General features: G+C 47.2%; 5 protein-coding genes across 13 annotated transcripts; 3 read left to right on the top strand and 2 right to left on the bottom strand.

Moving 5' to 3' along the window:
- The first annotated feature begins 47,467 nt into the window (after positions 1–47,467).
- On the top strand, positions 47,468–50,266 carry HYI (hydroxypyruvate isomerase (putative)). Of its 5 annotated transcripts, none has more exons than XM_010347469.3 (9): positions 47,468–47,508; positions 47,589–47,862; positions 47,942–48,053; positions 49,085–49,199; positions 49,389–49,467; positions 49,558–49,607; positions 49,710–49,779; positions 49,883–50,017; positions 50,116–50,266. In XM_010347469.3, the coding sequence occupies exons 2-9, from the start codon at positions 47,664–47,666 to the stop codon at positions 50,187–50,189; spliced, it is 834 nt and encodes a 277-aa protein (XP_010345771.1). In that variant the 5' UTR covers positions 47,468–47,508; positions 47,589–47,663; the 3' UTR covers positions 50,190–50,266. The 5 variants fall into 5 exon arrangements, with proteins under 5 accessions (XP_010345771.1, XP_074236774.1, XP_010345773.1 ...); XM_074380673.1 differs by lacking the exon at positions 47,468–47,508 and adding an exon at positions 48,424–48,525 and having other exon boundaries at positions 47,564–47,862; positions 47,942–48,026; XM_010347471.3 differs by lacking the exons at positions 47,468–47,508; positions 49,710–49,779 and having other exon boundaries at positions 47,564–47,862; positions 49,836–50,017.
- Positions 50,263–108,031, bottom strand: SZT2 (SZT2 subunit of KICSTOR complex). Of its 2 annotated transcripts, XM_003936949.4 has the most exons (72): positions 107,892–108,031; positions 94,255–94,380; positions 93,772–93,945; positions 92,989–93,159; positions 85,938–86,069; positions 85,043–85,184; positions 84,518–84,624; positions 81,215–81,425; positions 80,842–81,012; positions 80,191–80,425; positions 79,871–80,000; positions 78,953–79,095; positions 78,545–78,697; positions 78,310–78,424; positions 77,879–78,096; positions 76,740–76,955; positions 76,305–76,383; positions 75,964–76,058; positions 75,529–75,697; positions 75,221–75,335; positions 75,020–75,133; positions 74,632–74,802; positions 74,362–74,456; positions 73,987–74,110; positions 73,721–73,885; positions 73,432–73,636; positions 73,047–73,162; positions 72,680–72,926; positions 71,327–71,468; positions 71,069–71,161; positions 70,849–70,927; positions 70,454–70,747; positions 70,155–70,296; positions 69,871–69,978; positions 69,720–69,783; positions 69,341–69,526; positions 68,802–68,969; positions 68,638–68,725; positions 68,441–68,512; positions 68,053–68,254; positions 66,800–66,899; positions 65,958–66,087; positions 63,998–64,150; positions 63,810–63,912; positions 63,614–63,719; positions 63,413–63,524; positions 62,502–62,620; positions 62,227–62,391; positions 61,879–61,963; positions 61,553–61,717; positions 61,272–61,439; positions 60,749–60,882; positions 59,947–60,113; positions 59,728–59,825; positions 59,511–59,643; positions 59,199–59,329; positions 58,973–59,073; positions 58,723–58,899; positions 58,255–58,522; positions 58,074–58,153; positions 57,864–57,989; positions 57,545–57,744; positions 55,397–55,487; positions 55,121–55,201; positions 54,964–55,038; positions 54,228–54,441; positions 53,696–53,849; positions 53,437–53,559; positions 52,922–53,327; positions 52,678–52,794; positions 51,218–51,286; positions 50,263–51,081 (listed from the first exon to the last, which is right to left on the bottom strand). In XM_003936949.4, the coding sequence occupies exons 1-72, from the start codon at positions 107,916–107,918 to the stop codon at positions 50,938–50,940; spliced, it is 10,299 nt and encodes a 3,432-aa protein (XP_003936998.2). In that variant the 5' UTR covers positions 107,919–108,031; the 3' UTR covers positions 50,263–50,937. The 2 variants fall into 2 exon arrangements, with proteins under 2 accessions (XP_003936998.2, XP_074236771.1); XM_074380670.1 differs by having other exon boundaries at positions 59,511–59,825.
- Positions 108,032–108,058: 27 nt separating this feature from the next.
- MED8 (mediator complex subunit 8) lies at positions 108,059–126,836 on the top strand. Its single transcript, XM_039474311.2, has 8 exons — positions 108,059–108,129; positions 109,411–109,529; positions 110,141–110,285; positions 110,778–110,918; positions 111,106–111,187; positions 111,556–111,804; positions 112,668–112,728; positions 113,222–126,836. The coding sequence occupies exons 1-8, from the start codon at positions 108,124–108,126 to the stop codon at positions 113,268–113,270; spliced, it is 852 nt and encodes a 283-aa protein (XP_039330245.1). The 5' UTR covers positions 108,059–108,123; the 3' UTR covers positions 113,271–126,836.
- A 3,927-nt stretch (positions 126,837–130,763) lies between these two features.
- ELOVL1 (ELOVL fatty acid elongase 1) lies at positions 130,764–135,369 on the top strand. 3 transcript variants are annotated; one of them, XM_003936953.4, is made up of 8 exons: positions 130,764–130,863; positions 133,158–133,217; positions 133,403–133,593; positions 133,771–133,851; positions 133,985–134,041; positions 134,131–134,236; positions 134,319–134,455; positions 134,638–135,369. In XM_003936953.4, exons 2-8 carry the CDS (start codon positions 133,172–133,174, stop codon positions 134,857–134,859), a joined length of 840 nt encoding a protein of 279 aa, XP_003937002.1. In that variant the 5' UTR covers positions 130,764–130,863; positions 133,158–133,171; the 3' UTR covers positions 134,860–135,369. The 3 variants fall into 3 exon arrangements, with proteins under 3 accessions (XP_003937002.1, XP_003937003.1, XP_010345776.1); XM_003936954.4 differs by lacking the exon at positions 130,764–130,863 and adding an exon at positions 130,878–131,293; XM_010347474.3 differs by lacking the exon at positions 130,764–130,863 and adding an exon at positions 131,300–132,510.
- Positions 135,370–135,568: 199 nt separating this feature from the next.
- On the bottom strand, positions 135,569–139,874 carry CDC20 (cell division cycle 20). Of its 2 annotated transcripts, none has more exons than XM_010347476.3 (11): positions 139,786–139,874; positions 139,397–139,626; positions 139,154–139,302; positions 138,971–139,067; positions 138,695–138,823; positions 138,403–138,599; positions 138,198–138,292; positions 137,826–138,054; positions 137,557–137,682; positions 136,155–136,272; positions 135,569–135,810 (listed from the first exon to the last, which is right to left on the bottom strand). In XM_010347476.3, the coding sequence occupies exons 2-11, from the start codon at positions 139,575–139,577 to the stop codon at positions 135,632–135,634; spliced, it is 1,500 nt and encodes a 499-aa protein (XP_010345778.1). In that variant the 5' UTR covers positions 139,578–139,626; positions 139,786–139,874; the 3' UTR covers positions 135,569–135,631. The 2 variants fall into 2 exon arrangements, with proteins under 2 accessions (XP_010345778.1, XP_010345780.1); XM_010347478.2 differs by having other exon boundaries at positions 139,409–139,626.
- Between the last annotated feature and the right edge of the window lie 563 nt (positions 139,875–140,437).

The raw sequence follows: 140,437 nt of genomic DNA, 5'->3' as shown, positions 1-140,437 counted from the left end.
TGCCCGACTTGGGAATATCGCACTGGACTTTCATGCAAGTGTGTAAACCTGCTTATAAGGATCTGAATCTAGATCCTAACTCTGTGTTGCCCAAAACCAGTGTGTGGTGTCCTCGAACAGCATGGCCTTGGGACTCATAGCCTCTAAACGGATGCAGCAAATGCCGAGGACACTGCACAAGCACGAAGGGGAGCTCTCGTCTGTGCCTTGGTCCTTGAACACAGCCAGGGAAGTGGGCATCTGGGCAGCCCCTCTCTAGGTGAAACGCTAGCTCCTCAACACTGAAATCAGAGGCTGAGGGGAGGGAGGTTCTACTCGCCTGCTTTTCAGGCTTAGGGGGCAAAATGACTTGATGGAGCCTTCTCCGGTGGATCATTACCATGGTGCCCATAGTGCAGAGCTTCCCAAAGTATAAAGAAGCCACCTGAGGCCCCTGTCCTCAGAACACAGCTTCAGGCAGAGCAGGCGCAGGGTGCCTTGGACTCCTCCACTGCTCAGCCTCAGCATGAGGCCAGCACCTTCAGGAAACAGCCACGAACAAAAAGACAGAAGGGACAGGCTGAGAGGAAGGGAGCCGTGAAAAGCACCGGCTGTGGAAAGGAAGGAACGAAGGCAAGAAGCCCATTCTCCAAAACGTAGGGTATTTTTTGTGCCACTGTGTTTGTCCAGGTGGCACACTTCATTCTTCTTGTTGGTAATACCTGTTCTTCCTTTGGGGAATACCTCCTGAACTCTGAGACATCCTGGGGCAAAGGTCAATGGTGGTACCCTGCCCACCGACTTCCCCAGACCCTCAGGGAGAGGGGGACCACCCAGGCCTGGCCAATCAGAATGCTCTCTTCTTTTGGACAGAGCAAAAGGGCCAGGGGATGTAAGCTGGAAGAGTCCCCAGCTGTCTGGGCCCTGTGTATATACAGATGCCGAGAGAAACAAATGCTTTTCTTTTCTTTTTTTTTTTCCCCTGGCGTTGCTAAGCTGAGAATATGTGAATTTGGAACTGTCAGTACCCATCTCCCCTGGCAACATGGAGGAAATCCATCTAGAGCTGGAGAAAATAAGATCAGCACACGCAGGGGAGCAGACGGAGCCCTGTTGGCACGGAGCAAGGCTCCGGACCCAGCTGAGCAGGAGGCTAGAGCTGCCCACGGCCTTTACAGGTAGTGAGCTGATAATCTACCCCTTGTTCTTTTTTTTCTTTGCTGTAGCTAGTTTGAGATGGATTGCAACATGAAAGCGTCCTGACTTCCACAAATAGCATTAATTCACCCAACAAATGTCTATTCTATACCAGGCATGATCTTACATCCTAGAGCTACAAGAGTTGACAAGTGGATGTGATCCCTGCCCTCATATAGCTTACTGTTTTGTGGGGGAGACAGAACAAAAACAATTCCAGTCAATTAGTTTAAGTAATAAGTCTAAGAAATGCTATGAAGGAGCATCTGTGAAATTAAGCTCCATGAGGACAGAAACCTTAGTCTCTTTCATTCACAGCAGTATCCCAATGTCTAGAATGGTGCCTGGCACATAATAGGCACTCAATAAATACTGATGGGGAAGAATGAATGAAAGACAATGTGTAGGGAGCTGTAACAGAACACAAAGAGGAATGGAGAATGGCCGGGCGCGGTGGCTCATGCCTGTAATCTCAACACTTTGGGAGGCTGAGGCAGCAGATCATGAGGTCAAGAGATCGAGACCAGCCTGGCCAACATGGTGAAACCCCAACTCTACTAAAAATACAAAAATTAGCTGGGTGTGGTGGTGCACACCTATAGTCCCAGCTACTAGGGAGGCTGAGGCAGGAGAATTGCTTGAACCTGGGAGGCAGAGGTTACAGTGAGCTGAGATTGCATCACTGCACTCCAGCCTGGCAACAGAGCAAGACTCCGTCTCGAAAAGAAAAAAAAAAAAAAAAAAAGGAGATGAGGTGGAGGAGTTAGGGAGAGCTTTCCTGAAGAAGCAATGTTAGCCGGGCGCGGTGGCTCAAGCCTGTAATCCCAGCACTTTGGGAGGCTGAGGCGGGTGGATCACGAGGTCGAGAGATCGAGACCATCCTGGTCAACATGGTGAAACCCCGTCTCTACTAAAGATACAAAAAATTAGCTGGGCATGGTGGCACGAGCCTGTAATCCCAGCTACTCAGGAGGCTGAGGCAGGAGAATTGCCTGAGCCCAGGAGGCGGAGGTTGCGGTGAGCCGAGATCGCGCCATTGCACTCCAGCCTGGGTAACAAGAGCGAAACTCCGTCTCAAAAAAAAAAAAAAAAAAAAAAAAAAAAAAGAAGCAATGTTTCAGCTGACATCTAAACAACCCTGAGGGGTTGGCCAGACCATGAAGGCAGAAGGACCAAAAGTGAAGAGAAGGCAGGAGGGAACAGGCCTCTGTGAGGGAGCCAGAGGAGGCCAGTGCAGCCGTGTCACAGGCAGCAGGGAGGAGTGCCATGGCTGGTGAGGACACAGGGGTTGGGGACACTCACCAGAGGCTGCCATGGAGTTTGGGTCATATTCCGAGAGCTGCAGACAGCCAATGTTTGCAGTAGTAGGTGATGCCATCAGGGGCTTTGCCCTCAAAAGTCATGAATGGAAGTAGAGAAAATTAGTGTCTTTTCAATCACGGGAGATGACAAAAGAAACAGAACATTCTATACAGCAAAAAGCAGAAAATAAAGTATTCCCAAGTAACAGAGATGCGATGTGAAAAAATATTTTTAAAAAACAGCCTGGTACTGGTGGGGTGTCATGCCTCACGCCTGTAATTGCAGCACTTTGGGAGGCCGAGGCGAGCAGATCACTTGAGTTCAGGAGTAAGAGACCAGGCTGGCCAACATGGTGAAACGCTGTCTCTACTGAAAATACAAAAATTAGCCAGGCATGGTGACAGGTGCCTGCAATCCAGCTACTTGGGAGGCTGAGGCAGGAGATTGGTTGAACCTGGGAGGCAGAGGTTTCAGTGAGCTGAGAGCACGCCACTGCACTCCAGCCTGGGCGACAGAGTGAGACTCTTGCCTCCAAAAAAACCGAAAAACCAAAAACAGACCTGGTACTAAGATCTCACATTATTTCGATAAAACAAGGGACAGGAAGCATGGGAAATCAGGTTCAAGTGTATTAATGATCTTTTCTTGTTTAGGGGAGGTTATGAATTGAATTGATTCCTGACATGGGCAGAAAAGTGAGAAGTGGGCTGAGGGAAAGCAGAGAGATCCGTCTGAAGGCTGTCGTGTAACCCTGGTGGGAGCTGATGGAGAGGAGGGCACAGCCAAGAGGTGTTTGTGATCATGACAACCAAACAAACAGACATGATAGTCACATACCCAAGAGGAAGCGATTTCCTGGGCTGAAAATGATTGAGTAAACCAATCAGTAAGTTCCAGAAAAAATTTATACAGAATTATATACCAGGACCTATCCTTACTGAAAAAAATATTTTCAGCTGAGGGCACGGTGGTCATGCCTGTAATCTCAGCAATTTGGGAGGCTGAGGCGGGTGGATCACTTGAGCCCAGGAGTTCGAGACCAGCCTGGGCAACATGGTGAAACCCTGTCTCTACAAAAAATACAAAAATTATCTGGGTGGGGGGTGACACATGCCTGTAGTCCCAGTTACTTGGATGACTGAGGTGGGAGGATCGCCTGAGCCCAGGAGTTTGAGTCTAGAGTGAACTACAATCATGCCACTGGACTCCAGCCTGGGTGAGAGAATGAGATCCTATCTCAAAAAAGAAAAAGAATTTTTCCAACGCGAAGGAAAAATACATGAATCCATACAGGAAATTGTGTCACAAAGCAGAAAATTTAGGCTAGCCTTAGGTTTCACCTTGTCATTTCTAAACACCGGAAGATAGGCAGCAATGGTTACAGCTTTGAGTGAAAAAGATGGTCACAAAAATTTTGTACCCAACGAGTTGTCATTGGTGTGGGAAAGCAACGGAAATATTGTCCAGATTTATAGAGAATGATGTAGAAATGTGTTCTCCCTCGGTAAACAACTTGAAGACAAACTTCAGCGACTCGAGAGATGAATTAAAATTAAATCTTGGAAATGGGAACATTGTAATATAGAAGACTGGTTGCAAGCATTAAAATCAACTAAGTAAATCATAAGATTTGAACAAAAAATCTATTCTTAAAAAAGATGCACATAATTATAATGCAAGTTGGGACTGATAAACCCACACTAAATTGTAAAAGACTGGGAAATAGTGAGAAGTGGGCAAGGCAGGTAAAGGTACATTAAAACCTTCATTTGACATCAAGTAAGGGAGTGAGGAGATATTGATTGTTTTCACCTTTCATCATCAGAGAAATTTTGTGAATATAAAAGTCGATCAGTAGTAAAATTAAAAACAGAATTACTCTCTTTTAAATCATGGGAGATGACAAAAGAAAACAGAACATTCTATATAGCAAAACGCAAAAAAAAAAAAAAATAAAGTATTCCTAAGTAATAGAGATGCAATGTGAAAAACGATTTAAAAAAAAAAAACCAATCTGATACAAAGGTCTCAAGCGATTTTAATAAAACAAGGGAAATGAGGCCTGGGAAGTTAGGTTCAAGTGTATTAATGATTTTATCTTCTTTAGGGGAGGTTATGAATTGATTAGATTCCAGACATTGACAGAAAAATTTTGTTTCAGTGTTTAACAAAATATGCAAGTGCAACCACGAGAAGCATAGAAACAGAATACAGAACTTCTAGACTATGAAACCAACAAAGAAATGCTCCCAAGCCTCAACAGGCAGGAAATTAAAAAAGAAACCAGAAAACAGAAAATATAGAATAAAGGCTGGGCAAGGTGGCTTATGCCTGTAATCCCAGCACTTTGGGAGGCTGAGGCGGGCAGATCACTGGAGGTCAGGACTTTGAGACCAGCCTGGCCAACATGGTGAAACCCTGTCTCTACTAAAAATACAAAAAGTTAGTCGGTGTGGTGGCACATGCCTGCAATTCCAGCTACTTGGGAGGCTGAGGAATGAGAATCGCTTGAACCCAGGTTCAAGCCTGGGCAATATTGCACTCCAGCCTGGGCAACAAGAGTGAAGCTCTGTCTCAAAAAAAAAAAAAAAAAAAAAAAAAAAAAAAAGAGAAAAAAAAAGAAAAGAAATACAGAATAAAAATAGTAGGCATAAGTCTAAATACATCAGTAATCACAATAAACCCTTATTGCAAATGATTAGATAGTCTCCCTCGGAAAAATAGATAATCGATTGTAAAACTATTAAAATCAAGAAAAATGTTCAGGAAGAATGCTAGAAATAAGACTAATGTACTAAAAATCAATAGCTTTTCTTTTCATCTGTAGTAATCATTTGCCACAACTTCAAAATACCTAGGAATAAACTTAAAACAACATGTGCAAGATAAGGAAATGACAAACGATCCATCAGAAAGCAAAGGTTATGAATAGTCAGTTTACAGAAAAAGAAAAACAGCCAATGAACATAAAAAATGTCCAACTTCACCAGCAACCAGAGATATGGAAATTGAAATGATACCAATATCAAAGGTAAAAATGATTCTTAATATTTAGTGATGGTAATGGAGTGAGGAAACAGACATTCCTATGAGAATAAAAATTGGTAAAGCATTTTTGTAGGGCAATTTGGGGATGTTTTAAATTTAAATGCTTATGTCTTTTGACCCGACATTCTGCTTTCAAGAATCTATTCTAAAGAAATATCTTGCACTCATGCCAAGATACTCATTGCAGAATTATTTATAATAATAAAAATGGAGGGAAAGAAATATCCAAAAGTAGAGAAACAACTAATTAAATTATGGTACATCCATATGTAAGGGAGTGCTAAGGGGCTGCTCCTCTTCTCTGCTTACATGGATTGAATGTTTCACCTTGAAACAGACCTCTTCCTTTCAGGCAGGATAACTTTAGTGCTAGCTGTTATTTATGGTAGTGTACATTAGATAGGGACCCTTACCCTAAGAGAATGGTGAAATGGAGGCTCCTATTACTTCATAAAAGTAGGATTCTCACATATGTCTTCGATATGTAGACTTGGGTTTTGAGGAGAGGATGAACGGATTTGCAAAGAAGTCCAAGGACTTCCAGGATGGAGTGGATGGTCATCTTAGCCCCTCTTCTCTGGGGCTGGGGAGACCTGGTCAGGGGGAGCCTGATCCTGAGGTAGGTCTGCTGGCAGGAGAACACTCAATGGTTTCCAGTAGGGAAATCACCATGAAGGAGGGTGGAATCTGGACTCAAAGCAAGTATCCAAGAGATCACAGGGAAAGCTGCTTTGAGAATCTATTGCTAAGCTGCAGCACCACTAAGAATGACTCACACTGGCAAGGCAGCAGAGAGCAGAGACACGTTCATTGGACTGTGGGGGCCGGGGCTCAACAGGAACGCTCTGTGGTGCCAGCTGAAGTGAACGGGGTTGCAGCTAACCCACTTCCATGGAATGACATATAGAGATAGGAAACTGCAGTGGCCTCCAAGGCGCGGTGCCACCTGCTCCTCTACAGCAATCTGACCTTACCTCTTACTCCACCTGCTCACGCCACATCACAGACACTGGCCTGTTGACTGTTCCCCCAAACACAATGGCAGGCACCTGCCAAGTCCTCCCTCCTGCTGTTCCCAGTGCCTGGAGAGTTCTTTTCTCAAACTGCCTCACTTCTTACGAGCCACTCAAACGTCACCTTCCTTGTTCACTCTTCGAAATATTTGCAAACAGCTTCTCTTCCCAGATGGTTAGCAATCCTATTGCCTTTCTCACTTAATTTTTCTCCATGGCATGCAACACCTTATTTATTTTGTTTCTTTTGTTTTTTAAATTTAATTAATTAATTAATTAATTTTAAATAAAGACAGGGTTTCTCCATGTTGGTCAGGCTGGTCTCGAGCTCCTGACCTCAGGTGATCTACCTGCCTCAGCCTCCCAAAGTGCTGTGATTACAGGCGTGAGCCACCATGCCTGGCCCACCTTATTTATTTTGTTAATTGTTTATTTCTGATTCACCTCCTCCTACCCTTGATAGATTATAACCTCCGTGAAGGCAAGTTTTTTTTCGGAAGTTTGGGTCACTGATTTATCTCCAGGATACATAGCAAGTGCTCTATGAATACCTAATGAAAGTATAAATTTGTACTCACAGAAAATCTCTAAAAAACATACTAAATGAAAACAAGGCAGATTACTAAATAGTACACGTAGAATCATACCATTCATGTAAAAGCCATATATGTGTCTGTGTGTGTTTGTAAAGATACATGCCAGGCCGGGTGCGGTGGCTCAAGCCTGTAATCCCAGCACTTTGGGAGGCCGAGGCGGGTGGATCACGAGGTCAAGAGATCGAGACCATCCTGGTCAACATGGTGAAACCCCGTCTCTACTAAAAATACAAAAAACTAGCTGGGCGTGGTGGCGCGTGCCTGTAATCCCAGCTACTCAGGAAGCTGAGGCAGGAGAATTGCCTGAACCCAGGAGGCGGAGGTTGCGGTGAGCCGACATCGCGCCATTGCACTCCAGCCTGGGTAACAAGAGCGAAACTCCGTCTCAAAAAAAAAAAAAAAAAAAAAAAAAAAGATACATGCCAAATTATCCAGGAGATGGGAGGGGAAAGGGAATAATTAAAGCAATTAATTTTTAATTACTTAAAAATTAAATTTTCTTTTGTATATTTCTGTATCATTTGACAATTTTGAAACATATGAGTATTTATTACTTGTACAATAAAATAGACAATTAATGAATATCTTTTAATAACATATTACAAGGGTAATAGTTTTGGAACAAGGTCTTCACTTTTGGTATTGGTAGAGTAGCTTACATCAGACTAGTCGCCTTTAAGATAACAATGCTAAACTCTTTTCTAAATATTTTTTAAATGGTTTGAAGCTACTGGAGGATGACAAAAACAAAAACAAAACAAAACAAAAAACCAGACAGAAACTTGATGGGATTTAATTCTTTTTTGTTTTCAAACAAAATAAAGTAGTATTGAACACTCATGCAGCAGTCCATACAGATGTTCCATTATGCCAGACCAGTCTGCTCCATGAAGTCATTCAAAAACCAAGCTTCCATCCCTCTCGTTTCTCCGACAGAATCCCCCCAGGCCTTGTCATCGTGTGTATGCTGAAGGCTGGTTTGCTTCCAGTTTAATTTCAGTATATTTGGGGTGTCTCCCGGATCCTGCAGGAGCAGTCCACTTCCTTCAGAGGGTCTGTGGGTCCTCTCCGGATTGCTGGTTTGTTCTTGCAGTTGATCTGGAGCTAAAATTCACAATGTAAGCCGCCGCATGCTGCTCTGTCTGAAGCTGCAATCTAGTCCTGACTCCCGTCCGCCATGATCCCCTCTCGGGATTTAATTCTTCTTCTTCTTCTTCTTCTTCTTTTTTGTGTGACAGAATCTCACTCTGTCACCAGGTGCTAGGCTGGAGTGCAGTGGCGCAATCTCGGCTCCCTGGAACCTCTGCCTCCCGGGTTCAAGCAATTCTCCTGCCTCAACCTCTCAAGTAGCTGGAACTACAGGTGTGCACCACCACACCCAGCTAATTTTTTGTATTTTTCAGTAGAGACGGGGTTTCACCATGTTGGCCTGGATGGTCTCCATCTCTTGACCTCGTGATCCGCCCGCTTCCGCTTCCCAAAGTGCTGGGATTACAGGCGTGAGCCACCGCGCCTGGCCGGGATTTAATTCTTAAAAGAAGGGAACCATGTGGGCTGAGAGCCACGTTTCTATGGCTTCTCTTTGGAGAGTACCTCCCAGTTTTTGTGGAACACGGGGACACAGAACAAATAGAAGCTACAGCCTGAGGAGTCAGAGGACAGAGTTGGATGCTTCCAACTCTGGAAGCAGGAAATTGAGGAGGGAGAAAGAGACAGGAGGGAGCTACAAAGGCAGAGCACTGAATCCATGTGCATCTTTTCCTCAAATCCTTGGCTGACCCCTAAACTACGTGAGTGAAGACTCCAGAGAGATTAGGGAAAAATAACATCTGGAAGCCTGAAAGTGCTAAGCAGAGATGTCAGTACCTGAGCACTTCAGGGCAAACAGTCTTTGGAGTTTGAGTCTCATTATATCAGGTGAGCTTGGTAAACACCTCCCGCTTTCCACTGACATCCCAGAGGGACCATGCCCAGGTCTGAGAGATTCCCCCTAGGAATGAGGACAAAACTAAAATAAATGCATTCTAATAAAGTGTGGAAACCAAGCCTCCACTAGTTCCGGTGACATGCCGGTAATCTAACTGTCTGCTAGAACAAAATTCAACTCTGAAGGCAGGTAATAGAATCCAGAATCTCCACAATGTTTTACCTGCAACATCCTATATGCAATAATACATTATCAGACATGTGGAGAAACAGGAAAACATGACTCTTAGTTAAGAAAAAGTAAGATAATAGAAACAAATTATCAGATAATCCAATGTTGGAATTAGCAGACAAGATAAGTGATAAATATGTTAAAGATCCCATAGGAAAAGATAAAAATAATGTGTTAAGAGGTGGGGAATTTCAATAGAGATGCAAAAATGGTAAAACAAAACAAAACAATACAAAACAAAAACAAAAAAACCACTGCAACTCTGAGATTAGACCACAGTCATGTAAATTGAATGGTACACTTTAACTGGTGAACTGTATAGTATATAAATTATGTTTTAATACAGCTATTATATTAAAACCTGGCCTGGCGCAGTGGCTCACATCTGTAATCCCAGCCTGAGAGTTTGAGACCAGCCTGGGAAACAGACCTCATGTCTACAAACAATTAAAAAATTAGCCAGGGATGGTGGCACACACCTACAGCTCCAGCTACTCAAGAGGCTAAGGTGGGAGGATCACTTGAGCTCAGGAGGTTGAGGCTGTAGTGAGCTACGATCACACGACTGCATTCCAGCCTGGGCAACAGAGTGAGACCCTTGTCTTAAAAACAAAACAAAACACCCTAATGAAAATTCTCATACTGGCCAGGCACAGTGGTTTATGCCTGTAATCCCAGCACTTTGGGAGGCTGAGGTGGGTGGATCACCTGAGGTCAAGAGTTTGAGACCAGCCTGGCTAACATGGCAAAACCCCATCTCTACTAAAAATTACTAAAAATACAAAAATTAGCTGGATGTGGTGGTGGGGTGGTGGTGGTGGGGGGGGCACCTGTAATCCCAGCTATTCAGGAGGCTGAGGTAGGAGAATCACTTAAACCTGGGAGGCAGAGGTTGCAGTGAGCTGAGATTGCACCATTGCACTCCAGCCTGGGGGATAGAGCTGTCTCAAAAAAAAAAAAAAAAAAAAAAAAAAAGAAAAAAAAAAAGAAAGAAAGAAAGAAAAGAAAATTATTGTACTAAAAATATACTAACTAAAATAAAAACACTCATTAGTACTGGGCAAGGTGGTGCACATCTGGAGTCCCAGCTACTCAGGAGGCTGAGGCAGGAGGACTGTTTGAGGCCAGGAGTTCAAGTCTAGACTGGGCAACATAGTGAGAAACAAGACCCTGTCTCAATAAATAAACACTCATTGGACAGTATTAAAAGCAGATTGGGAAAATGGCCTCCAAAAGCCCCTCCAAAACTTTACCCCTTTGGACATAAGCAGCAACAGCAACAATAACAACAAAAACTGGCAAAAATGGGTGGAATCAACTTTTTCAAAACTCCAAAAATGAACCAATGCTTGCAGTTACCTGGGGACAGTGCACCTAAAAGAAGCAAAAGTTGAATCTCAGTAAGAACAGCCAACTTTGTGACATTTTAACTTGCCCTATTCTCATTCCCTGCTCACTAGGTCAGCAGTAGCCTTGAAAAATAACAGCTTGTGGCCGGGCACGGTGGCTCATGCCTGTAATCCCAGCACTTTGGGAAGCTGAGGCGGGTGGATCACAAGGTCAAGAGATCGAGACCATCCTGGTCAACATAGTGAAACCCCGTCTCCACTAAAAATACAAAAAATTAGCTGGGCATGGTGGCACGTGCCTGTAATCCCAGCTACTCAGGAGGCTGAGGCAGGAGAATTGCTTGAACCCAGGAGGCGGAGGTTGCGGTGAGCTGAGGTCACGCCATTGCACTCCAGCCTGGGTAACAAGAGCGAAACTCGGTCTCAAAAAAAAAAAAAAAAAGAAAAATAACAGCTTGCATTCCCTCTTAGGAAGTCCTCTTGGCAGCCACTAGAGGGGGCAAAACAGAGATGGAACCTTCCAAAGACCTGAGCTCAAGGAAATTGTCATCATTTGGCCTGTCTAGTAGTTCCTTGGAAGACCCCAGTTACAAGGCTGGCTTGAAGCTAGCCTATTGCCAACAGTCTTCTCCCTGGAGGAGGAAGAAATGTTTGTTGAAAACAAAGGCAAATGTTTTAACTTCATGGCTGCCCGAAACAATGGATAACAGTTGGGACACACACACACACACACACACACACACACACACACAGATGCACACACACACATACACACACACCCCTCCCCTTCCACGCGCTGTAAACCCAGACTAACCAAAAAGCTTAAAAGGAAAAGTTGGGTGATTAGATGTCCACAGGAGCCTTGAGGAACTCTGCCATATTCCTGGAAATCTGCAAGGTGACACACAGGTGTAGGGCTGTGTGTGTGCTCAGGACAGAGTGAGAAAGCTCTAAGTTATCACTTGTGGCTGATTTTGATGTTTTGTGAAGACTAAGGTGTAGTTGGACACTACCTGGCTGAGTGTGAAAGATATGTCCCAGGTTGGGCACTGTGGCTCATGCCTGTAATCCCAGAACTTTGGGAGGCTGAGGCAGGAAGATCATGAGGTCATGAGTTCGAGACCAACCTGGCCAACATAGTGAAACTCTGTCTCTAACAAAAATACAAAATTTAGTCAGGTGTGGTGGCGGCTGCCTGTAGTCTCCGCTATTTGGGAGACTGAGGCAGGAGAATCACTTGAACCCAGGAGGTGGAGGTTTCAGTGAGCCAAGATCACACTACTGCACTCCAGCCTGGGTGACAGAGGGAGATTCTGTCTCAAAAAAAATAGGTGTGTTCCAACACACACACACACACACACACACCCCCGCAGAAAAGACTGGAATGACTTTTTTGCTTTTAGTTAATAAAGGAAATCTTTGTCTAATCATTAGCTGACTGCTAAACTCGCTGACTAGAGACTTCATTGCCCACATACAACAAAGAATATAGACTTTACAGAATTAACCCAGAGAAGTCACTAAATAAATAAACAACAACTGCAACAACAACAATCCCTGGAGACGGGGGAGAGTCTGACTTTGAGGTTACCACATTATAGCTTTCAGAAAGTCCAGTTTCAACCCAAAATCGTGAAACAAGAAGCTATTCACAAGAAAACAAGGAATCCGTAGAAACTGCCTTTGAAGAAGGCCACATGTTGGACTTACTAGGCAAAGACTTCAAATCAACTACGTAAATATGTTCAAAACACTGAAACAATCTAGTCTGAATACTACATACTACAGGAAAGTATGAGAATATACCTGTATCTGTAATGTATCACCATATATGAAATATCAATGGAGAGGTATAAATTGTCATTATTATTATTAGTTTGAGATGAGGTCTCACTCTGTCACCCAAGTTGGAGTGCAGTGGCACAATCTCGTTTCACTGCAATCTCTGCCTCCCAGGCTTAAGCAGTCCTCCCACCTTAGCCTCCAAAGTAGCTGGGGCCACAGACACACACCACATCTGGCTAATTTTTTTGTATTTTTGGTAGAGATAGGGTTTTCCCATGTTGTCCAGGCTGGTCTCAAACTCCTGAGCTCAGGCTGTTCACCCACCTTTGTTTTCCAAAGTGCCGGGATTACAGGCATGAGCCACCATGCCTGGCCGAGAAATTATTTTTTTAAAAATAGAAACTCTGGAGTTGAAAAATACAATAACTATAATAAAATATTCACTAGAGGGGTTAAATAGCAAGTTTGAGTTTACAGAAGAAATAGTGATTTTGGAGTTAGCTTCAGAATACAAATGCAAAAACTGACAATTAGAAAAAAGATCAGCAAAGAAAAAGAGGAATTAACACTATAGACATCAAAAGAACACTCCACCCAACAACAGCAGAATGCACATTTTTCTTAGGTGCAGATCGGGATCTATCCTGTTCCCCAGGATAGATCATATGTTAGGCCATAAAGCAAGTGTCAATAAACTTACAAAGGTTGAAGTCAGGCAATGTATGTTCTTCAACCATAACAGAATGAAATTAGAAATCAAATACAAAAAGAATGTGGAAATTCATAAATATGTAAAAATTAAACAACACATTCCTAAATAACCAATTAGTAAAACAAGAAATCACCAGAGAGCTGGGAAGAGTGGTGTGTGCCTCTAATCCCAACTAACTGGGAGACCAAAGCAGGAGGATCGCCTGAAGGCAGGAGTTTAAGATCAGCCTGGGTAACATAGATCCTATCTCAAAAAATAGAAATCACAAGCGAAATTAGAAATTACTTTGAGAGGAATGAAAAAAAAATCACATGACAAAACATAAAATGCAGGAAAAACAGTGTTTAGAGGGAAATATATAGCTGCTAAGGTGTAAATAAAATAAGAAGGAAGATCACAATTCAACAACCCAAACTTCCACCTTAAAAACTTAGAAAAAGAAGAGAAAATTGGCCGGGCACGGTGGCTCAAGCCTGTAATCCCAGAACTTTGGGAGGCTGAGGCCGGTGGATCATGAGGTCAAGAGATCGAGACCATTCTGGCCAAGATGGTGAAACCCCGTCTCTACTAAAAATACAAAAAATTAGCTGGGCATGGTGGCACGTGCCTGTAATCCCAGCTACTCAGGAGGCTGAGGCAGGAGAATTGCCTGAACCCAGGAGGCGGAGGTTGCAGTAAGCCGGGATCACGCCATTGCACTCCAGCCTGAGTAACAAGAGTGAAACTCTGTCTCAAAAAAAAAAAAAAAAAAAAAAAAGGAAAAAGAGAAAATTAAATCCAAAGCAAGTGAAAAAGGGCAATAATAAAAATTAAAGCAGAAATAAACAAAATACACTATAGAAAAATAATAGAGAAAATTAATAATTGACAAACCTTTACTAGACAGATTTAAAAAAAGACACAAATTATCAAGATCAAGAATGAAAGGGGATATTACTACTGACCTTACAGAAATAAAGAAGGACTATAATTTATGTCAGTAAACTAGATACTCCAGATGAAATGCACAAACTTATAGAAAGACACAAACTACTGAAACAGACTCAAGAAGAAACAGATAATCTCAATAGACACATAACAGGTAAAGAGATTGAATTAATAGTAGTAGTAGTAATAGTAATAATAATAATAATAATAATAATAATAATATACCATTCACAAAAAAAAAAATCCCAGTTCAGATGGCTTCACTAGTGAATTCTGTCAAACATTTACTTAGAATTGACTTGGCTATGCAGGCTCTCTTTTGGTTCCATATGAAGTTTAAGGTGTTTTTTTCCAGTTCTGTGAAGAATGTCATTGGTAGCTTGATGGGGATAGTGTTGAATTTGTAAATTACTTTGGGCAGTATGGTCATTTTTACGATATTGATTCTTCCTAACCATGAACATGGAATGTTTCTCCACTGTCAAACATTTAAAGAATTAATATCAGTTATTCACAAACTCTTCCAAGAAATAGGAGAAAAGTAAACACTTCTCAACTCATTTTGTGAGGCCAGTACTACTCTGATATCAAAACCAGACAAAGACATCACAAGACAAGAAAACCACAGATAAATATCTCTTATGAATATGAATATAAAACTTCAACAAAATAATAAACACAATCCAGCAACATATAAAACCAATTATACACTTTGACCAAGTAAGATTTATCCCAGGAATGCAAGGTTAGTTTAATATCTGAAAATCAATTACCATAATGCACTGTAACAATAGAATAAAACCTCAAAACTACATGATAATCTCAATAGGTGCAGAAAAAGTGTTTAACAAAATCCATCCCCTTTTCATCGTAAAACACTCAACAAACTAGAAATTAATTTCTGAATTTATTCTACTGTGGTTGGAGAAGGTATATTGCATGAGTTCAATCTTTGTAAATTTATTGACACTTGTTTTATGCCTAATATGTGGTCTATCCTGGGGAATAGTCCATGTGCACTTGAGAAAAATGTGCATTCTGCCCTGTTTGGGTGGAAGAATACATGTTCCACATGATAAAAGGCATCTATGAAAAACCCACATCTAACTTTGTACTTAATGGTGAAAGATTGGATGTTTTCCCACTAAGATCAGGAACAAGACAAAGGTGTCTGCTCTTGTCATTTATATTCAGCATAGTTCTAGAGGTTCTGTCCAGAGCACTTGGACAAGAAAAAGAAACCAGAGTCATCAAGATTGAATAGAAAGAAGTAAAACTATCTCTATTGGTAAATGATATGACATAATGTTATATATAGAAAATTCTGCGGAATCCACCTAAAAACTATTAAAAATTATCAGCAAGATACATAAGGTTGCAGAATTTAAGATTACATACAAAAATCAAGTGTATTTTTTTTTTCTGAGATGGCATCTCACTCTGTCACTCAGGCAGGAGTGTAGTAGCACAATCTCGGCTCACTGCAGCCTCCTCCTCCCTGGTTCAAGTGATTCTCTCACCTCAGAAACTGAGTTGCTAGGATTACAGGCATGTGCCACCATGCCAAGCCAATTTTTGTATTTTTAGTTGAGACAGGATTTCTCCATGTTGGCTAGAGTAGTCTTGAACTCCTGACCTCAAGTGATCTGCCCACCTCAACCTCCCAAAGTGCTGGGATTAGTCATGAGCCACCACACCCAGCTAAAAATCAATTGTATTTCATATAATATACACTAGGGATGAATGCTGAAAATAAAATTAAGAAAACAATTCTATTTATAATAGCATCAACATGAATAAAATACTTAGGTATAAATTTAACAAAAGATGTACAAGATTTCTGATATGGTCTGCCTCTGTGTCCCCACCCAAATGTCATCTTGAATTGCAATTCCCATAATCCCCATGTGTCATGGGAAGGACCTGGCAGGAGGTAACTGAATCACAGGGGTGGTTACCCCCATGCTGTTCTCATGATAGCGAATGAGTTCTCATGAGACCTGATCTTTTGATAAGGTTTTTCTGATGTTTTTTCCAACTTTGCTCAGCACTTCTCTCTCTTGTTGCCATGTGAAGAAGAACATGTTTGCTTCCCCTTCTGCCATGATTATAAGTTTCCTGAAGCCTCCCCGGCCATGTGGAACTGTGAGTCAGTTAAATCTATATTCTTTATAAATTACTCAGTCTCTGATATTTCTTCATAGCAGTGTGAGAATGGCCTAATACAACTTCTGTACTGAAGACTACAAAATGTTGTTGAAAGAAATTAAGGGAGATTTAATAAATGGAAAAACATCCTGTTTTCATAAGTTGGAAGACTTGATATTGTTAAGATGGCAATATTCTCCAAATTGATATATAGATCTGATGCAATCCTATCAAAATTTCAACTACCTCTTTTTGCAGAAATTAACAAGATGATTCTAAAAGTCATATGAAAGTGCAAAGTATCCAGAAAGACCAATATAATCCTGAAAAGGAACAAAGTTGGAGGACTCCCACTTTCTGATTTTCAAAACTTACTGTAAAGCTACAGTAATCAAAACAGGGTGGTAGTGGCAAAAGGACAGTCATGTAGATCAATGGAATAAAAGTGAGAGTCTATGGTTAATTGATTTTTTTTTTTTTTTTTTTTTTTTTTGAGACAGAGTCTTGCTCTGTCACCCAGGTTGGAGTGCAGCAGTGTGATCTTGGCTCACTGCAACTTCCACCTCCCAGCTCAAGCGATTCTTCTGCTCAGTCTCCCAGGTAGCTGGGACTACAGGCATGTGTCATCATGCCCAGCTGATTTTTTTGTATTATTAGTAGAGATGGGGTTTCACCATATTGGCCTGGCTGGTCTTGAACTCCTGACCTTGTGATCCACCTGCCTCACCTCCCAAAGTACTGGGATTACAGGCATGAGCCACCTCATCTGGCTGGTTAATTGATTTTCAACAAGGATGCCAAGACCATGCAGTGGAGAAAAGAAAAATCTTTTCAATAAATAATAGTAGGACACTGGATATCCACATGCAAAAGAATGAATTTGGAACCCTGACTCATACTGTGTACAAAACAGTAACCCAGAATGGATCAGAGATTTTTTTTTTTTGAGATAGGGTCTCACTATGTTGTCCAGGCTGTTCTTGAACCCCTGGGCTCAGGCATTCCTCCCACCTTGGTCTCCCAAAATTGCTGGGATTATAGGCATGAGCCACTGTGTGCCCAACCTGATCAAAGATCTTAAGAGCTAAAACTGTAAAACCCTTGGGAGAAAATATAAGGCTAAATCTTCATGACCTTGGATTAGGTAAGAGTTCCTTAGGTATGACACCTAAAGCACAAGCAATTAAAGAAAAAAAAAATAGATAAATTGGACTTCAAAATTAGAAATCTTTGTGCATCAAAAGATTCTCACAGGAAAATGAAAAGACAACCCACAGAATGAGAGAAAATGTTTGTAACTTGTATATCTGACAAGGAACTTGTATCCACTGTAGAAAGAACTTCTATAACTCAATAATAAAAAAAAGACAAATAACCCAATTTTAAAATGGGATTGGGTGTGGCAGCTCATGTCTGTAATCCTGGCACTTTGGAAGGCCAAGATGGGGGCATTTCTTGAGGCCAGAAATTAAAGACCAGCCTGAGCCATATAATGGGATCCCATCTCTACACACACACACACACACACAAAAAAAAAAAAAAAAAGAAAGAAAGAAAAAGAAAAGAAAAAAGAAAAAAAATTAGCTGGGTGTGGTGGCCTATGCCTGTGGTTCCAGCTACTTGGGAGGCTGAGGTGGGAGGACTGGTTTTGTTTGGGAGGTTGAGGCTGCAGTGAGCCACGATCAAGCCACTACACTCCAACCTGGGCAACAGAGCAGCCCCGTCTCAAAAAAAAAAAAAAAAAAAAAAAAAAAAAAAAAAAAGCAAAGGATCTGAAACTGAATACGCCTGAATAAGTATTTCTCCCAAGTAGCTCTGCAAATGGCCAATAAGCACATGGAAATATGCTTGATATCACTAGTCATCAGAGAAATTCAAATCAAGGCCACAAGAAGATATCACTTCACACTCACTAGAATGGCTGTAATAATAATTTTAAAGGGCAATAACAAGTATTGGCACAGCCGTGGAGAAATTTCAGCTTCATACAATGCTGATAGAAATGTAACATGGTGTAGCTGCTGTGGAAAACAATTTGGCAGTTCATTTAAAAGTTAAATATAGAGACTGAATGCTGAATACAGGTGGCTCATGCCTGTAATTTCGGCATTTTGGGAGGCCAGGGAAGGAGGATCATTTGAGCTCAGGAGTTCAAGACCAGCCTGGGAAACATATTGAGACCTCACCCCTGTAAATTAATAAATAAATAAAAATATTAGGCATGGTGGCACATGCCTATAATCCCAGCTACTCAGGAGGTCGAGGTGGGAGGATCACTTGAGCCTAGGAGTTCAAGGCTGCAGTAAGCTATGATTACACTACTGCATTCCAGCCTGGGTGACGGAGCAAGACCTTGTCTCAAAAAAAAGGCCGGGCACAGTGACTCATGCCTGTAACCCAAGCACTTTGGAGGCCAAGGTGGGTGGATCACCTGAGGTTGGGAGTTCAAGACCAGCCTGACCAACATGGTGAAACCCCATCTTTAAAATAATAATAATAATAATAATAATTTTAAAAAAATAAAAAGAAAAAAGTTAAAAATGGAGTTAAGTTATAATCTAGTAATTCTATTCTAGGCATATTTTCAAGAGAAATGAAAACATGTCCACATAAAACTTATGCATTAGTGTCAATAGCAGCATTATTCATAGTAGCTTAAAGGTGGAAACAACCCAAATGTCCTTCAATTAAATAATGGATAAACAAATTGTGGTATACCCATACAATAGAATATTATTTATGCATAAATGGAATGAAGTACTAATTCATACTAAATATGATAAACTTTGAAAAATTATGATATGTAAAAGAAACCAGACACAAAATATCAAATATTTTATGATTTCACTTAAATGAAATGTTCAAAATAGGCAAATCCATAGAGATAGAGAGTAGATTAGTTGCCAAAGGATGGGCAACTAAAGGGGGAATAAAAAGTGACTGCTAATGATGATAGTTTCCTTTTTTTTTTGAGACGGAGTTTCGCTCTTGTTACCCAGGCTGGAGTGCAATGGCGCGATCTCGGCTCACCGCAACCTCCGCCTCCTGGATTCAGGCAATTCTCCTGCCTCAGCCTCCTGAGTAGCTGGGATTACAGGCATGCACCACCATGCCCAGCTAATTTTTGTATTTTTAGTAGAGATGGGGTTTCACCATATTGACCAGGATGGTCTCGATCTCTTGACCTCGTGATCCACCCGCCTCGGCCTCCCAAAGTGCTGGGATTACAGGCTTGAGCCACCGCGCCCGGCGATAGTTTCCTTTTAAGGGATGAAATGTTCTGAAATTAAATAGTTATGGTGGTTGCACAACTTTATACTAAAAACCACTAATTGTTCACTTAAAAAGGTGAATTTTATGCAAATTACATCTCAATTAAAAATAAGCAGATTGGACACAATCAAATAAAAGATGAGGGAACTTGAAGATAGATCAATATAAATAATCCAAACCGAAGCACAGAGATAGAAAAAGGAAAAGAGAGAGAAGAGCTGATCAGTGACATGTGAGATTGCATCAAAAGATAACACCCATGTAACTGAAGTCCCATAAGGAGAAGAGAAATAGAGTGGAGCAGAAGACATGTTTGAATTCCATTTAAAGAAGTTTTGGAGGCCGGGTGTGGCAGCTCATGCCCGTAATCCTGACACTTTGGGAGGCCGAGGCAGGCAAATCACATGAGGTCAGGAGTTTGAGACCAGCCTGGGCAACATGGTGAAATTCCATCTCTAATAAAAACACAAAAATTAGCTCGGTGTGGTGGTGGGTGCCTGTAATCCCAGCTACTTGGGAGACTGAGGCAGGAGAATTGCTTGAACCCAGGAGGTGGAGGTTGCATTGAGCTGAGATTGTGCCCCTGCACTCCAGCCTGGGTGACAGAGTAAAACTCTCTGTCTCAATAAACCAAACCAAACCAAAACAAAAAAACCAAACCAAGTCAAACAAACAAACAAAAAATTGAGTCCATTGATTAAAATAAAAAAGGATCTTCAAAGAATATGCTTAACTTTCCTCCCATATCTTTCCATCTAAGTGGGATTGATACTTTGAATAAGTAGCTTGGTTTAAGAGGTCTTCTTTGGTATTTTTAACTTGACTGAGAGCTAATCAAATAAAACTCAGCATGCATAGGGCTTCAGAAATTATTGTTTCCTTCGGATTGTGCTTTCCAAGTAACAATTTAAGTTACTGAAGATATAAATCTATGTTGTGAAAACTGCAACAGATGTTTTCTTTTAAACGTCTGTCTGTCTATGTGTGAATAGGGCTGAACTGTGTATAATTCACTCTATTTATATTAACATTTATGAAAAACGCATGGTAAATTATTTTGCAACATGTTCAGTTTTCTTTCCTTTGGTATGAATTTGGCTGATATAAAGTTGACTTGGTCTTCAAACTGATATTAAACTCCGTTCCACTATGAGTTTTGAGAAAACAAAGTTATAAATTCTTTCTTCTTTCAGTTATGAATTTTTAATGCAAAATGCTGTTGACCTGTGTTTGCTTCATCTCTTGGTCAGGAGAGGACCTAGAACCCTTTTCTTTCTGATCAAATGATAAAATTGGATTGTTAGGGCAAAAAAAAATTTGTTCTATAGATTTTGAAAGATTTATTTATTTATTCATTCATTTCATTCTTTTAGACAGGGTCTCAGTCTGTTGCCCAGGCTGGAGTGCAGTGGCACCATCACAACCCACTGCTGTCTTGACCTCCTGGGTTCAGTGATCCTCCCACTTTGTTTTCTGAGTAGCTGGGACTATAGGCGCATGCCACCACGCAGGGCTAATTTTTTGTAGAAATGAATTTTTATCATGTTGCCAGGCTGATCTTGATCTCCTGGCCTCAAGCAATCCTCCTGCCTCGGCTTCCCAAAGTGTTGGGATAACAGGCATGGGCCACTGTGCCAGGCCAATTCTTCTTCTTCTTTTTTTTTTTTTTTTTTTTTGTCTTGAAACGGAGTTTCGCTCTTGTTGCCCAGGCTGGAGTGCAATGGTGTGATCTTGGCTCACTGCAACCTCCACCTCCTGGGTTGAAGCGATTCTCCTGGCTCAGCCTCCCGAGTAGCTGGGATTACAGGCATGGCCACCACGCCCGGCTAATTTTGTATTTTTAGTAGATACGGGTTTCACCATGTTGGTCAGGCTGGTCTTGAACTCCCGATTCCAGGTGATCTGCCTGCCTCGCCCTCCCAAAGTGTTGGGATTATAGGTGTGAGCTACCACGCCCGGCCCAGGCCAACTCTTAAAGCAATGCACAGAAATGAAAAACTCAGAGCCACTATGCCAGCCGATAGTATGATAATTTTGTTTTAGGGATATTTCACTTAAAAGCAGGTTTCTATGACTTTTTTAGATATCCAGCTGGCAATGAGCAACAGAAAATAGTGGGAAAATATTGTTTTAAAAGCTGATTCAAAGATATAACTTCTGAGCAAAAAGAAGGAACAGTGAAAATGGTAGCAGGACTCTTAGACCTCTGCCTTGTACAACACAAAAATAAGTTCCAGATGGGTAAAAAACATAAATAGTTTATTTCAAGCAACTGCTGTCTGGAGAAACCCTCCCAGTATAGAGCACTTAACATGCTGGATGAAATACAAGAAGCATCTTTCTTTTTAAAGGCATGGCAATGTTGTCAGAAAAGGAAGAAGAATGATCAGAAATAAGGAGAAAACATCACTCCAGAACAATTCCAGCCAGAGCTGGTGTTTGCCTGGTGACATCTGCCATCGCTGGAGGCCTAGCAAAGTGCAGGGGACAGGAGTTGAAGCTTGAGGCCTAAGGGACAGGGAGGTTGGGCTGGAACTCCCCACATAAAACTGGAGTTCCCTAAGGATAAACTAGGTAATTGAGCAAACTGGAAAAGTCCCACCAACAGAAAAGGACGATGAAGATTACCTGTTTCCTAACCATGGGACTGTCCTCATTTGGAAGCAATGCCTCATAACTGTGCTTCAGAAAGAAAATCTTTAAGCCTAAGATTTAGTTAAAGTGATGCTGGGATTGTAGTGCCCTCAACTGCCCCATAGAGACCAACATAAATTGGCTGGGCACAGTGGCTCATGCCTGTAATCCCAGCACTTTGGGAGGCCAAGATGGGAGGATCACTTGAAGTTAAGAGTTCAAGAACAGCCTGGCCAACATGGTGAAACGTTGTATCTATTAAAAATACAAAAATTAGCTGGGTGTCGTGGCAGGCACCTGTAATCCCAGCTTCTCAGGAGGCTGAGGTGGAAGTATCACTTGAACCTGTGAGGCAGAAGTTGCAGTGAGCTGAGATCATGCCCCTGTACTCCAGCCTGGGTGACAGAATGACACTCTGTCTCAAAAAAAGAGAAAGAAAATGAAAAAAGAAAAAGAAACAACATAAATTTTCCATGGAGGAACACATTTTCATCCAGGGCTCAATTTTCAGATAAATTTCCAAAGAATGTGAGTTCACACACATTTAAAAAAAAAGTCCTCAGCCGGGCATAGCGGCTCAAGCCTGTAATCCCAGCACTTTGGGAGGCCCAGGTGGGTGAATCACAAGGTCAGGAGTTTAAGACCATCCTGACCAACATGGTGAAACCCCATCTCTATTAAAAACACAAAAATTAGCCAGGCGTGGTGGCATGTGCCTGTAATCCCAGCTACTCAGGAAGCCGAGGCAGGAGAACTGCATGAACCCAGGAGGTGGAGGTTGCAGTGAGCCCAGTTCACACCACTGCACTCCAGCCTGGGCGACAGAGTGAGACACCATCTCAAAAAATTTAAAAAAGTCCTCAAACATAGGAGATAATAAGCCACTATGTGTGTGAATCAACAGAAACAACACACAGCAGCAGCAGACCGATACTTACAATAGCTACCAGAATTATTAGACGATTTGACAATGGAACAACAGACCATTGAGAGGGATTAAGAGAGCTGAAAAGAAACCAGACAGAACTTCTGGAAACTGAAAATAAAATGGGAAAAGATAGAGAGTCAAAAGGGCAATTTATACACAGGTGGAAAGAAGATAAATCTGGGGAATTTCCCAGAATGTATTAAGTGGAGATGAAGATAGTGAAAATGTGAAAGGTTAAGAGACATGGAGAAGTGAATGAGAAGATCTCACATAAACCTACAGGAATTCCAGAAGCAACAGGAGGAGATGCAATGTTGAGAGACTGTGGCTGAGAATTTCAATACTAGATAAAAGATGCTAATTATCAATATCAGATTCATAAGGACACACTATTCCCAGACAGTATAAATAAGAAGAAATTTACATCAGCACATATCTTAGTGAAATTGTAGGACATCAAAGATGAAAAGAGAAAAGACAGATTATTATATGACAAAAAAAATTAGACTAAAAGCTGACTTTTCTTTTTTTTTTTTTTTTTTTTTTTTTTTGAGACGGAGTTTCGCTCTTGTTGCCCAGGCTGGAGTGCAATGGCGCGATCTCGGCTCACCGCAACCTCCGCCTCCTGGGTTCAGGCAATTCTCCTGCCTCAGCCTCCTGAGTAGCTGGGATTACAGGCACACGCCACCATGCCCAGCTAATTTTTAGTATTTTTTAGTAGAGACGGGGTTTCACCATGTTGACTAGGATGGTCTCGATCTCTTGACCTCGTGATCCACCCGTCTCGGCCTCCCAAAGTGCTGGGATTACAGGCTTGAGCCACCGCGCCCGGCCAAAAGCTGACTTTTCAATAGCAACAGTGGAAGTTAAAAGATGGGAGAACTGGCTGGGCATGGTGACTCACACCTGCGATCCCAGAACTTTCGGAGTTCAAGAAAGGGGATCACCTAAGGTCAAGAGTTCGAGACCAGCCTGGCCAACATGGTGAAGCCCCGTCTCCACTAAAAATATAAAAATTAGCCGGGCATGGTGTCAGGCACCTGTAATCTCAGTTACTCAGGAGGCTGCAACAGGAGAATCACTTAAACCCAGGAGGCAGAAGTTACAGTGAGCTGAGATCATGCCATTGCACTCCAGACTGGGTGACAGAGTGTGACTTTGTCACAAAACAAAACACAGCTGTCCAGCCAGTGCCAACCTGTGAATTTTCCACCTCAGAATCTGCTATTCCCCAAACTACTGGCCAGTTTCCTTTGAGTAATCTTTCCAAAGGGCCTGTTGTTTAATGAATTTCTTTGTTATTTTCAGCCTTTAAGCTATAATTTACATCTCTTGCAATAAATTTATTTTTTGCTTCATTTTGTTCAAAATGTCAGGTATTTAGCTCTTCTTTACATATAACGTTTAAGACAGGGTCTCACTTGCGTCCCCCAGGCTGGAGTGCAGTGGTGCAATCTCATCTCACTGCAGTCTTGACCTCTTGGATTTGAGCAGTCCTCCTGCCCCAGACTCCCAACTACAGGTGCACATCACCACACTCAGCTAATTTGTCTGTTTTGTAGAGATGGGGTTTCCTCATGTTGCCTAGGCTGGTCTTGAACTGTGGAGCTCAAGGATCCACCTGGCTTGACCTCCCAAAGTGCTGGGATTACAAGATGAGCCACTGTGCCCGGCCTCTTTTATGTTATTTAAAAATTTTTCAAGTTACCTGTTATAAGGTATTTCTCCAGAAGCAAATGGCAAAATTTGACTGTTGTGATAAACCACAAGGACTCTGATTTTTAATTCTATGCATTTAATCATTGTCTCTTTAATTTAAGACTTTTAAAATATAGATATCATTTTTACAGAAACAAACAAAAAAAAGATAGGAGAATATTATATGCAAAATGCTGGAAAAAAGTAATTGTTCCATTGTATGCTCAGCAAAATCTTGTTCAAAAGTGAGGGCAGGCTGGGTGTGGTGGCTTATACCCGTAATCCCACACTTTGGGAGGCCCAGGCGGGAGGATTCCTTGAGTCCAGGAATTCCAGATCAGCCTGGGCTGGTTATGGTGAAACCCTGTCTCTACAAAACACATGAAAATTTCCCAGGTGTGGTGCATGCCCCAGGGTAGCATGCCCCTATAATGTCGGCTACTCAGGAGGCTGCGGTGGGAGAATCATGAGCCCAGGAAGTCAAGGCTCCAGTGAGCCCTAATTGTGTCACTGCACTCCAGCCTGAGTGACATAGGGATACCCTGTCTCTTAAAAAACAGGAACAAAAACAAAAGGAGGACAAAACGTAGGCATTTTTCAGGCAAACAAAACCGGAATACACTGTCTTTACTTTCAGTTGACTAAAGAAACTGGTAAAGGGTAATCACATGATATACTCATCATTAGGGAAATACAAATTAATGCCACAGTGATACCACTACATACCCATTGAAATGGCCAAAATGTAAAAAGACTGACTTTATCAAGTGTTGGTGAGAAAGTGGAGCAACTGAAACTCTCATACACTGCTGATGGAAAATATAAAGTGGTACAATCACTTTGGAGAACAGTTTGGCATTTTCTTAAAGTCAAACATACATCTCCCACACTGTCCAGCCATTACACTCCTTGGTACTTACCTGAGAGAAAAGCAAATATGTGTCTACACAGAGACATGCTAGTGTTTATAGAAGCTTTATTTGTAATTGCCAAAAACTAGAAACAACCCAAAGTCTATAAACAGATGACTGGATAAGTAAATTGTGAATATACATACGATGGAAATATTATCTGGCAATAAAAAGAAATGAATAAGGCCGGGCGCGGTGGCTCAAGCCTGTAATCCCAGCACTTTGGGAGGCCGAGGCGGGTGGATCACGAGGTCGAGAGATCGAGACCATCCTGGTCAACATGGTGAAACCTCGTCTCTACTAAAAATACAAAAAAATCAGCTGGGCATGGTGGCACGTGCCTGTAATCCCAGCTACTCAGGAGGCTGAGGCAGGAGAATTGCCTGAACCCAGGAGGCGGAGGTTGCGGTGAGCCGAGATTGTGCCATTGCACTCCAGCCTGGGTAACGAGCGAAACTCCGTCTCAAAAAAAAAAAAAAGAAAAAAAAAAAGAAATGAATACTGATACATACAAAAGCATGCACTTCAAAATAATTATGCTAAAAGAAGCCAGACCAAAAAAAGAACATTCTGTATCATTCTATTTACATGAAATGCTAGAATATGCAAATTAATCTTTAGTGATGGAAAAACATCAGTGATTACCTGGGGATGGGGTGGGGTCAGCTAGGGTAGGAGGGAAATGAGAAACTTTTGTAGGTGATGGGTATGTTCACTATCTTGATTTTGGTGACGATGATGTGAGAACTTATCAACTTTAAATATATACAGTTAACTGCATGTCAATTATACGTCAATAAAGCTGTTATAAAAAAAAACAGAAAGAGAAAAGAAAACAATTCAGTGGTGTGCTGGAGCCCACAAAATTTGAACATCTCATCATGCCTGCACGTTCAATGATGTTACAGTGATGGCTCAGAATAAGCTGTGGTGGAGTACATTTCCACCCCAGAAATTGACTACCTGAGCCCCTTCCCCACCTCTGAGCCAATTTACTTGTCACCACTGGATGTACATCAGTCATAAGGTAACATCACAGATTTCAAAAGCAGCACCTTAAATGCAACAAAAAAATTGTGAACAGACTTGAGAAGCATGTGAACAAATCTAAAAATAAAACTACGAATTTTGTTGATGTCAAATTTGTGAGGTTAAAGACAACAAGTTAGATCAAACACACAGGACGGCAGTAGCACATATGTCTGAAGTGGGGCAACTGGAGTTCGTACATCCCCAAATCCTGGACTTGATTGGGAGGATGATACAGATACTGACTTTAGACATTTTTAGATGAAATATGAATGCTAAACTGGTTTAGAGTAACCAATAAAAGCACACAATTTGAATGCATGCTTTCAAAACTTGTAGAGGAAAAAGGCAAGGAGAGAAAAACCTTAATTAAGTCCAAAAGAAGGCCTTGCCCTTCACCTGCATTTCCTCGCATGCTCCCACCATTGATAATTTGGGTAATGGTGATGTCACCACACGCCATGGATTACTCATTTCCTGATTCTTCTCCAGCAAGGTTATCACTATGCTCCTCAAATACGTGAGCAACAGAATTCCAGAATCCTGTTTTGAGGAACTATTTTCCGATTCCACAATTGCTATGTCAGTCTGAGTTCAAATAGGAAACAGATGGCACATTGAAATTAGTATAATTCAGGGAGGCTTTTATGAAGGGGCCATTTATTAAGGTTTGGACAGGGCATAGGGGACCCACAAAGGAGAATGTGGTCATCCAGAAGTAATAACAGCAGAATTACTGGTACCCCTAGGCCTGAAGGGATGGAGACAGGGAATGGTTTCTGGAATCCAGAAGGAAATTCCTGTAGAGTGGGCCAGGTGGAGAGCAGTGGTGACTTGTGGTCAAAGGGCACAGCCAGCCCAGGACCGTAAGGGAACTCTCTGGCTGGGGATCTGTATTGGCTGAACCAAACATGAAGCCAGGAGGCCACGGATTCCCCTGGCGTAGACCATACGGGGGCCGTCCTAGGAAAGTGCAGAGAGAAGAAGGATGGAGATAATTTTTTTTCTTTTTTTTTGTGAGGCAGGGTCCTTCTCTGTTGCCCAGGCTGGAGTACAGTGGCATGATCACAGCTCACTGCAGCCTCAAACTCCCAGGCCCAAGCAATCCTCCCACCTCAGCCTTCAGAGTAGCTGGGACTACAGGCATGCATCACCATGCCTGGCTAATTTTAGTGTTCTTTGTAGAGACAGAGTCTCACCATGCTGCCTAGGCTGGTCTTGAACTCCTGAGCGTAAGCAATCCACTCACCTTGGTTTCCCAAACTGCTGGAATTACAAGCATGAGCCACTGTGCCAAAAGTATTTTATGTATTACATATACATATACATATATATATATGATATATCCATTTGTCTATATCACCTCATATATTTACCATGTATTATACATATAGTGTGTGTTTAAATGAATATTGATTGTTTAAAACAACAACTATAATGTCTTGTGGAGTTTAAAACACATGTAGAAATAACAGGCTGGGCACGGTGGCTCATGCCTGTAACCCCAGCACTTTGGGAGGCCAAGGCGGGTGGATCACCTGGTGAGGTCAGGAGTTTGAAACCAGCCTGGCCAATATGGTGAAATCCCATCTCTACTAAAAATACAAACATTAGCTGGGTGTGGCGGTGGGCACCTGTAATCCCAGCCACTTGAGAGGCTGAGGCACAAGAATCACTTGAACCCAGCAGGTGGAGGTTGCAGTGAGCTGAGATCACGCTGCTGCACTCCAGCCTGGGCAATAGAGCAAGATCCAGTCTCAAAAAGAAAAAAAAAAAAAAGAAATAACATAGATGATAAAAATTATGGAAAGGAAGATAAATAGAGTTAAACCGTTGTTTCTTTCATTGTTCGGAAGTAATAAAAGTATTAATTTAAGGCAAACTCTAGTAAGCCAAGGAGTCCTCTTTTTAAAATGCACTTTTTATTTTAGATAGTTTTAGATTTACAGAAACATTGAGAAGACAGTGCAGAGGGCTTTCCTGTGCCCCACATCTAGTTTCCCATATCAGCTTCTTACATTTGTCACAAGTAATGAACCAATATTGATACATTAACACTGTAGTTGGCCGGGTGCGGTGGCTCAAACCTGTAATCCCAGCACTTTGGGAGGCTGAGGCGGGTGGATCACGAGGTCAAGAGATCGAGACCATCCTGGTCAACATGGTGAAACCCCGTCTCTACTAAAAATACAAAAAACTAGCTGGGCGTGGTGGCGCGTGCCTGTAATTCCAGCTACTTAGGAGGCTGAGGCAGAAGAATTGCCTGAGCCCAGGAGGCGGAGGTTGCGGTGAGCCAAGATCGCGCCATTGCACTCCAGCCTGGGTAACAAGAGTGAAACTCCGTCTCAAAAACAAAAACAAAAACAAAAACAAAAACAAAAACACTGTAGTTACATTTTTCTAATTTTTACCTAATGTCCTTTTTTTTGCCCAGGATTTGATCTAGGATCCCACATTACATTTACTTGTTGTGTCTGCTTAGGTTTCTCATGGCTGTGACAGTCTCTCAAATGGATATGTATATGACACACACATGTACATTCTTGTGTCCTTGCTTTTGACAGTTCTGTGCAGCACTGGTTGGGTATTTTGTAGAATGTCCCTCAGCTGGGATTTGTCTGACGTTTTTCTCATAATTAGATTGGGGTTATTTGTTTTCAGGGGGAGGAAGGAAGATCCAGTGGTAAAGTGTCATTTGCATCACATCCTGTGAAGGGGAACATACTAACCACATAACCTATCGCTGTTGATGTTGACCTTGATCACCTGATGGAGGTAGTGTGTGTCAGGTTTCTCCACTGCAAAAAAAAAAATTTTTTTTTTTTTTTTTTTTTTTTTGAGACGGAGTCTCACTCTGTCGCCCAGGTTGGAGTGCAATGGAATGATCTGGACTCACTGCAACCTCTGCTTCTTGGGTTCAAGTGCCTTCCAGGTTCTCCTGCCTCAGCCTCCCGAGTATCTGGGTTTCAGGCATGTGCCACTGTTCCCAGCTAATTTTTGTATTTTTAGTAGAGACAGGTTTTGACTATGTTGATCAGGCTGGTCTTGAACTCCTGACCTTGTGATCTGCCTGCCTCTACCTCCCAAAGTGCTGGGATTACAGGTGTAAGCCACTGTGCCCCGCCTGTAAAATTATTTCATTTCACCTTTCTATAGTGTACTCTTTGGAAGAAGTCACTATGTACAGCCCATAATTAAGGAGTGGGGAATTATTCTTTCCCGCCTCTTCAAGGGCAGAGTGTCTACATAAATTATTTGGTATTGTTGTGCAAGAGAAGTTTCTCCTCTCCCATGCGTTAACGTATTTATTCATTCATTTCTATCAGTCTGGAGTCATGGATATTTATTTTATACTTTGAGTAATAATCCAGTACTATTTTGCTTATTTATTTAATTTTTTTTTTGCTTAAAATTTCCCAGCGTTGCCCACTGGGAGCTCTTTCATTTGACTCCTGTGTCCTTTTAGCATCCTTTCATCATTTTTTAACACTCCTTTACTTTCTGGCACTACAATATGACTCAGGGTCCTCCTGGAGTCATATTTTTGGTTTCGACTTGCACCATCCATTTATCCAAGGAGCCCTGGTTTCTAAGGATGGTATTAGAACTGGGTGCTAGGGGTGCTCTTTGCCACGAGGGTGTCACTCTTTCCAGGCCTTCTCAGCTGACAGAGTAAGGGAAGATAGCTGTGTGCACTAGCCTGTGTGCAGACACATGTATGTATATGTGTATGTCATATACAAGTATGATGTATGTGCATATGTATGTGTGATATATAAACATATTTCTAGATGTAATTATCTGTGTCTATATTAAGCTAAACATGAGTTCATACTGATGTAAGGAGATATTTTAATCTCTATAGTAACCACTAAAAGAAGAAGGAAAGAATGTATTAATAAAACTAACAAGGTAATAGAGGGAAAAATAGAATAACAAAAATACCTAGTTCCGAAGAAGGCAAGGACAGAGAAATAAAGGAACAAAAACTGGATGAGACCAATAGAAAACAAAGAGCAAGACAGCACATTTAAATATAAAGAAAAATAAACAGTAACGGTATCAGAAAAAGTTTGGGGGAACATTCACCACGCCAAATCCACTCTGCATCCTTCTTCTCCCGCGCTTTCCTAGGACAGCCCCGCATGGTCTGTGCCTGTCTGTGGCTTCCTGTTGGGTTCAGCCAATGCAGATCCCCAGCCAGAGAGCTCCCTTACGGTCCTGGGCTGGCTGTGCCCTTTGACCACAAGTCACCACTGCTCTCCACCTGGCCCACTCTACAGGAATTTCCTTCTGGATTCCAGAAACCATTCCCTGTCTCCATCCCTTCAGGCCTAGGGGTACCAGTAATTCTGCTGTTATTACTTCTGGATGACCACATTCTCCTTTGTGGGTCCCCTATGCCCTGTCCAAACCTTAATAAATGGCCCCTTCATAAAAGCCTCCTTGAATTATACTAATTTCAATGTGCCATCTGTTTCCTATTTGAACTCGGACTGACATAGCAATTGTGGAATCGGAAAATAGTTCCTCAAAACAGGATTCTGGAATTCTGTTGCTCACGTATTTGAGGAGCATAGTGATAACCTTGCTGGAGAAGAATTAGGAAATGAGTAATCCATGGCATGAGATAGCATCACCATTACCCAAATTATCAATGGTGGGAGCATGCGAGGAAATGCGGGTGAAGGGCAAGCCGTTAAGAGATCAAGTGGAGCTGGCATTTCATTGCTATGGCAACAACAGCGATTAAAAAAATAGTAGAACCACTGGATTCTTTTTGCTATTCTGAGAAGTTTACACAGGGAAAAAGAGAAAATCACAGCTATGGAAATACAATTAAAAAGACACATGGAAAACCAGAATGCCTCCATGGTTCCATATTTCCAATAATTAAAGGGTAAACATGGCTAAGAACTAAGCCTAGGGTCTGAGTGTTCAAGTTGCAGATTTGCATCAACAGTTAAATGCATAACGCGGCCAAGTCTCTCAGGCCAAAGCAAAGTTCTTGGAAAGGAGTGGGACTCTCAGATACGGGAAGGGGAAAGGCAGGCCTGATGGGGCTGAGACTTTTGAGCCTCTGTTCTCCTCTGACCTTTTATTCTGACTGAAGGTGCTGGCTCTCCTCTGCATAAAAGCCTTATGACCATTGTTCCCCAGGCAGTTGCCCCATAAGCTAACGCTAATTCTCCGCAGGTCTCCTTCCTTACCTTTTTTTTTTTTTTTTCTGAGACAGAATCTCATACTTTCGCCGAGGCTAGAGTGCAATGGCACCATCTCAGCTCACTGCAACCTGCACCTCCCAGGTTCAAGCAATTCTCCTGCCTCAGCCTCCAGAGTAGCTGGGATTACAGGCACCTGCTACCATGCCCGGCTAACTTTTTGTATTTCCAGTAGAGACGGGGTTTCTAGGTTGTTGGCCAGGCTGGTCTCAAACTCCTGACCTCGTGATCAGTCTGCCTTGGCCTCCCAAAGTGCCAGGATTACAGGTGTGAGTCACCACGCTGGCCCCCTCCCTTACCTCTTACCACCTTCAGGCCCATAACAAATGGAGAAGTACAAGGCCTGCTCCAGAGAAAGCTAGCTGCGCTCTTAAAGAGGCACCAAACCTTGTCGATGTGGACAGGAGAGTCAGGGGAAAGGGAGGGGAGTGGATTGGGAGGATGGTAGACAGCTGATTCTCCAGGTGTGGTCTCTGGGCCAACAGCATCAGCATAATCTGAGAACTTATTAGAAACACAAATTCTTGGGCCTAACCTCACATCTATAGAATCAGAAACTGTAGGGGTGAGACTCAGAAATCTGTGTTTTAATAAGCCCTCCAGGTGATTCTGATTCGCACTAAAGTTTGAGAACCACCTCCACCCCCGCCACAACTCCCTGACATAATAGATCCATTAGATTCCCCTGTTCTTGAGTCTTCAGATGCCTTCCTCTATAGCATTGCTACTCAGAGCTGTTGTCCCAGATCAGAGGCACCGGCAACACCTAAGAGCTCATCAGAAAGTGCAGAGCCTTCTACCCCCACCCCAGACTTACCAAACCAGATTCTGCATTTAAAAAGATCCTCAGACACTGTGGCCCACGCCTGTACACCAGCACTTTGGGAGGCCGAGACAGGCAGATGACCTGGGGTCAGGAGGTCGAGACCAGCCTGGCCAACATGGTGAAATCCCCGTTTCTACTAAAAAATACACAAATTAGCCGAGCATGGTGGCAGGCACCTGTAATCTCAGCTACTCTGGAGTCAGAGGCAGGAGAACCGCTTGAACCCTGGAGGCAGAGGTTGCAGTGCCCCCCAACTTGGGTGACAGAGCAAGACTCCATCTAAAAAAATAAAAATATCCTCAGGTACTGTGCATGCACGTACATTAAAGTCAGAGAGGCCATGTTCCACCGAGGTGGCTCTCGAACTTTGGCATGGATCAGAATCACCCCACCGTGGGCACCACTGTGGAGTGATGACAACTGTGCTGTGCCAACCTGCCCACTTCTCCCTCACCACAGCGCCCGAGAAGGTCTGAAGGACACCTCCCTCACTAAGGTATTCAGAAGTCCTTGAAGAGCTCTGTGGTCACTGTCATCTATAGGCTGGAGATGACAGCTGCAGACAATGCAAAGGAATTGGGTTCCTTGAACTTAAAGAGAATAATGGGACCCCACAGTAGATGAGGCAAGGTGGCCGTGCTTGCTAATCAGAGAGGAGGTAGCTCCCCGCGAGCCACAGAGACAGAGTGGCCATTTGAGTGTTGTGATCTGTAGTGAATTGTGGCATGGCTTCCTAGAAATGAAATACTTGGGCAGCTTATAAAGGTGCTGCCTGATGAATACAGAGGAAAGATTCTAGGTTTCTGAGTAGAAACTGGAGGGGAATTCACAGCCTTTTACCCAGTTCCTAGACCTAATGCAGTTTGTAAAGTCAGACCCTCAACTGAGGACGGAGCCTGCAAAGCGGTCACAGATCGATAAGGTGTGTCTTCTCCAAAGGCTTCCTCAGAACGGCCTGCAGCCTTTTTCCAGGGCAGCTATATCCTAGTGAGAAGGAAATATACTAGATCTTCCCAAGGTTAATAGATATTGGCCCTGAGCTCACTCCGATCCCCAGAAGCCTGAAGCGCCACCATCATCCACCAGTGACATTTGGAACTTACGAAACTCAGGCGCTGTATGGAATCCTAGCCCATACAGCCCGGTCTGTCTGACAGTGTCCACAGGAACAGTTATTTGTCCTGTGTTTTCCCCTGACTCTGAGAATGTGTAGAGAAAAAAGAGATGCTTAATAACTGGCAGAGTTATTATATTGGCCCTTTGACCCATACAATGAAGGCTTCTGTAGTGAGAAGGAGGGCAAAGTGGAAGCTCCTGTTGGTGGAGATGCCTCCAACACTCGCTCCCACGCCTACCACACCAAGAAAGTGAAAAATGATACATCAGCCCCAGGGAAACACAGTGATTGATGCTATCATCAGAAACTTGAGCTATGCAAAGGTGGAAATTCCCAACATATCCCCATTTAACTTATTTATCTGGCTAGTGCAAAAGCCAGATGGGGCATGGAGAAAAAGATCTTTGTACATTTATTCACATTGTGATGTCAGTCAGAGCTACAGCACTAAATCAAGTACTGTGGTGATTCAACACAGCTCGTGACACCTGGCATTCAGCGTCTTGACCTGGAAAACATTCCTTTTTCCCCCAGGAAAATCTGAAGCAGTTTGCATTTACACAACAGGGCAAATAGTATACCTCTCCTATCTTACACCAGGACAGTATCAAGTCTCCTTTTCTCTGTCATATATAGTATGATGGGAACTCGATCATCTTGATACCCTGCAGGATGTCATTCTGGTCCATTACAGTGATGGAATTATGTTCACTGGACCTGGTGAGTAGGAAGCATCAAGTGCTCTAGATGCCTTTATAAGACATATGTGTGCCTGAAGCACTGTGAAGTTTCTAGAGGCTCATTGGTCTGGGCATTCTTCTCTAAAGTGAGAGACAAGTTGCTTGCCCTTGAATTTCACAACACAATGATGGAGACACACTTGGGTTGGAGGAAGCCTACCTTGGATTCCCCATCTTGAAAGGAATAGAGCTTTGCTTTCGTGGAGTAAACACATATTCTGGGTACATATTTGTCTTCTCTGCCTGAAGTGCTTCTTCCAGCATCACTTGTAGACTTACGGAACGCCTTATTCTTCACCGTGGTATCAAATTCAACATCATCTCTGATAAGGGGACCCATTTTACAGCATAAGAAGCATGGCAGTGGGCTCCTGCCCATGAAATTCTCTGGTGTTATGATGTGGCTTATCACTTTGATGGCAGTGGTGGCCTGTCTGGAGTGGCTGCTGCCATCATGCTGGTGCAGCGGGGAAGTGTGGCCAGGGCTGCACACTCCACAGAGCCAGCAGGAGCTGGGGAGAAGTGGGAGCCCTGCCCCTTCTGAGGTGGTGGGGAAGGAGCTACCTGGGTGCAGCTGCAGCTGCCCAAGTCGTGGCTGTGGACTCGGGCCGTTCACTCCACAGAGCACGAAGGAGCCCCACCCTTCCAGGTACAGCTTCGACTGCCCCAGTCATGGCTGAGGACCCTCCCTATGGGCCTCCCTGTGTTCTTGGGAGGTCCTGGAGCAGGCACTCCACAGAGCAGGGAGGAGCCCCACCTTTCCGGGCATAGCTGCAACTGCCCAAGCCACAGCTGCAGACCCAGGTATCTGGGCACTCTCAGGGGCCTAGGAGAGTCTCCCCTCCCTCTGCAGGCTCAGAGGTGTCTGCTCCCACTGCCTGGCCTCTTCCTACTCCTGTGCCTACTCCAATCTCAGAGCAAGGTTGGGGCCGAGCCTGGGTGCTGTCATAGCCTGGCTGGTGTGAGGATGCTTGGGGCAGTGCTGACACCCCAGCCCCCTGCCACCTTGGCTCCCTCCGGACTTTGGGCACTGATGAGCACAGGAGGGAAGCCAAGGGTGGGGGGGGTGTTGACGGCAGCTTGGCACTGGCCTGCAGGTGCTCCTTGGCACAAACAGCCTGGGCACCATGAACAGCAGCAGGAGACAGACAAGCTCCTGCACTGAAGGGAACGGGTCCGTGGTGAGGCCCCCCTTCAGGCCATGGGGGTCCTGAAAGCTGGGGGTGGGACTTCCAGTCTGAACTTGTGGTGCCTTTTCTGGGCCTACCCATGGCCGCCCACGGACCAATCGACGTGTACTTCCACCCCTCGGAGGCCCATAAAAACCCTGGCTTCAGCCAGAGCTGAGCAGACACCTGGATAACCAGCTGCAGAGAGGAACTTCCCACTCCAGGGCCTCCTCTGAGCTGTTCTGTCACTCCATAAAGCTCCTCTTTGCCTTGCTCACCCTGCGCTTGTCTGCATACCTCATTCTTCCTGGATGCAGGACCAGAGCTTGGAACCTGCCAAATGGCGGGCTGAAAGAGCTGTAACAGAAACAGGGCTGAAACACACCCCTTGCTGGCCACATTGTGGGAGATGAGGAGAGAGGAGCTGTGGCCCTTTGGGGATCCCGGACCTGGGAGCGCCCCAAGCCAGGGCTGTGATTCCCTCTTTGAGGCCCTGAAGTTCCTGGAATCTCCAAGCTTCCAGGTGCCACTGCATTCCCTGGTGCCGGCCGTAGAAGCTGCTTGTAGTGCACCTGGTGCAGCTGCAGCCTTGCAGAGAGCCAGGACCCATGCTGACACCTGCAGCTGCCCACCCCACTGCAGCAGCCAGCATGCTTGACTGTGCACAATGGCCAGACCCCATGCTTGCTCGCTCACATACCCCTTACTGCTCCACTCCTGGCTTGCCCTTGGGACCCAGGCTAGTGGTGTGAGCCAAGTGCAGCCTGCCAAGTTGAGTGGGAGGAATGAGCCCAGTGGGCCCAAGCAAAACTTGGGCAAAGACATTACTGGCCACAGAGGTTTCCAGCCAGAAATGCAACACCCCAAGGATCCCGCAACAACTTGGAAGCAAGTATCTTGAGAGAATGGTGAAATAGATTACTAAAGCCTCATTGCAGTGCTTGCTGGAAGGCAACACTCTCCAACGTTGGAGTGCTCTGTTATGGGATACAGTGCATGATTTCAATCAGAAGTCAGTAGAAGGTGCCCATAGCCAGGCTGCATAGGTGTAAGAACAAAGGGACAGTGGAGGGAGTGGTCCCTCTCACTATCGTACCTAATAATCCACTTAAAGACTTTGCGACACTATCCTTGCAATCTTAGGCTCCATGGATCTGAAGGTCCTAGTGTTCAAAGTGGTAATTCTTCTACCAGGAAACATGACCGTTGTTCCAATGAACAGACAAATAAGAATCCCTCTTTCTTCAGGACAAATAAGGGCAATTGATCCTGATTCCCAGGGGACAATTGTGTTGCTGCTATACGGTGGAGCCAGAAGAACAATGTTTAGGAAAGCTCTTCGTCCTTTCTTGCTCTGATGTCCTGGTCAGTGGAAAACTGTGACAACCCAATAATGTCAAGACTGTGAAAGACTCAGATCCTATGAGAAAGAATGTTTGGGTCATTTCACTAGGTAAAGACACCCCTGCACCTGAAGTACGGGGTGAGGACAAAGAGAACCTGCATCGAGTGATGGAAGAAGGCAGAGGTGATTAGCAGTTTAGGGCCCATTCCCAGGTATGGGAATGGGGACTGTAAAAACTGATTTGATATCACCTTGCTGTTTGTTCCCTGTATTAGCTGCTGCTGCTGCTGCTTTTTTCTTTTTTAGAAAGAGTCTCACTCTGTCACCCAGGCTGGAATGCAGTGGTGCAATCTTGGCTCACTGCAACCTCAATCTTTTGGGCTCCAGTGGTCTTCCCACCTCAGCCTCCCAAGTAGCTGGGGCTACAGGTGTGCACCACCACACCTAGCTAATGTTTTTTTCTTTTTGTAGAGATGGGGTTTCACTATGTTGTCCAGGCTGGTCTTGAACTCCCAGCCTGGGTTCAAATACTCCTTCTGCATCGACCTCCAGAAGTGCTGGGGGATTACAGGTGTAAACCACTGCTCCCGGCCTCCTGCATAAGTTTTCAGGGCTATATAACAAATTATCATAAGTTTAGCTGCTTAAAGCCACACCCATTTATTAGCTCACAGTTTTGTATGTCAGAAGCCTAGGCCTGGTGTACATGGCTGGATTCTCTGCTCAGGGTCTCACAGGGGTAAAATCCAGGTGCTGCATGGGCTGCCCTCTCATCTGAATCTCAGAGTCCTTATCCAAGCTCACATGGTTGAGGCAGAATTCAGTTCCTGTGGCTAGAGAACTGAGGCTGTCAGCCAGGAGCTGCTCTTAGCTCATTGAAACCACCCACACTCCTTGCCACAAAGCCCTCTCCATCTTCAAGATCACCAATGGAGAATTTTTCATGTATCAAACTTAAAATCTCTTTCACCAGGAAGAGCCAAGTTCCTTTTAAAGGCTCACCCAATTAGGTCAGATTTACCCAGGATAACCTCCCTTTTCTAACTGATTTGGGAACTTAATTGCATCTGCAAAATCCCATCATAGCAGCCCACTGATTTGTATTTGATTGAATAACTGGGAGAAGGTGCGTGCACTCCAGGGTGCAGGAATCTGGGGAGACCATCTCTGAATTCTGCCTACCACACCACTCCTCACTTTTACCCAATTCCTTATTTGAAGAACACCAGTGGAAGTCACGCTTTAGGTTTCAGGGGAATTATGCTAGATTGAGATTGCCTCTTGATAAAACAGTAGCCAATGGGACTTTGAGCATTCCCTTTGATGAGGACATGAATTTTTCACCCATATCAAAGATAAAAGTGTATACTGAGGGAAGAAAGAGAACTGTGCCGGATACATTCTATTTATGCCCCCAGATCTCTTTCCTCCTCTCTCTCTGCCCAAGTAGATGGACCTATGTTGATTTCATCAATGGCTTCCCTTGCCCTTTGGCTCTGCTTGCATTATCAAGCAGGGAGGCCTAGCAGGAGATTAGAGGGAGGAAAGAGAGTAAGGTCAGGGTATTTATTTCTCGGGCTTCCTCTCTGTAGGCTTGCCTTGGCCACCTGTGTCCCACAACTGGTGGCTTCTGCTCCTCTGAGGGCAGCTATGACTCTTTCCTCCTGGATTCCAGTAAATCCTGTGCCCCCCATCACCCCTGTAGGCCTCAGAGGCCCTAGGTTGCTGCAGTATCCCTGTTATCTCCTCTAAGCTCTGCCCACACCTTCACAAATAGTCCTGTTATTAAATCTCCTGAATTATCCTAATTTGAGCATGCCATCTGTTTTCTGTTTGGACTCTGACTGATTCAAGAACCTATTAAGAGATAGACACAGGAATGTGGCAGATGGAAATACAAATATTACTTTTATTACCATCAAAACTGATACTGGACAATATGGCTTAGGTCTGCTAGGCAAGCAGGTTTGCTAATAGTTCACCCCTGAGGTCAACCACGAGGGCCAGCTCCTGTAAAATGTACAGGCAGGTGTGGAAGCAGAGCAAGGTGCATGCTTTTTCACAGAGGGGAGGGAGGATGTGCCAGAGCTGGGCATTTTGGCTTCTTGTTCTGCCCAAGTTACCCACCAGTTGAATCACTCCCCGTCCCCAGGGTAAGACTAGGAAGGTGGGGCAAGAGGCTAGAAGCCTTATTCTCGAAGGCTCCTTCCACAAAGGAACAGAGTCCCGAGAGCACCAATATTTTGAATAGTGAATGACACTTTAAATAAAATCAAAAGATAAGCAAAAACCACCAAAAGCTTAATATCCAAAACTTTACAAAGAACTCCTCTAAACTGATGAATTAAACACTGAGAATCCAACTGATAGCCAAGCACAGTGGCTCATGTCTGTAATCACAGCGCTTTGAGAGCTTGAAGTGGGAGGATCACTCGAGGCCAGTGGTTCCAGACTACCCTGGGCAACATAGCAAGACCCCATTTCTACACAAAAATATAAAAATTCGCTGATTGTGCTGGTGTGTCCTGTAATCTCAGCTACTTGGGAAGCTGAGTAGGGAGGATCGTTTGAGTCCAGGAGTTCGAGGTTATGATTGTGCCACTGCACTCCAGCCTGGGCGACAGAGTGAAATCTTGTCTCTACGAAAAAGAAGACAGGGGGACAAAGATTTCAAATAAGCAACTCACAGAATTTTTATTATTATTACTCCTGAGGTTGAACATCTATCCAGATACTAATAGCCAATAAATATCTGGAGAGATGTTCAACCTCAGGAATAGTTGCGGACTTGATTCTTAAAAATGTTGCTTCCCCTTCAGTTTGGTAAAGATTTAAAAGACTGGTGTTATCCAGTGTTGATGAAGATGTAGGGAAACAGACACTCTTACGAGCTGTTAGTAGGAATATAAGTTGATAAAGCCAAAGGACAATTTGGCAGTGAATTTGAACCTTAAATGTGCATATCGTTTGACCCAGAAAGACCAATTATGAGGACCTACGCTGGAGAAATATGCATATTTGTATGCCACAAGAAAGCATGTACAAGGATGTATACTGCTTGTCATAGTAAAGATTTGGAAACAATCTTGTTATCCATCAGCAGGGAAACAATAAAAACATATTTTGGAATAAAACTCAGTTAAGAGACTGGCAAAAGGGAGAGAGCACAATAAGGTAAATTGATTTTCTTTTTTAGACGGAGTCTTGCTTTGTCACCCAGGCTGGAGTGCAGTGGTGCGATCTTGGCTCACTGCAACCTCTGCCTCCTGGGCTCAAGTGATTCTCCTGCCTCAGCCTCCCGAGTAGCTGGGACTACAGGTGTCCACCACCACGCCCAGCTAATTTTTGTATTTTTTAGTAGAGGCGGACTTTCACCATGTTGGCCAGGCTGGTCTCAAACTCCTGATCTCAAATGATCCACCCATCTCGGTATCTCCCAAAGTGCTGGGGTTACAGGCGTGAGCCACCACGCCTGGCCTGATTTTATTTTTTTAAGGGAAGGGGAAAAAACAAGTTGTAAAAAATACGTGCATAACACCATAGTGAGAATTCATGAGTGTAAACATTAAACAAGGGAAGAATAGGATTGTGTAGTCAGGGTTGCTGAGATTTTTCCAAATTGCAAACTTAAACAACATACAAAATTGTTTACATTTGTACCCTTTGAGCCACACAAATGCTGGTTGTATTTAACGAAGTTTAAAGTTTGCATGTAGTTGGGTATGCTGTTAGTTAACATTTTATAAGTTGAGACTGCCAAGGGCCTTTGTGTGTTACTAACAGCAGGCAAATGTGAGGGAGGGGTACCAGAAAGGTTTCTGGATAAGATCCAACACCCGGTAATAGAAAGAAACTAAAGATAAAGGGCCAGTGTTAGGAATATCCTTTTAAAGACAAAAATGTATAATATGGAACAGCAAATATTATAATATTCTTCCAAGAATATAGATGATCGCTCATGCAAGCACAAATTTTGTAAAGTGACTCAATGCTGTTTTGCATAATGGTATTATGATTCAATGTACCATGTGTGTGAGATGATTCTGTTTAAATCTACTGAAATTTTAGTTATAGAGTTCTAACGTAGATGTACCATGGATATTCCTGTATGAATACTTGAATACAAAAGAAAACTATGAAAGAAAAATTTTACTCAGGATTTAGTTCCTTTTTGACATTGTTACAAGCTGTCATGAATCCATGTGACATGGACTATTACTGGTAAAATTGAGTAAAGTAGGAAAGAAAAATTCCAAAGCTTTAGAAATGCGGGCTCAATGGCTCAAAAAATAATAATAATAGAGCGACACTTGAATGCTGATATTCCTAAATCTAGACAGCTATAACTGAACACATGGTTGGGTGTGAAAATATATAAGATAGTATATGGAATCTGATTTGAACATACTGTAGGAAAGTAATAGAAAGATTAGTAGCTCAAACCAGAAAGTTAAATAGAAATGAGGGTGCTCTTGTATAGAGCAAGATAGAAAAGAGTGTAATGAAGATTGGATAAAATTTTTAAAAAATTGGTAAAATGTTTGAAAGACAAAGATTCCTCCTAGACATTGAAGTCCGTAATTTGCTGTGGGGTCACCCGGCCTCCACTGTAAGTTATATGAAATTATATAAATTCATGAAATGATATAAATACATATCCCCAAAGCCTCAGGGTTTGGGTCTTTAAATTTCTTTTTACCGGGAGATCCAAATATGTCCTGCAATGTGCAAAATGCTAGATCTTAGGATGGGAAAAGCAAGTTAGTTCTTGGTTACCTTGATTTTGGAGAGGGTTAAGATGACACAAGAACGCAGACCTGGTTGATTCCCTTATAGAAGTTCCAAGCGCTGAACACAGGTCCTCTTTCGGTTTTTCTTTGCCACTTCTCTTTGTTTATTAGCTTTATTCTCTCTGGCTGACTGTCCCCATAAGTACGGTTCTATTAGGATGGAGAAAAGAGGAAACATATTGGATGGGCAACCTGCAACGTCTGAAACAGGTTATTATGGCTGGGCTAGCTTGGGTCAGGTGCCCACTCACTGACCAATCACTATGGCTCAGAAGAAAGAATCACATAAGACGATTGCCCCATTCACACCTTAAGGTGAAGAAGTGGTGAAAGTGATATAGTTCCCCCAAACAAGGGAATTGTTCTGAGAGAAAGAGAGATCTTCTGTTAATAATCCATTGTGGCTAATAAATTACCCCAAAACTCAGTGGCTTAAAACAGCAAATGTTTCTTACCAAAGAGTTTCTGTGAGTCAGGAGACCAGGTGTAGTTTAGCTGGGTGTCTCTTACAAGGCTGTAATCCAGGTGTTGGCCAGAGCACAGGCATTTTAAGGCTCAATAGAGGGAGAATCTGCTTCTGAGCTCACTCATGCGGCTGTTGGCAGGCTTCAGGTTCTTGCCAGCCGTTGGCTGGTGTATTAGCTTGGGCTGTGATAACAAAATATCATAGACTGGTGGCTTCAACTACAGTCATAGATTTCACAGTTCTGGAGGCTGGGAAGTCCAACATCAAGGTGCCAGCAGATTTGGTGTTGGGATTACAGGCGTGAGCCCACATGCCCGGCCAGCAGTATGGTCATTTTCACTATATTGATTCTAGCCCTCCATAAGCATGGCATGTGTTTCCATTTGTTTGTGTTGTCCATTATTTCTTTCAGCAGTGTTTTGTAGTTTTCCTTGTAGAGATCTTTCAATTCCTTTGTTAGGTATATTCCTAAGTGTTTTATTTATTTATTTTTGCAGCTATTGTAAAAGGGGTTGAATTCTTGATTTGATTCTCTACTTGGTCACTGTTGGTGTATAGAAGAGCTACTGATTTGTGTACATTAATCTTATATCCGGAAACTTTGCTGAATTCTTTCATCAGTTCTAGAAACTTTCTGGAGGAGTCCTTAGGGTTTTCAAGGTATTTAAATGATCATACCATCAGCAAACAAGGACAGTTTGACTTCCTCTTTACCAGTTTGGATGCCCTTTCTTTCTCCTGTCTAATTCCTCTGGCTAGGACTTCCAGTACTATGCTGAAGAGGAGTGGTGAGAGTGGGCATCCTTGTCTTGTTTCTGTTCTCAGAGGGAATGTTTTCAGCTTTTCTCCATTCAGTATTATGTTGCCCGTGGGTTTGTCATAGATGGTTTTTATTACATTAAAGTATGTCCCATATATGCAGATTTTGCAGAGGGTTTTAATCATAAAGGGATGCTGGATTTAGCTGAATGCTTTTTCTGTATCTATTGAGATGATCATGTGATTTTTTAAAATTCTGTTTATGTAGTGTTATCACTTTTTTTTGACTTACATATGTTAAACCATCCCTGGTATGAAATCCACTTGATCATGGTGGATTATCTTTTTTATATGTTGTTGGATTCGATTAGCTAGTATCGTGTTAGGGATTTTAGCATCTATGCTAATCAGGGATATTGGTCTGTAGTTTTCTTTTTTGGTTGTGTCCTTCCCTGGTTTTGGTATTAGGGTAATGCCAGCTTCATAGAATGATTTAGGGAGGGCTCCTTTCTCTGTCTTGTGGAATAGTGTCAAAAGGATTGGTACCAGTTCTTTGAATGTCTGGTAGAATTCTGCTGTGAATCTGTCTGGTCTTGGACTTAATTTTGTTGGTAATTTTTAAACTACCATTTCAATCTTACTGCTTCTTATTGGTCTGTTCAGGGTATCTAATTCTTCCTGATTTAAGCTAGGAGGGCTGTATTTTTCCAGGAGTTATCCATTTCTTCTAGGTTTTCTAGTATATGTGCATAAAGGTGTTCATAATTGCCTTGAATGAGCTTTTGTATTTCAGTGGTGTCAGTTGTAATATTTCCTGTTTCATTTCTTAGTAAGGCTATCTGGATTTTCTCTCCTCTTTACTTGGTTAATCTTGCTAATGGTCAATCAGTTTTATTTTATTTTATGTGACAGGGTCTGTCACCCAGGCTGGAGTGCAGTGGTGTAATCACAGCTCACTGCAGCCTTGATCCCCCAGACCCAAGTGATCTTCTCACCTCAGCCTCTGGAGTAGCTGGGACTGCACACACATGCCACACAAATGCCTGGCCAATTGTTATACTTTTGTCAAGATGGGATTTCACTAGGTTGCTGAGGCTGGTCTCAAACTCCTGGGCTCAAGTTATCCTCCTGCCTCAGCCTCCCAAAATGCGGGGATTACAGGCATGAGCCACTCCCTCTGACCCATTCGGGACCATTTTACAGGCTGTCTGCCACAGGTTCTGGGCAGATAATACAATAAAGACCACCATACTGAGCAGTGACAAGTTGAGTCTAAAAAGTAGTCATTATTATTCAAACCAGACAAACAATACAAACAAGCTGAACCTGTAGAAAAATCTTGAGACTATAATGATACCACAATGAGGATGTTCATATATATCAAATGTGCTAACAGATGGCAGTAATGCATACAGGTTTCAAAGATGTGTTTTTATTAAATATAAAACAGATACAAAATGATCTTTATAAAATATATGTTAGCTCTAAAGAAGACTAGTAACATTAACATACGTGACTGTGTTATCCAAGGTAAGAGAAGGGATAACTAATGCTTTCAGAGGCTCCAATGCCATCCTCTTTGCTCCTCCTCTAGAGGTCATCACCATCATGCTGAATTTTGTGATAAATATTCACTTACTCGTCATTGTTTTTCCAGAGATGTCTATATTCCTACACAAGACCCTGTTGGTTTTCCCTGCCTTTGACTCTGTATCAATGGAATCACAGTGTATATATTTCTCTGTGATTTGCTTCTTCCTCTAGATTATGTTTCTGAGACTTATCTACTTGATGCCTTCATAATGATGTTTTTCAATTCCAACCAAACTTCACTAAGGTCTTCATATATTGCCCTAATACAACAACACACTCAGTTTTATCATTTGAGCCACCAGCTTTCTCTTGCACAACATGGTATGGCTATACTGTTATACAACTCATCTATATATGGATGGATGGACATTTGAGTTAGTTCCATCTTTTTGCTACATGAATAGTTCAGCTGTGAACATCACTTTACTTGTTTCCTGGTACACTTGTGCAACACTTTCTTCAGGGGCTACACCTGGGCAAGGAATGTTGGCTCAAAGGCATATCAGCTTTAAGAGACAATGCCAAACTGTTTTTCAAGGAGGTTATAGTGATTTATACTCCTATCAGCAGTTGTTCCAAATCCTATCCAATATTTGATAATGTCTTTTTTTATTTTTGCCAATCTGGAAGGCATAAAATGGAATTTCATTGAGGTTTTGATTTGCATTTCACATGAGTTCTAATATGTTTTACTGCATTGCCAAATGCTATCCAGTGATCGACTGAGACTCTGAACTCTGTACTAGTTTTTGCCATTATCCATGCAACTATTTACAAATTGTTGTTACTTTAACATCACACCTGTGCAAATTATTTGGTTAAAAGTCAAATATGTATCTGTGAAGCACAATAAAGCCAAAAAGAAGTCAAATGCAAATAATCAAGACTTGTGATAACTTAATGTCATGGCTGTGTTGCAAGGTGGCCTAAGACACAGATAAAGGTGAATAAAACAAATAATTTTCATGGACATTGCACTCTTTATATATTTATCTTGGCATATAATATGAAGGTGTTGTAAGGGAATTAGGGGGAACGTGAGTCATGTATGTCTAGTTTATACATAATGTTTACTGCCCTAAGAGATGTCCAAGGAAAAAAGGGGTGGACCATTGGGAGTTCGACACATTTTGTTCCTGACGCAGAGCTCAGCAGATGGTGGTGCTTTCAACATCATAAATAAAATTTGCATACTAGGGGATTAACATTGAGATGGTAATAAAGGAATTACAATTTTGGATTGCAAACACACTAAAGTTGGGATTGGTTACAATGATAAACTTAGTGAGATCTTGATTGGACTATACCCAAGAAACACCTTCCAGGACAAGGCAAAGGTCCTAGTGCAAAACCAGCTTCAAATGGGCAAGAAATCAGGTGATCAGTGTCAGCTCGTGGCAGTCTGTTCTTGGAGGCGGAGCTGAAGAGACGGAACCTGCCAAGCATTTGAGTTCACTACGGGATCAGGCTGGATCCCTGATGTCTGAGTTGGCCTCATTTGAGATGGAGTTGAGCATTGACAGAACGAACAGTGGGAGCTGGGTGTTCGTAATGTTGCATTTTCAGCTTCTCTGTCAAAGTTAGCACAGACGATAGATCAATATGACGTTTACTCATGAACTGTTGGGACATAAATCTACATTTTTCAAAAGAAATTTAGCACATCAGTAACTTAAATATGTTCCTATTTTTGACCACGTAATTCTACCCGTAAGTACCTGCCCAATCAGTTGAGTTATTGAAGATGAAAGTAAAATCATTCAAATTATCTCAAGAAACATTAAAAGGGTATACAGACACTGAAACCCAGGGAAGTCTAAGCATCCCAGCCTTAAGTGCACACACCTGGGAGCAGCTATGGGTTTGGGCACCCCTGCGACTGCAGGAGTTTCTCAGTGTGCTGCCTCTATTCACAGGACTTTTCCCCGCTCCTTTCCGCTCTAGCTTTTTTTGTACCATAGGACGCTCTACCTTATTTCGTTTGTACAGCCTAGTCATCTTCCAGTAACACCACCTGTTGACTCTTAGCATTTCCTTGTTTGAACTCTTGATTGGTTAGATTATCTCGGCAAGCGACGCAAGTGAGAGGTCTTTGGCCAGTCTATGGATTGGCTGCCCTGTGATCAGATGACCTCCCTGGTCCAATCAGCTGAGGCTAAGGCTAAGAGGGGACAGTTCACCCAGAGCTGCTTAATGGGGCGGCTTCCCTTGCAAAAGACAAACGGTGTGAACGGACAAACACTGTGATGGACAACTCTAGAAAAGGACTCGAAAAAGAGTCCGAGATAGGGACTAAGACGTGCATGAAAGTGCGCTTGCGGTGCGCGCGCGTTAGCCGTCCACGGAGTACAATAATGACTTGGTGCTTAGGTGTGCGACAATGAGCAGCGACGGCGCTGACTTTGAAGGCTATTGGAAACGTTAAAATAATATTCCATGAAAAAGGCCTATAAAACCGCATACACCGAATGATCAGAATTTTCAAAGAAAAAATGGCATATTTTAAAATTTGGACGGGAAGTGGTGTGAAAACTTGTGGTATGAAAGTGCTGCTTTATTTGGTCATACAGCTTTCAAATGCTGCTTCATGAACAGATAGCATTTTTACAATCAGAAGAGAGACTCAGTATTAAAGTGCACGTCCCATGGTTGCAACCGCGCCTTCAGGCAGCTCTCTTGCCCCGCGCCCGGCTCTCAGACTCGGGGCCCGGCCTCCCCACCTCCTCCTGGTGCCGGCCCCGCCCCTCCGCCCCTCCGCCCCTCCGCCCCTCCCCGCGCTTCCTCTCCAGCTAACGTAAGGCACTTTCCGCGAAGACCCGGGTTTTTACAGCACTTCGCTTCTTCTAACCCTGAACAGTGCGCTTTTGTTCGCAGGGCCAGCACGAAGAGTCCCGCCCCGCCCGCCGCCTCCGCGGCCCGCGGCCTCTGCCCGGTCCGGCCTCCCACATCATGGCGCCGCTGCGCTTCTCCGCCAATCTGTCCTGGCTATTCCCCGAGCTCCCTGGCCTCCTCGCGCGGCTGCAGGCCGCGGGCAGCTCGGGCTTCGAGGCCGCCGAGGTGGCCTGGCCTTACGCGGAGCCGCCCGAGGCGCTGGCGCGGGCGGCGCAGGAAGCCGGGCTACGGCTGGTGCTGATCAACACGCCCCCGGGTGCGCGGCAGGCCGGGAGGGCTGGAGGGGCAGGGGCGTGCGTGCCCGAGCTGAGGGCTGAGGCCCGTTCTCTCTGCAGGAGATCAAGAGAAGGGGGAAATGGGGCTGGGGGCCGTACCCGGGAGACAGGCGGCCTTCCGAGAGGGGCTGGAGCAGGCGGTGCGGTACGCCAAGGCCCTGGGCTGTCCCAGGTACCCTCCCATCCCACACCCCTCTGTGACCCATGACCCTGCCGCAGGTTAAGGGCGTCGAGGACGCCAGAGTTTCAAAAGTCTGAGCCCACTGGCCTATCTCCGCCCCTGTGGTCCTGGCCCTTTGTAAACTGCCTTTTTAATTTTATCTGTCCTGTGCCAGTCTGTTTGCCACTCTTTCATGTTCACCCCATGCCGGGATTCCATGCTGGGAGCTCAGTCTGCCTAGGGAGATAGGAGAGTAAATCTACGCAGTGATCCATTTGAGGACAGGCCTATTCAAGGAAGCTGTGGGAGCAGGGTAGGCACCTAACCCTGTCTGGATCAGAGAAAGCTGCTTACAGGTAGTGATGCTTGGACTGTCTTGAAGGAGTGGGCATTGCTTGATGGGCAGGAGGTACAGTATTCCTGGCAAGGGTGCTGTGGCAAGAGGAGGCCTGGTGTGTTCAGCAGCGTTCCTGAGGCTGGAAGGGTAGCCTGTTGGGGTGGGGAGGCCTGGAATGTTGGCTTGGAGCTGAATGTGGCTAAGATCTGGGTGATAGGAGGAGGTGGACGGCTCAAACTGGGGCTGATCAAATGCCAAATCCTGCAGAGGCCAAACAGGCTCAGAAGGAACTGGCAATGTGATCACTATGGTGAATGATAGGGGAGAAAACAGATGGGAAGAGGCTAAGAAGTAGATGGGAGGAGAGGAAATAGAAACAGCAGCATGAAATACCTGAGATGGGCAAGGGTCAGGATAATTTTTAAAGGTGAGACTTTTGCAGGTTGTATGTTGAGAAGGACCGAGGGAAGGAGAGGTGCAAATTACTGGAGGAGGGGGGAGTGGACGCTGAGGTGTCTGGGAGAGGGCTTGCCCCTCCGCCGTCACTGAAGTGTCTCTGAAAGTGCTTGGATGCCTGGGCATCGTAGCCCAGGTGCCATGGACCGGAGACTTGGGGAGACAGGCGAGGCCGGCACAGTCAGGGAATCCTGGGAGAGTTGTAAAGAGAGCCAAGGAAAGCAAAGCCTCCAGGCTATCTTCTCCACAGGATCCACCTGATGGCTGGCCGAGTACCCCAGGGGGCTGACCCGGCAGCAATCAAGGCTGAGATGGAGACCGTTTTTCTAGAGAATCTGAGGCATGCAGCTGGGGTTTTGGCTCAGGTGAGAAAGGTGGAAACACAGACACACGTACTCACATATGTGAGTGGAGGGGTGCCAGTGGAGACAGCATGTGAGGCACGAGGCTGGCTGCCGGCCTAGGTCAGAAGGACAGGTGAGGGCCTTGACCAGTGACTGATGGGGGACAAACCTGGGAAGGAGCTCTATTCACAGCACCTGACATGCTGCTAGGAGGACCTCGTGGGACTGCTGGAGCCCATCAACACCCGAATCACTGACCCCCAGTACTTCCTGGACACGCCCCAGCAGGGTAGGACCCCAGGCCTCTGGATCCTTCTGTCCCTTTGGATACCTGTGCTTTCCTTGAGGTTCATGACCCACTCCCTGGCTTCTCTTCCAGCGGCAGCCATCTTACAGAAGGTGGGAAGACCCAACCTCCAATTACAAATGGTAAGTGGAAGAAAGGGGGTACTTTGCAGAGAGCCCGGTCTCTCAATCTTGGAAGGAGGGCGGAGCCCATGGGGTCTTGGACTGTAGAATCCTCTTCCCCAGGACATATTCCACTGGCAGATCATGGATGGGAACCTGACAGGAAACATCCGGGAGTTCCTGCCCATTGTTGGTGAGAGGAGCTTTCTTTGCTCTTTCACCCTTTCAATCCCCACATCTCTCCTTCAGGCCCTGGCAGGAGCCCAGACCCCACATCTGTCCTCATCTGTCCCCAGGGCACGTACAGGTGGCACAGGTCCCAGGCCGAGGGGAGCCCAGCAGCCCCGGAGAGCTGAACTTCCCCTATCTGTTTCAACTGCTGGAAGATGAAGGCTACAAAGGTTTTGTGGGCTGCGAGTACCGGCCTCAAGGTGAGGCATGGCCCTGGGGAAGGGAGCTCTGGAAGAACTTGGCCAGGGGCTGTTTTCTCCATGTGGGCTGAGATGCCAAGGTCTCTCTCTCCCTACAGGAGATACAGTAGAGGGCCTGAGCTGGCTACGGTCATACTGGGACAGGCGAGGCCACCCAGAGGCTGGCCAGTGAGGGCCTGCACACCACCCATGTGCCTCCAGACAGCAAGTGAAATCCTGTCTCCTCTGCATTAAAGATGACCTGCTGAACACTGTCATATATCTCTGTTATGGGGTGGGGGGACACACAGTGTCTAACACTTCAGTTTCTCTGTTGCTTCCCTCCCACTGAGAAGCCAATGCCAGGGTTGCTGTGGAGATGGGAGAGCTTCTGAGTCCACCTCCTCATTAAAGGATGAGAAACCCAGGGTCCGAGAGCAGAGACTTGACAGTGGTCCCAGGTGCTTCAAAGGAAGAGCTGGGATTGGAACCCAGGTGTTATCTCGATGGGAATGTCCAGCAGTGATGTCCAAGTGGGAAATGAAGACCTGAGGGCTCAAGGGGCGTAGGTGGCTGACAGTGGTCAAAGGCTGGCGGCAGGATTCAGGCAATGGAGCTCTAGGGGGTGAGTGCTTGCAATCCTGTGTGCTTGCAACTCCCAGGACTCTAGCAGGTGGGCAGAAAGGAGTGCCCCAAAAGGGCCCAAAAGGTGTAAGGGGATGGAGTCCTGGATTGGTCAGTGGCTGTGGGTGTTTGGGGAGGGCAGTTCCTGCTGCCAGGCTGGGGCAGCAGACCCCCGACATAGTCCCAAAGCTTTTGGTGTCACTCAGTGTCTGGCCTATCCTGGGGCCCAGAAGGGCTGGTCGGTCCTGCCTCTGGCGGGCAACATTGTAGACCTATGATTTGAGGAATAGTGACGTTCAGTGGTCCAGTCCACTCCCTCAGAGGAGGCGGGTCCAGAGAGTGAAACAGGCTGTGTTGATGACAGACTCCAGGTGGTGATAGGTGGAGACCAGCTGGGCAGGGGGGCTCTCGCTGTCCTGGGGCTGCACTGGGAAGGGCTCTCGGAAAACCACTGTCAGAGACTGTGGGGAACACCGTGGGGGTGTGCTGGTGAGAGAAGGGCATGGGTGGGGACCCCAATCTCAACAGGCTCTGAGGCGGAGCATTTGGGATATGGCCTCCCACTAGGCTGAAACAAAGCCCCCTACTTGTTCTCACCGTCTTTCCTAAGTGGGAGTCCAGAAACACTAGCACAAAGCAGTCAGTGAACTTCTGATTCAGCACAACCTGCAGCAAAAGATGAGGAGGGGACTGAGGTCTGTCTCCCCCTGAGGTGGCAAAGACCCTCCCACAGAGGTCCTGAGGTGAAGGGAGGATGCGGAGAGGCCTACTTCCATCTCTATCCCTCACCCCACCTGTACCCCAAGGTCACATAGGACTGTGTCTCCAAATTGAGCCTCAATCCTCATCCTTGCTGGCTTTCCGGTCAGCCTGTCTGAGCTGTGTCAGAATGAGGGGTAATAGTTGATCCTGGAGGCCCCAAACAGAGCCTAGCACACTGAAGCCAATCAATGGAGAGCACTGTACCCCTGGCACAACCTCCTGGCCTCCTGTCCTGGGTCTCCTCTCTGACCCCTCCTGGGATTGTCCTGTCCCCTTATGTCTGTCAGCTCCCGAATGCTGCGCTTGGTGACCCATAGTGGGATGATTTGCTCTCCCAAGGCTTCAGTTACCGCCTGTTCAGAGCTGTTGCCTAGGACTCGCCTGAGCTGCAATCCTGATGCCCACAGGCCTTGCAGACCGTGAAGGGCCTTCTAGACTTCAGACTCAGCTTGCCCCAAGCTGGACTCATTACCCTTCGCCAAAACCCACTCCTGCTCCAGCCTTCCCACTGCCCACAGGTGCACCCCCCTTTATTCACAACCTAGTGCAGCCTCATCCTAACTGACATAGGCTTCCCTAGGAGACCCTTCCTGCGCCCTGAAATGAATCCTCTGCACAAGCACTGTGCAGTAGGACTCCTTACCTGACTCCAACTCCTACTTTTTCACTTGAAGTCTTCTCTCAAATTCCTCCTTTCTTGAACCTCAGCTCTGGCCGGGCCCATCTCTGCAGGCTCCTTAATGCCCCATGCTAGGGCCCACCACCATAGCTCTCTTCTCTCTACCTGTCCTTTACAGCAGTGCTTTCACACTTCAGTTTGCACACAAATCACCTGGGGAGACTGCTAGCCTGCAGATCCTGAGTCAGCAGTCTGGAGTGTGGCTGGAGAGCCTGCATTTCAGCAAGCTCCCAGGTGCTGTGGCTGCTGGTCTGTGGACCACACTTTGAGTCACAAGGCTTCAAAGCCCAAGGGGTCCTTTCTGGGGCTCCAGCCTCTGACACCAACCACTGATGAAGTTCTGAGAGCTCCCTGGGTTGTCAGTTCCAGAGCCTGGCCCTCGGGATCTCAAGCCAAGGTTTGTGTTTTTGGTGAGTCTCTGAGGGCAGAGCTGCTGAGAATCACATGCTGTGGCTCAATGCCCAGTACTCGAAGGGTTTTATGTGTTTCTGTGTAGTCCTGCTCTGTCTAGGCCTCCCTCCAGAGCACAGCTTGTTTGCTCAGGCAGAGGGGTGCATCTGTCTGGTGAGGGTTTCTGCTGTGTTTCCCTTTTCAGAGGAAGGTCAAGGGGACTTACCAGGTACTGAGTTCCCAAGTCTGGGCTTTGGAAATGGCGACAGCTCTGGGGGAAGCGGCTTAGAAGAACTTTGATCAGGCTCTGGTACCAGGAGACCGTCATGGATAGGAAACAGTCCTGGGGGAGGAGCCACAGGCCTGAGTCTGCTGTTCCACTCACCTCAGATTCTTGTGCCCTCTGCTCTGGGTGCCAGTGGAATTCCTGGCAGCTATCCCAGCTCTTTCTGGAGTCCACAGTCCCTTACCAGCTGGGGGTCGATGTCCCCAATGGATTTGGCATGGACTGCTTCTAGGAGCTCCTCCAGCTCTGCCAGGGCCAGGCGCCCCCCTAGCCGTAGTCGATCAGGCCCTGGCGGCTCCAGCAGGAAGAGGCGCTTCCAGAGGGTGTCCCGACGGCAGTGCCCTCCAGCCAGCCGTACCAGCTGAGCCAGCCGTGCCCGTGCCATGCCCACCTCTGCAGCCAGTGGTGGGAACAAAGGAGCCGGTCCAGGGGCTAGAACAAGCCCTGAGACTTCCCCAGGACTGCCAGCTGAACTCCCAGGAGCCTCTGGCTCAGGGGGCAGTCTGGGTGGCTTCCGGAAGCGGCGCATGTCAGTAGTGAGCCTGGGGAAGAGCTCTCGCTGGCTGGTGAGCACCACGAAGAACTGTAGCCTGGGGTAGGGAGCAGGGCAGGAGAGTGGCGGTCACAGCAAGAGACACACAGGGCAGGGTGGGAGGCATGCTGGGAAATGGGCATGTCTGAGATAGGGGAACTGCTGACCGCAGAATGTGCCGCTCGGCCTCTCCTTGCTCCTCAAAGGGTGCAGCACAGTGACAGACAAGCAGAGACACATCAAAGTCATCCTGGTGGCGAAGTCCCTCAGAGTCCAGGTAGGAGCCAGAGCTGTGTAGGACAGGTTGGGGAGATGTCAACTGGGGTTCTCACCCCTTCTGCCCCCAGAAAACAGGTCTCTCTACTGCAAGTGTGCCCCAACCGCAGCTCCTGCAGCATGCGTGCTGGATGCTACTCCCAGCCTTACCTATGCCAGGCTGACACCAGGGCATACTCATTGTGTTCTGGGCCCCCTGGCCGGGCCATTCGCAGTGGCTTCATGTGGTAAGAGCTGGCATGGTCAGCCACGTAGTTGTACAGCTGGTGGGCAGCAATGAGTGGGGTGGGGAGCTCCAGTGTCCCTGAAGGGTAAGTAATAGACAGTGGACACTAAGCCTAGAACGGACACACTGATCTGGTGGGGCACAGGGATGGGAGTCTCTAAGGCTCTGACTGGCAGGCAGAATGAGTCTGCTTTTCTTGGGAGCTCCTGCATTCCTGTGGAACACAGAGACAGGACAAAAATGACTCAGAACAGAGAGCAGGGACGGGTAACATGGGGTCCCAGCTCTGGTGAGAGACAGTCACAGGATAGAAACATGGGAACATGGTATGTGTGACATGAGGTAATTAACAACATGGGCCCATGTGTCCAGGGAGGTCGTCCCATCAGCCCTGACCTGGAGCCACCTGTGGCCTCTTCTTTTTTTGGGTTTATTGGCTTGCCCTTGGGCACTCACCTTGGTAAATGTGATTGCGGCCAAAGTGGGGTCCATCAGGGTGGTGGGCCAGGAAGTGTCGCAGGAAGGTGGTGAGATGGTAGCCGTGCCGCAGCACTAGGTGGGCACCCAGCACGTGCTGGTGCACGAGGCGCAGGTGGAAGTCATAGCTGAACGAGTGCACGTGCATCAGGTCCCGCACCTTGTCACACTCCTCTGTGAACAGCATGGATAGCTGGGGAGGCAGCAGCAGGAGACAGGGTTAGGGTGTGGCTGCACTGGCTGCCCAATACACATTTTCCTTCTTCCCTGTGAAGAAGCGAAAGACTTCCCCTGCTGCTATGGCCCAGTGGAACGCCCTCTGCCAGACTGGTTTCTGTGGGAAGGCCTCCCCATTCTAGCCTCCATTTTTCATATCATATTGTAACTGTTTCCATGAAACTAGGGTCATTTTGAGAGACTGGGCCATTTTCCTGTATCCCGGATTCCACGAGGGTCTGCCACAGACTCTAGATGACCACAGGCCAGACCAGGCACTGTACTGCTTCAGGGCTACAGCTAAACCTGCTCTGGATGACTGACAGCACGCAGTCACGGCACCAGAATGAGCACTGACCTAGCCAGGCCGCAGCACTGGATCAGTCACTGGGCCAGCCTACCCACTACATTACTCTGCTGCCCAGCAGATAAGACATGGAGCCATGCTGCCCACAGGACACTGGGGTACAATGACTGTGCCCACACCTCAGCCACATACCTGTGAGTTCACAGCCTGCCCCATTGGGATTCGGGAACATTCCAGGGCAAACTGTTTGACACAGAAATAACAGCCCTGAAGGAAGAGTGAAGATGAGATCAGGAGGGTGAGAGGCTGGTGCATCTGACTCTCTCCACTCAGTGCTCCTCCTGCTTACCTGGAACACCAGTTCGATGAGGATGATGCCCCCGGGGAGTGCCCGCTGCAGGTGATAAGTGGTTACTGGAGAGCTTGTGCTCTGAAAAAAGGAAAAAGGGGGCAAGGGTTAGGGGCTAACCAGCCTCAAGTCAGTAGGGTGGAAGTTTCTTAGGTCCCTGACTTTAATAGGGTCAGTCTGGGATCAGTGACTGTAGTACATCACTCAGAGTCAATGACCTCAGGCCTTGGGAAAGTTATTCCGCATCAGTAACTTTACCATTATATGACAAGTTACCTTGGGGCTCCCATCAGTCTTGGTTTTAGGGCAGGAGAAGGAGCCTCGACCCTCCGTTCCAAGGATAGCCATGGCCCGCGGCCGGCTGGTGCTGTAGAAAAGGAGGGATAAGAGGATGAGGCAGGCTAGTGGTGTGCAGTCATAGTGATCAGACTCAGAATCCGTTTTCCATGGAATCATTTTGCAGGGGAGGAAACAGGCTCCCAAAGGTGCCACTGTGAGTGGGAAGGCTGGGTCTGGAGTCCAGGTCTAGACTGCAGGGCCAGGCTCTCTCCACAGCAGCTGCTGCTTCAAGGGAGGCAAAAACAGTGCTCAGTGGGGAGGTGGAGACTAAGCCTCTCTCTGCAACCTGAGAGGGTACGTGCTGGGCAGGAGAGAGAAGGGGGAGGGTGATGCATATTAGGAAAATTCAAGGAGATGCTTGATGCCTGGTTAGGTACTTTCCTCTGAGAGGGAAAAGCTGCTGTCTTTTGATTGGGGGATAGCACTTCTAGGCTTTTAGAGGCCAGTTATTCTTCACAGCTTAGTACAGAGCCTAGGGGAGAAACAGGGGAGGGACTGGGAATAAAGGACAGAACAGAAGGGGTTGGAGGTGGGGACCCATTCACACCAAGGGGCCATAAACTGCCAGAATTCTTGCTGGGGGTCAGAGCCTCCAAGGTGGGAAAAATGTCCCATTTAAACCTCAAGGAAACTGGGACAAGACTTAGTGACTGTTGATTGTTAAAGACTGGTGGGAAGGGAAGGCCTGGCTTTAAATTTTGCTGTAGAAACTTTTTTTTTTTTTAAACCCGGTGTCTTGTTTTAAAAAGGAATTCAGATTTGTGGAGAAGAACATAACTGATGGCCAGTGTGCAAACTAAAGTCCTTTGGAGAAGCTCCTATCCTGGGAATAATGGGCTGTCAAGGCAGCAAATGGGGCAGCTCCTCCCCAGGGTAGGAGGGGCCAGCCTGGCCTCTGCGATGGGCTCACAGGAGGGGCAGCACACCTTTTCTTTCTAATGTCTGGAAGACAGGGAAGCCCGGGGAGTGGAGAGCTGGTCACAGAAACACCAGGGAGTTGGAACTGGCTTTCTGGACTACTGGCTTGAAAAGATTCTAACTGAAAACAGAGGGAAGGGAGAACATGCCTTGATAAACTCACAAATCTGGAGACATGAAAGTAGCTGTAAGGTGAACAGCTCATTTTTTAACATACAGCCACTGGGATAAGATAGGGAACACAGAATCTGGAGAGGAACACAGAGCAGGGGCCACAAACATGGGAATTTGAGATTTTACAGTGGATGGAAAGGCGGCTGCAGAGTTGTCCCTGAGGTCAGGGAAGATAGAGGTGGTGACAGAGGGGCTGCCTACTTCCCAAGACTCAGACCTGTCAGTACTGGCCAGTGGGTGAACATGACCAAGAACAGGCCAAGGACAGTGATGCAAGTAGGCCTAGCACAGAGGTCCTTGCTGAGAAAAGGACTTCCCTGGGCCAAGAACCACATCAAATCTCAGGAGAGGTCAGTGGGATGATCAGCACAGGAATCATTAAGGCCCAGATCCAGAGGCTTAGGAGCACGTACAGGATTCACATGCGCAGGCCGGGCTTGATGGCTCACACCTATAATCCTAGCACTTTGGGAGGCTGAGGCAGGCGGATTGCCTGAGTTGAGGACTTCAAGACCAGCCTAAACACAATAAATTCGCCAGGCAGGGTGGTGCGCACCGGCAATCCCAGCTGCTTGGGAGGCTGAGGCACAAGAATTGCTCGAACCCAGGAGGTGGAGGTTGCAGTGAGCTGAGATTGTGCCACTGCACTCCAGCCTAGGTGACAGAGCGAGACTCTGTCTCCAAAAAAAATTCACATGTGCAGATGTATGCAAGCATGTAAGTGTACAAGATGTGTGTGGCATGAGCTTTGTGAGAATGGACATAGTTCTGTGTATGAGTGTCATGAGTTCCACAAAGCACACAAGGTTGGCAGGACACACGTGGGCTGTGTGAAAGTGTCTAAGACCCTCACACATGTGTGAGCCCAGTGGGATGAACATGCATAGGCCCAGCCTGAGTTGTTAATACAGGACCCTGTAAAGACAGGAAGGGCCCATGGGGCCTCACTTGCAGTGCAGGAGAAGACAGAAGGGAAAGTAGGGATGGACTCACCTGCGGGTGGGTGAGGGGGGCCGCAGTGGTACCAGCACAAAACCTATGCTCTGCAGATACTGCACGTATTGCTGCAGGAAAGCCAGGCTCAGCTCCTTCAGCCAAGGCTCCTCACGGGCTCCCGGGGGCGACACATCCAAGGATTCACAGCTTGCGGGAGCCTCTCGGCTCCCAGACCCTGACTCAGGGCGATGGCGCCGCTGTGAGAGTAAAGGTCAAGGAAGACTCTCCCTACTGTCAACCATCCCGCTGGGGATGGAGGAGAGGGGTCACTGTGGGGCAAGCAAAATTCTCCTAGAAGTCTGGGAGTCAGCCTCACCTGCCCCTCAGGGGGTCCAGAGGTCTCTGGGGGCCCATGCAGCCAGGCAGCTGGGTCAAACAGGAGGGCTGTTGCACAGTAATGCACCAGGCGGGATGACTGCTTCAGTGTCTCTAGCTCCCCGGCCTGGGGAAACAGGGTATCGAGCATGGAGCAGTGACGAGGCAGGGTCACAGGTCCTCGTGGAAGACGCAAGCTGGGGTTACTCACACTGATGGGCATGCTGGCTGGGGTAGAACGCTGCTGCCAGGTTACAAAGAGGTTTTCCATCTTCATCTGGCGCTCCAACTCTGAGGGTTGAAGGCATTAGATATAGCCCCAGGCACTGTCACCTGCTTCCTCCCAGATTCCACAGATTTCCTGTCCACACTGCCTGGCCCAGTACCCTCACCTCTTCGCTCCGCCATCTTGATCTCTAGGAACTGTTGTCCATGGTAGGTGACAGGATCAGGAGGTCTGGGCACAGGACCAAGTGTGGAGCTGGGGCGGGCAGCTGTGATATCCCTTAGGGCCTCGTCGAAAGGGAATGTGTCCAGGGGAAGGGGACCCCCGCTACGAGAGGACCCACTCAGCCGACCCTGCTCACGACTCAGCGGAGGACTGGCACTCCGGATGAGGGTCTCCACTTCCATGGTTGGCAGCAGGAATGGGTTTGGCTCCTGAGAGGTGGAGCATCGCAATGGGTTCAGAGCCTTTGCCCTCGGACCCTCTCTCCCATCCCATGGCTTTCTCTCTCAGACTCTCCCTCCCCACTACCTCTACCCTCAGTCTGTCCCATCTCTCTGGCTTCTGATCTGGTATTTCCTTGAACTGACCCCTCAGTAGCTAGAACTACAGGAAGAGCCAGAGCAGCAGGCACCTTTTCATCTCGCACAGGGAAGTCCAACTGGCCATAATGGTGGAAGAGTCCAAGCTTCTGGCTAAGTAGGCAGAAGATGAGATGGGCTCGTGCATTCTGCCACTGCACCAGGCGAACCAGCGCTCGGCCCAACGCTGCCCCCAGGTCTGGAGCCCAGTTGTAGGTCAGCAGCTGTAGCTGGAGATCCAGGGTTAGGGTCAGTGAGATTCTGGAACCCCTCTTCCCACCCAGTCCCTGGCCCCACATCTACCTTCTTGTCCACGACCTCCAGTAGCAAGAGCCTCTGCCGGGGAGCATTTCGCCCTGAGCTCCCATCACCTCCTGGCTCGAAGCGCTGCATGGATTTGGCAGCTGCAGGGTGGGGGAGGGGCACAATGGGGGCCTGAGAACAGATCCCCCTTGATCCCACCCTCCCCTCTGCAAGGTTGAAGACCCCACCAGTTACTCTTAGCCTACCCCCATGGCCATGCCCTCACCCTGCTGTGTTGGTCTCCTCCACTGTAAGAAGTTCCTTCCCAGAAGCAGCAGGCGCCGCTCAGCTGCGGGGCGGGGAGAGGGGCCCAGCTGCCCAGGAAAACAAGGGCTGAAGATCTCCGGCTCTGAACCCCTATTGAAAGGGAGGGCAGAAAGAAAGGCCATCCATGGCACCACTCTCTGGCCTAGCCTTCACCTCCCTGGGGCTCGTTTCCACCTCTCCTAGCTCAGCTTCCTCGGGTTTGGCTTCTTATAGGCCCAGCTTTTATGAAGTCTGGGGAAGCTCTCTTCAATTCTATAGGATCTACACTCACAAATGCTGCTCAAAGATGCGGACACTGGTGTCTACAGCCATTGAGGTGACCAGTGCGGTGAACTCAGACAGGATGGATGGAAGGAGGAACCGGGACACCATGTGAGTGGAGCTTCTGGACACTGAGGCACAACCTGGGAGGCAGAGCAGATACTGTGGGGCTGCAGGATGGAGACCAGGCTGCGGTCGAGGGATGGGAGGGGAGGCTGGGGTCTCACCAATCTGAACCATAAACTCCATCCAGCGCTGAGCGATGCAAGCAAACACAGGATGAAGGGTCCCCACCTCACCCTCTTCTAGCTGTGTCGTTCGACGTCTGAAGACAGTGGGAGTAAGAGCCTCACGTCCATACATGACACATGTATGTTTACACAGACCAAGGCCCGTCCGTGACTTCACACCCATCCCCTCCTGGGTCACAACGCCGCCACACATACCTTTGTCTCTGGGCTCCGGAATCTGAGCCTGGAGCCCGCTCAGCTCCACCGGGAGTCCGAACACTCTCAGTTTTGTGACGCCTCCGGCCCCGAGTGTCTTCTGGCCGATCCAGGACAATGTCATCAGTTGTTTTGGGGGAACCCAAATCCCCACATTCTGTTTTACTCTGGGGGCAATGAAGTGAATGAGGAAGGGCTACTGGGAAGAGGAATGGTGTGGGATGGAGGCACTATGGAACAGCAGTGGGCTTGAAAGATTCACAGGGCTGGGTTCAGACCCTGGCTTCTGCAGGGGCGGGCTAAGGAGCTTTGGGCAGGTTACTTAACTTTCCTGAGCCTCACCTTCCTCCCTGTAGAAGCTCTACTTATCTTGCAAGCTGCTTTGAGAATCCAAGAAAAATGGAAGTGATGGCACATAGTAAGTTAAGGCTTCCTTTACATCAGTGAGAACTTGCCACGTTCTGCAAATTCTAGTCCAAAAGACAGAGTAGTTTTTTTGTTTTGTTTTTAAAGAGATAAGAGTGTTTATTTGTTGCCCAGGCTGGAGTGCAGCAGCCATTAACAGGCATGATCGCAACACACTGCAGCTGTGAACTCTTGGCCTGAAGCAATCTTCCTGCTTCTTCCTCCTGAGGAGCTTCGACTAAAGGTACATGCCATGGTGTCCGGCAGGACAGAACAGTTTTATATAAAAGCAGATTGTGGCAAGGCCTAGAGGGGACTGGGAGGCAGGAGGGAGTGTAGGAGGAGCTAGAAGGCAGGCAGGAAGGTAGATGCCCACTTCACCACTTCCTCCCATTACCAGCATATCCCAGAAGCTCCGCCGGCCAGCTTTGCTGGGTGGAGTCACAGGCTCCCCAGGGACAGGGGCAGGAGGAAAGGTGCTAGCTCGGCCTGCAGAGCTCTTAGTTTCCAACGATCCACTCCTGAGACTTCCTGTGGACACCAAACATTACAGATACCTATCACTAACCACCAATCCCCATTCCAGAAAACCAAACCTCAGGACTGTGTGACAGTGAATTGCCACCTACTCTGTCACTGAATACAGTATATACAACTGACAGTGTGTAGCCATGTGAGGGAGGTGAGCTCCTGATGCAAGAGCCCGCTCTAAGTGGGTGAGCAGCTGCATCCATTCACTGCTGCCAGTGTAGCACCTGGATGACGCAGACAAGCTCATGGACAACTGTGAGGAAGTAGTTGTGACGTCTTAGTTCTCTGTCATGCTTCCCCTAAACCCCACCTTTGCACCCTCACCTGCCACACTGTCCTGCCTGGATCTGTGACATTCTCTGGACCCAGAGACCTCCTGACTTGCATACCTGGGGGTGTGTCCTCTGTACACAGTGAAGCTGGCAGCAGCTGAAGCTCGAAGATGGCATCAGCCAGGGCCTGGCGAGCTGCTCCTCGGAGCTTCTCCTCCAGCTGCACGATACTAATGTTCCCCTTTTCCCAAACATCCAGTCGAAGCCTTGGGGCCCCATTCTGAGCTGGAAGGAAGAACAGGGGACACTTAAGGGTGTCCCTAGAGCCCACTCTACTTACCAACCTTACCTCCCACAGCAATAACTGAAGACCTCATCCTCTGACCAAGCTGTCCCACCTGAAGAACTGTCCAGAACGACCGGGCAGCGGATGACCTGGGTCAGTTGCTCAAATTCCTCCTCTCGCAGTAGGTGTGGGGGCCCCGGAGAGGAGGGGGGCCACAACGCCAGTGACAAGGGGGCCCCTCCTTCATCCACAAAGGCAAGAGTGATGCAGGCAACCCCTGGGTAGAAATCCAGAGGAAGGCTCAGCTCTGGGACTTGCAGACCACCCCTCCCAAGACCCTCCACCCAGCTGCAAGCCTAGAAAAGGCCCTCTCAGCAACAGGATGACAAAAGGCTTTCCTTCACCTGGTGTGCCACAGGCTCATGCCCTGCTCCCTACCTTTGCCTCCCGTGCCCTGTCCACCAGGCTTGTTATACAAGTAGATGTCCAAGTCAGGGAGGCCACCCTGTGGTGGGAGTGGATGCTGGGGAGAGAACAGCCACAGAGCACTAAGACCAAACAAATGGACAAAACCCTCAGGGCTGGGTGCCCACAGTGGGGGAGGTGGCACAGGGAGACATAGGAGCACGAGAGGACACTGGTGGATAATAAAGGTCCCCGGTGGGGATGGGTGTACACAGGTCCATGGGCAAAGCTGACTTATAGAGGTATCTGTAAGAGAGTCAGCAAGGGTGTGTGTGGGGCAGGAGTGCACATGAGTATGGAGAGAGATGAGTGCAATCTCACTTGGAAGTGGTTCTGGCTGTTGCTATCTGTGTACTTGGGAGAGTGCAGGAAGATGAGCAAGTTCTGCCGCAGGTACCAGGCCAGAGCTGGAAGCCAGGGCCTGCAGGAGGTGGGTAGGGCCAGATGTAGCACCTCTGAGGGGAGACTTCCAGGGGGCTGGATGAACTGCAGAGAGGAAAAAATAGGGCAGAGCTGAATGCAGAAGTTCCAACCTAGACCGTCCTGGCTCCTGTGGCTAAGTCTGGAAGAATGCTGGTGCCTGGGAGGGGGCTGACCTCCACATCAGCTGGTGTCAGCTTGCAGTTCCGAACAAGCATGACTGTGATGACGTCCAGCGTGGCCTCATCCAGGCGCCGACGCAGAACTCGCACAAGCTCATCTGTGATCTCGGGACCTTGACACAATCATGGTGGGAAGGTGGGGACACTGGTAGAGGATCCAGCTACCCCAAAGCAGCCTTAACACTGCAAACTCAAACAATCCCCTGTATACTAGAGGCAGTGTTAGGAGTGCCAGCTCTGGAGGTAGGCAGCACTAGGTTCCAATTCTGCCAAGCTACTCACTATGTGACTGTGGACATGAGTTTTACTCTCAAAACCTCAGTGCCTTCGTCCGTAAAATGGGAATTATAATAGTATCGCCCTCATAGGTTTGTTGCAAGAATTATACTAGAAGTTATTTAACAGTCTCAGCCCAAGACCAGCACATGCTAACTGAGCCATAAATACTAGCTGGAAAATCCAGTTGCCTACTGGACACTTTGGGCAAAAGACATCCCAAATAACCATCCTCTTCACTCTGAGCCCAGTCTGCCATCAGGCTGGTGGCATCACCAGTTCTCCAGCCACCGCAGCTCCCCTTCCTCAAGCTACACCTCAATCAACTGCAGTCCCATCCCCTGAACATAGCAGAAGCCAGTCCCTTCCAACGCAACTCCCGCTTGAGGAAAGCCCCAGCACAGCAGGAACTAGAGGAGGGGCACAGGGAGGAGTATGTAGGATATTCTAAAAATCCCAGAGGTTTCTGGAGCCTCCGCCTCATATTTATGGCTCACTTAATGTGTACTAGGTCTTGGGCTGAGATTGTTATTTAATTCCTAGTGTAATGTTTGCAAGGTTCTAAGAGAAGGCCCAGAGGGTTCTAGAGCCTCACGTGGCCACTCCCCTACCTGCTCCTCAGACCTTACCTGCTTGCCCGACACCATGGACCAGCAGCTGGATATGTCTGTCCACTTGGCCCACAGGACGAGCAGTGTCTGAACTGCGGTTAGAGGCCATGTCTAAGGGAGAACGAGGACCCTACAGGGAAAATTGGAGTCAGGGCCCCGGCTCCAGAGAGCAAAGTGCAGGGGCACATAGAGGCATCAGGGAGTGGGAGTGATACATGCCGAGGCTTCCTCAGAGTAGATGGGCTCTTGGCTTCGGGACAGAGCGAGGGAAGGGGGCAGAGCATCCCCTTTCCATGGCCGGTCACTGCAGGATGTCTCCAGGAGCCTGGGGAAGAGCAGGCCAATATCTTTGGACATGCCTCCTTCTATGCCATCCTTAACTCATGCCCTAACTACCTTCCAGGAGCCCACATACCGAAGATAGTACACAGCCTTCGTTGCTCGCTCCTGATAAACAAACATGTTCTTCCGGTTCACCACAGAGAAGGCATTGAGCACAGAGCGCAGGGCCTGGATAGCTGGGCGAGTAACATGGGCTTAGGAAACTGCCTTTTCCAGATCCTTCCAATGCCCACCTGCCCTCTCATGCCATCACATACATACCCCGAGAGACCCCCATGCTGGGCCCCATTTTGAGGCGTGAATGGACTCGGATCACAGTTCCCCACACAACATCACAGGAGAAATGGCCAGGCACAAACTGCATTGTGGCTGCCAGGTACCCTCGGGGTGCACAGCTCTCATCAGCAGCATAATCTGGGGGAAGGGGAGCAGAAATTAGAAATGGGACACACTGCCCTCTGCCCTCCACAGACTTCTCACCTGGGAACTGGCCTACTTGTCCTCACTCCCCCAGACCTGTCCCTGACTACTGCAGAGAAATGATGATCATTTTGGGTAACACGACAGGGCCAGGCAGACACATGCCCTTAGGAATACAGGTCATAGCACAAGGCTTCCAGAACATTCTCAAGGAGACTTAGAGAGGAGCTAAGGAGAGGTATCAAGGCAGGCAAAGCATGAGGAAATCCTCGAGATCATGCCAAGAGATTCTGATCCTGTCATAATATGTCAATGGCACTGTAAGCCTGTGTCCTCCAGAGAGTTGCAACAGTAACCTCATTAAAACGAAAAGAGTATGGCTGCTTATGCACACCAGCTGCAGGGTAGGATAATCCTGGGCTCTGAAGGACAGAAATGCCAACAAACCCAAAGGGTGGTATGGCAGTACACAGGAGCCCATGGCCACAGTACAATGACTCCTTCGACCCTTTTCAGGTTTCCAGGGAACCTTCCAGTAGATTGAAGTGGCAGTCTGATTTCTCAGAGAAGCTGCTTTCAAGTGTGAACAGCACACAGGCTACCCAGGAGCTGGGGTTTCTGTGTAGAGGCTCTGGAATGGAATGCTGGTTGCTAAGGGTTTGAGGGAAAACTTCTGGAGAGACTAAAATGAGAAAGGGCTGGGTTCTGACTGGTCTTACATCTCAGGCTGCTAGAAGTCATTTTAAAGTAAAAGTGTTTGCCTGTCCCAGCTCATCTTCAATTTGTAGAAGATGCCTTTGAAACCACGAGAGTCCACTAATTATGGGGACTCCGCTTTGATATGGAGGAGATCCCAGGATGTGCTGAGATTCACTCTCCTGGAGATGACAGAAATGTTTGTCTACAGACTTGCTGAGAATGTTAAAAATAAGCAGTGGTCTCATTTTACTTTTAAACCAGAGGGAAAACTGCAAAGGAATGTTATGGTTCCACTTTTCCTCTATGCGTTGGGGTGAGAGGTCATCAGGAGTAAGAGAACGGAGAAGTGTCGAGACTTCAGTTACCATCTTGAGTGGATTACCATGTTTCTTTACCATGACCAGAAATCCCAAAGCAGTCCTGTGGCTGCCTGTCTGGAGGAACAGCCAATCAGAAGGCCAATTCTACTGGCCCCCAGGCTCCTCTTCTCTAGATTTCTCTTACTTGGAACTGGCCTGCTTGTCCTAACTCCCCCAGATTCCTTCCTGTCTATTCCCCTACCAGGGAAAGATGGTCATTTTGGGTAACGAGACAGGGCTAGGCAGAGGCAGGCCCTTAGGAAGACAGATCATGGCCTGGTGCCCCTTCAATGATCTCTCCTCTCCTGTATTCTTCAACCTCTCCCTCTCCACTGGCTTTTTCCCTGTGGAATACAAACATGCTCAAGGCTCTACTTTATTTTAAAGCTCCTTCCTTTCCCCCATCTTCCGTTAGTTACTGCTGTATCTATTTTCTCTTCACTGCCAAGCTACTTGAAAGAGTACTTATTCTCTGTCCCATCTTATCACCCTCTTTCACTTTTAATTTCATCTGGTTTCTATTCCCATAACTCCACTGAAAGTAATTCCATGAAAATCACTGAACTTGCAGCAGCAGTCAAATCCAGTGATCCTTTCCTGTCCTATCCTCCTTACTCCCTCTCTAGTACTTGGCACTGATGACCAAGTAATGAGGACTCTGCCCTCAGCTTTCACCAAAGTATTCGGTAGAACAAAGGGCGGTAGCACCGCCTTGTGAGGAAGACTCCTGGGTGGGATCTCACCATCACTGGGCAGCGGTGCCCGCTGACGGGAGTGGAAGGGAGTCTCGCTGCGCCACAGATCTTCTTCACTCTCGGCCACCAGAAGAGAGTTACACACATGGCTGTCATGAAGGTCTTGAAGAAGCAGTCGCTGGGAGAAGGAACATGAGGTCAGGGAACTGAAATATCTCCTCCTAAGTGGGTGGTGGTGGTCAGGGGTGATCAAATGCCAGAGAGAATAACCACTACCACTGGGGATTAGAGGTCAACAAAAACATCAGTCATCACTGAGAGGTCAGAGCTCAGGGCTCTGTGAGTGATTCTCAGTCAAGAACACTTGCCCCTTTGGTGCCAGAATCTGTTCATCTTTTGGATCTCAGCTTAAAAATCACTTCCTCCAAGAAGCTTTCCCTGATACTTCAGATGGTCAGATCCCTGTTACATGCTTTCATAGCAGTTTCTACTGCTCCTTTTAGGATTCTTCACAATTGTAATTGAAATAAGTTGTGTAATTCAGTTGTTCGATTGTCCTCCACTCTACATGAGCTCCGCGGAGTTAGTGTTCCTCTGTCTGGGTCACTAGTATATCACTAATGCTAGCACAGTGCAATGAGAAGGAATATCTCATGGTTACTGGGATGGTATGAGAGAGTAACCCACTGTTACTGGGGGTGGGCTGTGGAGCACTCCCAAGTTTGTAGGGAGCTAGGGGAGAAACAGCATCCTACTAACTGGGGGAGTCAAAAGACTTCCCATAATTATTGTAGATTCTGAAATGGACCAATAGCTTCTGAAAGCAAGTTCTTAGAAATTCGTTCCTCATCTGCTCTGTGTCTCAGGGCCTAGAGAGTCCTGCCCCTTACCTGGTTGACCTCCCTGCAGATCTCCCCAACTCTCCTGACCAGGAACTGCTGCAGGTGGCGACACTCAGTGCCTGGCCCCCCATCTTCCCGAATCAGGCTCCTGGGAAGGAAGGATAGATCTGAGCAGAACTGCAATGGGGAGGAGTTATGTGTAATGGCATGATATGTATATGATATGACATATAACTGCAGTTTTGTATCACAAAGAGGAGGGAAAGTCATGGAGCTGGGGCCAAGGGAAGCCATGAAAAGGGAGCAGACTTGGACAGAGGTAAACTTGGTGATAAATGGAAAAAGTGGAATTCTCAAGATAGTTCTGGATGCTGAGGCTCCACCAGCTCCCACAGGGCCACCACACTGAGGCTCGTTTATGCTGTGCACCTCTTCTTTCTTTTTAAGTCTTTGTCAGAATAGTGGTCATCCTTCCTTTTCAATCCCACCTTACCCTGCAAATCCCACCCACCCCTGAGATAAGAGTAGTAGTGAACCGACAGCTACATATGAATCCTGGCTGTCACTTATAGGGCACTGGACAAGTATTTAACTTACCTGTGCTTCAGTTTCTTCACCCAGGTTGTTATGTAGATAAATGAGCAATTCATGTAAGTGCTACGACAGTGCCTACCACATAGTATGCACTTGTTAAATATTAGCTATTATTTATTTATTTATTTTTTTTTTGAGACAGTGTCTCGCTTTGTCACCCAGGCTGGAGTGCAGTGGCACGATCTCGCTCACTGCAATCTCCACCTCTCAGGTTCAAGATATTTTTCTGCCTCAGCCTCCCAATTAGCTGTGACTATAGGTGCCTGCCATCATACCCAACTAATTTTTGTATTTTTAATGGAGATGGGGGTTTCACTGTGTTGGCCAGGCTGGTCTTGAACTCCTGACCTCAAGTGATATGCCTGCCTTGGCCTCCCAAAGTGCTGGGATTACAGGCGTGAGCCACTGCGTCCACTTATTTCTATACATAAACTTCTGAAGCTGCTCTGAACCTTAGATGTTGTTAATGCCCAGCTAGAAGCCAAAATCCCCATCAGCTTTTTGACTCCATTTAGCCAGTTGAATGTGATGTGCTTAGCTATAAGATGTGGGAAGTGATCAGAAGCCACCAACCTAAGAATACAAGTTGGATCCCTACCCAAGCTCTCAGTCCCAAGTCTTACTTCTAACAACACCGGAGAGAGGTTTGTGGGAAGAGAGAAGAGGTTAGCAAGAATGTGAAGGTACAGGCCCTGGCTTCTACTTACCGCGCATGTGCATATACTTCCACACGGTCCTGCAGGACCCGGACAATGAGCCAGAAGTCAGGCAGGCAGGGCCCAGGGAGCCCCGAGAGTGAAGGCTGTGGAGGTGCTGGCCCAGATGGAGTCCGCGATGTGAAGGGGGCCTTCTCACCAAGGGTGTCATTGGGACCCTCACTGTCTGAGCCACTGCTGCCACCATCATAACCTGTGTCGGATGTGCTGAAGGTCAATCCCATCCGAAGCTGGGCCTGACTCGTGATCCTCCAGGTGCATTGGGCTTGATGCACTTCATGTTAGTTCCTTCTGATGCCCCTGCCCAGACCTTTTCCTGTGCAGCCTTAAGCCTACCTCCCAACAGCTTAGAGTCCTTCACCCCTTCCCCCAAGCTTACCTAGGTGATCTGAGTCCACACTCCCCTGACTGGACATGAGACTTAGTCCCCGGCTGGGCCCAGGCTGCCTCCCTGGATAGAGAAAGAAAATGCCTGGAGCCTCTCTCAATCCTGTCTAGGGCCTCCCTCCAAAAATGGAAGCAGGGCCAGGCATCTACTCCTGGCCCTCAGACTTTGCTGCCCAAGTCTTCTCTTACCTCCCTGTGTCAGGCTGGGCAGGCTGATGAGGGGGACACTCTCAGAATCCTCTGGGGACCCAGGTGCTTGGGGGCTGGCTGTCAGGGTCTGAAGAACAGGCAGTCAGGACTGAGATACAGGCCCCACATACCTAGCACCCCCGTCTCTTCCCAGGTAGACTCACCTCCCCTTCGATGCCTTCACCCCTGTCCTCATGACTGTGCCAAGACCAGGCCGCTGAAGAAGGCTCCTCATGGGACCCACCTGGCTGTTGGCCAGCTGCCACAAAGAAGAAGCCACTGTCAGGGTCTTCAAGAAGAACATGGCCAGGGAGATGGAGGCGGCGGAACTCCTAGGGAGTAGGAGCCAAGATCACAGTTCAGGCAGGGGCAGCCCTTCTTACACATGGTGTGCTACGCTTCCTCACGAGATGCTCCTAACTACCTGGTGAAGCAGATGCTGGCATCCCCACTGCTGAGGTAAGAAAAGGTTCAGTGACTTGCCTAAGGTTCAACAGGAGCAGTGACCAGGTTGGGAGCTGGGTTTCTTTCCACTGAGTTGGGCTGTCAAGCACAGGGGTGAGGGCAGATGATGTGGTAAGCAGGGAGACAGGAGGGATAACTCTATGAGCTCAAACTAACAGGAGGCCTTCCAGTCCCGTGCCTGGAGCCCAGGGAAGGATGGGCCCCATGGTGACCCTGCAGTGTTCCGAGGGCAACTTACCTCCTTGAATTGTGTGAGGGAACGCTCTGGCCCAAATACAAAACTCAGTGGCAGAGTTTGGCGAAGGCAGGTGGAGCGTCCAGGAGAGCTATGGATATGGGCGGCTGCGCGGTGCAGGGCAGGGCTCTGGGGGATGCCCCCTCTTCGAAGTGCCCCCACCATTTCATCTTCCAACAACCAGCGGATCTACAGTCAGATAGAAAGTGACAAAGGGCATCTCCCTTGCTTCCTTGGGCATCCCCTCACTCCCGGACTAGAAGATACTTTGTCTCACAGATGGAGAGAGGCCTTGCTTCTATCCTAGAACAAAGTGGGGTACCTTATCTCACTCATATGATGGGAAGGGAATCAGTTACAGTGTTGGGAGCAGGGGGCTCACCTCATTCATGGTGGTCTCAATAGCCAGTCTGTGGGGTGTGGCCAAATTGGATAGTCCTGGGTGCCTAATTGGAAGAAAGGTTTAGATACTGGTTTCCAGAAAACGAAATTCTAAGGAAGTACTAAACTCTGAGAGGGAGATAAGGAAGTACCTCTCTTCTTCTGGGAGCGGCAGTGGGGGCCCTAGGCCATCATCCGACCTTAAAGATGATGGCTGCCCTGGGGATCGTGGGAATGAAGCACTGCTTTCAGATGTTGACCTGAACAGGGTGGGAAAAAAAGTCAAAGGTCAGGAGCTACTATCCTACCAGGGCCTCCTCCTTACTCCTTTCTTGGACTCCTCAAGGCCTCCTTCGTCCCCAAGTGCTCTAGATTCCCTTAGTGGTCCCCCTACCCTAACAAGGTCCCAATCCCTCCACCAAACTTGCTACCACACCGGTGGTGCTGAGGGTCCGAGGCCGTGGGAAGCTCCACTTCCAGGGGCAAGGTCAGCACGAAGACATCCAGAGTCACGCTTAGGTCCCTCAAGGGAACTCGGCCTCCAACTGGGGGGCCCTCCAGACTGGAAAGCACCTGGCCTGGGAGAGGGGGAAAGTGAGGTGTTGCTGAGGGCTCTAAGACAAGCACAGATTCCAAGTTTTAAGTGTTAGACATAACCCCTAGGCTCTCCTCCACTGCAACACAGGCGGGCCGTTCCAGTACCTTTGGCTTCCCGTTGGGCTGCTTCAAACTCACCCAGGCAGGTAGGCAGGCTGCATACAGGTACTGAGCTGTGCTGCCCACGCAGCCGCACGGAGCATGTGAGGTGCAGGAAGAGTGGTGGCAGGTCATGCAGGAGGTTCTCAGGCCCAGTGGGTGAGTCGCCCCCCAAGATACTGAAGGAGTCTTCATCAGGATTCACAGTGTCTGCATCCGAAAGCGAGGCAGAGTCGAGCCCAGCAGGCCCCAGGTCTGATTCACGGCTCTCCCGGTATTCCACCTCTAGCTCTGGGTCACTCTCAGTGACCACACAGCAGGCAGATGTGTCTCCTAGTAGTGCAAGTCACGTGGTCGGGGGAGAGGCTGTCAGTGGAGGCCCCTGAATCTTGGTGTGCACAGCCTTCCCCACCTTGATCCACTTGCCCACACACCTTCTTCTCCCATGAGCTCAGCCTCTGAAAACTCCAGGTCACTGATTTTTCTGTCTACTGTGTCCCGAGGGCCCTCATCCTAGGCAAAAAAAAAGACAGCTTGATCTAAGGCAAGACAAGAGCCACACTAGGCCTCAGGGAACAAAGATTTAAGAGCCTGGGAGGGCCTCTGGGGCTGTGGGTTGAGGGAATGAGAGAGGTTAGGAAGAAAGCCACTCACTTCTCGCCTGCTGGATGGAGGGCAATAGAAGAAGTAGTGGGGATTGGAAGGCACTGTGCGGAAGTGGAGACGACTGATCTCTAGGAACTTCTCCTGTTGTGGGGTTTAGAAGGAGGTAGTAATGTCAGCCACCTCTCAGCAGGACACTACTGCTTACCCTAGAGCAGGACACATGGCACACCCCCGACCCAGGAGAGAGTCCTGTTCCTCTGCACAGGCAGGACTCTACACCTTTCTATCCTCACCCAAGCTTCCCACCTGGATGATGTTATGAAGGGCACCATGGGCCTCTCCTCTGAGCTGGCAGACATCTGTCAGAGAGATCTCTGGGCCAGGGTCTGGATTGCCAGGGACACAGGTGCTCTGAAACTCAGGCTCGCTTAGGTCCTCAGTCTCTATGCTGAATGGTTAGGGTAAAGGTGTTAAGAACCACCAAGTTCTGAAGCAGCCTGCCTCCCAACTGGGGAGCAGCATAGGAAGCCTTTTTGTCTTTAGGAAGAGTGCTTGGCATAATGGCACGGGTGGCGAAAGAGGCAAGGAGAACCAACCCACAGATTTTGGCTCTAACCTCCACATTTCATTTTTTTCTTTTTTCAAGACAGGGTCTTACTCTGTTGCTGAGGCAGGAGTGTAGTGGTGCCATCACTACTTGCCTTCTGAGTAGCTAGCTGGGACAACAGGCATGTACCACACCCAGCTAACTTTTTAATTCTTTTGTAGAAACAAGGTCTCCCTGGTTGCTCAGGCTGGTCTTGAATTCCTGAACTCAAGTGATCCTCCCACCTCAGCCTCCCAAAGTGTTGGGATTATAGGAGTGAACCACTGCACCCTGCCTTAACTTTCACATTTCTTAATGAATAGGGATTTCTATGAAACAGAGGAGGGGTAACTCCCAGTTTTCTGACTTGGATCACTAGGCTGAATGTGATAATCTTTTATAATGAATGGAGAAGAAAGGTGGAGAATCAAGGGTTAGTAGGAAGAAAATGCATTCATTTGGGGGGCATGAAAAGTGGGGATCTAGGGCTCCAAAGAGAGAACTGGGTTAGAGTTCTGATCTAGGAGTCATCAGCATATCCACCCTTCTGGTCCTTCTGTTTCCTCAATGCTAACACACTGCAGATGCTAGACCCATAGCTGTCTGCCTGCTTGCCTTTCTCCTTCTCTCCTCCCCTTCCTCCCTTCAACAGGGACCTGTTGAGCCCCTAAAGTGAGCTGGGGACTTAGCAGTGAGCAAAATATGGTTTTGGCCCCCATGAAATTCACAGATTGGTAGGGGAGGGCCCAACCCCTCAATAGGGCCCTATTGTGTGAATGTCCTTAGAACAAGTTTTTCATGGTTAGCACCTGGGGAGTCCCTATCCCTGACTTAGCTCATCACTCTACAACAAAAACCAGGGAAGATGGGGAGAGCCTGGGAGGGAGACTGCTGCCTGTGCCAAATGGGAGAAGGCAGGCTGCATGGGAGTCAGGAAGCCGGTGACAAAGCACTACTGCTTCTCAGGTGCTTAGGTACTACCTTGCACAGTCATTCCCCTGGACTGGAAGGTCCTTGTTTATAGGGACTTGGTCTGTGTACCCCCTTATCTATCATTCAAGTACAATCCTTACCTGGATTCAGAAGCTAGGATAGCTCGTTCCCGAGGCTCACCACCCTCCTCCATGCTGCTGCTGAAGGGCCCAGGGCTGAGAGGCCCAGGGCTTGGGGGTGCATGAGGCAAACCCCAAGTGTGGCCACATAGTGCAAGCAGAAATGGGGTGATGTCTACTTCTTGTAGTATTTCCTCACAGGCATCTACTGCTGTCAGCAAATCCTGAGAGGTCACGCTCTGTGCTTGCTGCAAGCTTCGGAACAGCCCTGATGGAAGTGGAAGGGGCCATGAGGCTCAAGCTCTGGAATGGCCTCTCCAGTCCCCACCTGTAATCCCTGTATCTCCCCCAGGCCCCCACTCCTCCCTCCCACAGCCCTCCTCCTCACCACGGACATAGCACCGCTGTGCATGCTCCTGCAGCAGGGCACAATGGTTAGCTGCCTCCTTGTACCGGGGCTCCATCCAGGCTGAGGATGGAGAGGGGTGGTCAAGGAACTGAGTCCTAGGAAGGGGAGGGAAAATGTAGCTTGACCAACTTCCCTAAGTGATACCTCAGACTCATTAGCCATCTGCACTCCAATGGATCACCTATAGACACATGCCAAGTGGATTCATGACCTAGCAAGTTCAATGGGTTTGCTGAGGGAAACCGAGCAAGGAGCCAGCAGGATGTGGCAGCAACTTTCCTGCCCACGCCCATTAGTATGTTCTTACTTCTTGGCTGGGAGCCATGGCTGGGGGAGGACACAGGTTAACACTGAAGGCACTCACCGGAAGATGAGGTCTCGGGGCACCTGTGGGGGCTGCATGCCAACCATCTGCTCCCTCAGAGCTTCCAGTGAACAGCTGTAGATGTAGACAGGACACCGGGTCCGGGGCCCATCTGTACTCTCTGTCTGGGAAGCCTGACGCCCAGCGTAAGCCTGTAAGTCTCGACGGAAGGGTGGGCTTAGCTCTCCTTGATTCTGGGCGTTGTCTGTAAAGAAAAGGTATCACATGGTCTTCCAGCCCTGTCTGTTTCCCACTGCCACTCCTGCCCACCTTGAGTCAGCAGCCTCACCACAAGCCAGGGTTACACTGAGGATGGGGACTTGGGACTTTGTAGCTTTGATCCCAGTTTCTCCTAGATCTTTCAGACTGGAAGCCCCACTCCAATCCCCAAACTTAGGCTTTGTCTCCTCTTGAGGGGATCCCTCCAGGCCACAGGCAGCCAGACGCTGGACATCTGAAGAGGAAGAGATATAAATCAGTGCTGCCTGGTTGGCCAGTGCAGGAGCTCAGGGGTTTATATCTGAGAGGGTTCGTGAGGAGGTCAGCAGCTGGCACCTGAGAAGGTAGCTGGGAGAAAAGTCAGAAACACATGCTGGGGGTTCACAAGCCTTGCATAGCAGCGCCACTGAAGGGGCTGCGCAGAGATGAGAGGCTTGAGAGATTCAGGAAGACCTACACTCTGTAAGAGAGAAACAGAAATTAATTAGAGCAATCTACAAGGGAATGTCCAACCCCTGTTCCCCTCCTCCACCCTAGAGCTGACTCATCTTAGGAATAGCTTCAAAGATCCAGGACAATGAAAAAAGACGGCATTCTGTCATTGGCAGATGCCACTTAAGTCTCAAAGGCGCTAGAAGGTTGCGGTTTGCAGATGTGGTGCTGGAAGGAGGTCAGTGTGACAAGGGCTCAGGGAAAAGAATCAGTGCTGACCAGGGAAGTAAAAGCTGAGTCTCCTGTGGCCTGGGTGCTGCCGACTGCTTGTTCTTTCAGGATCCCATGAATCCTCAGCAGCGGCCCCTCTGCACCTACAACGGGGGTAGAGATGGGTGAAAGAGGGCAGGGCCAGCAGAGAGATGGGACTCTGAGTTGAGGAAAGGAGGAGGAAGGGGAAGGCCAAAACTCAAAGACAGAAACTGCCCTGTGAGGGTGGGAGAAAAGGGCTGGGCCAGGTTTGGTGTCAAAAGCAGGTGGGGAACTCACCTGCAATGTGGCAGGTGCGCTGCAGCATCTCACTCAAGAAGGCAGCCTGGTCAACAGGGGTCAGTGGGATCTCCCGGTCACTCAGCTCCTGCCCCAGGCAGCTGTGCAGCAGGCACAGCACCATGTCGTTGGCGGGACAGGACCCCTCGGCGAGAGGGACACCCTCTGGCTCTGCCCGACACACACTCTGCTCAGCACCAAGAGCCTCCTGCTGCCCAATGTCCCCGGCTCAGCCCTGACCAGCAAGGCCCCTCCTTCAGCCTCATGTACTCCTCCTGCCCCCACCACTCATCTGCTCACTTGCTGATCCATCTGTTTGCTGTTTTCTAATATTCCCAGGCTTGCTGGCCCTTTAGGTATGGAGTGAAAGGGTACAAAGTTCACCCACCTCTGGAAAGCAAAAGGAAGAACATCTGGAGCTGCTGGCACTGTGGCAGCAATCCCATCAGGTCAAAATGGAAAGGGATCTCATGGACACAGGTGTCTCCTCCCTGATCCAGTCCTAGAGGGAGGAAAGACAGGAAACAGTGAGACCCAGATTACCCTACCCAGTCTCCTGCTCCACCAGTGTGCCGCCTGCCCCACTCACCATCAGAGATCCTTGGCTCTTGGGGCAGAGGGCCCCATTCCTTGCTCTGGCACAGCTGTATCAGGTATTCAAAGCTCAGCATGGAGCCTATGCAGGCAGCATCCCGTGGGTGGAGCTACAGGGAGGAACATGAGAGGTCCAGGGTTAGCCCCTCTTAGCCCAGGAGACCCTGGGCTCCAGCTCTCCAGGAAGCCCCAACAGTCCCAGACATTCAGAGGGACTGGCAAGCCCACAGGCTGTGGAACTCCAAAGGAGATGGCACCCTAACCTAGTGAGAGAGGTAGGAGTACTGTTCTGAGGACACTCACAGCTTGTGGGATCTCAGAATATGTCAGGTCCTGGAGGTGCTTCCAGCTTCCAGGGCCAGGTCCCACTCGCCCATACTGTGGCTCTACCCATACCTCGGTGACCAGATTGAGCTCTGAGTCTCCCTCCAGAGCCTCCACTTCCACATCATTGTCATCATCTGTCGAGAAGCTAAAGGAGGAAGGGCTGTGAGTTCAATGCACAGCCTCATGGCAGGGAGTGGACCTCATGGAGGGAAGGAGGCAGGCACAGAGAACAGCCACGAGTCACACAAGGCCTTCCCAGACCGGCGCCGGCCTGATGAATCATCTAAACACTGAACCCCCTCCCTGACTTTGGAATTAAGATCAGCTCAGGATATGGGAGCCAGACCTCTAGGGGATGGTGGGGAGAAGGGTCACTCAGCAGAGGCAGCTCTCACGGAGAGCCAATCTCACCTGTCCTTGGTGGAGGCAGAGTGTGGGGGGAAGAGGATGTACTGGACAACACAGGTGTGTTTCTCTTCAGCTGCAGCCTGCCCTGGTGGTTCATTCTGTGAGCAAAATAGGAGATCTTCGGCAAATCCCAGCCAATGCAGAGATCTGGCCTAGCCTAGCTCTGGCCTCAGAACTTTGGTTCCCTCACCACATTGTCCTGTGACTGCAGCCTAAGACCTTGCATCCTCTGGTCACATGGTCCCTGTGAGGCAGAGTTTGCAGCAGTCCCAACCCAGCTCAGAGGCGAGTGTCCCTGGGATGACAGACCTTGGCAGGGAGGTGTCATGAGGGATGGCACATACCTGAACTGGAAGTTCCAGAACCATGTTGATGATTCCTTCTCCGCTGCAGGCGAAGTGGAATCCTTCAGAAAGTCGGACTCTGAAGCCCCATAAAGACAGGGGGAAGGCCAGGATAAGATGAAGGAAGAAGAGACACTGAGACTACAGGCTCTCACCACACACACCCACCTCCCAATAGTCCTCAAGGAGCCAAGTCCACTGGTAGCCCTGCTCAGACTGGCGGTCCCTCAGGGTATAACAAGTCCAGTGAGGATGAGAGAAGCCAAAACAAGTCGGGGGATGGGAGGAGACAGGGAGGGCAGTAGCAGGTGCTGCTCTATACTTGAAACTAGGAATTAGAGAGGGGAAATGTGTGCTAGAGGCTTTCTGCTAGTGTCCCAGTCTATACTTGCTCTCTCCTTGCCCCAAGTGGCCTAGCAGGTTTGGATGACATACTCAGTGAGGATGGAAAGAAGGTGGGCAATGGCGCTGAGAGGCAGTGCAGGGGCCAGTCCTGATGGGACACTCCAAAGCCAGCGCTGATGGTAGAGGTAGCGGGACAGCGATGCTAGGCTAGAAGAGGCTGAGCGGCCTGACACCAAAGGCAGTGGGCCTGGTGGCTCCAGTGTCAGCAAGAAGGGCGCCCGGTAGTCCAAGGGTAGCTTCTCATACCTAGGAAATGGGACAGCGATCTCTATTCATCCCCCACTAAGCTATATCCTTCGACATCTCTGTACTACTCATCCCTGCTAAGCCACGCCCTCCACACCTCTGTACCACTGATCCCTGCTAAGCCACACCCTCTATACCTCTGTATCACTCAACCCGGCTAAGCCACGCCCCCCCCACACCTCTGTACCACTTATCCCCAGCTAACCACGCCCTCCACACCTTGTACCACTTAACTCCACTAAGCCACGCCCTCCACATCTCTGTACCACTCAACCCGGCTAAGCCATGCCCTCCACACCTTGTACCACTTAACCCCACTAAGCCACGCCCTCCACATCTCTGTACCACTCAACCCTGCTAAGCCATGCCCTCCATACCTCTGTACCACTCAACCCCGCTAAGCCACGCCCTCCACATCTCTCTACCACTCAACCCCTTTAAGCCAAGCCCTCCTGCACCTCTGTACCACTCAACCCCGCTAAGCCACACCCTCCACATCTCTGTACCACTCAACCCCGCTAAGCCATGCCCTCCACACCTCTGTACCACTCATCCCCTCTATGCCACGCCCTTCCAAACCTCTGTACCACTCATTCCCACTAAGCCCCGCCCTCTGCACCTCTGTACTGCTCATCCACGGCTAAGCCATGCCTTCCACACTTCTGTACTGCTCATCCCTGGCTAAGCCCCGGTCTCCGCACTTCCGTACCGCTCATCCGTGGCTAACCCACACCCTCCCACACCTCTGTACCGCTCATCCCTGGCTAAGCCCCACCCTTCCACACCTCTGTACCACTCATCCCTGGCTGAGCCACGCCCTCCCACACCTCTGTACCACTCATCCCTGGCTGAGCCACGCCCTCCCACACCTCTGTACCACTCATCCCTGGCTGAGCCACACCCTTCCAGACCTCTGTACCAACCTGATGAGCAGTTTGTCCAGTGGCTTATGCAGGACCACAAGGCAGGGCCGGTCAGACAGGGCCTGCTGTGGCCCCAGCACAGGAGGTGACTTGGAGGGAGAGCTGCCCCCACCAGTGCCCCCGAGCCCTTTTCGTTTCACCTTGGGTGTTGGCTCCTTGCTTTGTACCCGGTGGGGGAAACGCAGGCGCAGGATCTCTTCCCTCAAGCCTGACACAATCTGAGGGGAAAATGTGATCAGATCCTCCTACTCCCATCTCCTACAGGTCTGGGAGAAGAGGCCCACAGACAAGGTGAGAGAACCCTCTTCTCCAAATCTTCCTTGGTCTGGGGGCTCCTCCCTCTACTAGACCTGGCCCTGTGGGGTTTCGGGAGGGGGAACTAGTCAACACTCCAGGGCTCCTTGGTCAGAGTCAGTCAGGGCCCAGCTCACCTTGTGCCGGGCCGGTGCTGGAGTGCCAATGGGAAAACCCAGGCGAAGAACCATGCATGGGGCCTTGGAAATGATGCGGACCATGTAGAAGGAGGAGGGGGGCTGGTCTGGGGCACTGGGGAGAAATGGGAGACAGTGAGTAGCCTGAGGTTGGCAAGAAGTAGGAGTGAGGTCTGGGGTTAGAGGGAGAACGTGAGATGAGGTTGGGGGGGTAAGGGAACATCACTTTCCCCACCTGGAAAGCAGCTTGACATAAGAATAGCCCTCGACTAGCACGAAGCTGCTCCAGTCCCGAAGCAGAGAGGTCAGGGAGGAGTGGGAGATCCTGCACTGGATAGTGCTGTAGCGCCCATTGCTGCCCGGGGTATGCAAGTGCTTGGGAATTGGTCTAGGAAGAGGGGTGTGGACTGAGGTTAGACCTCCCAGCCCCAGTCTTGGAGAAAAGGAATAGACTACTTTCTCTCTCTTTTAGGCCTTGCCTGAGGTTATGGGGACTGATGAGCAGGAAGACAAGGAAAAGGCCATAGTTTTTCCTTGGCCACAGTTGGTAAGAGCTTATCTGCTGTTCCCCTTCCCATCATTCTCTACCCCCAGGACCCCTGATACTCCACCCCAACTATGGCCCAGCCCTAAGGGCACCCACGTGTCGTGCTCCAGGATTAGCACCAGGCGATGCATGTGCAGCCAGCGCTGCCAAGAATTTGTATCCATGGACAGCACTGGCTTCCAGTAGGCGGCAAACTGGGCATGGGATGAGTCGGAACCACTGGGCTGGAGGGAGAGCACCTGGGGACAGGAAGGACAGCACTATAGGAGCATTTGTGGAGGACCAGGGTACAAACTGCAAACGGCAAACAGAACCATGGGCGGACTCTGTTCAGGGTGTCAGAGACAGCAGTGGTTTGAAGCTACAGCCCAGCTGGAGACGGAGGCAAAAACTGCTTCCACTATGAAGGCTACATTTAGATGACTGAGCCCAGGGACAGACTGTGTAGCCCTTTAAAGCTGAATCCAGAAGGATGGAAGCATGAGCCCAGATGATGTCACTGACTTGGGAGGAAAGCCACTGAATGGTGACAGGACTTCATGATGTGGCCACTGCACACTAGCATAAGCCACCTACCTGCCTGTCAGTGTAAGGCTGACAGCATGGACTGAGTGTGAAGAAAGCATAGGACCAAGGAAGCTGTGGTCTTCAGAAGTACACAGCTCATGGTGGCTGGTGGTGGATGGATACAGGTGAAGGTGGCTGGGGGAGGCCAGTGTATGCCACATGGATATGGGGCAACAGCTGTTGGGACTGGGGTACCACCACCTAGATACTGTGCAAGTCTCTGCCTCTGTGCTCTGCTCACAACAGCCTGTCTCTATAGATCCTCCTCTTCCCCGGGACCTTAGGAAGAGGGAGAAGAGAAGCTCTCAAGGTTAAAGCTTGGGCTTCTGGCTTAGATGACTCAGACGCTGAGAGAGAAACGAATAGAAGGTGGTGATCCTGGGCTCCAGAGGCTATGCCAACCCAAGTTATCATGAAATGGGGCTACTACACATCAGAGCCACTCACCGGAGTGGTGGAGCCTGGAGGGATGTAGAAGAGTGGCACTCCGCTCTTGGTGCTGTCAGGAAGCGTGAAATGCTCAGGCACTGAGGAGAAGGACTGAAGGTGGGCAAGCATCTGGTCTGTCTGGTTAATGCTGTAGAATAAAGGCCAGGCCTGAGCCACATCTGACTCTGCTGGGGGCAGATGAGGGGAGCCTCTGGGGGACGTGGGACCCTGGACATAAGCCAGGTTCTGAGGGTGATGCTCCCCAGCTCCCACCTTCACAAATCTGTCCCTCCACAGAACAAATGGGGCAGCACTCACCAAGTGGTGACTTCACTGACCTCTGCAGTGTGTTCCAGAAACGTCGGATAACATGGGTACGATATAATGAGCGAATGGGCTGCCTTAGTGCACAGGACACATCATGCAAAATGTCGTAGCCACCTTCCATTGTCACTTCCACTCGTGTTACTCGAGGGCCCTCAAGCTCCAGGGGCCAGGGTGCCACAGCCACATACTCAATGCGCATGTTGTGTTTCCACAGCAGCACCAGCTTCACCTCCAACTGGGACCCTCCTGAGGGAGAAGCAGGAGGGCCAGTTAGGAGAAGGCATAGGACTCCAGGCCTGGGATCGAGTTCTATCTGAAACCCCTGTCTATCTCATGGAACCTAGCCCCACCAAAGGTTCCAAGCATGGTTCCACAGGTTTTAGGCCCAGAGCTGGCCAACTGACACAAACACAAGTTTGTGGAAATAATCTGAAAACCAAGCCAAGTTCAGGATCCCACACCACCTTAGTTGGTTCACCTTGGGCAAAAGGAGATGGAACTGGGAAGCCCTATGCTAAGAGAATTAAGTCCTGATGACAATTCAAAACACACTGTCTCAAGCGATAAGGTCTTCACTGTGACACTTTCATGTGTAATACATGTGGGTGTTCTCACACACAAATTCTTAAGAGATCTGTGGGCTTACGGCAGGGCCAACTTACCTTTGGCCAGTGTAACCTCTCGGACACTGTAGCCCTCTCGAAGCCGCACAGACACGGTGCTGACCAAGTCGGCTGGCACCTCCTTCTCAGTGTGCTTCTTCCGGCGCAAGGCAAGGGCAGGGTTGCTGCTTGCAGAGACCAGGTGCTCATTAAAGAGGCGGTGCTGAGAGCCTAGAAGACCAGCGGGGATGAGGACGGAGAATGGTTATCTGCCAGCTGACTGATCTGCAGGGGGGAAGGGGCTATGCTTAAATCACTGTAACAGTGCCAGCAGAGCCAGCCCCAGTTACACTTTCAGTCCTCCAGGGACCTGTAATCTCTGGGCCCATTCTATATTCCCTTCTTCCCACACCCACCTCAGTATGCCTCTCACCGCAGTAATATTCAGGGTTCAGTGCTTCCCCACTGCGCAGAAAGGAATAGAGGAGAAATGCCCGGTGGTAGACTGTCAGGCCCAGGTTGCCCGGCTCTGGCTCAGGACAAGTGGACAGGTAGGAGCCAAAGGTTGCCATTGCGATGAACTTCATTAATTCCACATTAGGCACATGGCCAAAACTGCAGTCATAAGAGTAAACTCCTCCTACCTGGAAAAAGTGAGCAACTGAAGACCTAGCTCTGACAGAAATACAGAAGGAACAACAGGACAGGAAGAGACTGGGCTAGGTGGCTGCTCCCAGTCACTGGACCACAGAGTGGGAAGCAAGACAGGGTTCTCCCAGGACAGATCACTGTCTGTCTTTCCTTCCTTGAGCCCTTCTATCTGACGCCCATGCTAACCCACCACAGCATCCTCTGCCCTTCCTCCTCAACATCTAATAGCCCACCACCTCCTCCACTAAAGGTTTTGGCAACTGATTCACTGACTTCCTGTCATCATACTGAGAGACTTCAGCTTATCAGCACTTCTCAAACTTTAGGGTGTATAAAAAACACCTGAGGATTTTGTTAAAATGCAGTAGACCCCTGGGATGGGGCTTGAGATTCTGCATTTCAAACAAGCTTTCTGCTGGTCTGTGGTCTACATTTTGAATACAATGGCTGTAGATGGGAAATTAGCAAACTACACATATCCTGAGGGCCAAATCTAGTCCATCACCTATTTTTGTGAATAGTTTTATTGGAACACAGCCACACACATTCACTTTGTATTGTCTGGCTGCTTTCACGGTTCAACAGCAGAGCTGAGTAGCTGTGACCAACCAATGGCCCACAAAGCTTAAAGATTAAGTGGGGTTTGCAGAAAGTGTTTGCGGGTCTGCTCCAGATGACCCATTCAAGTCCCTGCCCTCTCAGTTCCCTAACTCTCATCTCCAGTACTTTCTCTATTCCACTCACCTGCCTGTAGGCTATGCGCTGGCCCTTGGCTTCGCTTGGAAAGAGTTCATTTTTGCAATTTAAAATTGCCACATCCCACTGATTACATATAGCACTACTCCTTAGCTTCCTTCCACCCTCCTCCTCCTGCTGCTGCTCTTTGACCTCACTGAGACCATCAGGCCTTGAACCTCTGCTCTCTTCAAATCTATCCACATTGTCCTGACCCTCCTTCCTCTACCCAGCCTTGACCCTAGTTGAGGCAACTTCATAAGCATCACTCTCAAATCCCTGCCCTCTTCACTCTCTTCTGCTTCTTTGAAACCCCAACTAGGATCACAGCCTCTATTCTTGGCCAATGGTGCCCAAACTGACAGCTGTGTAGGCTGGCACCACATCAAAACATATGACACCCAACTCAGCTAGTCCTTCAAGGCAGTCCTCAACACTGTTTCTTCTTTCCAATTCTGGCCTCTCTTCCTTATAGTACTTGACTTCACCTTTTACCTCAGAGAGAAACTGGAGGCCCTTCGCATAATTGATCTATATCTTCCCTTCCATCATCTAGTTTCAAAGAAAGAAAGGACACTTCCCTGCTCCAAAAGAATCCCTCAATCTGTTTCTTAAGCCAATGCACTCCTGTCAATTTAGAGACTACTCCACCAGGCTCCCTTTTCCTTCCCTTATTTTCAAACTCTTCTTCACTATAGATCCTTAGAAACATGCTTAAGTCTCTAGCTTTAAAAACAAAACAAAACACTTCTTTACCTTGTACTTCCCTCTGGATACCATTCTCTCTCTTGCACTGCTCTTGATCTCAACAGCCAAATTTCTTGTGTCAACACTTGTCCCTATTTCCTTCTCTTCTACCCACTCTTCACTCCCCTCACCACCTCTTCACTAAAATAAAATGGCTCTGAAACAGATCCCCGTGACCTCCTAATCACCAAATCCAAAGGGCACTTTTCATTTTTCCTTTTATTTGATCTTTCTACATTCTCACAATGTCGTTACCATTGTGAGAGGCGGCAGAAGGATCAAGTAAGTTTTCTTCCAAAAATTCTGACTTCTCTGACACCAGAATCTCCTGGTTCCTGTCTGATTCTTCATTCCTTGCTGGGCCCTTTTCCTATGAAAGACCTTGAACACGGGTGTTCCCCAAAGTTCTTCCAGGACCCTCTTCTGTTCTCAGTTACCCTCTGAAGTCTGACAAATCCTAAATCTCTACCTCTCAAACAGGGTTTGTCTCCTGAGTATCAGATCTGTGCATTCAACTGCTACCTGCTACAAATAGCAGCCATTTATGAAATGATTATGCAAGATGTTACATATTTTAAATGCATCTCACCTCCTAGTGAGATAGGTACTTTTACAATCTCCATTTACAAATGAATCTGACCTAGAGGTGAAGCAATGTGCACAATGTCACACAGTTAATAAATGCAGTCAGGATTTAGACCAGCATGCCTAACTCCAAAGGTGATGTTCTTAACTACCTATGTTGAATCACAGGCATCTCTAACACAACATGCACAAACCTCCATTCATCATCTTATCCTCACTCCACCACAACTGCTTCTCTTCCTTTTGCTTTGCCTGCTACCCAGTCATCACTGGAGTCAGAGACTTAGAGACATCTTTAAGCCCTCTTCTCTCTCATCTCCTACCTACAACTTGCTAATCACAAAGTCAGGTTGACTCTGCCTCTTCAGTTTTCTCAATCCTCTTACTTCAAATTTAAGCCCTGATCCTCCTTCACTGCAATTAATAGCCTCCTGACTTTCCCCCGTCCTTCACCCAACAGCACAAGTGACCTTTATAAAACATAAACCCAACTAATGACTTTCCTTCTATCTATCTGCATCACCCACAGAATTATGCTTAACCTCATTAATACAGCTGAACCAGATTTTCATGTTCTGGCCTGTGCCTACCCCTCTGGCCTTGTTTCCCATCGCTCTTTACCTCCTTCCCTACAGTCCATCAATTCAAATTAGCTGCAGTTCCCTGACTATACCTTTTCACCCTCTGCTTAAGCTAGTTTGAGCTGGGTTTTCTGACCCTTGCACTCAAAACAATAACGACTAATCTACTGGGGGAGGTGGGACTGGAAATGACTGTGAGATTTCAAATTCTGTATTCTTTTTGCTGTAACAGCTATTTCCCAAATCCTAAAGAAAGAGGAAAAAAATGAGAGTCCTCTCCCACCACTGCCACCTACCTTCTAGACATGAGTCCTTCCCCCCGACATAACTAAGTAATTGACTTTACCTGGGAAATCACCACCTGTAAGAAAGTAATCAGCCACCCCAACTTTGTGAGATATTCTATTTCTCTCTCCTCCTTCCTAAAAAGTCCTCACCTGCACAAAGGAACAAGCCACGGTGCCACTGCGAAGCTGGTTTAGCAGCGTCTCACAGACAGCTACATCAGGGACACTGGTCACCCCATCCGTGATCACGATAATCCCTGGGGCAGGAAACACCAGATCAGACCTGGAGACACTGACCAAAGTTACAGGAGGCACCCAACTGACAGGGCCCTCCCTGAAGGGCTCAGTGTCTGCCCACCAATATGCTTTATGAACTTCAAACACCTTTCCTTCTCCCTTACGTTCCCTGTTTCTTCCTCATGAGTGTCAGATCATAACCTCCCTTAAGTGATGTCCTTGGAGCTCTACTCCTTCTAGGGTCCCTGACAGTTGTCAGAGTTGAGGGTTCCTGAGATATACACTAATAAAGATTTACATTTTGCAAACAAGAAAAAACAAGGAAACAGATTCTTTTCCCTGGGTCCCACTGATTCCCTGGAACCACTATCTTTGTTGATAGCCCCACCCTTTCTGTATCCCTGCTTCCCCAGTCCCACCAATATTCCTTCTACTGACCTGCACTAGAGTTTGAGGGTAGTAATTGCAGCGCCAAGATGCCCTGACGAATCATACTGACCAGCCCAAGATCAGCTGTCACCATGGAGACGCCTACCTTCCGGCCCAGTGGCTCCCCTACATCTGGGGACTGGTCTTCTGCCTGGCCCCATGTTAAAGAAAAGATAGAATGGGACAGATGGCGCTGCAGCACCATCCATGGCAAAGCCAGAATTTACAACCCAACACTTCTCAGGCCAGACAGCCGGAATCCTGTGAGGACCCCAATTCCCATACAACAAGGCTGAGTCTTGACTGTGCTCCCTCCCCGTGTGTGCTCAGATACTGAACCTCAGAGGCGAAGGGAGTTCAGCACCAGATGAAGCTTCAGATTGTACTAAAGTGGGCCTTCTCCATCTTTTGCCAATAAGGGCCCCTTTCCATATTTTTCCATCACTGTTATGAGATATTTTATACCTCAGTCAAATTACATGACCAGTCATCAGGCACACAGAACTGCCATTTGCCTGGCTACTTCTAGGGTACCCAAAGTAATGAGACAGGGAAGTCTAGTGGGCCCAAGCAGCTTTATCCCTGATTGTACAAAATGCTACTAAGTAGAGGTCAAAGCCACCCATGAATCACCTTCTAAGATCCAGCGATGGAGAAGAGCTGGGGCTAAAAAAAATGCAAACAAATGGCTTTTACATTTTCTCATTGAAAGAATCTGTGTTTTGGGGAGTATATCTGAGTCCTGATGCAGCAAGGAGCGTGTCATGAGCATGCCTACCCTTGGCTCACTCTGCGCCAGCTCTTAGCCCTTTTCTGCCCTATTTGGACTATCTCTTCTCTCTGCCCTCTGTCGTTAGCTGCTCCTCTTTCTAAGTTGCCTTTGCCCACTTTCTCTCTTACATACCTGGCTCTGAGGATCATACTGCTGCTGCAGCATAGTGGCCACCTTATCCTCAAAGAGGCAGAGCTGCTCATATATCTGCTGCAGGAACACCTCTTGCTGGGAAGGGTTCAAGAGGCAGCCCTGTACCAGCACCTAAGACGCACAAGGAAAAGACTGAGACAGGGCAGTCGGGGGGGGGGGGCGGGCACAGAACAATACACTTCTGCTCTGCTTATTCTCCATAGCTCCATCTAGGTGATCCTGACTTCCTACCCAACCAGTATCTAAAGTATGACTCCACAGCCAGTTCCTCCTTATCTGATCTCTTCCATCAGTCCTCAGCCTAGGTCCCTAGTCATTAGTCATCTTTATCTGGGGTCACAACTTCCCTCCGCTTAGGGTCCTCCACACTGGGCGTCCCCAACCTCCCACATGGGGGCACCATAAGGTCTTCTATTAATAGCTTTTTCTATCTTGGCCTATAGGATGTCTCATAAGCTGCCCCTCCTCAGCCTAGCAAAATCTTTCTTATTCTCATATTTTGTAATGCGTTTTTATTTCTAAGCATACTGTACACAGAGGCTATTCTGGACCTTTTCTCTTTTTGTTAAATTTAAAATTTTTGTGGGTACATATAAGGTGCATATATTTAGGAGGGACATGAGATATTTTGATACAGGCATACAATGTATAATAATTACGTCATGGTAAATGGGGTATCCACTTCGAGCTTTTTTTTTTTTTTGAAACAGAGTCTTGCTCTGTTGCCCAGGCTGGAGTGCAGTGGCGCAATCTTGGCTCACTGCAACCTCCGCCTCCCAGGTTCAAGCAATCCTTGTGCCTCAGCCTCTCTCAGCTGAGATTACAGGCATAGGCCACCACACCTGGCTAATTTTTGTATTTTTAGTAGAGATGGGGTTTCACTATGTTGGCCAGGCTGGTCTTGAACTCCTGGCCTCAAGTGATCCAACCATCTCGGCCTCTTGAAGTGCTGGGATTATAGGCATGAGCCACCACGCTAGCCCATCTCAAGCATTTATCCTTTTTTTGTGTAATAAACAATCCAATCTTGCTTTTATTTTTAAATGTACAATAAATTACTGTTGACTGTAGTCACTCTGCTGTACTATCAAGTACTAGATCTTATTCATTCTATTTTTGTACCCATTAACCATCTCCCCTTCCACCTCCCCCAACTACCCTTCCCAGCCTTTGGTAACCATTGCTCTATTCTCCATCTCCATGAGTTCGACTGTTTTAATTTTTAGCTCCCACAAGTAAGGACATGCCAAGTTTGTCTTTCTGTGCCTGGCTTATTTCACTTAACATAATGTCCTCCAGTTCCATCCATGTTGCAGCATGTAACAGGATCACATTCTTTTCTATGGCTGAATAGTACGCCATTGTGCACAGGTACCACATTTTCTTCATCCATTCATCTGTCAATGACCACTTAGGTTGCTTCCAGATCTTGTCTGCTGTGAATAGTGCTGTAATAAACACGGGAGTGCAGATATTTCTTCCATATACTGATTTCCTTTCTTTTGGGTATACACCTAGGAGAGGGATTGTTAGGTCATATGGTAGCTCTATTTTCAGTTTTTTTGAGGAACCTCCAAACTGTTCTCCACAGTGGTTGTACGAATTTACATTTCTAGCCGCAGTGTACAAGATTACCTCTTCTCCACATCCTTACCAGCATTTATTGCCTGTCTTTTGGATACAAGCCATTTGGACTGGGGTCAGATGATATCTCATTGTAGTTTTGATCTGCATTTCTCTGATGATCAATGATGCTGAGCACCTTTTCATATACCTGTTTGCCGTATGTATGCCTTCTTTTGAGAAATGTCTGAGGTTTTTTTTTAAGAAATAAATCCTATTTTAAAATCAAATGATTAGGTTTTTTTCTTATACAGCTGTTTGAGCTTCTTATATATTCTGGTTATCAATCCCGTCAGGTAGTTTGCAAATATTTTCTCCCATTCTGTGGGTTGTTGCCTCACCTGTTGTTTCCTTTGCTATGCAGAAGCTTTTTGATTTGAGGTGATCCTATTTGTCCATTTTTGCCTAGTCCAGTGTCATGGAGCATTTCTCCAATGTTTTCCTTTAGTGGTTTTATAGTTTGTGTTTTTTTTTTTGTTTTTTTTTTTGAGACAGAGTCTCGCTCTGTCGCCAGGTGCTAGGCTGAAGTGCAATGGCATGATCTAGGCTCACTGCAACCTCCAGCTCCCAGGTTCAAGCAATTCTCCTGCCTCAGCCTCCTGAGTAGCTGAGACTACAGGTGTGTGCCACCACACCCAGCTAATTTTTGTATTTTTTAGTAGAGACAGGGTTTCACCATGTTGGCCAGGATGGTTTCGATCTCTTGACCTCGTGATCTGCCCGCCTTGGCCTCCCAAAGTCCTGGGATTATAGGTGTGAGCCACTGCGTCCGGCCGAGATTTAAGTCTTTAATCCATTTTGATTTTTGTGAGATAGGGGTCTAGTTTCATTCTTCTGCATATGAATATAGTTTTCCTAGCACCATTTATTGAAGAGACTGTTCTTTCCCCAATGTATATGTTCTTGGCATCTTTGTCGAAAATGAGTTCACTGTAGATACACAGTTTCTGGGTTCTCTATTCTATTCCATTGGCCTGTGTGTCTGTTTTTATGCCACTATTATGCTGTTTTTGGTTACTATAGCTCTGTAGTATAATTTGAAGTCAGGTAATGTGATTCCTTTAGTTTTATTGGTTTTGCTCAGAATAGCTTTGGCTATTCCAGGTCTTTTGTGGTTCCATATAAATTTTAGGTTTGTTTTCTCTATTTCTAGGAAGAATGTCATTGGTATTTTGATAGGGATTGTATGGAATCTGTAGACTCCTTTAGGTAGTGTGGGCATTTTAACAATATTGATTCTTCCAATCCATGAACATGGAATATCTTTCCATTTTTTAGAGTCCACTTCAAGTTCTCTCATTGATGTTTTATAGTTTTCATTGTAGAGATGTTTCATTTCTTTGGTTAAATTAATTCCTAGGTATTTTAATTTATTTTTAACTTTTGTAAACAGGATTACTTTCTTGATTCATTCTTCAGATTGTTTGCTGCTGGCATATAGAAATGCTACTGCTTTTTGTATGTTGATCATGTATCCTGCAACTTAACTGAATTTATCAGTAGGTTTTTCCAAATAAAAGATCATATCATTTGCAAACAAGGATAATTTGACTTCTTCTTTTCCAATTTGGATGCCCTTTATTTCTTTCTCTTATCTGACTGTTGTAGGTAGAACTTCCTTTTTCTCTTTTTTAAGCTCAAAATCCTCTTCTTATCCCCCTAATGAATGCTTCTTCCTTCCCTTTACCCTCAGCAGATAACTCCCACCCTCTGCCCTCTTAAAAAGAAAGGAAGCCAGTCAACAGGAACTCCCCACTTACTCCAACTTGGGAGTGTACACAACTCTCCAGCTCTCTGAAAGCACTCCCAAGGTCTGTTGAATGTTTACATCTATGTCTTTGTTCTTCCTCTGAGGTGCTGGAGAAAGGATTCTTCTTCCTCCTCTTTTCCCCTGTAGCTAATCTATCCATCTAATCTTGAGCCTTTCGTCTCTCTAGTATCATCACTCTTTCTTCATGGGCTCCTTTTCTTCTACTTCAAACATAAATAAGTGTCCCCCATGCTAAAATTGTATATAAGCCCAGCAGTCCCTGTGGTGGCCCTCAGGATCTCATCCCTCTTTCCCCATTACACTCCTACAACCTGTGCCGCATGCCCACTTCTCCCCAACCCTGACCCCATGGAACAACTACTTTTTTATTCCCTGTTCTCAACTGGGTTAAGTGGTTGGGGAGAGCCAGAAGAGGGAAAGACAGACATTTTATCACTCTACAGGCCCACAGGAAGGAAAACACGATAAGAAAAGCAGCAGAACCTGAGCCATAAAAAGGTGAGAAAGATGTCATATTCATACTGTTTAGAATATTGAAAATTGGGACAATCAAGTGGCCAACAAGAGGCTGGTTAAACAAACATATGATGATAAAATACGATGAAACAGTAAGTTAACAGGCCATTAAAAATCATGTTTTCAAAGAATATTTAGTGACATAGAAGAATGCCCATACTATATGTTTAAAAAAAAAAAAAAAAAAGGCAGGATAGGCTAGGCACAGCAGCTCACACTGTGATCCCAGCACTTTGGGAGGCTGAAGTGGGCAGATCACTTGAAGCCAGGAGTTTGAGACCAGCCTGGACAACATAACAAGACCCTGTCTCTACAAAAAAAATTAGAAAAAATTAGTTGGATGTGGTCACATGCAGCGGTAGTCCTAGCTACTTGGGAGGCTGAGGTGGGATGATCACTTAAGCCCAGAAGTTCAAGGTTACATTGAGCTAAGATCATGTCTCTGCACTCCAGCCTGGGCAACAGAATGAGACCCTATCTCTTAAAATAAAAAACAGGACACAAAATAGTGTGTCTAGAATGAGTTTCCTGATTCTCCCTTTCTCTTGGGTAAAGAGATGGAGGTGAGGGGGGATAAAGAGACACAAGATTAGAAGAAAATTGCATAAAATGTTGGAATTTAATACCCAGAAACAACTACTAAAAATAAGATCCAGTGCTCTTATTTACCACACTGAACGCCATACAATAAAGCACAAAGTCTTTGCGTGACAGTCATGGCCTTTCATAACCAGCTCCCAGTTATGTCTATAGTCTCCTCTTTACCATCTCTCTCTACAGTCAAATTTTACTCTGTTGACACCGAATAATATGTAGTTCCCTAAAATACCTGTGATTGAGAGTGCAGATTCATAGTACCATGTGTTTGTTTCTTCTGGTCCCTGTTTCTTCTGTCAGAGAGTCCATTTCCCCTTCTTTGAATGGTTAACCTCAATTATTTCTTCAAAACTAGGTTCAAGGCCGGGCGCGGTGGCTCAAGCCTGTAATCCCAGCACTTTGGGAGGCCGAGGCGGGTGGATCACGAGGTCAAGAGATCGAGACCATCCTGGTCAATATGGTGAAACCCCGTCTCTACTAAAAATACAAAAAATTAGCTGGGCATGGTGGCACATGCCTGTAATCCGAGCTACTCAGGAGGCTGAGGCAGGAGAATTGCCTGAACCCAGGAGGCGGAGGTTGCGGTGAGCCGAGATCGCGCCATTGCACTCCAGCCTGGGTAACAAGAGCGAAACTCCGTCTCAGAAAACAAAAAAACAAAAAAACAAAAAAACAAAAAAAAACAAAACTAGGTTCAAATGTTGCTTTGGGCAGGGCACGGTGGCTCATGCCTGTAATCCCAGCACTTTGGGAGGCTGAAGACAGATCACTCGAGGTCAGGAGTTTGAGACCAGCCTGGCCAACATGGTGAAACACTGTCTCTACTAGAAAACAAATACAAAAATTAGCCAGGCATGGTGGTGGGTGCCTGTAATCCCAGCTACTTGAAAGGCTAAGGCAGGAGAATCGCTTGAACCCAGGAGGTGGAGGCTGCAGTGAGCTAAAGTCATGCCACTGCACTCCAGCCTGGGCAACAGAGCTAGACTCTGTCTCAAAAAAACAAAAAAACAGATGCTGCTGTGTCTGAAAGACCTCTCTGTTGTAGCCCCAGGTTTGGTTGGATGCTCCCTCTTGGTGCTCCCATAGCATCTGAGTCATCTTATCGGTGTTCCTATCACATTCAACTGCAATTACCTCCTTTAATATGTCTCCCCCAATAAACTCGCAACTTCTCCCATCAGGACAGGGACAGGGTCTGATTCATCTTTGTCTTCAGGACCTGCTCAGGCCTGGTATAGATCAGGCATCAGTAAGTGTTTGTCAACCTGAACCAAGTTTTGAATGATTACCTAATATCCATGCTCTCCCTGCCTTGGCTATCAGTGCCTATAAAACCTGGCCCCCATCTAGGGATGCATCCCACAACTGATAGTCCTAATAGCTATACTGGGAAAGTACTTTAAACTAGGGCAGAGGGCTGGCAATCACTGCCCTGGGATCCGAGTATGCACCAATTCTGTTGCTGTATGTTTCAGACCCTTAGATGCTATTTCCAATACCTTGTCTCTCAAAGCCAGTTTGATAGCTAAGGTGACAATGCAGTCATCAGGGACAGTTTCAGGGAAAGCCTTTACCAATGAATTAAGCGTGGTTAAAAGCAGATGAGGGGAAACTGGGCCAATGCTTATCTAAGCCAAAAACAGATATTCCAGTAACAGACTTGGCCATTCTCCAAAAGGAGTGTCTTGTGATAGCCTACTTGAGTGCTGGATAAGCCCTGTAATTATCTGTGTGGTCAGCATTTATACCCAATAGTTCATATGGCCCTCAAAGAAAATGACCCACCCTGGGCGCGGTGGCTCATGCTTGTAATCCCAGCACTTTGGAAGGCCGAGGTGGGCAGATCACCTGAAGTTAGGAGTTTGAGACCAGCCTGGTCCACATGGTGAAACCCTGTCTCTACTAAATACACACACACACACACACACACACACACACACACACACACACACAAAACCAGGCATGGTGTTGGGTGCCTGTAATCTCAGCTACTCGGGAGGCTGAGGCAGGAGAATTGCTTGAACCTGGGAGGTGGAGGTTGCAGTGAGCTGAGATCACACCATTGGACTCCAACCTGGGCGAAAAGAGTGAAACTCTGTCTTGAAAAAACAAAAAATGATCCTCCTCTATCCTTGAAAGCAATTATATATCGGTTATTTATCTTTCAAAATCACAAAACCATTCCAAAAGACCATTTTCTGGGGGGATTGCAGGAGCCAGCATATCAGCAAACCATCTGACAGAACTAAAGGAGAAGAGGGGAACAGAGAAAACAGATAACCAGTGGTCAGAACCAAAGATATTTACAGGAGTGGTGAGAAAGGCAGCTGTCCAATCAACACCAACTGACCCTAAGTCTATGGGAGGGCCCTTTAAGTCCAGAGGAACTGGTACAAAACAGATTCAAGACGCTAGCAGAGCTGGGGACTTTGGGGACACACAGTAGAGACAGGATAAGAACATGGTCAGAGGACTAATAGAAATTTGGTCTGAGGGTATCAACTTGGAGAAAAGATGCAATACCTGGTGGGACTGCAGTCCAATGATGGAGGAGTAGGCCTGAATAGTTATGTAGATCTCAGGCTGGAAGTCGATGCAAGACCCAGGCACTCGGAAGGGCCGAAGCAGCCCACCTAGGCAGCGGGACAGGGCATGGAAAACTTCATCAAACAAGATCTCTCCCGTGGAATCATCCTGAGGGCAACGCAGAGAAAGAGCGCTCAAGGGGATTCAAAGGCAACCCTAGGCAGAGGGCAGAAACATGCAGCTTCCATGGGTCAGAAGGATCCTCATCTTATGGCTGATCACACACCCAAATACAGTGCCACACATGGAACAGTTTCTGAGGTGTTTTCCGGAAACAAAAACAACAAAACCAGGTCTTGCTTTGTTGCCTAGGCTGGAGTGCGGTGGCCTGATCATGGCTCACTGCAGTCTTGACCTCCTGGGCTCAAGCAATCCTCCCACCTCAGCCTCCCGAGTAGCTGGGACAGGTGCATGCCACCATGCCTGGCTAATTTTTGTATTTTTTGTACAGGCAGGTTTTGCCATGTGGCCCAGGCTAGTCTGGAACTCCTGAGCTCAAGCAATCAGCCCGCTTCGCCTTCCCAAAGTGCTGGGATTGCAGGCATGAGCCACCACGGCTGGCCCGGTTCTGTTTTTAAATACCCATCATTTGCTTATAAGCCTGTCTTCTCTCCAAAATGGTAGGCTGGCAGCATTTTTCACTTCCCCGCCAGGCCGCTCCCTCTCCTCCTCATCCCCTACCCCATCCTTTCTTCCCAGAGTCTCCCTTCAATCCTTTACCACAATGCCAGTAGATGGGCTAAGGTCCAGCTCAATGACAAACCGATACTGCCATGCCAGGAAGGTGACCCGGGTGGAAGGTACAAGGAGGAATGGCCTTGGGACCACTGGTTCATCTGGCTGCCACCCAGGGGGCAGGACACTGAGGACTTCCAATTCCTGTTCAGACTGAAGCTGAAAATTAGGATGGAAAGAAAATGAAAGGATCAGGGAAGAGTCACCACTTTCTTCCCAGGACCTGCCTTCTATATCCCAAACGACACATCATTGGCTCTACCGCCCTCAATCTAACCACATACTCTTCCTCTCACTCTCTGGAAAAAATATTTTTTTAAATTTCTATCATCTTGTAGGCGGTCCCTTGCCCCACCCAGACTGAGGGCCCTCAGAGTTAGTCTACCTCCCTGTCTGTTTCCAGCACTCTCCTAAAAAACAGATCCTCCTGGGCTAGCCCCTCACATCTTCCATGTGTCTATGCCTCACCAGCATCTCCTGGGGTGTGGCCTGCACGGTCTGATGCAGATGATTGAGGAACCAAGCCAGGCGAACATTTCGGGAGATTCGATAATCCTTTTTCATTAACAGGAACACCTGCCCGGCTTCTTCCACCTGGGAACAAAAAGACATTAATACATCTTTAAAAAATGGCACTGAATACTTGTAATACACAGATCACTGTGCAAAAAACTTGCTGAAGGAACTCACCATCTGTGAGAGGCAAAGCAGCAGAGGTGAAAAGTTTACCCTAACCTCCACGCGAGGTGCTCCTGGGGTGTCAATTATTTTTTTTCTTAATATATATATTTTATTGCATTTTAGGTTCTGGGGTACATGTAAAGAGCATGCAGGATTGTTGCATAGGTACAGACATGGCAATGTGGTTTGCTGCCTTCCTCCCCATCACCTATATCTGGCATTTCTCCCCATGTTATCCCTCCCCAACTCCCTAACCCCCACTGTCCCTCCCTGGGGTATCAATTCTTAACTCTCTGATCCTGTTTGCCCTATACAGACCTCCATATAGATGAAATGACCTTTCCATATTGTTTCTACAATGTTTATACGAGTTACACCTATAAACTACAAGCTTCTGAGGGCAGGGATTGTGTCCGATTCTAGTTTTGTGCCTCTGTGCTTGGCAAATTTCTACAAAGAGAACAAATACTAGAAGTCCCTAAGACATTACATGAATGCCAGTTACTCCTAACAAGTCTTGGCAACAGCAGGCACTGAAGAAATTTTCACCGAAGGAATAGCAAACCTTCTGAATACCTCAAAATCAAACCTCTGTGGGTCACAGGCTCCACCCCGGCACTTCTCAGTTGTCAGTACTCTAGTTCTTGCCTCCATTGCCTCATAGGTGGCCACTTCCTCAATGCGCTAACAAGCACTGGCTCCCTTGCCCATGTCTTTGTCCTTCCACTACGCAAGTCCTGTCAAATCTTATCTTGGGATGAATCTGACATTTTCCCCTATCTACACATATACTATGGCAGCTGCACTCTGACAGAAAGAAACTTGTCGCCTTGCCAGCCGGGCCCACTCTAGCAGGCCTTTCTTTACCAGTCCTCTGAATTCTGCAGGCCAGCAGTCTTTCCTGTTCCCCACAGGAGGTTTTCCAATCTTTCAGCCCCCTCACTCCCAGCAGATAAACTTGCCCACAGTTCACAGAGGAAACAAAGGTCAACTGGTCGTCTGAACTCCCCAATGTCTCTTCCTGATTAATCCTTATCTGTCACATTCCTTACTCCCTTATTCTTGTCTGTCCTACACAAACGGCAAATTTCTCCTTCTGTGTCCCTGATTAATGAGGGGAAGGACACCAGGTGGCAATAACTGAAGAGCAGGTAGTAGAGGAGAAATGAATAGAAGTTAATAAATGTCTGTTGAGAAGCATGTTGAAAGAAAGTGAAGAATTTTTCTTTTCCAAAATTGGGAAATACGCATGGAGAGAAGACTGAAAAAGCCCTGGAAAAGCAATAATGGAGAGTTTCTGATGTCAGAGAAAAGTGTGGAGAACAGAGACACAATGGTTGTGAAGACAGAAGGAAAGGGTAAAAAGATACAGAAACAGGTATTGGAAAATGGTAAGGATGACAGCAGAAGGGAAGGAGAAGCTCACATTTATCAAGCACCTAAAATATATGCAGAAGTACTGGGTAAAAGAAAAAAAGAAAAGGGCCAGTGGCTCATGCCTGTAATCCCAGCACTTTGGGAGGCCAAGGTGGGTGGATCAACTGAGGTCAGAAGTTCGAGACCAGCCTGGTCAACATGGTGAAACCCCATGTCTACTAAAAATACAAAAATTATCTTGGCATGGTGGTGGATGCCTGTAATCCCAGTTACTTGGGAGGCTGAGGCAGGAGAATCGCTTGAACCGGGGAGGCAGAGGTGACAGTGAGCTGAGATAGTACCATTGCACTCCAGCCTGGGTTACAGAATGAGACTGCATCTCAAATAAATAAATAAATAAATAGGAAAAAAAAAGTACTCTGTAGAGGCCAAGTGCAGGAATTTCAGGTTCAGAGTCTGGGTTTGAATCCCAATTCAGCCACTTACTAGCTGTGAGATACTGGAAAGTTTGTATTACCTCTTTAAGCTTCAGTGTCCTCCTTTGTAAAATAGAGATAATCCTACACCAATCTAAAGTGCTGTTCTGCGGATCAAGGAAAATCATGCATATGAAGTGCTCAGCACAATGCCTGGTAAGAATAAAAGTTATCAGTAACAGCTGGGCATGATGGCTCAAGCCTGTAACCCAACACTCTGGGAGGCTGAGGTGGGCAAACCACTTGCACCTAAGAGTTCAAGACCAGCCTGGGCAACATGATAAAACCTCAACTCTACTACAAAAAATACAAAAATTAGCGGGGTGTGGTGGGACATGACTGTAATCCCAGCTACTCAGGAGGCTAAGACAGGAGAATCACTTGAACCCAGGAGACAGAGGCTGCAGTGAGCTGAGATCAAGCCACTATACTCCAGCCTGGGCAACAAGAGTGAGACTCCATCTCAAAAAAAAAAAAACAAAAAACAAAACAAAAAAACCCCACAAAATTAGCTGGGCATGGTGGTGAGCACCTTCAGTCCTAGCTACTTAGAAGGTTGAGGTGGGAGGATTTCTTAAGTTCGCGAGGTTGAGGCTGCAATGAGCTATGACCATATGATTGCACTCTGGCCTGGGAAAAAGAGCAAGATTCTGTCTCAAAAAAGAAAATAATAAAAATAATAAAATGCAATCACACCTTGGGAGATACTACTCTCTATTACACTACTTTACAACACTGTACTGAGACAGACCCTGGCTAGGAATTTGGATTTATCCTGTGAGTGAGTTTAAGCTACTAAAGGGATTCAGCAAGGCAGTAACATTATATCTGCATTAAAAAAAATTCCCTCTGGCTACTGTGTGATTCAGAAAGACCCCCTCCACCCCTCCAACAACTAGGGGAGACGACAGTGGCTTAGACTAGAGCTACTCAAAGTAGTCATTCTGTGAACTGTTTGAGACTGGGTCCTTGATGAGATAATGCAAGATAATGCCGGCATGCAAAACCACCACTGTCTTTCACCATCAAAGTCTTATGGAAAACAAAAAGTCAGCTGAACTAAACCGTGAACTTAGTTACATTTAAAGGGATCTTTAGGATAGGACAGACAAGAATTGGTGATTAATTGTAAGTTAGGACAGAGGAGGAAAGTAACAAAAAGGAAGGTGTCAAGGATGATTAAAGTAGCACTGGAAACCAGTATGCACAAAATGATTTCCAAGTTAGCTATCAAAATTAGAGACAGTTACTCCTAACTATCCCACTCCTTCGAAAAGTCCCATCAAATTGTACACTCTTATTGCCACACTCCTAAAAACAGAAAAGGGGTCTGTTTATTGGCAAAGAAGGAAATCACAGCAATCACTTGCCCTTTCTTTCTCTGATCCTTGGGTTTAAGGTGGGATACTAAATCAGACAATCTCTCTTTCAGGTTTGACTTAGCTGGTATGGGTGGGATATTATGTGTTGACTATGCTGAGGTCCTGCCAAAGTTCTTATCTAAAAAACGATGATCGAGAGACTTACTGGAGTTTTAAAAAAGAATTTTCTTTAAAGGATGGTTTGAGGGCTCAGAGCATTATGAGAACAGGAAGGCTATCCTAATTCAGCAGTCATTTATCTATTACTCTATCTCCAAAGCCTAGTGCAGTGCCTGGCACATAGGATGTTCAATAAAATTTTGCTAAATAAGTGAATTCACTATGTTTTTTTTCTCCCTGTCACTACTTCCTCCCCTCTTGCCATGTATTCTAATCAAAACAAACTGGACATTTAAAACTAATAATTAGTATAACTTTTCTTAAGATGAGATCATCTTAACACTAGTGTCAATACCACTTTCCCTTTGTTCTCTGGTATTAAATACTTTTTTTTTTTTAAATACCAGACTGTTTCAGCTGAGCAAGGAAACAACAAGGAAAAGAGTTTTGTGGCCATCTCTGGGACCACGAGCCGTCCAGTTTCAGCGCTGTTGTTGCCCCTCCAGAGCCTAGAGGATGTTTCACGGCATCCCAGCCACTCCGGGCATAGGAGCCCCTGGGAACAAGCCAGAGCTGTATGAGGAAGTGAAGTTGTACAAGAATGCCTGGGAGCGGGAGAAATATGAACTAACAAGGAACGTAAAGGACCTCTTCAAGGAGAACTACAAACCACTGCTCAACGAAATAAGAGAGGACACAAACAGATAGAGAAACATTCCATGTTCATGGTTACGAAGAATCAATATCGTGAAAATGGCCATACTGCCCAAAGTAATTTACAGATTCAATGCTATCCCCATCAAGCTACCAATGACCTTCTTCACAGAACTGGAAAAAAAACACCTTAAGCTTCATATGGAACCAAAAGAGAGCCCGCATAGCCAAGTCAATTCTGAGCAAAAAGAACAAAGTGGGAGGCATCACACTACCGGACTTCAAACTATACTACAAGGCTACAGTAATCAAAACAGCACGGTACTGGTACGAAAACAGAGATCTAGACCAATGGAACAGAACAGAGGCCTCGGAGGCAATACAACATATCTACAACCATCTGATCTTTGACAGACCTGACAAAAACCAGCAATGGGGAAAGGATTCCCTGTTTAATAAATGGAGTTGGGAAAACTGGCTAGCCACGTGCAGAAAGCAGAAACTGGACCCCTTCCTGACACCTTACACTAAAATTAACTCCAGATGGATTAAAGACTTAAACATAAGACCTAACACCATAAAAACCCTAGAAGAAAATCTAGGCAAAACCATTTAGGACATAGGCATAGGCAAGGACTTCATGACCAAAACACCAAAAGCACTGGCAACAAAAGCCAAAAAAGACAAATGGGACCTAACCAAACTCCACAGCTTCTGCACGGCAAAAGAAACAGTCATTAGAGTGAATCGGCAACCAACAGAATGGGAAAAAATTTTTGCAGTTTACCCATCTGACAAAGGGCTGATATCCAGAACTTGCAAAGAACTAAAACAGATTTACAAGAAAAAAACAAACAAGCCCATTCAAAAGTGGGCAAAGGATATGAACAGACACTTTACAAAAGAAGACACACGCAAGGCCAACAAACATACAAAAAAGTGCTCATCATCACTGGTCGTTAGAGAAATGCAAATCAAAACTACACTGAGATACCATCTCACCCCAGTTAGAATGGTGATTATTAAAAAATCTGGAGACAACAGATGCTGGAGAGGATGTGGAGAAATAGGAACACTTTTACACTGTCGGTAGGAGTGTAAATTAGTTCAACCATTGTGGAAGACAGTGTGGCGATTCCTCAAGGGTCTAGAAATAGAAATTCCATTTGACCCAGCAATCCCGTTACTGGGTATATATCCAAAGGATTATAAATCGTTCTACTATAAGGACACATGCACACGAATGTTCACTGCAGCACAGTTTACAATAGCAAAGACCTGGAACCAACCCAAATGCCCATTGATGATAGACTGGACAGGGAAAATGTGGCACATATACACCATGGAATATTATGCAGCCATCAAAAAACGATGAGTTCATGTCCTTTGTAGGGACATGGATGAACCTGGAAACCATCATTCTCAGCAAACTGACACAAGAGCAGAAAATCAAACACCGCATATTCTCACTCATAGGTGGGTGTTGAACAATGAGAACACATGGACACAGGGAGGGGAGCACTATACACTGGGGTCTGTTGGGGGGAAATAGGGAAGGACAGAGGGGCTGGGGAGTTGCAGGGGGGATAGCATAGAGAGAAATGCCAGATATAGGTGAAGGGGAGGAAGGCGGCAAATCACACTACCACATGTGTACCTATGCAACAAGTTTGCATGTTCTTCACATGTACCCCCAAACCTAAAATACAATTTAAAAAAAAAGGAAAAAAAGAGTTTGTCCCATACTGGACAAAACTTTAACCCAGGGGTTAAAGGGGAAGAGCACAAGTCCAGTGGGTCAGAACCGTAAGGACAGAGTTGCGCACATGGTCATCTAATCTTCTAAGACTAAAATCATGGTAAATCTAGGTTTAATAAGTGAACCTTTCCATGACTGTCTGCACTAAGTTAGGGTCCTATGCTGGGCATTCACACACTCTATATTTTTTCTTCATGACACCTAACAGAGTTTATAATTAAGAATTTGTGGCCAGGCGCAATAGCTCATGCCTGTAATCCAGCACTTTGGGAGGCCAAGGTGGGCACATCACCTGCGGTCAGGAGTTTGAGACCAGCCTGGCTAACACGGTGAAACCCTGTTTCTACTAAAAATAAAAAAATTAGCCAGGTGTGGTGGCACGTGCCTGTAGTCCCAGCTACTCAGGAGGCTGAGGCAGGAGAATCGCTTGAACCCGGGAGGCAGAGATTGCAGTAAGCTGAGATCGTGCCATTGCACTCCAGCTTGGCCAACAAGAGAGAAACTCCATCTCAGGAAAAAAAAAAAAAAAAAAAAAAAAAAAAAAAAAAAAAAAAAAAAAAAAATTACAGGGGCCGGGCAGTGGCTCACGCCTGTAATCCCAGCACTCTGGGAGGCTGGGATGGGTGGATGACCTGAGGCCAGGAGCTCAAGACCAGCCTGGCCAATGTGGTGAAACCCCATCTCTACTAAAAAATACAAAAATTAGCCAGGCATGGTGGCATGTAACTGTAGTCGCAGCTACTCAGGGGGCCAAAGCAGGAGAATTGCTTGAACTAAGGAGGTGGAGGCTGCAGTGAGGCAAGATGGTGTCACTGCACTCCAGCCTGGGCAACAGAGTGAAACTCCATCACTCCATCTCAAAAAAAAAAAAAAAAAAAAAAAAAAAAATTTGTGTAATGTTTGTTTCCCTTACAAGTCTGGAAGATCCAATGAGGTAGAGGCCATGTCTATATATTGTTTCTTTTTCTTTTTCTTTTGAGATGGAGTCTCATTCTGTCACCCAGGCTGGAGTACAGTGGTGCCATCTTGGCTCACTACAACCTCCACCTCCTGGGTTCAAGTGATTCTCCTGGCTCAGCCTCCCGAGTAGCTGGGATTATATACACATGCCACCACACCAGGTTAATTTTTTTATTTTCAGTAAAGACAGGTTTTTGCCATGTTAGCCAGCATGGTCTTGAACTCCTGACCTCAGGTGATCCACCTGCCTCAGCCTCCCAAAGTGCTGGGATTACAGGCGTGAGCCACTATACCTGGCCTATACATTATTTCTTGCTGTAACCCTAGCACCTACCACAGTGCCAAAACATACTAAGTGTTCTAAAAATAATTGTTGAATACATGTATGAACAAGGAAAACTAATCTCACAAGCTATATTTATTCTCTTGTTTCTAGTTATTCTTAATTTCTTACCAATAATTTCGAATTTTTCATTTTTATCAACATGGTTTTTGTTGCTAGAGTTCCTGTCCTTTAGTCACTGTATCTTTCAATCATTTATGGAAAAAGTAAGCTATTCTATTTTGTTTTTTTTTTTTTTCCTTTGTTTCCACAAACATTATTTTTACCAAGTTTTCAGTAGTATCTTCTTTTTTATTGTTCCTGGAATGCTGGGGAGTCCAAATGGGGGTTCTAACAGATTTGCTTTAGGTTCCATTAGCTTTGTTTCAGAAAGAACAGTGTTATGGAAAGAAAGTGTTGTGATATGATAGCTCAGACTCTGGGTGAGCTTCCTCCTCTACAAAATACCACCTAGCCCAATGGTGTGTGAAAGCACCTTGTAAAAAGTTATATGGATAAATGCACAGATTAGTAATAACAAAGTGTTGCTGTTAACCTCGCTTCTTTGAGTCAGAGGAAGTCCTGCACAGTCATTCACTGCAGTTTTTTTTTTTTTTTTTTTTTTTTTTCTCATACCTGTTTAGTTGGTAGAGTTGGAAATGTCCTCACATAGAGCCAGAATCTGTCTTTTAGATACCTTGACCCACTCTTAAAGTCTGTGGTCTTGAAAATATCTAACCCACTTTTTGTTTTACCTCCTGAGGTCACACAGGGAGAATCTGACCCTCTGCCAAACGAGAGTCTATTATTAAATATGGGGTGACAGCCCCGAGTCTTTGCTTCTCCAAGATAAACATCTTCAGGTTCTTTAAGTATGTCTCAGATGGCCTGGTTTCAAGTTTCCTCACCATTTTATATCTTAGATTATGTGACCAGGAATGAATTCTGGCTGGTCTACTTTACAACTTAAAATGTGGGGACCAGAATGGAACATAATACTCAGGTGAGGTCACAGATTCAGATTCTCCTAGGTTGTACTTGCTCAGGAAACCTCCATGACTTTCTCACCTGTGCTGCGGTCCAAACACATTTCTCATGCTATACTCATGAGCTGGCTTTTTTGGACATATATAATTATTCAGTTAGTCCTGTCACATTGGATAAATTCAGCCTATTATTCTATGGTGAAGCTTAGAGTGTTGTTTCTTCTAGTAAATCTCTCCAGTTTGATTTCCATGCTAATTTGTTCAGGATGCCACTGAGTCCTCATTGAATTCCAAAAAGAACAAAGGAAAGGTAAGCATGCATACATTCACTCAATAAATTTATAAAAAGCCTGGTATATCCTAGGCACTGGGCTAGGTCCTGAGGATACAATGAAAAGCAAAGCTTGCATTCCCTGCTCTCATAAGACTTATTCTATAATGAAGGACAAAAATATCAATCAAATAATCATTCTAACTATTGTATTATTACAAAACAAGTAAATGCTCCAAAGGATAAGAATGTGGTTCTGCAAAAACAAGTAACAGCCAGGTGCAGTAGCTCATGCCTGCAATCCCAGCACTTTGGGAGACCAAAGAGGTTGGATCACTTGAGCCTTAGGAGTTTGAGACTAGCCTGGGCAACATGGCAAAATCCTGTCTCTACAAAAAATTACTAAAATTATTTCTAATTTGGGTGTGGTATCATGTGGCTGTAGTCCCAGCCACTCAGAGGGGCTAAGTTGGGAGAATCACCTGAGCTCAGGGAGGTTGAGGCTTCAGTGAGCCATGACTGTACCACAGCACTCCAGCCTGGGTGACAGAGCAAGACTCCAGCCTGGGTGACAGAGCAAGATTTCATCTCAAAAAAAAAAAAAAAAAAAAAAAAAAAAAAAAGAAAAGTGTTGATGGGTTCTAGAATCTGCATTTTAACAAGGTCTCCAAGTGATTCCTCTACATTAACCTTTAAGAATCCCTGAATAAGGCCAGGTGTGATGGCTCACGCCAGTAATCCCAGCACTTTGGGAAGCCAAGGCAGGTGGATCACCTGAGCTTAGGAGTTTGCGACCAGCTTGGGCAACATGGTGAAACCCCATCTCTACTAAAAGTACAAAAATTAGCCAGGCTTCATGGGGGGTGCCTGTAATCCTAGCTATTTGGGAGGCTGAGGCAGAAGAATTGCTTGAGCCTGGGAAATGGAGGCTGCAGTGAGTTGAGATCATGCCACTGCACTCCAGCCTGGGTGAGAGCGAGACTCAGTCTCAAAATAGATAAATACATAAACAAATAAATAAGAATCCCTGAATTAGTTCTCAGAGCATTCACACTCACATGGAGCTTCACGTCTCAATATTAATCTCCCTTGAGTCTGAAGTTCATGACTCTCAGTAGTCTGGTAAGGAAGACAAAGTACAGTTTTGGAGTCAGAGACCTGGATTCAAATCTGGTTCTATTATTTGCTATCTAGGTAACTTTGGACAAATTACTTAATTTTTCCAGGCCTCAGTTTCTTCGTTGATAGCATGTGGATAAAAATCTTCATAGGCCAGGTGTGGTGGCTCATGCCTATAATCCCAGCACTTTGGGATGCCGAGGCAGGCGGATCACGAGGTCAAGAGATCGACACCATCCTGGCCAATGTGATGAAACCCTGTCTCTACTAAAAATACAAAAATTAGCTGGGCGTGGTGACATGGGCCTGTAGTCCCAGCTAGCTGGGAGGTTGAGGCAGGAGAACCATTTGAACCTGGGAGGCGGAGGTTGCAGTGAGCCGAGATGGTGACACTGCACTCCAGCCTGGTGACAGAGCAGGACTCCATCTCAAAAAATAAATAAATAAAAGGAATATCTTCATAGGAATGTTGTTGCAATTAAACGGGAGAGGAAGGCTATCATTGTCTGGAACATTTATTGAGGCCTACATACCATTTATATCAAGATAAGTAAAACATTACCAGGCACTGTACCATACACCATGTATACCAGGATAAATGAAGTATGGTCCATCTCATTAATCTGTTGCTTTTCTTGTACCTGTCCCTTTGTGATAAAGTTCTGATTTTTTAAGTCTTTTCAACCCTTGTGCTGTCTTCTGTGAACACACTCCCACAAAATAATGTGAATTATTTCCCCACTTGAACTGGCTAAACTCTCCTTGCCACTGTACGTCAAAGTCCTGAGCCTCTAGCATGGTTTCAAGCTGCATCTTCTCCAGCCTTTTCTCTCACCAATCCCCCCTCAGTTAAAAGCACATATTCTAGTGTTAGAGCTCCTACGATCAAATACTGGTTCTGCTGATAATTAACCATATAGCTTTGGCAGAGATTTACACTCTCTATGCCTCAGTTTCCTTGTCTGTGAAACAGGGATAATAAAAGTGCTTATTTTAGGATAATTTCTGAGTATCAGATGATACTCAGTAAGCATTCAGTAAGTGTTAGCTATTCTCATTGTCACACTGCATCCACACTAGGAGTTGCTTCCTCTTAGTTCTCTGAAGGCTCCAATGGGCTCCGTCTTACCTGAAGATCTCACTATTCCCTTTGCCTGCAATGCTCTCTGCCTCTTCTTTTAGATAACTTCTACCTATTCTTCAGGTTTCAGCTTAAATGTCATTCTTTTGAGTCTTCCTGATCCACATCCCCTTGCCTTGCCACTTCTTTTTTGTTTTTGTTTTTGTTTTTTGAGACAGAGTTTCACTCTTGTAGCCCAGTCTGGAGTGCAACGGCACGTTCTCAGCTCACCACAACCTCCGCCTCCCAGGTTCAAGCAATTCTCCTGCCTCAGTCTCCTAAGCACCTGGGATTGCAGGCATGCACCACCATGTAGGGCTAATTTTTGTATTTTTAGTAGAGACGGTGGTGGAGGGGGGGTGCATTTCACCATGTTGTCCAGGATGTTCTCAATCTCTTGACCTCATGATCCACCCACCTCGGCCTCCCAAAGTGCTGTGATTACAGGTGTGAGCCACCACGCCCGGACCCGACTTCTTAACAAGGTAGGTTAAGAATCCCTGTTAAGCACCCTAACTCACTCCTTTACAGCACTTATTAACCTAACTCAATCCTTGTTTACTCCATAATGATAGGGAACCTGTCTGTCTTACACTGCTCTGTTTCCACCTTGATACTTGGCACAATTCTGATTCCATAGCAGCACTTGTAAAATATTTCAAGTGTGTGATGAATGAATGATTTTCTAAATCTGACTATGCCCAATCTTTCTCTCTTGGGATCCTAACAGCCTCTAAAAATCAATCACTTTATAACACCCAGGGACAGAACTCTTCAATCTCTTTACCTTCTGATAAAATTTTCAGAAATGCAAATCAGGAACTTAAAAAATGCTTAACTTTTGGCTGGATGACACTCCCAGGATTGTGTGTCTTGACTTGAAATTACTTTAGATCTGCACTGCTCTATATAGTAAAGACTACCATATGGGGCTACTGAGCAGTTACAATGTTGCTAGACCAAAATGGGATGTGCTGTAAGTGTAAAATACAACACTAGATTTTAAAGACTTAGTATAAAAAAGAAGTTAACTATCTCATAATGTTTTGCATTTTATTACATTTTGAAAATGGGAGTTTTGGGTTAAATATATAATTAAAATTCATTTGTTTTTTATTTTGTATGTGGCTATGAGAAAACTTATTATTACACATGTGGCTTGCATTAGATTTCTACAGGATGGTGCCATTCTAGACTATCTGCCTAAAAGATAATGTTGTCTTTCCCCACAACAGCCCTCCACTTCCTTTCACTTTAATCTATAATGAAACACTGAATTGTTTTGTGGTTTTTCTTGTATTAATATTTCTGATTGATTTTGATATTTGATACATGAGCTATTCTACCACCTCTGTGAACATGACTGATTATTTTAAATAAGGCATGGTTTCCTACTATCCTACTCAATGTTGGGTCTTACTACACCAAATCCCAGTGAACTGGAGATTTACCATTCTGTAGTCACTTTACTATTTATACTATAAGCAATATGGTTAAGAATACAAAGACTGGAGCCTGGCCATCTGTTTTGGAGTCCAATACTTCAGTTACTCTTTTTATTTTTCTCAGGCGGAGTTTTGCTCTTGTTGCCCAGACTGGAGTGTAATGGCATGTACTTGGCTCACTGCAACCTCCACCTCCTGGGTTCAAGTGATTCTCTTCCCTCAGCCTCCCCAGTAGCTGGGATTACAGGCATGTGTCACCACGCCTACCTAATTTTGTATTTTTAGTAGAGATGGGGTTTCTCGATGTTGGTCAGGCTGGTCTCTAACTCCTGACCTCAGGTGATTCTCCGGCCTCAGCTTCCCAAAGTGCTGGGATTACAGATGTGAGCCACTGCGCCCCAACTAATTTGTTACTCTTAATATCTCTGTGCCTCAGTTCTTAAACTAAAAAAAGGAGATAAGTGTTACTTCATAGGGCTGAATGGATTAACTGACATTGGTAAAGCACTCAGAATGGTGCCGAGCATGCAGTAAGTATGCAGTAATGAATACTATTTGTATCATTATACACATCCCTCACCCTTACCACCTACTAATATATTGGTACCTTTCCTAGTGGTGGTGTCTTATCCAAATCTGAGATTTTTAAGCTCAGATCTTCTAACTCCAAACCGCTACTACCTGGATGAGTGGCATTTGAGTAAGGTACTTAATCTTTCTCATTTTTCAGTTTTCTCCTCTGTAAGAATGCCATCTTCCTTGTGCAAGTCTGAATGACACAACATATATAAGTTTCATTGCATGTTCCTTAGCATCTCACAAATACCTCATATCCCTTTTCTGGTTCATCACATGTGATCCTCACAACACACTATATATTTTATAAAGAAGGAAACAGGATCCGGGAAGTTAAGACTCGCCGGAGGTTGCACAAATAACTACGTGACAGCGCCAATATTGGAACGAGGTCTCAGTCCGACTCAAATGTTTTTTCATGAAACTAAAGCTGATTTTCTAAAAGCATGAGCCCCAGAACTAAATGAATTCAAGCTGTTTATGGCATTCCAGTGCTTAAAGAAATGCAAAAACCGGCAAAGTCAATCTACTGCCGCGTTGCCCATTGAAACTGCAACAGAAAGTCAAAATACAAGTTTTGCTAATACCACTATCATTAGGTCAAAGAGTGGACGACGCGGATGACATTTCAGCAAAAAAAAAAAACAAAAAAAAAAAACAAAGCTAAGAGTTACTCCTTTAGCTCCCCGAGGAAACTGCAGACCGCGTTCCATGGTCCGCAGGGTTCCAGAGTCGGGCCTTTGGGACTGGACCGGCCCCAACCAAGATTACGCAGCCCCGGCCACCCCCCAAAGCCAGAGGAGGCCAATGCCACGCCTGCCCGCCGGACCCTCCCCCTCGGATCTCGGGGTCCAGTGCTGCGCCCCTCTGCCCCTCACCTCCGGCTCGGGGCGCTCCGAGGCCATCACACAGCCCTCCCGCGCCGGCCCGGGCCAGCGAAGGTCTCTACTCTTGACCCCTGACCTGGCTACCTCGGCATCCAGCAGGAACCGGAAGTGGGTGGGAGGGCCGAAATCCAGTTTTCTGATTGGTGGACGAAGCCTTCTCAGAGGCGTTTCATCGAAGGGAAAACCGGAAGTGGAAATCGTAGCCGCCACCTCGGCCGCCGCAATGCAGGTGAGAGCCAGGTTGGGCCTATTAGCGGCTGGCCAGCTTCGGGTACAGGGACCGAGAGTGGGCTGGCTAAGGAGAATGAAGAGTTGGGACTGAGAAGAGAGGGCAGCACCTGCGGCTGATAAGGAAACGTGGGTTGGGGGGGCGAGGCTAATCGGAGAGGGAGCGGCGCAGTCGAGAGGTGGGGGTGGAGCTCGCCTGACAGGAGATGGTCGGGCTAAATCCGGAGGGAGGAGGCAGCACCTATTTGCTTGGCGTGGGAAAGGATTAGGTTGTATTACGGGGAGGCCGAGATGCAGTCCAAGGAAGACGGCTCAAGAAGGTGGTGGGCTGGCTCAGGCCCTGTCCTAGGCTGCTGGATGGAGGCGGTTGGATGCCGATATAGCAGGGGATCTAACTGGAGAGAAGCCCAAGCAGTGAGGGAATTGTGGGCTGCGGTGGCCGAAAGCTAAGCAGCTTATAATCCGAGGCCACGGTGGGACCCAGGATCAAGTTCCTGTCAGTTGTTAAGGGTTAAGAAATGGAGTAAAACAGGAGACCACCGATGGAAAGGAAATGCTTTACAGACCCCCAGTATTTTAATTTGTTTGTCCCGTGCTTAGGAGCATGTGTGGTTTTTGTTTTTCATTTGTCAGTTTCTTGCAGCCGATTGTCTCAATAAATGTTAATGGGTTGACCGAACTTGTGAAAGAGGCAAAGAAAGAATATTGACACAGAGATAGATGAGTGCACATTAATTCAGCAAGGAGAAGGTTGAAATGTAAAATGCTGAGAGCAGATGGAAAGGTGGAGTGGTTGGTGGGGGGAGGAAAAGGGGAGAGCAGGGCTGGTATTCAGAGAAGTCTTCATGAGTAGGCCGATTTTGCAGAGACTGACAAGACAGCCAGGCTCACAGATGCTAGGACGGAGGAAGCTGGAATACATGTGCTACAAAGGTGCACATGAGATAATGATCTGGCATTAGGGTCTCTCAAAAATGTCTCAGTGAGGGAGAGTACGGTGTACCTAATTAATACAAGGCATAGATTAGGAGGAGATGGGAAGAAGGAATCAGTTGGTGGGAGGACTTGGGGTCAGGCATACAGGTTGAAAGGTCTCAGGGCTGATGCTGTCTGTAACCCAAATACCAAAGATAGAAAACAACCTGGCTATCCTATGCCAGTGAGCTCCTGTGTTACCTGACTGGTGTTGCACACCTTCTCCTTGGCTTTTCAGCCCCTCTTTCTATGTGTCATACTCATTTATCTGGGTAACCATCTGGGTAACCTGTTCCTATTGGTGCAGAGGGAGGAGAAGCAGCTTGAGGCATCATTAGATGCACTGCTGAGTCAAGTGGCTGATCTGAAGAACTCATTGGGGAGTTTCATTTACAAGTTGGAGAACGAGTATGACCGGCTGACCTGGTAAGAATTGCCAGGGCAAGCTAGGGAGGGCTTATGGGTGGGGGGCCTAGCCTCCCAGTGAATAGGACATTTCTAATGATGTAACCATTTATCAGTTTGCAAACATCTTTTGATTTGGAAAGAGCTGGGTTTCCTAACATTTAGCAGGTGGCTTCCATGGCAAGGAAGCAGAGAAATGCTCAGTTTCTTAACCCAAGCTCTTTCTAGCTTTCAATTCTTACCCTTTGACTTTTCTGGTGAGGAAGTCCTCCCACTATAGCTCTATTCATGCTGGATATCTTGCCACAGATGTGGCTGAGTCCTTTAGATCCAACCTACTCCGAGGTGTGGATCCTATTTCCAGGCTAGAAAGGAGGCTTTTTGCCACTGTACCTCACCCCATTCAAACAATGAACTGCCTTTTTTCTGCATCTGTGTCATAACCTGAAAGTGTGTCCATCCTTCATAGCCCTATCATCCCTGTTAGTCTGTTTCCTCTTAGGCTAGTCATAGGGCTATGAGACTTTTGGGGATGAATCTGAGTGTTCCTAGCCTGAAGGAACTAGGACTGTTTTACTAAGAACCACCCAGGGAAGGGGTGGAACATTCTGACACCTTCTTACCACCACCAGGCCCTCTGTCCTGGACAGCTTTGCCTTGCTTTCTGGACAGTTAAACACTCTGAACAAGGTCTTGAAGCATGAAAAAACACCGCTGTTCCGTAACCAGGTCATCATCCCTCTGGTGTTGTCTCCAGACCGAGATGAAGATCTCATGGTAAGAGGAGAAAAAGAATACAACTTGGGAAATGAAGGGGTTTTTTAGGCTTCTTTAGTATTTAGGGAAATTACTTGCTGGGAGCCTAGAAATAATTTTGGAGGCCTTGCTATTTGTTCTGCTGAAGGTGGGAGAGCCACTCCCAAATAGTCATAATCTGAGGGGTATGTCAACCAAGGCCGAAACCTTTCTTCTCCAACATCTATCTCAAGCCACAAAGTCTATCCTTTTGTGACTTTGTCTATTCCAGTCTTTGAAACATGGCAGACAGCGATAGTTTAATTAGCCCCTAGGTCTGGTAGAGATAGGGATGTGAGAAGACAAAAAATGAAGGATGGAATAAAGGAGAGTGTGTCCTAGGAAGCTAAATATTATGTCTCAGATTGTATTTTCTTTGAAAATGCACTGTTTGCCTGTGGATAGGACCGTCTATCAGGCCAGATAAAATCTTCTTGGAGTGCATAGTAGGATCAATAAAATCTTGTGTTTCAGCGGCAGACTGAAGGACGGGTGCCCGTTTTCAGCCATGAGGTAGTCCCGGACCATCTGAGAACCAAGCCTGACCCTGAGGTGGAAGAGCAGGAGAAGCAACTGACGACAGATGCTGCCCGCATTGGTGCAGATGCAGCCCAGGTTGGACTGAGTCACTGCTTTGCTGCCCCATCCCCATTCCATCCTGAGAAGCTAGGCATTACCATTCCTGTCTAGCAGGGAAGCATAGTTGGTTGCACCTAAGTTGCTTCTGGCAGAGCACAAGGAATAAATTTCTCCATATCTTTTCCTACTTACCCTAATCTCTGCACAAAATTGTGTGTTACAGAAGCAGATCCAGAGCTTGAATAAAATGTGTTCAAACCTTCTGGAGAAAATCAGCAAAGAGGAGCGAGAATCAGAGAGTGGAGGTATGGTGGGACTGGTGGCAAAACAGAGAAGGAGAGGTGTATAAGATCACTGGAATAGGAATGGTGATTTTGGGAGTAGTGAAATTAGGACTCAAGAGTGAACTGCTTAGGAAGGGATTTGCATCCATTCTGTTAGCCTTTTGTATTTAAGGCCGGCCCTGAAGCAGGTGGAGGAAATGGGCAAAATAAGAAGAGAGAATTCTGAGATAGGCTTGGGGGTCCTCTGGCTCTTTTTCTGGGCTGTGAGGGAGTCTAGATGCTGCTGAATTCAGAACTCCAAACCCTGGCACTCATACTGGTCTTCCAGCTGCCAGGTTCAGTCCTGCATCAGAGGCATACTTCAGGATCCTCACTTACTTTTTCTTCAGGTCTCCGTCCGAACAAGCAGACCTTTAACCCTACAGACACTAATGCCTTGGTGGCAGCTGTTGCCTTTGGGAAAGGACTGTCTAATTGGAGACCTTCAGGCAGCAGTGGTCCTGGCCAGCCAGGCCAGCCAGGAGCTGGGACAATCCTTGCAGGAACCTCAGGATTACAGCAGGTGCAGATGGCAGGAGCTCCAAGCCAGCAGCAGCCAATGCTCAGTGGGGTACAAATGGCTCCAACAGGTCAACCAGGTAAGGTGGCAGGCGTTGAAATGAGGCTGACTTTGAGCAGGGGAATGGGAATAAGCTAGATTATCTGGGTAGACCTAGAAGTTTTCTCCATTTCTCCTTTGCACTGTGACCCAGGATATAATTTTCAGAAGTGAAAATCTCATCTAAGACTCTGCAGTGGGCACCAGAGGGTGAGGAAGAACTTTGAGTAACAGAAACTGCTCTCATCTGTCATCCCCATCTCACATCTCTGTGTCAACTATCCTTCCGTCCCATTTCTTCTGATATTAGATGTGTTGTCAGTGTCTCTTCTTAGGTAGAGAAATCAGTGGTCAGATCTTAACTGAGACCATTTGGTAGGTGCCTCAGGAATTGACAAGCAGGCCAGCTTCCCAGTCTTACATGTATTCTTTTCTCTACATCCTGCCTCTCTTGCTCTTGGCTTCCTGCCTTCTCTCCTACTCATTTTTAGAACAATCTAGATGCAGGCAGCTAGAAGAGTTATTTCCTCAGGCTGTCTAGGAAAAGGGATAATTAAAACAAAGAGAGCTTCTGCAGTTCTTACGATATAAAAAAAAAAAACAATGAGAGAACATGGTACTCTTTTACCTGTGACATTAAATGGGGGGTCACACAGGTTTAGCTGTCTTTTCTAGGAGTGGATGAGCAGACCGTTCTCCTGTATCACTTCTTTCCTCCTGGACACCTTCAGGGAGAGAGCTGGGTGAAGAGCCATACCTCTGAACTCTGCCAGACAGGGTCAGATGCCACAGAGGTTCTGAGATGATAGAGGAGGTGACAGAAGGAACCTGAGATTACCACATTTCTGATTTGTCGTGAAAGTCTTACCTTGCTTGAGATGTCTTTTTTCACGTTCCTTTCAGGGAAAATCCCAAGTGGAATAAAAACCAACATCAAGTCGGCTTCAATGCATCCCTACCAGCGGTGAGTGTGGCTGGCAACCTCGACTCCCTGGTGCTCTTTGCAGAGTTGGGCAGTGAAATTACCTTTTGCTCAAGGCTCACCTAGATGGGTACAATAAAAAGAACATGAGCTTTCAGCAACAGACAAATCCCACCTCCACCACTGTCTAGCTGTGTGACCTTGGACAAGCGACCTAATTTTTCTGAGCTTGTTTTCTCATTTGTAAATGGTGATAATACCTACCTCATAGGGTTGTTGTGAGGATTAAAATGAGGAAATGAATGTGAAGTGCTTAGCACAGTATATGAAATAATGGGTATTCAATAAAGATAGTTTCCATAGATACTTCTCCCCACCACCCTCCATAGTCCTTGATCCAGAACTTACCCTGATCTGATACTGCCTCATGTCAATGGTGAACTGATGGACACAAGATCAAATAAGGCTATGCTTATTTTGTGCTGCCAGAAACTGTAGCAACCTCTGTGTTCTTAGAGGCACACTGTCTTTGCAGGCCCTCCTGCCCGGGTTTCATCCTGGCTATCCCTCTAAGGTGCAGGTGAAGAAGCTTCTGGGCCAGGGGGGAAGAAAATGCCCATCTACAGCTCTGGTGACGCTTGGGCCTCCTCTTCTTTCTATCCTCTGAGAAGCCAACAAACACAGCTCTTACCTGGCAAATAGTCACAAAATCCTCTATCCTTTACCCCACCCTGTACACATGAGGCCTTCTCAGGAAGTGGCTCTGCCAGGCAGGACTATGTGGGAAAGCATTTTTCCTTAGCACATTAAAAAGCCCCTTCCCCTAGACTCATGGTTCTTATTTCGGAGGGAGAAGAGAATTGCACTTCACACTGCCATCAGGGTTTAGCTGACCTCTAAATAGTGCTCAGTTCCTTGACTCTGGCCAGGATGGCTTTCCTTCATTTTCCTAAGCCTGTGGCCCAAATGGTGGACCAGATTGATGGTGGGAAGGGGGGCAGCCCCCAGTAACTTTGCCTGCTTTTATAAAGTTGAACAAAGTGAATTTAGACATTTAGGCTAACCTGCCTTTCTTAGTACTCCTTTGTCAGCATGGGCAGGGGTTGAGTCAGCAAAAGTAGACCAAAGGTTTCCTCTGAATAAAGTTATTTAAATTGATGTTCACTGGCTCAGGGTTGTCTGACAGTAATTTATGAGAGCACTACATAAGGATCAGAGGCAATTTCAAGAGTGCTGCAAGGCAGTTCTAATTTGTTCTCCATAAAAAAGTTTCCGTATCTTTAATTAGCTTTGATCTGAAAATCCTGCGACTTCCCTCCTGCTCATACCTTCCAGCTGCCTTTTTTCTGTTCTCTTCCGTCACACACTGGTACTTTGGTGTTTGTTCAGTGCCAAATGAAGTTCTGCCAGGCTGTGGCAGCAAAGGACTAGAAAAGTGGTCGCAGATGTCAACATCTGTTACCATTCCATCAAAACAAGGAACAGTATCCACATAGCTCACTGACCACAATACATAGCAGCAGGGGAGTCCGGTCATCAGCTCTGAGGCAATGCCAGACCTTTCCCCCACTTAAACTGTTCCGCCTCATCAGCCCGCTCAGGTGTTCTTTATCTTCTCACCTCTTCCCTTCCCACTGGAAATGTCAGAGCTAACTGGCATATTGGGTAGAGTTTAAGCTGTGCTTCTCTGAAACCCCTGGAGCATCTTTCGGTGACTATTGTCCTTTACTCCACCAAAAGATTCCCTCCTATTGAATGGCACCAACCGCAAGTTTTTCTGTGTCCCAGGCTAATACCGACTTCATTTCCACCATACTACTAGAATGGATTCCTTGTTATCCAAGAATGGAAATGTCCTCTTGCCCCAGCAGGGCAAGGATATGCAGGATGTCACCTACATCTTGTGACCCTAAGCAAACACTCCTTCCTCTAGAGGGACTCCTCTACATTCATTGCTGCAGGAGCACATGCTGTCATTTTTATCCCCCAATCCTCAAAAAAATTATCTGAAGTACACCTCAGTAGTCTCCTACTGTGAGGTCTATACAGCCTAGTAAATGCCTCAATAGCGTATGTATGTATCTCCCACCGCTAACACACTCATTCCCTCAGGAGGGAATACATACAGAATTGCCTTTGAAGAAGGGGGCATGACCTACTTACTGGCTCAGATTTAGGATTTACAGAATGTGATTGTTGGCCTACTCTGGTAACATTCCTGTTTTTGACTGCTCTGTTTTGCTTGGAGATTGTGCTTTCTCCTACTCTTGGGTCCCCTGGAGAAAGAGATTAGGCCATTGTCTCCTAGGTTTGTGTTTAGGATGGAGAAAGAAGCAGCAGCTGTGAAACGTCAAGAACTTACAACAGCACAGAGTTCATCCTGCTGAAGGTGGAAGCTTATCCAATCAATGTCAGCATAAGGCCCATTGCCTAGGACCTCTCCCTCTCCGGTTCTGCCCTGAGCCTGGGATTCAGTCATTGCTGAATCTCTCTTTTGCTCATTGTGCTAATCATCCCATTCTGTTCCCCTTCTGGTGTCTATTGCTGCCCTACTTAGCTGGTGCACTTCACTCAACCCTGTCATTTTTTGGGAAACAGCCAAGATAGATAGGTTATAGCCAAGTGCTCCTTACAACTCCATAATGGGTCCCAGCATTAGGATTGAGCTGGAGGGGGTGTAATTGCCTACCTCTTGTCGTGCTGCCACAGAGAAGAAGCTGAACTCTGCAGGAATGCCCCAGTGCAAGGCTGGTCTCTTTTCCCACCCCCTTCACACCTCCCCCAGGCAGCTGGAAACAACCTCTCCCTTTGTCTGAGCTTCTTGTACAGAATAATCCTCCTTATGGACAATGTATTCTCTGTGCCCTGTGGACACAGGAGCTGTGTAAGCTGATCCCAGCACCAGGCAGGACGGAGGCTGAGTCCGTCCAAACGCCCACCCTGGGTTAGCTCCTGGTTACTGTCCAGATGAACTATGCAGGGGTGTACATTCTCTTCCATCTGCCTTTCCTATCTGCTCCAGAACTGGGGGAATGGCCTACTGGCCTACTGAAGTTTAGCATTGGGCCAGGAGTAGGAACAGGGGCTATGGTCCTTTTCTGTTCAGTCTTGAGTGTTCACAGTGCATACCTATGGAGGCTCGATATGGCCCTTGCCTGGAAACAAACACATGAGGATTAACCCTTGGAAAGGCCTTGCCACTGTGCAGATGGGGCTTTCTAACTGGAACAGAAGGCGAACTCCAACTTGTCTTAGGGGACCATGGGGCCCCATCACTTCAGCATGTGTTTTGCCCCACAGGACAAGTTCCTTTCTTCTTCCCTTTAACTTCTCTCGTTTTTGAGCTCCCATGTGTCGCTGAGGCAGCTCTTGGGTTCCTGTTGTGGTCTCTCAATGAGTCACATGCCATTTGGGCATGGCAGCTTCCCTAAGTACATCATGGACAAGGCACCTCACTTCCCTGAGCCTCAGTTTTCTCACTTGGTGATCCCAGTGATTTTAGGTCTAAAGTCTGTGGCAGTGATTTTCACATCCATTTATCCCCAGGCATTTTGTTTTGTTTTGTTTTCCTTGGTGCATGACTGTTACACAAATAGGCCAAATTTTTCCTACGTCAGCCCCCAAGTCCCTCAAATTCCTGTAAACTATTCCTCAGATTCCCTCTCTGTCACCTAAAACTTAACATACCAACATCCTTCTAGACAACAACCTTGAAACTGTTTTCTAAAACATCTTTCTCTAAGATTCATCAAAGAGATGGTACGTTACCACAAAGTTATCAGAAGTTACAATTCTGACATATGTTGTATGTTAGAAGTCACCTTCCCACTCTCCGACATCTCTCTCCTTGGGCAAGGTATATGTACCAAAGACTCCTCCAGCATAGGTGACAAATTATACTTTTCCTTTCCTATTGAATCAAATATAAAGTGCCATGTGATGCTCGCTTTCCTGTGTTTTCTCTGCCATTCTACTGCCTTCCCTAATTCTCACCCTAATTTCCCTAGTTTGTGGTCATTTTGATTCTTTTATCTTTTCTTGTCCACATTCCCTATGTAGATATCCTTTGTTGTTCTTTTTTTTTTTTTTTTTTGACATAGAGTCTCACTGTCTCACTGTGTCACCCAGGCTTGAGTGCAGTGACACAATCACAGCTCACTGTGATCCTGCCACTCAAGTGATCCTCCCACCTCTCAGCCTCCTGGGTAGCTAGAACCACAGGCGTGTGCCACCATGCCCGGCTAATTTTTAAATTATTATTATTGTTATTATTTTGCAAGCAAAGGTAGTTTTATTCCTTCCTTCTCAATCTGTATATGTTTAATTTTTTTTCTCTTTTTATTGCACTAGCTAGGACTTCCAGTACAATGTCGGAAAGCAGGGATGATTGGGGATACCCTTGCTTCTTTTTGAATCTTAGTGGGAAAGCTTCTAGTTTCTCCCCATTAAGTATGCTGCTAGCTGTAGGTTTTTTTTTTTTAATTGCATTTTAGGTTTTGGTGTACATGTGAAAAACATGCAAGATTGTTGCATAGGTACACACATGGCAGCATAATTTGCTGCCTTCCTCCCCTTCACCTATATCTGGCATTTCTACCCATGCTATCTCTCCCCAACTCCCCACCCCTTACTGTCCTTCCCCTATTTCCCCCCAACAGACCCCAGTGTGTGATGCTCCGCTCCCTGTGTCCGTGTGTTCTCATTGTTCAACGCCCGCCTATGAGTGAGAACATGTGGTGTTTGATTTTCTGTTCTTGTGTCAGTTTGCTGAGAATGTTGGTTTCCAGGTTCATCCATGTCCCTACAAAGGACACGAACTCATCGTTTTTGATGGCTGCGAGAGTGTAAATTAGTTCAACCATTGTGGAAGACAGTGTATTCCTCAAGGACCTAGAAATAGAAATTCCATTTGACCCAGCAATCCCGTTACTGGGTATATATCCAAAGGATTACCAAAGGATTATAAATCATTCTACTATAAGGACACATGCACACGAATGTTCATTGCAGCACTGTTTATAATAGCAAAGACCTGGAACCAACCCAAATGCCCATCGATGATAGACTAGACAGGCAAAATGTGGCACATAGACACCATGGAATATTATGCAGCCATCAAATTATTATTTTTTTTAATAAAGATGGGGTCTCTATGTTGCCCAGGCTGGTCTCAATCCTCCCACCTCTGCCTCCCAAAGTCTGGGTGTGACCCACCACACCCAGCCTATCCTTTGTAGCCCATTTTCTCTGGCCTATATTTCATGGCCCTAGATAGTGCCATTTTAGTGTCTCTTCCATGTTAAAAGATCCTTCTTGACCCTACATCCCCTCGCACTGACTCATTCACAGCCATGCTCTTTAAATAAAGTGCCTAGAGTCACTGTTTCTTCTTTTACCTCTCATTCACTTTTCAGAAAGCCCCTGTGTTTGGGCTTCTACTTCCACCATTCTTCAGAAACTCAGAGATCACTGCTGACCTAATGGCTATATTCAGAGTTTTTTCAGTCCTCAGTATGTTAATGTATCTGCAGCATTTAACAATGCGGATCATTTCCTTTAGTCTCTTTCTCCCACATGGTGTCTATGGCACGTGCTCTCCTTGGTCACTCCCTTCCGTAGCCATTCCTTCTCTGCGGCTTTTGGACTTTTATGCTTCTGTCTGCTTCTTAAATGTTATTCTCTAGGACTTGTCCTTAACCCTCTTTTCTTTTTATTCTACCTGTTTTCTCTGTAACCACCACTTTTATGTACATAGCATAAGCAAGTTTTATTTTCAGCTTCAGACCGCTTTGCTTTGCTGCAGATTCCTGGTGGATATCTCTACTGATATGATCCATAACTGCTTGAATGTCCAAATCCAGTCATTCTAGCCTACACACCTGTTTCTCTTCTAAGCCAGGAATATAGGAACCATTTGAAACTATTCTCCCTCTGAGTCCCCAACCCCCTCATACCTAATCAGATACTAAATCCTATCAATTCTGTCTTCCCAGTGTCTTATCTACCCTTTCTACAGTTTAGGGTCTGGGCCTGTCTCACTGAAAATATCGTTCAGACTTCGTATCTCCAGTCTTGCCTACTCTAACGCATCTTCCCAAAGGCTGTAGATAGGTCTTTCTAAACTGCAGATGTGATCACATTACTCCCTGATTAAAATCCTTTATCTCCAGTCCTGCCCACTTTAACTTGTCTTCCAAAAGGCTGCCAGTTAGGTCTCTGAGCTGCAGATCTGATCACATTCCTTTGATTAAAATCCTTTTGATAGTTTACTCTCCATGTAGGAGTGAGTGTGCCAGGCATACTGAAAATCACAAGATAAAATTATCCTGGAATGTTCATTTTACTTAAGGGTAATTTAAAACAGAAAATACACATTTAGCATGCATTATTATTATTTTATTATTCCCACTGTGTCACCCAGGCTAGAGTGCAGTGGTGCAATCTTGGCTCATTGCAACCTCCACCTCCCAGGATCAAGTGATCCTCCCACCTCAGCCTCCCAAGTAGCTGGGACTACAGGCACTTGCCAGCATACCTGACTGATTTTTGTATTTATGATAGAGACGGGTATATGGACTACATACCTGGTGGGTGGGTTGGTAGGGGTGGGTATGCCAGGCATACTGAAAATCACAAGGTAAAATTCTCCTGGAACGTTCATTTTACTTAAGGGTAATTTAAAACAGAATACACATTTAGCATGCATTTATTATTATTTTTCTATTATTTCAAGATATGATCTTACTGTGTCACCCAGGTTAGAATGCAGTGGTACGATCTTGGCTAACTGCAACCTCCACCTCCTAGGCTCACGTGATCCTCCCACCTCAGCCTCCCAAGCAGCTGGGACTACAGGTGCATGCCACCATACTCAGCTAATTTTTGTATTTTTGGTAGAGACGGGGTTTTGCCACATTGCCCAGGCTGCTCTCAAACTCCTGAACTCAAGTGATCTTCCTGCCTTAGTGTCCCAAAGTGCTGGGATTATAGCCATGAGCCACCATGCCCAGCCAGCATGCATGCATTATTAAGAGAAAATAGACTTCAAAGAATTCCTACTAGTCTGAATGGCTTCAGACTAAGCTACCAGATTCCCTAGGGATATTTATTTACTCTTTTTGGCCATTACATTTACTTTATTGGAAAAGTTTAAAAAAATAGCTCGAATTTTCTGGAAATGCAAGTAAGATTCTGTGTGATATAGCCCCCTGCCACCTTGTTCTGACTGACTCTCATGCTGCCCACTTAATTCCCAAGCCATCCACATTGCTTGCAGTTGCCTGAATGTGACAACTCTTTCAAACTTCCATTCCTTTATTCCCACTATTCCCTCTACATGGAACACTTTGCCCTATCATTCTGTCTGATAAATACTCAATCATCTTTCAAAATTCAGCTCACAAATCACCCCGCTCTGGCCAGGGCAGTGGCTCACGCCTGTTATCCCAGCACTTTGGGAAGCTGAGGTGTGAGGACTGTGTGAGCCCAGGAGTTCGAGACCAGCCTGGGCAGCATAGGAAGACCCTGTCTCTACTAAAAAAAATTAGCCAGGTGTGGTGGCACACACTTGTGGTCCCAGCCACTTGGGAGGCTAAGATGAGAGGATCGCTTGGGCCTGAGAGGTTGAGGCTTCAGTAAGCTGGGATTGTGCCACTGCACTTCAGCCTGGGCAACAAGCCAGACCCTGTCTCAAAAAAAAAAAAAATAGTCATCCCTATGTGAAGTTTTTCAGTAACCCACAACTCAGCACCATTCCCACAACTCAACATACCTCCCACCAGGTATGATCAATTACCTCTCTTATGCTCCATATTTGTACCTTGTACAAACTTATTCTAGCTCCTGGTGCACTTTATTGTCTCCCAGCTTCAAGCATCCTGAACTTTGAATCCCAGCTCTTCCACCTGAGAGCTGAGTGATCTTAGGCAAGATGATGTGTGTCCTTGGTATACTACAGCATCTAGCCCGTCATAAACACTATAAATGGTGGTGCCACTATTATTATTACTATTCTGATTTCTTTGTCTTTGGAGAGGTAGTATAAAATAACATTTTGGTATAAAAAGCAGGTTCTCGTGCCAGACTGCCCCATTTCAAATCCTAGCTGTGCTACTTACCAGCTGTGTGGCCTTGGGCAAGTTAGTTCACTTCTCTATGCCTTTGTTTCCTTATTCCTGGGGTTGATAATAATGGCTATTTCATAGGGTTGCTGTGAGGTTTAAATGGGTTAATACATGTAAATAGTGCTTAAGATAATGCTGACAATAGTGAAGCTCAATGCATATTATGTATCCATAGGGTAACATCTGGAAACCTGTTCTCAGTAATTTTTGCTTGAATAAATGATTGACCAATTCCTCTAAGAGGTCGTAACCTCTCTTTCCCTTTGCAGCTCCCCTGTGCTCATGTCTCAGGAGCTTAGCCTCAGGAGACACTTTTTGTGCACATTTCATCCCCCATGGTATCTCCCTGGTAACATGCAGAGTAGGCAGGCACTGAGCATTTTTACATTGGATTACCTGACATGATAAGTCAATTTCAAATCTAGTTTTGCGAATTTTATTTCTCCCACCTAGTTATTGCCTATATTCTTTCATTAAGAAATTATATCCTTTTGACTTGAGGTCAAATGACAAGCCCCCTCACCTGAAATACTCTTTTTCATGCCTTCTAAACTGTATCTCTTCCTTGTCTAAACCAGCCAAAGACTCAGTTTCATAGTCTTCCTACATTCTGTCCCTAAAGGGGGCCCTTCATCATTCATCGCTTTCTCTGTGCAATTGTGATGAATTCTTGCCTCGCTTGTCTGTGTTTGCTGGGTCAGGGCTCAGTTCTTCATGGGTGGCTGTGTATAATTCACTGGGTATCAAAACCAGAGCTCCTTGGTGCCATGCTTGCCTCTCTTCCCATCACACTCACCACCAGTCCCTCAGACCTTGTTTTGTCATGGCATACTCCATGATTCTTGCCACTTTGCCATAAGTGCTCTCAGCTGCAGCATAGGAAGTAGCTGGGGCCAGGTTGCCTCACACCTTCGTGGCTCTCTGCCCTACACAGAATGTCCTTTCTTTTTCCTGCTCCAATCCCCTTATTCACCTGATAAACAATTCATCCTTCCAGTTCAAATGTCACCTACTCCTGTAAAGTCTTTACTACTTCCTCCCTGTACACTTGACCATTCTTAAACTGTACCCCTCCTGTGCCCTGTACACAACTCCATTCTAGCACCCATAGTTCTATTGAAGTTTATTTATAATTTTTAAGTTCATAACCTGTTTTGGACACTTATTCATTGTATGGCAGTATAAAGTTACTTCACTTTCAAGAACCTCAGTTTCCACCTCTATAGAATGAGATTATAGTACCAACTTCAAAGAGCAGCTTCAACAAAACATACATAAAAGTTATAAATTTAAATCTTTAAGTAGCCCTTAATTTTCTACCAGATAAAGTCCAAACTTCTTAAAAAGGCCCTTCAGGCAAATAGTCAACACTCAAGTGGTAACTGTTACTCTCTTCTGCTCTCACCTGAGCAATCTCATTTTTATGTGGTGGTCAACTAAACTGTTTTGACTGCAAGACATTATAATTAAACTGGCTTAATCGAAAAAAAGGAAAACCAACTGTATTTAGGTTATGTGGATGGCTCTAGGTGGGCTCAGAGGCTCAAATGTTGTCTGGACTCTCTGTCTCTTCATTTCTCTACTTTACATTATTAGAGCTCATCTCATGGGAGGGCTCTGGTTTTGCTTGGATTATGTGCCATTAGGAGTTTGGACTGGGAGGAAGTGGGGGAGAATACCAGCGTTAATGAGCCAATGGGGTAGGGAATTCCTCAAAGGAAATGAAAGCAGGGGATGGAAAAGTTTCTGAATACAGCCAAAACCAGAGCTACCATATTCCAGTCCACTTTGTGTGGTTTCACCTCAATATAGAGAATCCTTTGATTTTTTTTCTCAAGCTCTGTCCTTTCTCCTGAATGCACAGTATTGTGTTTTAGATTGCTTGTTGAATGGGCCATCTCACCTCAGACTTATGATGTCCCAAACTGCATTCATTTTCTCCATCCTGCTCTACCTGAGTTATCCAGCTGAATACCTGCTGTCAGTTCTGGGTCCTCTTTCTGCTGTATCCCCTTTTCTCCCTTCTCACTGCTGTTCTTACAGGTCAGGCCCTTTTTGTGTCACACCCAGACCTCTGAGCTGGCTCCTAGCTGTGATCCCTCCCTTCTTCTGCTCTACTCTTGATAATATACTTTACTGTTGCCAAGTTTGTCTTTTTTTTTTCTTTCTTTCTTTCTTTTTCTTTCTTTCTCTCTCTTTTCTTCTTTCTTTCTTCCTTTTCTTTCTTTCTGAGACAGTCTTGCTCTGTTGGCCAGGCTAGAGTGCAGTGGTACAATCTTGGCTCACTGCAACCTCCACCTCCTGGGTTCAAGCAATTCTCCTGCCTCAGCTTCCCAAGTAGCTGGGACTACAGGCACATGCCACCATGCCCACCTAATTTTATATTTTTAATAGAGATGGGGTTTCACCATGTTGGTCCAGGCTGGTCTCGAACTCCCAACCTCAAGTGATCTGCCCTCCTTGGCCTCCCAAAGGGCTGTGATTACAGGTGTGAGCCACTGCACCCGGCCCTAAATTTGTCTTTTTAAAGCACAATGGGGATCATATCAGCCTGCCACTTAAAATCTTCTGAGACATCACAATATAAAGTAAATTCCTCATTTTTAAAAATTCAAATCATTTGATGATCTGAGGCCAACCTATTTATTAACGTTCTATTATATGAAGGCCTTTCATTAGCCATATCCTTTAGCCCAAAGTTCTCCAACCCCTGGGCCATGGGACCAATACTGGTCTGTGGCCTGTTAGGAACCGGCCTGTACAGCAGAAAGTTCGTGGTGGCCAAGTGAGCAAGCATTACCGCCTGAGCTCTGCCTCCTGTCAGTTCAGCAGCAACATTAGATTCTCATAGGGGCAGGAACCCTGTTGTGAATTGTGCACGCAAGAGATCTAGGTTGTGAACTCCTTAGGAGAATCTAATGAATGCCTGATGATCTGAGGAGCAACGGTTTCCTCCTGAAACCATCCCCCTGTCCCTTGCTTCTCATGCTACTCCCCCAACCCCCCCATCCTTGGAAAAATTGTCCTCCACAAAACAAAACTGGTCCCTCGTACCAAAAAGGTGGGGGACCACTGCTTTAGCCAGACAGAATCCGTTGCAGTTCTCTACCTGGCCTGTGCTTTCCTACATCCATTGCTTTGTCTATGCCTTTTCCTCAGCCTGAAACGCTTGTGTTGCTTTCGTCTTACCCAGTCTGTGGCCTTGAGCAAAGCCTTCAACCTCTGATTCCAGTTTTTTATCTATTAAGAGGTGATCATAGTACTTACCTTACAGGTGGAAACATTTGAACATATGGAAAGCAGCTGGCTTCATCCTTGCCAGAAAAAGTACTAATAGAATAATACGCTTCTCAGTCCTCTCTTGGTCCTTCTCACGTGTCTTCTGGATCTTGCTAACTCTCTTTCCTCCATCCTGATAGCATCCCGTGGTTTACCCCCTAACAAAAAGCCTCTTTTTTCTCTCCAGAGCTCTTCCTGCAGGTTCTGTCACACCACTCTTCCCTTTCCGGAGTTTCTGTTGTTCAGTTCAATGAACAGTGGATGATACCCATAGTATGTAGATATTGGTTACCCACTGATGGATCAGACGTTGGTCCTGACCTTTCAGGGGTCCAGGCCAACCCTCAAGTTCCAGAAGGTACAAAGAGTGTTTGCATGCAGTCTCTCCCTTCTGCCAGCCCGATGTCTTTCCAGCAGCCCTGGTTCTTTCAGCCAAGGTCCCAGCCTGCTTAGGAAGAGATACCAGCTAGCTGGCTGACGCCCAGGGACATGCAGAATTATTAACTGGCAAGCCCTTTGCCCTCATCTTTGCTCTCCTGTCCTCACGGGCTAACCTCCCGTCAGCTCCTCTGTGTGGGTATTGTATAGGAAGTACCCTTTCTCCTCTACAGGATGGAGAATGGAGAAGCTTGACACAGCCCCCAGGAGGGTGCTTCCATCTTCACCTGCCAGTTCTGTGGCCCCTCGATCTGACCTTCAGTTTCTATTCATAGCTGATACCCCTCTCTCTCTCTCCCATTGTCTTTTCCCTCGACTGTTCCACTCACTCACTCATAAACATGCAGGCATACTTTTTTCCATTTTTTTCCTCATTTCCATTTCTGCTTCTCTGATCCTACCTCCATTTAATATTTGTGCTGAAACATATAAAGGAAGCCTCAAACAATCATGGGAATGGAGTTCATACAGATAGTGGTTTTCAGGCTGAACTTTTGGAGAAACATCGATGGTTTATCTTCTTGAGAAAGAGGATGCAGACAGGCCCTTTGAGGAGCAGTGAGTGAGGAGTGAGTCAGACAGGGTGGGACCCGGGGGAAGTCACCACCTCATTTCCCATTAGTCAGGAAGGCTCCATGAAGGAGATGGAATTTTAGTTGCTGGACTGGGTTTTCTTTCCCCACTACACCTGGCCTTCATCCTTATCAAACCTATGAGTTCCTTGACCGCTTCAGTTTCTCCACTTTATCAGTATAACCTTTCCTTAGCTTTGTCTACACAGCCTTCACTGAACCCTCTTCCCAGCAAGGCCTTCCATCTGGCTTCCCTGCAGATCCCAAACAGTCCTATTTCCACTCTCCTGACTCCCACTCACTTAGCTCTGCTGGAGAACATCACACAGCCTTCTAAACTGATATATTCCTCATGGCCTCCCAACCAATGGGGTCTTCCACTCTGTTCACCAAGCTTTCCCAGCACTCCATCATCAGCTACTCCAGACTGTACCACTTCCCTGTAATTCCTTATCCTACTGCCTACCCATCCCCCATGTTCAGCAAATACCTAATATCTGACTAAAGGAAAAAATAGACTCCTTTAGACAAAACTCTCTCAATTTCTTCCCATTTCCCTGACGAACTTACTCTATTTCCATTCTCCTTAGCCAGAGACTAGCTCGTTAATGTGTATGCTGGATCCTACTGTCTCTCTCCACACAGCATTTAAACATGCTTTGGTCTCTTCCCATTAAGAACAACCATCTAGCATCAGTCTGGAGGTGAGAGCCAGGCACTGATATTTTAAAAGCTCCCCAGTCGATTCTAGTTACAGCCAGGGCTGAAAAACATAAACAGAATATAATCCTATCTTTTTACTGTGGCATACAAGGCTCTTCTCCCCAGTTGATTCTAGTTACAGCCAGGGCTGAAAAACATGAACAGAATACAATCCTATCTTCTTACTGTGGCATACAAGGCACTTCATAAACTGACCCATGTCTACCTTTCCTGCCCTTCCCTAATGCCCTCTGAACTGGAGTCATACCAAACTACCAGCGTTCCCCAAACCTGTCACATCTCTTGCTTCCATGCCTTCACATACAGGCTTCCCTCTGCTTAGAATGCCTTTCCCTGCTTTCTAGAAAGTGTCTTTTTTTTTTTTTTTTTTTTTTTTTTTGAGATGGAGTCTTGCTCTTGTCGCCCAGGCTGGAGTGCAGTGGCGCAGTCTTGGCTCACTACAATCTCCGCCTCCTGCATTCAAGTGATTCTCCTGCCTCAGCCTCCCGAGTAGCTGGAATTACAGGTGCCCGTCACCACGCCCGGTTAATTTTTTGTGTATTTTTTAGTAGAGACGGGGTTTCACCATGTTGGCCAGTCTGGTCTCAGGTGATCCACCCGCCTCGGCCTCCCAAAGTGCTGGGATTACAGGTGTGAGCCACCACTCCCAGCCTAGAAAGTATCCTTTAATGTTCAACTTAAGTGTCGTTTTTGTGCCACCTTCAAGAATTAGCCTCCATACTGGGTTAAGGTGCCCCTGCACCCCAGTGCTTTCATAACCCTCTGGGTTTATCTCTATGGGAACACTCACCATATATAATTGCTCATCTATATGTCTGTCTTTTCCATCAGACCAAGTGTTTTGCAGGAACCTCAGGGCCATGAAGAGGCAATTTGGTAGGATTTGGGGATAAGTGGCCTATATTAGATATTTGAGGATGCTCTCTCCCATCCATTCACTGTTTGCCAAACTGAACAAAATAAACTCGGGAAGTGGGAGGGGGGTGTGAAAGAACCTGGGACAAGAGCTGAACAACTGTCTTTGAGCGTGTTCATTCATGTAGTCAGTCAGCATTTACTGAAGGCCTGCTACGGTCATTTACCAGCGTGATCCAGGTAAATAAATACACAGTTGAAGTTTTCTGTCACTATTGTGTTTGGCCTCAGGGACAGTTTCATCATCTATAATGGTCTGCTTTGTCTCTAGTGCACTCTTATGATGGACATTTAAATCAAAATCTCTCAATAGTGCTGTCACAACAGTGGTTTGCACACAGTAACTGTTTAGGAAATATTTTTAGACGAATGCTCATGAATCTACATATAAGTATATACCTTCAAAATATACTTCAATAAGTATATATGGGGCACTTTCCCACCTTGTCCATTAAATGTTGAGACAGAAACAGTGCTAAGCACTTTATGTGGGTTATCTCCTTCAGTCTTCACAGCAATCCTATGAGATAGGTACTGTTTTTGTTCCCATTTTATAGAGGTTCAGCAACTTACATAAGGTCACACAGGTACTAATTGGAACATTTAAACTCAAGCCTTTGAAATCAGGTGTGAACCCAAAGTCACTAGGATATACCTGGCACACAGGCTTTCAGTAAATATTTATGGACTCAGTGAACAGGGAAATGGAAAGGCTTTTGAATTCTTACTGTCCTCTCCACTTGACTCTGAGTCCGTTGGCCTCTCTTCCTTTCTCACATCATCCCATTCACACTAACATTCACTCAACAAACATGGAGGATCAACTGAGTGCCAGACAATGGGCCTGATGCTGGAGATACGGAGATGACAAAACCTGGCCCTGGCTAGGAGGAGCTTATAGTTTTGGGATTCGAATAAGCAGATAATTACAATTTTGAGAGCAAGAGGAGGGAGTGATTTACTGCCTAGGTGACTTGACTGTTCCTTGTGCTGAGCTGGGGGCAAGGCTTGAGGGTTGAGAGGGGTATGAAAGATGCTGATACCCTCAGAGAATGGTTAAAGCACCGGGTGGGGCCCAGGACAGTTGTCACAGGTAGAATGAGAGGACTAGGCAGGGACCAGATCAGGTAGGACCTTGGTGTACAGTGCTAAGTTAGAAGTTGGAGCTTTTTAAAATAGTGAACTCTTCTGCCATTTCCTTTCAAGGATGGGTACTAATGGGCTGGGTCATATCTGTACTTTGGCTCAGACCTCTTACCTAGGCTCTAGGACTAAACTTCCACATAGCTATATCCCACCATTTGTGGAGTTATTTATTTATTATTTATTGAGATGAGGTCTCTATCATTCAGACTGGAGTGCGGTGGTGTAATCTTGTCTCACTGCAACTTTTGCCTCCTGGGCTCAAGTCATCCTCCCACCTCGGACTCCCATGTAGCTGGGACTCTAGGTGTGTACCACCATGCCCAGATAATTTTTTGTAATTATTATTATTTTTTGAGACAGAGTCTTTCTGTCACCCACGCTGGAGTGCAGTAGTGTAATCTCAGCTCACTAAAACCTCTGCCTCCTGGGTTCAAGCCTCCCCAGTAGCTGGGATTACAGGTACCTGCCATCATGCCCGGCTAATTTTTGTATTTTTGTAGAGATGGGGTTTCACAATGTTGGCCAGGCTGGTCTTGAACCCCTGGCCTCAGGTGATCCGCCCACCTCAGCCTCCCAAAGTGCCAGGATTATAGGCATGAGCCACCACACCCGGCCAGTTTTTTGTATTTTTTGTAGAGACAGGGTCTCACAAAGTTGCCCAGGCTCGAAGTTGTTAGCTCAAGCAATGTGCTTGCTTTGGTCTCCCAAAGTGCTGGGATTACAGGTGTGAACCACTATGCCCAGCCTGTCCCACCATTTGTGAACATCTTATTCTCTCAACTACCAAGTCTTCCGAATTCCTTACTCTTTTTTTTATTTTTTTTTTGACACGAAGTTTCACTCTTGTTGCCCAGGCTGGAGTGCGGTGGCTCGTTCTTGGCTCATTGCAACCTCCGCCTCCCAGGTTCAAGTGATTCTTCTGCCTCTGCCTCCTGAGTAGCTGGGATTACAGGTGTGCACCACCACACCTCTGCCTCCTGGGTTCAAGCCTCCCCAGTAGCTGGGATTACAGGTACCTGCCATCATGCCCGGCTAATTTTTGTATTTTTGTAGAGATGGGGTTTCACAATGTTGGCCAGGCTGGTCTTGAACCCCTGGCCTCAGGTGATCCACCCACCTCAGCCTCCCAAAGTGCCAGGATTATAGGCATGAGCCACCACACCCGGCCAGTTTTTTGTATTTTTTGTAGAGACAGGGTCTCACAAAGTTGCCCAGGCTCGAAGTTGTTAGCTCAAGCAATGTGCTTGCTTTGGTCTCCCAAAGTGCTGGGATTACAGGTGTGAACCACTATGCCCAGCCTGTCCCACCATTTGTGAACATCTTATTCTCTCAACTACCAAGTCTTCCGAATTCCTTACTCTTTTTTTTATTTTTTTTTTGACACGAAGTTTCACTCTTGTTGCCCAGGCTGGAGTGCGGTGGCTCGTTCTTGGCTCATTGCAACCTCCGCCTCCCAGGTTCAAGTGATTCTTCTGCCTCTGCCTCCTGAGTAGCTGGGATTACAGGTGTGCACCACCACACCCAGCTAATTTTTCTATTTTCTGTAGAGATGGGGTTTTGCCGTGTTGGCCAGGCTGGTCTCAAACTCTTGACCTCGGGGTGATCTGCCCACCTTGGCCTCCCAAAGTGCTGGGATTACAGGCCTGAGCCACCACGCCCGGTCAATTCTTTTTTTAAAAAATGTGTTTATTTTCCTTGTGGAGCAGGGCTGCCCCATAGGCAGTGTGCCCAGAGTATCCCAAATTTCCTAATTCTGTCCACTTTTACACCAACCAATCCTACAGTTATTCAATTGTTGTGTGCTCCTGTTCCAGGGACCGCTAGAGGTAGAAATTCCATTTCACTAAAACCTAGTCCATCCTTTGCCCCCACTAGTTGAGTCCAGTTAGTGAGTGTAGAGGTGGGGGTTGGGGGTGTGGAATAGATAACTAAATATATATAGCCAGTCCAGCTGTCTGGAGGAAAGCTCCACATTGTCCGCCTCCTCCAATCCCATCAGTTTCCAGACCTTCTTTGGTCAGGCTGGCGGTCTCACCTGGTCTCCTTCTTGTGCCCTCCTCACACTGGCTGCCAGAGTGAAGTGATTCAGACAGAGAGACTGCAAACCCCGTGAGTGCAGGGGCGGTGGGTGGTCCATAAACGTCTGATGAATTAATGATACAAGCCTGATAATAGTCTTCTCAAAAATCTTTACTGTTTCTCCTCTGCTTCTAGAATAAAAATCAGATCGCCCCATTTGGCCTTCAGGACCTACTACATTCAGCCACAGTCAGCCTCACGTCCCTTTTTTCCTTTCACTACCTCGAAGGCCAGTTTAGCTGGTGATTCACTGTGCTTGCCCCGGGCCACTTGTATCCTCCCACTTCCATTCCAGACTGCCCTCGAAAGCGGATCCTAACGCTTAGGGCTCCTCCAAGTGTACAGGCTCGGGAGGCTTCTCTCCCGCGCAGACCTCCTGCCACCGTCTGCCCTCAGCAGACGCATTGTGCTCCAGCCCGCCGCTCTGGGCTCACCCTGCAGGAGAGGGAGCTCTTTGAGGGCAAGGCCGAACCCTCCCCGCGAGCCCTAAGCCTGGCCTGCCGCACACAGACGCGCCGTCCTGCTGGAGAGCAGTCACCCCGGGACAAGCCCGGGCTCCGGGGTGCACGTCGGGAAGAAGCGGCGTGCTCCGGAGGCGGCCAGGCCGCAGCCACCGACCAGGGCGGGCCGGGGCGGCGAGGGAAGGGGTTGGGAGCCCGGGCCGCGGCGCTTCCTGCCGGGACCCGGCGGCCCGCCCCTGCCCCCGCCCCGGCCGAGCCTGCGCTGCCGGCCTCCGGCCCCGCCGGCCGCCCAATCAGCGGGCGCCCCCGCCCCTCCCCCTCTGGTGACAGAAAGTCGGCCCAGCAGATGAGGAAGTGGCAGGCAGGCAGGCTGGCCCCGGGGACTTCTCTCTGGCCCTGTTCCCTCCGAGCCCTCCGCCGTTGCCCGCCTGGCCCCTACGGGTGAGTCTGGACCTTCCACCGGCTCTCCACGTGCCGGCGCCCCCTGCCTGGCCAGCCCGGCCCAGCCCGGCTCAGCCCTGCCCTGCCCTGCCCAGGCTGTGGGCGAGGCTGTTCCCGCGGCCGGTGGGTGGGAGGTCCCAGCTCCCTGGGGCCGGGCCTCGCCAGCACCCTCCCTCCCCCACACCCGCGTCCCTGGCCCCCATTTGCTTACACCCAGGCCTTCCTCCACCACTCCTGCTTTTGCCCCTCTCCTGCCTCCCCTCCCCTCCCTCCCCCCGCTCCCCTAACTTTGCCAGGCTCCTTTTCCCTTCCATCCATCTCAAAGGAAGGAAGGGACGGGCTGAGTTCTCCCACGAGGGACACACCCAGATTATCCTGCAACTTGGGGAGAGGTCGTCCCAGGAGCCTTGAGTCCCTCCTGGCCTGCCGGGTGTGTGGGTTGATCTTGGGGGCTGGTGGTTGAGAGATAACAGGCTGGCCGGCTCCCTTGTGTCAGGGAGGAACCTGTGTTGGCGCCCTCGCCTCTGCCTGGGCCCTGCCGGGGATGGGCGGCCAGCAAGCCGGAGGGTGGGGGAGCAAGTGGGGAGGAGATCCGAGCGTGACCGGGCAGCGCGCACACGTGCGTGAGTGGCCCCGCGGGTGAGCCCGTGCGTGTGCCTGGGCGGCGGCCGAGCTACATGAGGGCCAGGAGCCACGCGTGTCAGCCCACGGAGGTGTTGGGTGGTGTGTCAGGCAGGTGACGTGTGTGCCAGCCCTCGGCGTGGCGCCTTGGCCATTGGGGGGTGGAGAGGTGGGTGCGGGGCAGTGTGGGCTGCAGGCTTGGGGCCTGACCACGGTGGGCCTAAAGAAGGTGGGCCTCCTGGAAGTGTGGGAGAGTAGCTGTGAGGGTGTGCGGGGCGGGAGATGTCAAAGGTGTGCCTCTTCACTCGCACCTGCACAGGTGCTTCTCTGGAAGCAGGGAGCCTGGGGCACCTGCTGCCCTGGGCCCTGCTCTGTTCCAAGAATGCCTTGTCCCTGAGGGACTGTGTCAGTACCAGGCTCTCCGGGGTCTGGCCAGAGGTGTTTGTGTCCCTGGGAGCCTTCCCCCGACATTCCTTCAGGCCCTGAGGGGGAGGGGGCCTAGCTTATCAGGACCCCTCCCTGAGGGAGGGGAAGATTCCTGCGACCTCCCCCACTCCTCCACCCCCTCACATGCCACTGGCTTCCCTGCCCCTCCCAGGAAGGAAAGAGTGCTTGTACCCATTCTGAAATAGGACAAACTGAGAAGTTATGGCCGGCTTAGGAGAGGATGCTGGGTGTGGATCTTCAGCAGCGCTTTGGGCCAGGGCTGGGGTCGGAGGAGGTTTCTGGCTCAGAACATAGGACCTTAGCTCATCGGGCTGGTCCCGGGTGGGTGGGTGGTGAGTCTGGGGCTTTACTTGGCTTTCCCAATCCTGGTGGGTCCTGCTCCCCCGGGCACTGACCTGTGGCCTGGACCCACCCTCCACCCCATGCGCAGTACAGCGGGGGCGGGCGGAGGGCGGGGCTGCTGCCAGATCTAGTCAGACAGGTGGAGCCGCCGGGGCAGGAGTCTCAAAGAGCCAGGCTCCAGGAGAGGAAGGGCTCTGCCAGAGGAGAGAGGAGAGCGCCGGAGAGGAGAGGCTGGAGGTGAGAGCCCCGGGAAGGCAGAGGAGAAAAGTCGGGAGATGAGTGTCCCAGCAGGGGCAAGAAGGAATCCCAGGATAAGGTTCTGGAAGGGACACAAAGGCCCAGGGAGGTGAGATTCCTGGCAGGGACAGGAGGGATCCTGGGGAGAAGAAGAGAGTCCCGGGAAAGGTCCATAGGGACGGAAAGAGGAGAGGGCAGGAGAGGAGAGATTGAAGGGGAGAAATTTCTGGAGAGAAGAAAGACCCAGAGCCGGAGAGGTAAGGAAGTCGGGTGAGGAGGGGAGACGGAGTTCATTCTGAAGATGAGCTCCCTGTTGGTGAGGGGGTAAGATTCTCCAGTAACAGACCTGGAATTGAGAGTTCTCTTATGGAGTAAGAGGGAAAAGGAGGCCAGGAAGTAAAATTGTGGAGAGGAGAGCAGAGTAAGGTGTGGAGAGGAAGGGTGGAACAGCCCTTCCCAGGCAGGCAGGATGTGTGGGGAGCAGATGCCTCCACCAAACTGCCTCCTCCCGCTAGTCCCCAGTAATTCCTTCCTTTCACTATTCTGTCCTTTCTGCAATGAGGCACTGGGAGTTGTCTGGTTCTGTGTCATCTCTGTGGGATGGGGGTGTGCAGTGGACTCTGTTTGACATCTCTGTACCTCCCCAGAGTCCTTAGCCAGGATGGAGGCTGTCGTGAACTTGTACCAGGAGATGATGAAGCATGCAGGTAAGACGCTGTCTACCAGCCCTTTCCTCCTTTCTTTCTCGGGACCCCTGAATCTAGGACTATCTTCTAATGGAGAGTTCCTGTGAACCCCTTGACCCTTCGTGACCTGACCTCATGTCTGTAGACCTAATGAAGACCCTTTGAACCCTGTGACCCTTCCTAACTCCTTGGACCCTTATTCGTAGATCCCCGGATCCAGGGCTACCCTCTGATGGGGTCCCCGCTGCTAATGACCTCCATCCTGCTGACCTACGTGTACTTCGTTCTCTCACTTGGGCCTCGCATCATGGCTAATCGGAAGCCCTTCCAGCTCCGTGGCTTCATGATTGTCTACAATTTCTCACTGGTGGCACTCTCCCTCTACATTGTCTATGAGGTGGGCCCCTGGGATGCCGGGCTTTAATTTCTGTCAGCAGGATAAGGAGCAGGCCACAGAGCCAGAGCATGGCATTTCTCCTTTCCGGAGAGGTTCAGATCCCTGTCCTCAGCTAGTGAAGGGGAGGGATGGCTGGGAAGGGAGAACTCTGGTGGTCTAATCCACACCCCTTCCTAGTTCCTGATGTCAGGCTGGCTGAGCACCTATACCTGGCGCTGTGACCCTGTGGACTATTCCAACAGCCCTGAGGCACTTAGGGTAAGTAGGGACTGGGGCTAGGTCATAAGCAACCTGGTGGATAGGACCAGTTTGGGACCTGTGCTCAAGGCCCAGTTTAGGGAGGCTCTTAGAAGAGTGTATGAGGTCCTAAGGCTGTCCCAACTTCTTGCAGATGGTTCGGGTGGCCTGGCTCTTCCTCTTCTCCAAGTTCATTGAGCTGATGGACACAGTGAGTAGTTATATGAGACATGAGAACTTGTGGGGAGAATGAGGTGGAGAGGCCAGGTTCTGAAACCCCTTTCCTCACTTTTCTCTTAGGTGATCTTTATTCTCCGAAAGAAAGATGGGCAGGTGACCTTCCTACATGTCTTTCATCACTCTGTGCTTCCCTGGAGCTGGTGGTGGGGGATAAAGATTGCCCCGGGTGAGTGGAGAAGGCCACTATGGGAAGAGGGTGGGCACCAGAGGCTGGGCTCTGCTGACGCTGTCTTATTGTCCACTCACAGGAGGAATGGGCTCTTTCCATGCCATGATAAACTCTTCTGTGCATGTCATAATGTACCTGTACTACGGATTGTCTGCCCTTGGCCCTGTGGCTCAACCCTACCTTTGGTGGAAAAAGCATATGACAGCCATCCAGCTGGTGAGGGGCTTGGCCTGACCTACCTATAACCATCCTCCCACATTCCTAGCCTGGATCCTGCCTTTATCCAGTCTTTTACCTTCGACCCCATCTCTCCCTACTCAGTGTTTATCTCTTTCTCTACCCCCTCTTCCCCTCTAGTCCTCACTGTTCCTTCTGACCCTGGCCTTTCTCTGTCCTAGATCCAGTTTGTCCTGGTCTCACTGCACATCTCCCAGTACTACTTTATGTCCAGCTGTAACTACCAGTACCCAGTCATAATTCACCTTATCTGGATGTATGGCACCATCTTCTTCGTGCTGTTCTCCAACTTCTGGTATCACTCTTACACCAAGGGCAAGCGGCTGCCCCGTGCACTTCAGCAAAATGGAGCTCCAGATATTGCCAAGGTCAAGGCCAACTGAGAAGCATGGCCTAGATAGGCACACACCTAAGTGCCTCAGGACTACACCTTGGGCAGTGTCCATCAGTGCCCTCTCCACCTACACCTGTGACCAAGGCTTATGTGGTCAGGACTGAGCAGGGGACTGGCCCTCCCCTCCCCATAGCTGGTCTACAGGGACCACGCTTCCGTTCCTCACCTACTTCCCCTGGCCAGCTCCAGGGACGTGGCCTCATTGCTGTCTGCCACTCCAGAGCTGGGGGCTAAAAGGGCTGGACAGTTACTTCCCCCTCCCTGCCTTAAACTTGGGAGAGGAGCACTCAGGGCTGGCCCCACGAGGGTCTCGTGGCCTTTTTCCTCAACATTGAAGAGGTCAGCAATAACCTGTCACTGTGGACCCAGTCTCCTTCCTCCACCCCACACACTGAAGCAGCAGCTTCTGGGCCAAAGGTCAGGGTGGGCGGGGGCCTGGGAATACAGCCTGTAGAGGCTGCTTACTCACTTGTCTTAATTAAAAGTGACAGAGGAAACCGCGGAGGCTGTGCGTATACATATGTGAATGGAGGAGGTGGGGAAACACAACACCCTTGGCCCTGTTCATAAACAGGAGGGATAGATGGTCAAGTCTCCCAGCGGACATTTCTAGCTCTCTGATCCCAGTAGAGTAGAGCCCCTAGGAAGGCTGCTAGGACATAGTCATGAAAGAATAAAGGGATTAGCTGAAACAGATAAACATGAAGGGAGACATGACTTTATTAGAAAAATAAAAAACAACTGGGGTGATGGCGTGGTCTTCAGCGGATGCCTTGGTGGATAAGGCTGCTTTTGGCTGCATTGGCCTTCTCCCGCTCCCGCCGCCGTGCAGGGTCCAACTCAAAACAGCGCCATAGCCTCAGAGTCTCATCTGCTGCTGCGGATGCCACTGTGGCCCCATCTGGGCTCATGGTCAGACTCAGGACCCGGGATGTGTGACCTGGAGCAAATGAGAGCAGTACATATGAATGCTGATGCAGCCATAGCCCGCCCATAAAGGAGGCACTGGGCCACACGCCTCCCTTTTTTTGTAACATTATTGAGATATAATTCACATACCATAAAATTAATCCTTTTAAAGTGTGCCGTTTAGCGGTTTTTAATATATTCACAAAAAATTGTACGACTGCTGAAACTAATTCTAAGACATTTTCAGCACTTCTCATTACCCTCTCTCCTCAGCCCCTGGCAACCATTAATGTGTTTTGTCTCTGGATTTGCCTATTGTGGACATTTCAAACAGTATGTGACCTTTTATGTCCAGCTTTTCACCTAGCCACCTACCTTTCAGTTCAGCCACCTTGGCCATGGTTGGGTACTTCCAAATAACCAGCTGGTTCTGTGAAAAGCCGTGGCCTGAGATGAGCTCCTTGTAGTGGGGAGACCAGAGGATGGAGCACACCTGTGGAGAGGAGCTGGTATGTGCATGACATATAGCCAAGGGCTACTTAAATCAGAACTGAGTCCCTTCTAGTGACAGGCACCCTGCCACCCAGACTCAGACTTGAATGATCACAGTCCATAGAAAAGTCCCTTGAGAGGCAAATTATAGAGGCTTCCTGACTTAACCATTTTTTGACTTTATAATGGGTTTACTGGGACTTAAATTGGGGAACATCTGTATTATCCACTGTATAGCTGAGGAATCAATCAGAAGGAAGTTTGTTAGGTTGCTGAAGTTCACATTCAAGTTCAGTAGGTGACAAGGGCCAGAATTTGAACTTGGGCCATCTGGCTCTAGAGTCCATATCTATAGTGAAGGTTGAATGTGGGGGGAGTGGAAGGAAACAGCCTCAAATATCTTTCTAATGGATTTAGATTATATGCCATAGGTGATGAGAAGCCATCACAGGTTTAAGGACAGTATAACAGACCATTCAGACCACAGCATAGAGGATGCATTGCAGAGATAAAAGAGAATGCTTGAGACCAGTGAGGAAGCCATTGTAGTGGGCCTCCACTGGGAAGGATGAGGAGGGGACAGATGTCAATGATATTCTGAGGTAAAACTGGTAGATCCTGGTGAGGAGGATGAAAGATTCTAGTAGGCTTTTCAGATTTCTGAGCAGGTTCTGCCATTCTAAAGCAATGTGAGACAGGAAGGATTTCAGGGAGGCAAGGGGAAGTGACATTTCAGGGAGTGACATTTCACTCCACATTTCAGGGAGTCAAGGGGAAGTGACAAGGTTAATTTGGGACAGATAGAGGCGGTGGTGCCTATAGGACATAGGATTGGAGACAGGCAGACTGTTGGAAATGAAGCTCATGAGTGAAAGCAGAGTTAGAAGTTTGGGAATCACCAGGGCAGAGTTGGTGAAGCCATTGGAATGGATGTCGTTGCCCAGTAAGCACGCATGTGGGGCCAGGTGCAGTGGTCACGCCTGTAATCCCAGTACTTTGGGAGGCCAAGGCAGGTGGATCATAAGGTCAGGAGTTCGAGACCAGCCTGGCCCAGGTGGTGAAACCCTGTCTCTATTAAAAATACAAAAATTAGCTGGGCGCAGTGGCGGGCGCCTATAATCACAGCTATTCAGGAGGCTGAGGCAGGAGAATTACTTGAACCCGGGAGGCAGAGGTTGCAATGAGCCGAGATCATGCCACTGCACTCCAGCCTGGGTGACAGAGCAAGACTCCATCTCAAAAAGAAAAAGGCATATGGGACAGGTGGGAACAGCCAAAAGATTACCTGGGAATGGGCATCCACAGCACTCAGACAGGCCCCAGAGCACACATTCCAGATGCGAATGTGTCGATCACTGGTGCCTCCTCCTGTTGCCAGGACATTGGACTGCCAGGGACACCATGCTACAGCCTATGTGGGATAAAGGTGAGGTTAGCAGGTACTAGAGCAAGACAAGGAGCTGTAGGGGTCACAATCCTACCATCCCTTCTCCCCTTAACAGTCCCCGGGTTATACGTGAAGGTCTGCAGAGGCTTCAGCCCAACCCCACTCACCTTGACAGCCCCTTGATGCTGGGTGAATGTTTGCAGAGGAACCCAGCCACCCTCTCCAGGAGCACTAGGCCACACATTGACCAAGTTATCATTGCCACCACTGGCCAAATGTCGTCCATCTGGGGCCCAGCGCAGCCCACACACTTCCTGGCTGTGGCCACTCAGTGTGGCCACATGGTGTTCTGCTACCCGAACATCATGGTGGTGGATATGGCCAGAACGTGATCCACTGGAGGAGGGAAGAAGGGAATCAGGTTCTGTGGCAGCACCAAATGGAAGCAAGCCAGAGCTGCTTCAGTTCAGGGGTGTACAGTCAACGGTAGGGTGGGCAAAAATCAGACTGACTACCATAGATTAACAAAAACCACTGACCTGGACAGGATATAGCTGTTCCAACTTAGGGAGCCCACTCGGGCAGAGTGACTGGTCATATTTCGAAGCCGTTTCTGCTGCTGCACATCCCATAGCTACAGAGAGAAGCCCACTGGGATGAGAGATTGGGACTTGACATAAATATCCTCCAGCTGTGCAAGCCCACAGGGACTGCTGAGAACTGCAGGGCAGGGACATGTCTCACCTGCACCTCAGCACTGCTGGTGCCCACAGCCAAGTAGTTGCCCTCTTTGATCCAGGCCACAGAGGATACATATTCCCCAGGCTGCTCCATTTGCAAAAGCTGCAGGATATCACCAGAGCTTGCACTCCACAGGTACACACTGTTGTCCAGTGCCACAGCCAGGACATTCCCAGAGCTCCAATCCACAAGGTTCAGGTCTGTCAGAGGTGGAGAGAAAAGCATGAGCTTCCTTGTTTGCCTGGTCCCAGGTCCTCCTTATCCATCTATGAAGCTAGGACAGGGATGCACTCACAGTAGTCATTTCGGATTTCTGGGGCATCCAGGATACGGTCTGGCAGGGAAGGAATGTAACGGCAGGTCTTCCGGCTGGAGCCAGGCGTGGCCTTTTGACTGTAGAGTACTTTCAGTCTGTTCTGGTAACCTGTGGCAACGGAGTGGGTCTAGACGCTGGGAAAATCAACACCTCCCTTGCCCTCAGTCTTAGATGGGAAGAGCAGACAGATATCTGCCCTCAACCCTGGGGATAAACTGACACTTCCCTCGAGGAACCAGGAACTTCAGGTCTTACCCTCTGGGGCATTTTGTGGTTTTCCACTGAGCCGAAGGATCTTGGCTTCCTCTACATCAAAACCGTTCAGATTCAAAGCCCAGGCTTTCTGATGTTCCTGGCATAAAGGGTGGTGGAGAGGCAAGATGGTATTATCCAAAGAACAGTCAGGTCCTGTGCCTTAAGCCCCTCTGGGACACATACCTTCTTGGTGGGCGTCTGGCTGTTTTCAGGCTGGTTCTCCTTGCTCAGGAGGAAGCTGGCCACCTCCATCTGGGCAGCACTGCGTTGGGGGATATAGCGGTCACCGCCAGGTTTGCTAGGAGTGGTCTGAACCTTGGAACTGGATTTGCCTGGGGCGGAGAAAGAGAAGACAGTTGGACCGGGCTCCCTGGGGGAGGAAGCATGAAGGCTACTTTCAGCCAGTCCCTCTGGCACCCCACTGACCAGGAGTTCGACCTGGAGTCCTGCCGGCGCTGTGGGATCGGTTGGCGGCCCGCATGGGTGAGGGGGCCGGGCCTGCGGCTTCCTTGGCTTTGCGCTGCCAGCGCGCGGGGGGTGCATTGGGGATGGGTGTATCCAGCTGAAGCAGCGAGTGCAGGTCACTCTCGAACGCGAACTGCGCCATGGGAGCGCCCGCAGTGGGAGGGGTCCTTGCAGTTGGTGCCTGCGGAGACCTGGAGAAAGGAGGCGACGGTGCTCAAGGGACAGCGAGGGACCCCTTCGCTCCTGGCCGGCCACACAATCAGGGCCACCCTCCGCTGCAGCCCCTTCCAGCCTAGCACCCCATTCCCCTGGCCACGGCCCCACCTCGGCTCAGCCCTGCGACCTCTCACCGTGCGCTCCCTAGCAGGCTGCAGTTCGACCGGCTTTAACACGCCTGGCTTACGCCTCTTAAACTCTCCGCCCCGAGCACTCATTGGCTCCTTCAAAACGCAACCGTCGCAACCGTTGCCCTCGCCCATTGGCCTCTCCAGCTCGGGGGGCGGGTCTTCCGGGGCAAGTCTCAGCTCTCACGAGAGTCCAGATGCGGAGCGCGATTTGAAGGGTGAGAGAGGGGCTGGGAGTCGGCGCTGGAGGACCGGTGCTGGAAGGCGGGGCGGGGCGGGGCGGGGCGGGGCGGGGCGGGGCGGGGCGGGGCGGGGCGGGGCGGGGCAGGGCAGTGCATGCTCTGCCTCCGCGTCCTCGAGTCGCATCTGTAGGCCTCTCTGCGTTCCTTCTGTCGCGAGCCCAGAATGTCTTAGATGGGAAGACCTGGGTGCTTCAGGGTCCGAGAGCCTGCGGAAGTTCACACTTAAATCCTGCACGAGGGTCGTATTTATGATGCAGAACTTGGTGCAGAACCCGGTGGAGTGCCCAAGGCACTTGAGCTGTTTCTAGGAGGGCAAGGAGAGCCGCGGACGGCAGCGGGGCAGGGGATGGGAGTTGAGAAGCGTGGGAGCAGGAAGAAGGCCGGAGCTACTTAGGGTACATTCCACTTTTGCTTGG

This window comes from Saimiri boliviensis, chromosome 11 (genome assembly GCF_048565385.1).
Source record: "Saimiri boliviensis isolate mSaiBol1 chromosome 11, mSaiBol1.pri, whole genome shotgun sequence".
NCBI lineage: Eukaryota > Metazoa > Chordata > Mammalia > Primates > Cebidae > Saimiri > Saimiri boliviensis.
This window is presented reverse-complemented; position numbering and strand designations above follow the sequence as displayed.

Excerpts from the sequence above, each read along its gene's own strand:
- HYI (XM_074380673.1), top strand. The coding sequence starts at position 47,664 with ATGGCGCCGCTGCGCTTCTCCGCCAATCTGTCCTGGCTATTCCCCGAG. Across the intron at positions 49,200-49,388 it reads CAGCTGGGGTTTTGGCTCAG|GAGGACCTCGTGGGACTGCT; the intron begins GTGAGAAAGGTG and ends ACATGCTGCTAG. Across the intron at positions 50,018-50,115 it reads CTGCGAGTACCGGCCTCAAG|GAGATACAGTAGAGGGCCTG; the intron begins GTGAGGCATGGC and ends CTCTCCCTACAG.
- CDC20 (XM_010347476.3), bottom strand. The coding sequence starts at position 139,577 with ATGGCGCAGTTCGCGTTCGAGAGTGACCTGCACTCGCTGCTTCAGCTG. Across the intron at positions 139,068-139,153 it reads GCCAGACGCCCACCAAGAAG|GAACATCAGAAAGCCTGGGC; the intron begins GTATGTGTCCCA and ends CCTTTATGCCAG. Across the intron at positions 137,683-137,825 it reads AGCATCAAGGGGCTGTCAAG|GCTGTAGCATGGTGTCCCTG; the intron begins GTGAGTGGGGTT and ends TATCCCACATAG.
- ELOVL1 (XM_003936953.4), top strand. The coding sequence starts at position 133,172 with ATGGAGGCTGTCGTGAACTTGTACCAGGAGATGATGAAGCATGCAG. Across the intron at positions 133,852-133,984 it reads ACAGCCCTGAGGCACTTAGG|ATGGTTCGGGTGGCCTGGCT; the intron begins GTAAGTAGGGAC and ends AACTTCTTGCAG. Across the intron at positions 134,042-134,130 it reads TCATTGAGCTGATGGACACA|GTGATCTTTATTCTCCGAAA; the intron begins GTGAGTAGTTAT and ends CTTTTCTCTTAG.
- MED8 (XM_039474311.2), top strand. Across the intron at positions 110,286-110,777 it reads ACCGAGATGAAGATCTCATG|CGGCAGACTGAAGGACGGGT; the intron begins GTAAGAGGAGAA and ends CTTGTGTTTCAG. Across the intron at positions 110,919-111,105 it reads TTGGTGCAGATGCAGCCCAG|AAGCAGATCCAGAGCTTGAA; the intron begins GTTGGACTGAGT and ends TGTGTGTTACAG.
- SZT2 (XM_074380670.1), bottom strand. The coding sequence starts at position 107,918 with ATGGCCTCGGAGCGCCCCGAGCCGGAG. Across the intron at positions 63,913-63,997 it reads CAGCATGGGGGTCTCTCGGG|CTATCCAGGCCCTGCGCTCT; the intron begins GTATGTATGTGA and ends TTACTCGCCCAG. Across the intron at positions 58,900-58,972 it reads TGGAGGTCGTGGACAAGAAG|CTACAGCTGCTGACCTACAA; the intron begins GTAGATGTGGGG and ends CTGGATCTCCAG.